Raw genomic sequence first — 144179 nt, forward strand, 5'->3', positions numbered from 1 at the left:
AAGGAGTGGGGCCCAGTAGCTTTTTTGTTCCCGTTATTCAGTAAGTGGGAGGGAGTGGTGTTCAGCAGTTTTTCACTTTCGTAGTTCCACCAGCGGGAGGTACGTGTAACAACTTTTTTACTCCCGCAACCCGCAGCCACCCAGGAACGTCTCAACTCTTCAATCCTCAAAGTTCAGCAAGTGAGAGGGGGTGGCTCTCAATGGCTTCTTCTCTCTCATTGTTCAGTGAGCGGGAGGGAGGGTAACAGCTCTTGTACTCCTGCCATACACAAGTCTGCGAGTCCCGGGTTCCTGTCCCATGACCAAGAGAAATAAGGTACATACACACTGGAAGGTGAGCAAGGTAGAGAAGAATTTTACTGAGTGACATAAGGAAAGCTCTCAGCTGTGGGAGGGAGGAGAACATGAAAGCAGGCAGCCATCTGTGAGGCTGAACTCTGTTTTTTTGTTTTGTTTTGTTTTGGTTTTGTTTTGTTTTGTTTTTTAAGATGGAGTCTTGCTCTGTCACCCAGGCTGCAGTGCAGTGGTGTGATCTCAGCTCACTGCAACCTCAGTCTCCCAGGCTCAAGCAATTCTCGTGTCTCAGCCTCCCAGGTAGCTGGGGTTACAGGTATGTGGCAACATTCCTGGCTAATTGTTTTGTATTTTTTGTGGAGACTGCATTTCACCATGTTAGGCAGGCTGTTCTTGAACTCTTGACCTCAAACAATCTGCCCATCTTGGCCTCCCAAAGTGCTGGGATTACAGGTGTGAGCCACTGCATCAGGTCAAGCCTGGGGGGTTTTCACGGGCTTAGAATGGGGTGAGTGCATAATGATTGGTCCATGGGTGGTCTTGGAAAAAATCACCATTTGATTGGTTAAAAGCCATCATTCAGAAAAAGCCAATCGAGAGACGGGGTAAGAAGGGGATAGAAGTTTTCACTCTGATCGTGGACTCTATCCAGAACTGGCAGCTCTGTTTTCAGGTTTTAAATTGTCCTTGAATTGAAGGTCAGGCTTCACATCATCCCTGTCTGCTTAGGAATTTGTCTGTCTCCTGTCATTATCAGTATGAAATGACTTTTTATTATTTAGTTGCTAACAGTAATTAAATTACTTCTGAGGCTTCTCCCCAGTAAGCTAAAAGCAAACATACAAAAAAACACATAAATATCCCCCCAGAAAAGCAAAACAAAAAGAAAAACAACACACCTTATAACTTTTTCATAGATTCCTTTTCTTTCCCTCAGACCTGTCAATAGTGTCCTTTCCCAAAGAGTGGTAACTGAAACTTGACCCAATACTCTAACAAGGGGTGGAGCTTCCTCCACCTAAAGCTCTCCCGCTGAAACAGAGAGCATTCAGATGAAGGATTCTTTTGGGATTAGGTGCTCCATTTAGCCCAGCTAATCTCCGTATGATGAAGGAAACTGAAAAAGGCAGGGAGTTCTCTAAGCAAAATTGAACCAGCAGTGATGGTCTTGATCACACTCCAAACTTCCTTCCAGTTATTTGTCAGTGAAATACATTCCCACCCATTTCCTGTGAAACATTTCTCAGGAGAGTCAGTGTTCCCAAGGGATCTATGTCCCAGGCTTCTTTTTTCCCTTTTATGTCCCTTTAGAAGCTCCATCACTTATTTGTCACTTCAGCAAGGATCTGGAAAATAAATTCATACCAATGAGTTACTAAGAGTATATTTCTAATTTTAATAGAAAGAAAATAGATTAAATTAAAAAAATCTAAATGCTTTCAACAAGGGATTTAGATAATGTCTATGAATTTCTTTTAGAAAGACTAGAATGCTTAGTGTTTGAAAATATACAGTTGCAAAGAAGCATAGTATATTTTACATTCAATGAATTCCTTTGATGTAAGTAACTCTTGCTCTCTTTTTATGGATTTTCTTCATTAGTGATTGGGATGAGCTTATTTTATAAATTGTTACTTTTCTTAAAAGTATAATTTTCTAAGAGGTAATGATAATTTCTATACAACATAAAATGAGCATATGTCAAAGATTTAACTCATTAATGAAGGAAACAGTAGAATGATAAGAGAGTGAAAACTAAAGAATAAGTGGGCTCTAAATTAGATATAAAATGGTTTGAGGTCCTAAGGAACAAGAAAGCCATAACCTTTTGGGTATCTAAAATAATTTGCATCCACAGAGAAGAAGAAGCCTTATACACTGTTGATAGACATGTAAATTAGTAATTAGTACAGCTATTATTGAAAATTATATAGAGGTTCTTTGGAAAAGTAAAAAATAGAACTACCATATGATCCAGCAATGCCACTTCTGGATAGCTATATATCTAAAGAAAACTAAAACATTATCTTAAAGAGATATCTGGACTCCCATGAATTTTTGCAGCATCATTCACAATAGCCAAGGTGTGGAGTTCACCTGAATATTCCTTGATGAATAAAAACGTTATATATATATTTATATCTCACATTATACAATGGAAATCTATTCAGCCATTAAAAGGAAGGAAATCCTGTCATTTTTAACAACATGGATGAAACTGGAGGACATTACGCTAAATGAAATAAGCCAGCTACAGAAAGATAAATGTTGTATGATCTCACTTATATGTGGAATCTGAAAAAGTTGAACTCATAGAACTAGGGAGTAGAATGGTGATTACCAGAGGCTAGGAATTGTTGAGGGATGGCAGATGTTAATCAAAGGGTAGAAAATTTAAGTTAGACAAGAGGAATAAATATTTAGATCTATTGCACAGCATGATGACTACAGTTAATAATAATATATTGCAGATTTCAGAATTGCTAAGAGTAAATTTTAAATGTTCTCACCACAAAAAAAAAATATATATAAGCATGTGAGGTGCTAGATATGTTCATTATTTTGTCTTTATCATTCCATATTATGTACATATGTCAAACCTCAAATTGTACCCCATAAATATATACAAGTATTATTTGTCAATTAAAAGTTTAAAAATAAATAAAAAAATTGCATTTAAATGTTAATAAGTAACTTCACCAGAATCTTGAGGCGTTAAGGAATAAAAAATAGTAAGTCAAGGAAAAACATATTATCGCTAGAAAATTAAATTATCCTTGGTGGTTCTGTTAAACAACGCTTCAATATGAGACTGAAAATATGTAATATTTTGTAGGGGAAGAATAGCATTCCATCTATCTTTCTAGGTTTGATGGTTGAGTTTACGAAATAAATTGAAAAGAGGCAGACTAAGTAGAAACAGGTATGCAAATGTATTAATTTTTAATACTATAGACATGGGACGTCACAGGAATAATAAAGAAAGCCCAAAACAGTGACAATATTTTATATTGTCTTATAGTATATCTCAAACTATATAGTCTTGATAAGGGAAAAAGAGGGCAACATAGATCACATAAAGATAGTCAATAATTTCAGAAAATGAATGGGCCATTAGAAGAATATATGGAAGATATAATCGTTTGTGACAGTCCGCCTGGGTGTGGTGATGACTTCCAGTCTTGTCTCTCGTGGAAAGCTAATCTTCCCTAGCTGGTGAAGCACCTCTTGAAGCAAGGGGATTGAAGACAATTTAGTTCTTTTTGGAGGATCTTCCTTAGATGGACACGTGGATTTCAGAGAAAGTCTCTCCCTAAACTTGATGTTTTTCAAGTGCATTCAGCAAAATAATGTACCAAACCAGCATATTTTGGGGTGGCATCCTCTGAACTCATTTAGTCATTTACAATCATATTTGGGGTGGCATATTCTGATATCCAACACATTGCTTTGCCTTTATTTATTTATTTATTTATTTACTTTTTGAGATGAAGTCTCACTCTTGTCACCCAGGCTGGAGTGTGATGGTGCCATCTCACCTCACCGCAACCTCTGCCTCCCCGGTTCAAGCGATTCTCCTGCCTCAGCACCCACTCCCCCGAAGAAGCCGGGATTACAGGTGCCTGCGACCACGCCCAGCTACTTTTGGTATTTCTAGTAGAGATGGGGTTCACCATGTTGGCCAGGCTGGTCTCAAACTCCTGACCTCAGGTGATCCACCCGCCTCGGCCTCCCAACGTTCTGGGATTAAGGTGTGAACCACTGCACCCGACTGCTTTGCCTTATTTTAAAGTTTTAGATTATTTTCCTTAATGCCTCCATTACTGCTAAAATATAATTCACTTTTCATAGAAACTAACCCAAGGAAGAATAGAAGGAAAGGAAAAATAGAAGGGAAGGGAAAGGAAGGAAGGGAGGGAGGGAGGGAGGGAAGAATGCTTACTATATTGTTCATTGCATTGTTTTCTTTTGAAGATATACTAATTGTCCTGTACTCATTGTCTTTTAGTTGTTTTAAGGGCCAAAAGAAAACCTCCTTTTCACTTTCTGAAGGTTCACTGAGAGTCAACTGTCAAAAGGCAGATTAATAGAAGAAAAGGAATACCAACTTATTTTATCAGTTTTACATGACAAGGAAGCATTCAGAATGAAGACTCAAAAGTCCGAGAGAACTGTCCATTTGTATGCTTCATTTCAAAGAAGTATGGACAAGCCCTATAAAAATATGATTGAACAAGGGCCGGGCACGGTGGCTCATGCCTGTAATCCCAGCACTTTGGGAAGCCGAGGTGGGCGGATCACGAGATCAGGAGGTCAAGACCATACTGCCTAACAGGGTGAAACCCCGTGTTTACTAAAAAATACAAAAAAAAACAGCCAGGCATGGTGGCGGGTGCCCTGTAGTCCCAGCTACTTGGGAGGCTGAGGCAGGAGAAAGCCGTGAACCCGGGAGGCAGAGCTTGCAGTGAGCCGAGATTGCGCCACTGCACTCCAACCTGGGTGACAAAGAGAGAGACTCCATCTCAAAAAATATATATATACACACACATATATATACATATATATACACACATATATATACATATATATACACATATATACATATATACACATATATACATATATACACATATATACATATATATACACACATATATACATATATATACATATATATACATATATACACATATATATACATATATATACACATATATATACATATATATATATATGATGGAATAAAAAGTGTATGATCTAATACTAATGGACAAAGTAGGGGAACCCACCAAGGCCTATCAGTTTAGATTCTTCTTGGCTTCCCTGAGCATGCATTCCTTTCTTCTGCATATTGCAAAGGTCCTTCTCAAGAGTGAGTTCTTATGGCCAACAATCAAATAAAGTGGGTCAGATTCATTTCTTTGTGGCTAGTTTTTACACAGAAAGGTGTGGGGAAATTTTTAAGTTTTATGTCTGGTTTTGAAAAAGGGGGTGGGTTTCTCTGACCCACCATGGGGAAGATGGATTGTGTCTTCTATGGCTAGCATTGGGAAATGAGGGGCCAGAGACAGGAGGGCGGGAGAAGGGCAGAGAGAAACTGTGGCTTCTAAGGCGTTTACTCTGGGGCATTGTTTTCTGAGTCCCAACATTATGCCATTTTCTGTGCTACACAGTAGGAATATGTTCTGTAAATATCTTATTCAATTTATGGTCTTCCATCATGTTTTATAAATTTACCAGCCAATGGTCTCTGAATGAAGATCCTTGGCAACTGAAATGTCAGGAGACCATAGAAAATAAGGGTTTTTTGTTTTGTTTTGTTTTGTTTTGTTTTTAATCTATAATAATTTGCTTAGGGTGGGGGAAAGGCAAAAACAATCAAGACAAAATAATCTAATGTAGAGTGAAAAAAAGTTACAAATATATGAATAAGTAATAGATTTTCAGAAAGACAATTAATAAAGAAATGTCCTATGTTTGATGAATCTGGTAATAATTTTCCTGGTAGTTTTTAAAGGGCTGATTTCTATATCATTCTGCATTGCTTTATCTCAAGATTTCTGCAAGCTCAAGCTCCTTTACAATATACAATTGTTTATGTATTCCAGTATATTAAATTGGTAACCAGTGAAATTATTCTCACTTTAAACATTGCTATGTCTCATTTACAAATGGAAAAGATGCTAATTTTTTAAAAAGTTTTATACACATTAATTCTTTATATTTGATATTTAACACTTATGTCTTAGAAATAAAAATGAACCCAAAGCATTGTTGACATAAAAGTACAGACAGATTTGAAGTCAATGTCTAAATGTTTTTCTTTTTTAATTTTTATTCTGAGAAGGAGTCTCACTGGGCCGCCCAGGCTGGAGTGCAGTGGCTTGATCTCGGCTCACTGCAAGCTCCGCCTCCCATTCTTCTGCGTCAGTCTCCTGAGTAGCTGGGATTGCAGGCGCCCACCACCACGCCCGGCTAATTTTTTTTTTTTTTTAGGAGGGGGACAGGGTTTCACCGTGTTCACCAGGATGGTCTCGATCTCCTGACCTCATGATCCACCCGCCCCGGCCTCCCAAAGTACTGGGATTACTGGCATGAGCCACCATGCCCGGCCCAAAATGTTTTTCAATTGTCATATTTTAACTTTACAAAAGGCCGTTGGGTTTAGTAAAAAATTAGACCAGGATGCTATCACTCAACTGTCGCGGAAGGCCTGGTCCCCTCCGAATCTGCTGTCGCCGTACTCGGATTTGATTCCTACCAAATCCATTGTAGAAGCTGAGCTTATATTGAATATTCCAACCTGGCATAACTACGGTAAGGTGTGAATTAATTCATGCTTGAAGGACATAACAATTATTTAATAGATACGTAGGCCCAACACACGTACGCTCAATTTCAAGAACTATCTCCGATTAGATCCGCAAACCCTCCCTCCCACCATCTCTGACTTACCATCAATCCAGGTAAGTGTACCCTTGCCAAACCCCAAAAACAAGAGACTAACGTGCCACCCCGTCAGAGCCCAGAAATCATATTTTAACAGTGAATACCCCAACAGCTACCCCTCAATTGATGCAACTCGGCGTAAAGCACGTTTAAGATCTGCCCTCATAAAGTTAAACTCCATCTAAGTTGTAAAAACCTTTAACTGAAATAAAATATACCACGAAAGTGGCTTTAGTATCTAGAAGACACAATAGCTAAGACTCAAACTGGGATTAGATACCCCACTATGCTTAGCCCTAAACTCTAGTAGTTACATAAACAAAACAATTCCTCAGAATACTACAAGCAACAGCTTAAAACTCAAAGGACTTGGCGGTGCTTTGTATCCCTCTAGAGGAGCCTGTTCTATAATCGATAAACCCCGAAACACCTCACCACCTCTTGCCCCCAGCCTATATACCGCCATCTTCAGCAAACCCTAAAAAGGTTGTGGAGTAAGCACAAGTATACACATAAAAACATAAAATGTAAAAACATATGTTAGTGTGCCTCATGAGGTGGCAAGAAATGGGCTACATTTTCTATATCCAGAAAATATCACGACAACGTTTATGAAACCTAAGGGCTCAAGGAGCGTGTAGCAGTAAACCCAGAGCAGAGTGCTTGGTTGACTAAGGCCGTGAAGCACGCACACACTGCCCATCACCCTCCTCATATACTATTCTAGAGATTACTATTGCTAAAAACTTTCTACACACGTACAGAGGGGATAAGTCATAACACAGTAAGCGTACTGGAAAGTATATTTGGCAAAAATAAAGTTTAGCTTAACCCAAAGCATCCAGCTTACACCCGGAAAATTTCATCATGACCTGATCACTTTGAGCCAACTCTAGCCCCAAACCTCACTAAAAATGCTATCAACTTACCTTAGACGAAGTATAGGTGATAGAAATTTTACCCTGGCGCAATAGACATGGTACCATAAGAGAAAGGTGAAAGAACTAAATCAAGCATTAAAAAGCAAAGAGAAACCCTTATACCATCTATATAGTGTATTAACTAGAAATAACGTTGTGCACGTGTACCCTAGAACTTAAACTATATTTAAAAAAAAAAACAAAAAACATATGTTCGGAAGGCAAAGAAAACAAAAAAAATAACTTAACATGGAGAACTATAACTAAGTCCCCCAAAACCAGACAAGCTACCCAAGAACAGCTGAAAGAGCACGTTCTCGTATGTGGAAAAATAGTGAGAAAATTCATGAGTAGCGGTGACAAGCCTACTGGGCCTGGCTGGTTGTCCAAGATGGAATCTTAGTTAACTTTAAACTTACCCACAGAATTCTTAATCTCCCTGTTAGTTTAACTATTAGTCTAAAGAGGGACAGCTCTTTATACCCTAGGAAACAACCTTCCTACAGGGAGTAAAAAATATTACCACCATGGTTGATCCAAAAGCAGCCACCAATTAAGAAAATGTTCAAGCTCAACATCCAGTTATTTTAAATCCTAATCACTCTATTGAATTATTTTAAATCCTAATGATGCTATTGAACTCCTCACATTACACTGGACTACTCTATTACTTAATAGAAGCAATAATGTTAATATAAGTAACATGAAGACATTCTCCATTGCATAAGCTCACATCAGACTGGAATAATCCACTGATTATCACAAGAGCCATTCAAATTCATCAAGGAAGGAAAGTATCATGTAGCTATAAATTCAATGACTTGGTTTCAGGGAAATTAGCAGAGTTTAAGTTGGTTTGCTTCCTGCTGAAGATCTATGATTTTTTTCTTTTCTGTAACATTCTCAGTATCGCTGTTCCCCAAACAGCGAAGGTAGGCGACTGTGTAGGTCCACACAATGTCACAGGGCATATAAAGAAGAGTAAGCTTAAGGCTAAAAGAGATGTCCCATTGTTCAGTGCTTTTTTTTAGTAGAACTTGTGTTAAGTGCTTTGCATGCTTTTCCTCTTTTCACTCTCACAACTGTCCTATAAGGAAAATTGATTTGCTCCATTTTACAGATATGAAAACTGAGGCTTAGATATTAAATTATTCCAATATCACACAGGTAGTAAGTTGTGGTGCGGGAAATTGAACACATTTAGGCCAGCTTCAGAGAGCACAAACAACCTTGTTATGTTTCCTTTATAAAATTGAATGATTCAGGTTATATAATTAAGTCTTTGACTGTCAAAAACAATGAAAATCTCTTGGCTTCTTTTTTTGCTATGTGCAAAATAGCAGTTTATTGTTTTTCAAGTTTTATTTTAGATGCAGGGGGTAGATGTGCAGGTTTGCCACAGGGGAATATTGCATGATACTAAAGTTTGGGATACAATTGAACCCCTGTTACCAAGGCAATGAGCATAGCTCCAAAGGAAGTTTTCTATTTTTATTTTTATACTTTATGTTCTAGGGTACATGTACACAACGTGCAGGTTTGTTACGTATGTATACATGTGCTATGTTGGTGTGCTGCACCCATTAACTCATCATTTACATTAGGTATATCTCCTAATGCTATCCCTCCTCCCTCTCCCCTCCTCCCACCCCACAACAGGCCCCAGTGTGTGATGTTCCCCTTCCTGTGTCCAGGTATTCTCATTGTTCAATTCCCACCTATGAGTGAGAACATGCGGTGTTTGGTTTTCTGTTCTTGTGATAGTTTGCTGAGAATGATGGTTTCCAGCTGCATCCGTGTCCCTACAAAGGACACGAACTTATCCTTTTTTATGGCTGCATAGTATTCCATGGTGTATATGTGCCAGATTTTCTTAATCCAGTCTGTCATTGATGGACATTTGGGTTGGTTCCAAGTCTTTGCTATTGTGAATAGTGCCACAATAAACATACCCACAGGAAGTTTTTTAATCCTTGCCTCACTTTCTCCTTACTCCCTTTTGTAGTCCCCAATGTCTGTTTTTTCTCATTTTTATGTCAATGTTTTACTTATAAGTGAAACATGTGATGTTTGCTTTTCTATTTCTGTTAGTTTGCTTAGGCTAATGGTTTCCAGCTATATCCATGTTGCTGCAAAGGACATGATTTTGTTCTTTCTATGGCTGTATAGTATTTCATGGTGTATATGTACCTCATTTTCATTATCCAGTCAACTGTTGATGGGCACCTAGGTTAATTCTGTATCTTTGCTCCTGTGAATACTACTGCAATGAATATACAAGTGCATTTGTCTTTTTGGTAGAACAATTTATTTCCCTTTGGGTATGTACCTAGTAATGGGACTGCTGAGTTGAATGGTGGTTCTATTTTTAGTTCTTTGAGAAACCTCCAAAGTGCTTTCCACAGTGGCTGAACTAATTTACATTCCCACTAACAGTGTGTAAGTGTTCTCTTTTCTCTGTAGCCTCGCCAAAATCTGTTATAGTCTGACTTTTTAATAGTAGCCATTCTGACTAGTGTAAGATGTTATCTCATTGTGGTTTTGATTTGCATTTCTCTGATAATTAGTGACGATGAGCATGTTTTTATGTTTGTTGGCTGTCTTTATGTATTCTTTTGAGAAGTGTCTGTTCATGTTCTTTGTCCACTTTTTAATGATGTTATTCGTTTTTGGCTTGTTGATTTGTTTAAGTTGCTTATAGAGTCTGGATATTAGACCTCTTTGTTGGATGCACAGTTTGTAAATATTTTCTCCTATAATGTAGGCAAAGGGTGGAAGCATTCCCCTTAAAAACTGGAATAAACTGGGATGCCCACTTTCACCACTGCTATTCAACATACCACTGCAAGTTCTAGCCACAGCAATCAGGCGAGGGAAAGAAATAAAGACTCCTTAACAGGAAAATAATAAGTTAAATTATCTCTCTTCGTTGATGATATGATTCTATACCTAGAAAATTCTAAAGACTATACAAATTGACTCCTAGAACTGATAATTTCAGAAAAATTTAAGGATACAAAATCAATGCAAAAAAATTCAGTAACATTTTTGTACACCAATAATGTTCAAGCTGAGAGCAAAATCAAGAATGTAATTCTCTTTATAATAGCCACACACACACAAAAAATACCTAGGAATACATACATGTGGCCAGGAAGATGGGAGACCTCTACAAGGAGAACTGCAAAACACTGTTGAAAGAAATCATAAATGACACAAACAAATGAAAGCATATTTCATTCTCATTAATTAGAAAAATCAATATTGTTAAGGTGGCCATTCTACAACCCAATCTATGTATTCAAGATTACTCCTATCAAAATGCCAGTATCATTTTTCACAGAATTAGAAAAGAACTATTCTAAAATGTATATGGAACCAAAAAGAGGCTAAACAACCAAAGCAATTGCAAACACAAAGACCAACACTGGAAACATCACATTACTTGACTTCAAACTGCACTACCAGGCTATAGTAACAAAAGAAAAAAAAAATAAATAAACATGATTGTGGCACAAAAATAGAAACATAGACCAATGGATCAGAACATAGAACCCAAGAATAAAGCCATATACCCACAACCATCTGATCTTTGACAAACTCAACAAAAAAATAAGCATCAGCGAAAAGACTTCCCATTCAGTAAATGATGCTGAGGTAATTAGCTATCCGTATGCAGAAGAATGAAATGAACCCCTACCCGTCACCATCTAGAAAAATTAACCAAAAATGAATTAAAGACTTAAATTTAAACTTCAAACTGTAAAAACCCCAGAATGAAATGAATGTCAAGAAGAAAACACCCTTTTGAGGTTCAACAAAGGAAACATGCTTCTCAACATTGGCCTCAGCAAAGAATTTGTGGCTAACTTCTCAAAAGCAATTGTAGCAAAAACAAATTGACAAGATGCACCTAATTACACTAAAGAGCTTCTGCATAGTAAATCAACAATGTTAGCAAATAAAAATTTTAAAACCAGTATTATAGAATTTATATTTTCCTTCCATGATTTTAACCACATACTATGCTATTTTGTCAAAGAAAAGGACACGTATTTCCCAGCCTTATTTAAAATTGAAGAAGATATTCTTTTGAAGATTCTATACACCTGGTATGATTACTTTTTTATAACACAAAAACCACCTGGATTACTATATGACAACTTTTCCCTTTGAATTCATTCATCAATGGAAAGCACTACAATGCATTTAGAAATACTTACAAATAATTTTGTATCTTGATAACAAGAATATCGTTTGCATATACTTGAAAGTTTGGAATATTGGAACTTACAAGTCATTATTTATTCAGTCTAGAGTTATTGTGTAATATCAAAATGTATTTAATCTTCAGCTACCTGTTCCATGAGTTACACACTAGAAACCATAAATTTAGAAATCAGGGTTATAAGAAACTCTAGAGCAGATGTGCTTTTTCTTTTTTTTAAGTGCTAAGAAATTAAGTTTTTGAAATATTATCAAATTGATAATGGTGCACTCACTGGGTATGTTTATCAGATCATTACATATAGTTTACAACGTATCCTAAAGGGACATTAGTAGTTTTACAGTTTGGAGGCTGTGTTAGTTTGCTAGGGCTGCCATGACAAAGTAACACAGACTGGGTGGCTTAAACAATAGAAGTTTATTTCCTCAGAATTCTGGAAGCTAGAAGTTTGAAATCAAGGTTTCAATAGGGCTGGTTTCTTCTGAGGTCTCTCTCCATGACTTGTCAATGGCCACCTTCTTACTGTCACCACATATTTATGGTCGTTCCTCTGTGTGTGTCTCAGTCTCCTCTTTTTAGAAGGAGACCAGTTGTATGAGTCCATTTTTATGCTGCTGATAAACACATACCTGAGACTGGGAAGAAAAAGAGGTTTAATTGGACTTCCAGTTCCACATGACTGGGGGAGGCCTCAAAATCATGGCATGAAGCAAAAGGCACTTCTTACATGGAGGTGGCAAGAAAAAAATGAGGGAGAAGTAAAAGTAGCAACCTCTGATAAACTCATCAGGTGTCGTGAGACTTAATCGCAATAATAGCATGGGAAAGACTGGCCCCCATGATTAAATTACCTCCCCCCGGTCCCTCTAACAACACATGGAATTCTGGGAGATACAATTCACATTGAGATATGCGTGGGGACACAGCCAAACCATGTCATTCCACCCCTGGCCCCACCAAACCTCATGTCCTCACAGTTCAAAACCAATCATGTCTTCCCAACAGTCCCCCAAGGTCTTAACTCATTTCAGCATTAACCCAAAGTCCACAGTCCAAAGTCTCATCAGAGACAAGGCAAGTCTCTTCCACCTATAAGCCTGTACAATCAAAAACAAGCTACTTACTTCCTGGATACAATGGGGGTACAGATATTGGGTAAATTCAGCTATTCCAAATGGGAGAAATTGGCCAAAACAAAGGAGTTATGGGGCCCATGGAAGTCCAAAATCTAGTGGGGCAGTCAAATTTTAAAGCTCCAAAATTATCTTCTTTGACTCCAGGTCTCACATCCAGGTCATGCTGATGCAAGAGGTGGGTTCCCATGGTCTTGGGCAGCTCCACCCCTGTAGCTTTGCAGGACAACGTCCCTCCCAGCTGCTTCCATGGGCTGGCGTTGAGTGTTTGTGACTTTTCCAGGCACATGGTGCAAGATGTCAGTGGAACTACAATTCTGGGGTCTGGAGAATGGTAGCCTTCTTCTCACAGCTTCACTAGGCAGTGCCCCAGTAGGGACTCTGTGTGGAGGCTCTAACCCCACATTTCCCTTCCACATTGTCCAAGCAGAAGTTCTTCATAAGGTCCCTGCTCCTGCAGCAAACATTTACCTGGACATCCAGGCATCCCATACATTTTCTGAAATCTAGGTGGAGGTTTCCAAACCTCAGTTCTTGACTTCTGTGTACCCACAGGCTCAACACCACTTGGAAACTGCCAAGGCTTTGGGTTTCCACCCTCTGAAGCCACAGCCCAAGCTCTACGTTGGCCCCTTGCAGCCACTGCTAAAACCGCTGGACACAAGGCACCACATCCCTAGGCTGCACAGGGATTCTGGGCCTGGCCCATGAAACCATTTTTCTCTCCTTGGCCTGCTGACCTGTGATGGGAGGGGCTGCAGGTGAAGACCTCTAACATGCCCTGGAGACATTTTCCCCGTGGTCTTGGGGATTAACATTAGGCTCCTTTCTTCTTATGCAAATTTCTGCAACTGGCTTAAATTTCTCCTTAAAACATGGGTTTTTCTTTTCTACTGCATCATCAGGCTGCAAATTTTCTGAATCTTCATGCTCTGTTTCCCTTTAAAACAGAACGCTTTTAACATCACCCAAGTTGCCTTTTGAATGCATCGCTACTTAGAAATTTATTCTGCCATGTACTCTAAATTATTTCTCTCAAGTTCAAAATTCCATAAATTTCTAGGCAAGGGCAAACTGCCACCAGTCTCTTTGCTAAAACATAACAAAAGTCACTTTGGTTCCAGTCCCAACAAGTTCCTCATCTCCATCTGAGACCACCTCAGCCTGGACCTTATTGTTCATATCACTATCAGCATTTTTGTCAAAGCCATTCAACAAGTCTCTAGGAGGTTCCAAACTTTCTCACATTTTCCTATCTTATTCTGAGCCCTCCAAACTGTGCCAACCTCTAACTGTTACCCAGTTCCAAAGTCACTTCCACATTTTCGGGTATCTTTTCAGCAACTCCCCACTCAATTGGTACCAATTTGCTGTTTTAGTTCATTTTCACACTACCGATAAAGGCATACCCAAGACTGGGAAGAAAAAGAGGTTTAATTGGACTTACAGTTCCACATAGCTGTGATTCTGATTCCACCTCAGAATCATGGTGGGAGGCAAAGGCATTTCTTACTTGGAGGTGGCAAGAGAAAAATGAGGAAGAAGCAAAAGTGGAAACCCCTGTTAAACCCGTAAGATCTCATGAGACTTATTCACTATCATGAGAATAGCACGGGAAAGACCTGCGCGCACTATTCAGTTACCTCTCTCTGGGTCCCTCCCACAACATGTGGGAATTCTGGGAGATGCAATTCAAGTTGAGATATGGGTGGGGACACAGTCAAACCATATCACTGGTCATATCAAAGTAAGGTTCACCCCAATGACCAGTTTTAACCTTAAATACCTTTTTAAAGGCTTTATCTGCAAATAGTCATATTCGGAGGTACTAGAGTTTAGGATTTCAACTTAAAAGTTTTGGGAGAACACAGTTTATCCCATAATCAAAGTTCAAGTGCTCATTCAATTATGCACATTTTAACCATTAAGATCTGTTTACAAAATGCATTTACAAACTGTATAACCTTATTTTACCATATCTCTTTAAAAATGAAAGTACTTTAAAGCAATGAATGCAAAGAAACCATGAAACAAAAATAAGGCTATAATGTAAGCTTTATTAGACACAAGAAAATGCAAGATTTAACCCATCCCGTTCTGGTACAAGCTTTTACTTAGCCACATAATGAGGTAAAAACAATGAGAGACATTAAGAATATTTCAAGGATAACTCACAGGGTTTCTTTCTCCTGTTATTAAAATTGCATTCTCTTAATTTATTTCTTCCAGTCATTGCTCTAACTATGCTCTCTGTAGTACTTTGCTGGAGAACTGAGCAAGAATTCAGTGGTAGCACTATCCATGAGAGTATGTGACAAAAAGTCTTTGCTGACCCGGACCTGGGAAATAGGCTGTATGGGGGCCCTAAAGACTATCTTCAAGCTTGATGATTTGCTATAAGGACTTGCAGGTTGCAGATGCTATTATATTCACAGTGATAGTTTATTATAGTCAAAAGATAAAGAGAAAATCAGCAAAAGGAAAAAGTTCATGGGACGAGTCCAGTCAATTCTAAGTATCCCTTCCAGTGGAGTAGCACAGCATCAGTTTGATTCCTCCAGCAATGATCTGTAACCATGTGTGTGGATTACAGTTGAATCCACAGTTCCCTATCCAGGGAACTTCAACTGAGCCTGGTTGTCTAGGTTTTTTATTGTTGGGTCAGTCACAGTCAGGTAGTCTCACAGTGCCTATGTAACTGACCTCGGTTCCTGGGTCTCTAGCTTCCTAGATTCAAAGCAGGTGTTTACCATAAATGACATTACCAGGATAAACTGTCTAGACAAAATGGCCCAGCATTTCACAAGCCCACAGGCATACACAAACAAGGTGTAAGACACAATAGCCCAAGAGCTCAGCTAAGACCATTAGAAAAGGCTTTTCTTGAGAACGGGCAGGGGTAGAACAACATAGTACACTCAATTAACTTTCTCCTGTACATGGGCAAGTCCCAGCTTACAGTATTTTACCAGTAGGGCCTGGGTCCATATTACAGATAGTGAGTACTAGTGATATTCCTAGTAATAACCCAGTATAAAGCAGGAAAAATAAGTAGGATGAATCATTTTGAAGTTTGAATTAAGTTTACAAATAAGAAAGAATAAAGTCAGAAGCTGGAAAATCTGACAGCCTGGCAAAGATTCAGGGAAATAATTCTGAATGAAGGACTAGAAAAATGAGGAAGGAATAGATATCACTGTTACCCGATAACACTTAAATTAAATCAGGAATGTGTGAAATGGCTTACAGATAAAGGAGAATAATTTTCAGAACAAACCTCTAGTGCCTTACAGCAATATTTCTAAGTTAGAGTGCATAGACTTAAACCTTTTTCTGTATGTGTGCATGGATAAATAGGTATCGATACGCATTATACTCTCAAAATACATATCACATTGACCTCATTCTTGTTTGGTAATTCAAATAATTACCTAACTTCACCTTAGACTTTTAACAAGAAAAAATTATTATGCCAAGTGTGAGTGTGAGCTTTCCTCTAATTATGGCCTAATTAAATTGAATTTGGAGTCTTGTTATAAAATTGTTGTCATTGGTAAGAGAAGTATCCTATAGCCAAGGCTATTTGGAGGCTTTGGTAGGAAATATGATCAAGACTGAGACCTTTAATTCTATGTGGTTATATTCTCACCTTGTTTTTGGATCTCATCTCTCTTTTAGTTAAAGGAATGCAAACTGTTCTACCATTATTTCTACATGTTTGGGTTTGTTTTCTCCTTTTTCTTTTTGTTTACAATGTACAGCTTATTACTCATGCATGTAGTGATTTAACTTCTTGAAGCAGTTTCTTTCTTTGTAGAGTAGTTTGCTAAGAAAACTTCAACAAATTACCACAAGCCGGGTGGCTTAGAACAATAAAAATTTGTTCTCTTACTTACTGAAGGCCAGAAGTCTAAAGTGGGTCTCACTGGGACAAAATCAAGGTGTTGGAAAAGTTGCACACCCTCCGGGGATTCTAGAAGGGAATCAATTTCTTCTTCTTTTGCAGTTTCTGTAGGCTGCATTGGTTCATGGCCCCATGTGACATCACCTGTTCTTCTCTTGCTTGCATAGTCGCATCACCTTTTTTCTTTTTCTTCCTGTCTTTCAAATCTCCCTTTACATTCTTCTTATAATGATAGTTGTGAGTACACTTACGACCCATTCTGGTAATGCAGGAAAATATCCCCATTGCAAGATCCTTAATTTAATCCCATCTGCAAAGTCTATTTTGCTATGTAGTACAATGTTCACAGGCTCCATGGATTAGAATTTGGGCACCTTAAGAAGCCATTATTCAGCCTACCATACTTGTATAGAATATTTGTCCACTCTAATTTTACCATTTGGTCAATAACTATTACTCAAAAAAATATGTCTTGCATTATCTTTCTATTTTCTTGGTGCTGAGCAAATTAGGGGGTAAAGAGTCTGGGATTCCTTATTGTACCTCATAACCAGTCAGCTCAATTCTTATTTTCAGATGATAACCCAGGAAAGCAGTTGATTCTTTAAGGCATCTAATACTGTCAAGTAATACATCTTTTCAACTTGAAGGAAACCTTCTACAGGAGGCATTGCAGAAAGCATTTAATGAAGTTTGAGATAACCACATTAGACAGTACTACACAATAATTTTCCTTTTTAGAATTTTTGATAGATGATAGATAGCTATCATAGATAAAAAGGCAAACAGAACTATTCTCCTGAAAGAATATATAGTTTGTGCATATCTGTTGTGAAGATAAATTGAATTTGATCTGATATAAGATAATCATTCATGATCATTCCTGAAAGGAATTTTGTAAGTAAACATTTAACTCCAATGTATGACATAATTCAAAAAGAACAAAAATCATAAATATAGGGCTTAATTATTTCTCTCAAAAAGGGACACATTCTTGGAACAAACACTCAAGTCAATAAATAGAATGTTATCAATGAATCAGTCAGGGATCACTCAAGGAAGTAGACTCGGTATCAATAACTATGTAAAAAAGAATTTATTATGAAAGTATACTTCACAGGTATGTGGGAAGAGTTTGGAAAGTGAAAATATGTAGTGAAAAGTCAGATGATCATAGAGTTTCTAGCCAACCTGGCTGAGACACTAATGAGAATAGACAACTCAGAGTTTGCTGCGAAATAAGAAGTTCTAAAACCTTCTACTGCCAAAGCAAAATATTGAATGGGGGACTTATAAAGAGGTTATGATATGCTGTTGCTCCAATGCAACATCCGATGTGATGTGTAGCCATGTATCTAGTGGTAAGTCTGGCGTCTCTGTTGGTCATTAGAGCTAGTAATCAGAAAGGTGAGCTGGATGTAGAGAAGATGAGAGAAAAGATTATCTAGGCCTTAGAGCACCACTTTGCTTGTCTATCACCATATTGACTGTGGTAACTTTCCAAAAACAATGACTACTTATTGAGCTCAAGTTTCTCTTTTGCCCATTCTTAACCTGGAATCACACAAGAACAGTATCATCCAGCTCATCCAGCAAATGAACATTTCGGGAGCACCCTGCTCCCCATAGTCTCATCCACTTAATGAAGTTTGAAGGTAGAATTTGGATACCTTCAGAAGCCATTATTCAGCCTACCACACTTGTATAAAATACAGGGCCACTCTGATTTTACCATTTGGTCAATAACTATTACTCAAAAAATATGATTATGTAGTTAGTGACTATGGGGAGTCACTATGCCTTTCACGAGTAACCGTTATGTTGACTTGTAACTCCATAGATTAATTTTTCCTGTTTTGTGCTTTATTTGAATGGACTCATGAGATGTGTATTTGCTTCTGGTTTCTGCTGCTCAACATCAACTTCTGTGAGTCATCCACGTTGTTGTGTGTAGTTGTAATGTATTTATCCTCATTGTTATATTGACTATTCCATTGCATAAATAGATCAGGAGCTTTTTTCTATTCTACCAATAATGTGTGTTTGAATTGTTTCCATTCGAGGGCTGTTGATAACAGTGGTGATGTAAATAGTCATATATATACACCTTGGTTTGCACATGATTGCTTGGTATGTACTTAAGAATGGAATTTATGTCCAAGAGATAGGCATATGTTTAATTTGACCTGATGCTACCAAACTATTTTACACAGTGGGTACTTAACTTCTCAAAATAACCTTTCCAGTTTACAAATGATGACAGTATTTTCACTCCTGTAGGGTTATTACAAGCAGAAAGTCATAAAATCCATTTTAAACACTTGTGTGCCTCAAACAAAATGGGTCATCAATAGGTGATGGGTCATTATTACTTACTATATCTTCATAGTTTGATGATCACAAACCAGCCAGAGCTCATTAGTTCAGGCAATATTTCTTAACTGCACATAACATGCCCAACACTATACTATGTACTCCCAGCCAGCGATGTGTAATACCTGGGCTTGATCCTCAGTTGTCTCCGCATAAGCACAAGGAACATTAATAGGACTGAGTAGAACCCTATACCTCACCACACTAAGTGTGTTTCAAAGTGTCAAAAAGCAGTAAGTCCACTGTTTAGAGAGTATTTGGATGATCTCATTTGTAACAGGGGAGGGCTGGAATGGAGGGACCAGTACATTTTAGCCAAAGGTACGGATAGTAAATTCTCATTTAGTAGAAGTAAATTTTGACTAGATCCTAAATTTACTTTTCAATCCTGGTGTTCCTAAATCTCACCTTAGATCACAATTAACATGATAATGATAAAAATTGGCTTAGTGAAACACTAAGATTAGTGAAACACCTAGAAGTGCATAAGAGAAAATGTGCCTACTCCTCAAGGATTTGCAGTCTAATTGGAACACTAATGATAAACAAGTAAATATGTAATACATAAAGCCAAACAAAAAATTACTTAAAGAACAAAACAAAAGTTTTGTTCCCTCCATTCTAACCATCCCCTGTTACTAATGAGATCATCCAAATACTGTGCAAAGAGTGGACTTACTGCTTTTTGGTAACTTGAAACACAATTAATGTAGTTAAGTATAGGGATCTCCTCAGCATTTGGGGAGATAGAGACTGCCAAGAAATACAATTTTAGATAATTTGATGAGGGAGGCTTTTGAGAGTACCTACAATATGTATGTGTAGATTATCAAAAGGATAGAACACTCTATTTCAGACATAGCCTTAAGCATGAACATTTACACATTACGTAATGTTAGAACACTGTTCACATTTGACAACTAAAACACACACACACACACATGCTCACACACATGGACGTTTAGGAAGAAGATGCAATATTTGCTGAACCCTGATGCATTCCAGAGAATAATCTTTGACACATAAAAGTTGACTAAGGAAAATTTAGCTGTGACAGTTGACTGTTATATTTTCTCATTTATTACAATTATGAGTTGTCAAAGAGATAAGACAAATTTGAGTCTCTAAGACTATTAGGGAAAGAGAGTGCCAGTAAAACTTTATGTTTTTATTCTTTCTGACTTATTTCCATAACATAATTTCTTCAATTTAAAGTCAAAAATTCTTGATTATGCAAGTTCCACTTGCTTTCAGAGAATTCATCTGGGAGCCTTGTTTCTAGCAAGATGACTAATTGCTAGATTAATAAAGACATCAATATTCCCCCACACAAATGCTTAGGGTTCCCTGCCCTGAATATATGAGATGCGTCATCTTCTCTGACTGCCTAGATAGTATAATTTTCTCAATTTATATTCTTCTCCTTTTTTATCATTATTCATATTATTTAAAAATTAACAGTTTTCAAGAATTTCCATTGTGGGATTGGTAGATAGTCATAGCAAAGCAAAAGGATGTGGGGAAGCAATCTGGTCCCATTGTTTGCTGGATGCAAGATCTTGGCCAATTTAATTCATTCAAGAAACATTTATAAATACCTTCTATGTGCCAAATTCTTATGATATTTTTAGTTAATCAAAGACAAAAATATCATCCTGTGTGGGGTTCCCTCTGAATAGCTAGATTTCTAATCTGGGGGTAATTATATTATAAACTATCACAAGGGTGATAGGATGGATTAAGTGAATTCACGGAAGGACTTGGTTATTAAAGAGACCTGGTTATGCCACTCATTTGCATGAATTTTAAGCAGCTTTTAAAACTCAATTTGTTTGTGTCCTCCAGACACCATAGTGCCACTTCTTATTTTTTACAGCCAAAGTGTTTTAAGGTATATTGTTTATACTTACTGTTTGTGCTTTCTCAATTTCCTATTCATTACTAAATTGACTATGATTTTTATGTTTACATTACCATACACTGAATTCCTCTTATCATTGCAACCATACACCATTACCATGGACAGTTCTCGTTCCTACAATGTTTCGCTTTGGCAACATTTGACACTCTGGAAAACTTCCCTTGAAACCTTTCACTTTCATGAAACCACACTACCTATGTTCTTCTTCTCATTTTACATTATCTCACTATTTTCTTACTTGTAATTAAATCAGAATACTCTTCAGGCCTGTATACTCCATTTGGTCAATTTGATTCACTTCCATAGCTTAAATTACAAGTATTACAGGTTGTCTCCACAATTGCTCTCTTGCCCAGAATTTTTCTTAAAAGAAATAAAATATTTATTTGTTTCCTGCTCATTTCAAGTGGATATCATGTAATATCTCAAGCTCAATACCAATAGTACTGAATTACTTTTCATTAGTCCCACTGAACCTGCTTGCATTTTCAATAATACAACCTTCCTCCTTATCTCCTTCTTCTCCTTTATCATCCACATTCAGTGAACAACTAAGTCTTGTCATTTTGGCATGCAATTATATCTCAAATCCCTTCCCACTCTATTAATTTCACTTTTACCCTTACCATTTCTTTCATGTACTACTGCAGTAACCTTCTAATTTGTCCTTTCCCCTTTATTCTTTCTTCCATCAAGTTCATTCTCCATAATTTTAAGAGAGAGACCTTTCTGACATGAATATGAACATATTACTGCATGATTAACACCTTACAATGATAGTAGATAAAATCTTAATACATGATTTCCTGACAATCTAGTCTTGATTTTTCTCTCTAGCCTCTTCTTCAAGTGTCCACTGTACTGAGAAAAAAAAACAATTTCTGAACAATTTCACTTGTTGTTTTCTACCTCTATCTCTATTGTCTATTCCAAATATTCACTGTAATAGTGAGAAGAAACATTTCTGCACAATTTCACTTTCTACTTTCTTTCTTTCTAGAATATATTTCCTCCTCTTTTCCTGAATTCATTCTTTGGTGCTTCAACTACCAGGGTAACTCTTCTCACCATGGAGGTCCTCCCTGGACCTCACTATTGTGTTAAGAGTCCCCAGTACAGCCTCATGTTCCCATGACATACTCTTATTATGACAATCTTTATATTTCAGTATAGTTTCATGTGTGATTATCTATCCTTTCTGCTAATGTGTCAGCTTAATAAGCAACTCCATTTTTTAGCAGTAAGCAATGACTACTACATTATATTCATTTAGTACATGTTTACTTAATGAATTAATGAATGCTGAAATATGTATGTAACTCTTGTTGAATGGGGAAATGGATATTGAGGTGTTATTATCCACTCTTCTATTACATCAAATCACTTTTCTAATGTTTATGTTGCATTGGTCCCAGTAGATTTATAATTACTAAATAATTACAATCACTATTCATCACATACCTGTTTATCACATACCTGTTTATCTTTTCTCTCCAAAAATGCACACGGACACAAATAACTAAACCATTTAATTTCACAATTAACCCGTTTCAGATTTGGTAATTTCATACTTCGAGTCAGCCACTGTAGTGTGGCACAATTGCTCATATTAACTCTATTTGGTTAAAACATACTGGAACAGGTTCAAGAGGCCCCAGTGTCCTCCCAAGAAAGAATCAAACAACATATCACAACTATCTGCCATTAGGTTTACACTTCACTCAACTCTTACCCCTTTTTCTCTCATCCCAATTTAAATATCTCTCAGTTACAACTGCAAACATATAATTAGAGCTATTAAATTATGCTTATTATAAGCAAAGGCAATCCATCACATCTGTGAATTTATAGACATAGAAAATAAGTCCTTTAGAGGTCTCCATTTATTAGGAAACTAAGAACAGTTTTACTGGGTCTGTATTTCAGATCTATGTTAAATATAATAATGTATATTTGATGCTTTTATTTAATATGGAGGGATTAGAAGGTATATTAAAAATGTTCTCAAATAATTGTTTTATCAATAAACAATTCAGAAAATAGAGTTAAGATGAGCACTTGTGTTATATTGCAGTGGCTGACTTAACGGATGATATTATCAACTCTGAAAGGGATATTGGGAAATTAACCAGTTTGGCCATTTGTCTATCCAAAGTATTTTATTCACTGTACAATGGAGTTTAATAGCCCAAGGGGTTAAATATCTCAATAGTATTATAAAAGTGGTTAACTTTTTTTTAGAAAACATAATTTTTACAAATGGAGAAAACTCAGTAATCTTTGAATGTGAATGTAAGTAATACACTTAGTTATGGAAGTCAAAGTATGGGAAGGTAGTTAATCAGAAATAATTGTTTCTGGTTGAGTACCAGAATTTTCTGAATTAAAAATATGGTTTTTTTCCTAAGGATAAACATTAATGTACCTTGTGGAAAGTAAATCAAAGTGGCATTACATTTTATAAGGAAAATAAACTCTTCTATGTTTTATCAGTGCAAATGTGTTATTACAAGATTTTATCAATCTTCCTGAAAGTCATAAAAAATGACTTAATATTGAACCTATGTGTAGACGATTTTTAAATAGCATGAAAAGATCAGGTAGAGAAGCTGGGACAGAAGAAATACAGTACAGTTCAATTAATTAACCCTTCTTTGCTATTATTGTAAGTGATATTAAAAGAAAATGCTTGTAGAAATGCTGAACTCCTTGATGGTTTTAATCCTAGTAGAATAATAGTCTACAATTATTCATATATGGTGATATCAGCTCACAAAACACCTATACCTACCCCAACTTTGAGCCCATAGCACTGCAAAAGTACAACTTTCAAAAAGTTAAACACTGATGACTTTCATAAAAACAAGCAAAATCTATATCAAATATTTTATTCATTTCACTAATTAATAAGTGAAGCAATAAAATGTTTATACTGATTCAAAAAGTATTTGAAAATCTAGATATTTATAGGCAATTTACAAATACATTTTTTAACAAAATTACCAGGTGAGATTAAAAAGAAAAACGGAAAACTGGTTACTCTCCTCTGGGGCAATAAAATGAAACCTTTGTAGTTATCTTTTCTACTGTACAGAAAGTACTAGCATCATTATAGACAAAAGTCTCCATTTTAAAATATAATTTTGCCAAATGTACCTTTATTCAACAGTACAGAATAATGAGAGCAAAGCATATTCCCTTAGGTAATCCTTAAATGGGCTTGTCTCCTTAGGACCTGAAAAAATACCCAGTTGATCTTTTAGCCTAATTTTCGAGATCTATATACTTTTTTCCCTAACAGAACTCAGTAAAATTTTGAATAATCTGCTGAATAAACAGTATAAACAAAATAGTACCAGATTCCCTTACAGAATAAATTAGATAACAAACTATGTCATAACAGATAAATAAAAGACAAAAATCAGAACCTCAACAAAATAAGATTTAACAAGCAATTTGCACATATACATATAATTTTATATATATAGTATATACATAATTGTATAAGTTCATGATGAAAAGATTAGAAATTAAGTACTGGAAGAACATGCTATTTAAGAAGATCTTGAAGCAAATTACAGCATTTAATTCCCATTGTACCCCTCTGGGTTAGACATTTTAATACTCGTTTTAGAAATGACAGTACACACATTTTTGAAGGTTAAATAATGGAAGGCTAATAATGGAAGAATTAAGCCATGACAATGGGTTTTCAAATGTGTAGAGGATCTGCTTTTACAGGAATAGATAGAAAAGAAGAAACTCTCATTTTTAAAGACAACATAGATACCAAGAGCATTGTATTTATTTTACTATAGTTAATGCCTGAATTCCTTCATGTTTGCCTTCTTTTATTCCCTGAGCACAATCATTCTATAATGAACTAGAGAGCCTTAAATCAATGTAAATCATCATTTATTTGTCAGAAAATTCAATACCCTTTCCCCCCGTCAAGTTTACATTAAGTTTTCTGAAGAAAGTTATGTCAACACTCTGACTGACAGATGATAAATCCCAAAGGCAGTCTTATAGATTAGCAATTATTCTGGAATATAACTACTCTAAATTTGAGATGAGATAACTTCATGATCATTGTCTAGTATATGTCACTGAATATTTCATTTCTTGTATCTCCTTAATTGGTTGTATATTACCCAGTCAATTCTTCTCACTATTTGACATGGTATTAAAGATTTTTTTGCCCTGATATTCACACAAATTTCTTTTTAAACCCATGCTTTTCAAAGTAGCTTCCCACAGCTCTGAGAGTTTTTTCACCCTCTACAACTATTTTGAAATTAAAAATACATTTCATCGTAATTGTGCTGTATTCCCCATACTCTGCCTCCCAGATATGTTTTCTGATTCGCTCATTCCATTTCCTTTTCAAAATATTGTGATTTTCACAATATCTACTGTTCGTATAGGCCTGCTTAGCAAGAAACTGGAATGACAGCCAACACAGACTTCATATCTCAAGCTTTTGAAAAGTTTTGATAAAAATATTAAATTATTTGCCTTGAATGAACTACCTCCGTTGTACATTTTGCTAACATCATAGTTAGTGGGTATATTTCACAGTCTTTTCCTGATGGTAAGGCCAGGCAGGGCTCACTTATAAAACATGGAAATGATGTCTTTAATAATTTCAATTGCATTCTCTCTCTTCTCAATATGTCCCTTGACCTTGACCCTGAATTATGTTCTTCATATTCTGAATGACTCAGCCACTCCACTAGACAAATCATTTATACTGTATTAACCTACCATTTAGGCCACATAAACAGAGATTTTTTAAACTCAAAGTTTCTCTTTAATTTATGGTTATAATATATTTAATCTTTTAACAAACATAATGTTGATTCAATTAATATTAATCATAATAATAACTGACATTTATCTGATTCCTAGTATAGCCATGTTCAGGTACTTTAAATTATTATGTAACTTACTCATTATAATAACTTTTGAGATACTTCATATTATTAAACATATTTACTCATTTTACAGCTGAGATGCAGAAAAATTGATCAATTTGCTAAAAAAAAAATCGTACTACTGGAATGGAAAGTGTTCTATTTTGGAAGAGGAATACATAAAACTCATATGTAGAAGTTTTAACAGATTTTCTAGGATCTATAAGTACCCTGGAAAATAACCGATGAATTATTTTAATTGCCTCTTTAGATTTGAATGAATCATAGAATACCCAAATCATTTATCCAGATTTTCCGGAAGACCTGTGGCAGTCTAGTGAAGAAGTGAGAAGCAGGTATATCTAGTTTGATGCTTTTTGCTTTTCTTGTTCTGTTGGAGCAATGTTCTTTTCTCCTGGTACCTACTCCTACCCTTTTTTCAATTTCCTCATCAATACTGAGCACTTACATTGGTTTTCACACCTTTTGTCCTCAAGTGCCTATTCAGTACAGTCAATGTCACAAATTTTACCTAAATGTCTAAACAATTCCCTGAGAATTTTTTGTGATAAAATAGCATCAGAAAGATGGGAACACATTCTAATCCAAATGAACTAAAACCCTGGATATAATGTCAGATATGTGTAACAAGAGGGAACAAAACTCTTACCCAGGTATAATTTGTAATTACAACTTGATAACTGCCTACCTCAATAACTCATTGAATGCATCTATTGAGTTTCTACCACATAAGGTACATAGGTTTGTGAGCTCTCTGCCTTTGTGGGGGTTACAGTCATTCAGAGAAGCTAGATCATTCGAAACATACAAAACATTAAAGATGAGAAATGTCCAGACAGAGAAAAAAGAAAGATATGTGCTTTTTATTCATGCCACAAACATAGAAACAGAAGAAAAGAGAGTAGAAGTTAGGGAAAGGCAAAGGAAACAATAAAGAATAGACAAGTCATTCAGGTGAGTTATAGTGATTCCCAACCACCTCAGGACCATGAGTTTCCTGCCCTTTTCTTCTCTGCAAATAGTTTAAAGCATTGAAGTAGTACATCCCTCCATTTTTTGCATGGCGGAGGGAGGACTTAAAGGAAGAATCCCTGAGCCCCAATTGATAAGAACAATTTCAAATCCTCTAGAAAGAAGAGATGATGTATACTCCTTTGAGTAAAACATGCTCATGCTCATTACAGAGCATGTCCCCAAACACTAGTAGAACTCAAAGATAATAAGGATAAAAATAAAGTTGAGATTTAAATCTCTTCTGGGATGCTAATCATTGCACCAGACTTTTACCATGTTAGGACTTGGTTGTAAAAAGACCAGGGAAGAAGCATAATTCTGTTATGTATTTCCAAATGAGTGTTTTCTTCTCTTCATACTCTATCCTAAAACAATTATGCTAAATAATAAATTATTCTTATAAGAAACACTAGAACAAATTCTTATATTTAATTGATATTTAAAAAACATAAATGATTTACATATATCTTCCCTATTATAAGTGACTTTCAAATTTATGAGAGTCCAGTGAATGTTCGGGTTCACAAACATCATCTACTAAATAATTTGTTAGTAATTCAAACTATATAGTAGTTACATAAATAGATAATGGTTGAGAAAAAATCATCACCCACTTTGAATTTTTATGAGAAAAATAATTATCATTTTTCTATTACATATTATAAGATTGTAAGCAATACGCATTATTTTTGTCATTACCTTGATTGCTTTCATGACTTAAAGATGGGATTACGTAATTCTCATTGAAATGGTTTAACATTGTGTCAGCATATCAGTACAAAAGCCTCAATTTGGGACTACATTTTATTTACTGTACTTAAATATGAATTTAGATTGTTAACATCTGTAAAGTGGAGGAGGCTTATTAGTATACCCTTTAGAGGACTTTTGTAAAAATGTTTACAAAATCGATTTTTGTGGGAGAGTCTTTTCTGATATAATTACTCTACTATAACCTGTTTAAGAAAATAATTTTGGAGACAGAAGGTACGGGAATCCTTTCTCCTAGAAAAGTGAAGGACTGAGTTACTTTTGGATAACTTAGAAAACTCTTTTGTTAGGAGAAGACTGCAGATTCCATTGTCATATTCCAAACTCACTTCAAAGGAGCGTTATCTGGACTCAGTTTTGGAACCCATCACATAAACCTATTTTTTCCATGATATAAAGTTGGAGAAAATGTTTTTACATCTGTACTTCTGAGTCATCTGTTCTTAATGAAATTGTTAGCAAACAGTTCTGATAATGGCACCATCCTGACAGAATTTATAAAGCCAAGACTGGCTGGTAGAGTGCTCTTGAGAATTCGAGTTGCTAAAATTTTAAGTACTAAAGGGAAATTCAGTACTTACCAAAGCCTTAAAAAGTATGTAGGCCAGAAGAAAACAAAGGGAGTAATTCATGAAAGATAGAAAAAGAAAAAAAAAAGTCTGTAGGAAGATTTATGAATCCCTAATGTATTTTGCTGTAATTGTTAAATCCCTAGTGCAAATAGATGAAGGACAGAATTCTGATGCATTTCCTCTTACCTTCAGAATTTTTCTCCATGTAAGATTAAGATTTTACAAATACAATGCATTTTAACATGTTCTCTTTTTCAGGATTATAATTTAGTCGTGGAGGGAGTTTAAACATTTCAGGAAAAGAGAAAGTCAGCAGGGTTATAAAATACATATCATTTTATCTTTCACCAACTTCTGTCCTATGTGATTCCCAATATTCGAAAACAGACTTAGAGCATTTGTACACTCCAGATGCATAAGAAATATAAATGTATTGAGACATATTCTAACAGATATATACATAGCTAATATGTGTATAATATTTACATACAAAATAAGGCATAAAATAATGTTGAAAATCACGAATCTGTACTTAAAACTTCACTATGAAAAGGAAAAAAATTAAGAACTAAAGTTAGGAAAGTTGCCCAATATTTATAACTACTGAAGATACAGAAAAGTTGCTTCTCAGTAAGTTGATCTGCTTCTCAGAACATAACATTTGCTGCTTCAATCTTTCCATTATTTTTCATTTAATCGTTTACAAGAAATCATTAAATTGAGTCTAAAAATGTCCTTTTCTTAACAATATTCTATTAGAGTGGAAATCAAGTGAGAGAATCCCTTTTCAATCAATAGTGAAGAGTAGAACATAAAGTATCTCCCTTGAGAGTATGAATGAAGGTGATACACAAGAGAAATTGAAATGTAGACATTTTGACAGTTTTTCCTTTATGTAGCTCTATTTTTAAAGGATTAGAAGTATTCAAACTAGCAAGACAAAGTACTAATTTGAACTCTCTCATTGGGAGTAAAAAAAGATGTCAAATTTTTGTCTAAGTTTATATTGGAATATCGATATTGGAGAAAGATAAAATGCATCACTAGCTTGCCAAAACAAATGCACACTTGATTTAGTGGTTCTAAAGCAATAGAAATTTATTTCTTCTTTATATACTATCCATGATGGACACCTCCTGTTGGCAGGTAGGTTTCATCTGTATGTTAATTGAAAGACTGTATTCCTTCTTGTGGAATCCATTTGTCATTCCACTGTGACCTACAGCCTCAGAATCCTCTTATCTCCTGTTCATGAAAGGAGGAAAGACATTGGAGAAAGCATGCCTACAACTTGTTGTCTGTGTTTGCAACTAAAATTCAGTTTCAATGGTAGGTATTTTGTCAGTTTTTGCTTTTTAGTCTATGCCCAGTAATTAGAAGAGTGGCATGCTGTGAGGATAAGACATTTAAGTATTTGTTGAAGATGAACTTTGTGTATTTCTTCGCCAAAAGACTAAGAATTGATTACGAATGTTACTCTAAGCTTTGGTGTGATGAAATAATATTTCTCATTGACTGGAAATTAAATGGTATGATGAGTATCAGGGTTAAAATATAAAACTATTTAAAACAATAATAGCTATAATACTTTGTTAAGAAATACACTGTATAAAAAGATGTAAACTGTGACATCAAAATATAAAATATGGGGGTGGAATGGAGTGAAAGTGTTGTTTTTAATGCATTCAAAGTTATGTTATTATCAGCTCATTATAACTAAAATGTTTTACGTAAGCTTTATGGTAACCGCAAAGCAAAAATCTACAGACAAACCAAAGATGTTTAAAAATATTTAAATATAAGGATTCAAAGCACCACTAGAGAAAATCATCACTAAAAATGGAAGACAACAAGAGAGGGGAAAAAATAAATATCTATAAAACAACTAGAAATCAATCAACAAAATGGCAATAATAAGTCTTTAGCTGTCAGAATTTTAATACAATCATGTAATGCTTAACAATGGAAAATAAATTTAAAAAACAATTAGCCTGGCATAGTGATGTGCACCTCTAATCTCAGCTACCCAGGAAACTGCGGCAGGAGAATCGCTTGAACCCAGAAGGTGGAGGTTTCAGTGAGCTGAGATCACGCCACTGCACTCCAGCCTGGGTGACAGAGTGAGACTCTGCCTCACAAAAAGAAGAAATAGAAAAGGATATTCCATGCAAATGGAATACAAACATACAACACAAAATATAATATATATATGCAATACAAAATACTATATACATATATATATATATGCACCTGACATTGGATAATACTTAAAGTAAAATTAAATACTTAAAGTAAATATTAATAGATCTGTAGGGAGAAACAGATGGCAATAAAATAAAACAAGAAACTTCAATACTTCATTTCAGCAATGGACAGATCATGCAGAAAGAAAATCAATAAGGAAACATTGGAGATACATTACATTTTAGACAAAATAGACCTAACAGACATATATAGAACATTTCTTCCAACAGCAGTACTGTGCACATTCTTCACAAGTGCACACAGAACATTCTCCAGAATAGACCATATATTAGGCCACAAAACATGTCTTAACAAATTTAAAAAGATCAAAATCATATCAAATATCTTTTCTGATCACAATGGTATGAAACCAAAAATCAGTAACTGGACAAATTTTTAAAAATTCACAAATACATGGAAATTAAACAATATTCTCCAATCGCCCAACGAGTCAAATAAGAAATTAAATGGGAAACTAAACATATCCAAACTTATGGGATACAGTGAAGGCAGTTATTTCAGGAAAGCCTATAGCAATAAATGCCTACATAAAAGAAAGAAACATCTCAAATAAATAACCTAATGGTTATCCCTCAAGAAACTGGAAAAAGTAGTACAAACTAAACCCAAAATTAGTAGAAAGAAGGAAATAGTAAAGATCTGAACAAAAGAAGTGAAATAGAGACTAGAAAAACAATAGAAAGAAATCAATGAAACTATGAGATGGGTTTTTGAAAAGATAAACACAGTTGAAAAGCTGTAGCTGACTAAGAAAAAAAGAGAAGACTCAAATAAATAAAATCTAAAATGATAGAGGAGATACCACCACTCATAACACAGAAATACAAAGGATTATGAAACTGCTATGAACAATTATACATCGATAAATTAGATAACCTAGAAAAAATGGATACATTCCTAAACACATACAAGTTGCCGAGACTTAGTGATGAGAAAAGAAAATCTGAATAAACAATAATAACTAAAGAGAATGAATTAGTAATGAAAAGTCTCCCATCAAAGGAAACTCAGTACCTGATGGCTTTATTTTTGAAATCTTCCAACATGTAAAGAAGATCTAAATATATATGTTTTTGTGGTGGTTAGTACTGGTTTTTCCTTTCCATATTTAGTGCTTCTTACAAGAACTCTTGTAGGGCAGGCCTGGTGGTAACAGAATTCCTCAACATTTGCTTGTCATGGGAGGATTTTATTTCTCCTTCATTTATGAAGTTTAGTTTGGCTATGAAATTCTGGGTTGAAAATTCTTTTCTGTAAGAATGTTGAATATTGGGCCCCAATCTCTTCTGGCTTGTAATTTCTGCTGTAACGTCCACTGTTGGTCTGATGGGCTTCCATTTGTAGGTGACTTGGTCTTTCTCTCTGGCTGCCCTTAACATTTTTCCTTCATTTCAACTTTGGAGAATCAGATGATTATGTGTTTTGGGGTTGATCTTCTCGTGGAGTATCTTAATGGTGTTCCTTGTATTTCCTGAATTTGCATATTGGCTTATCTTGCTATGTTGGGGAAGTTCTCCTGGATAATATCCTGAAATGTGTTTTCCAGCTTGTTTCCATTTCCCTCATCTCCTTTTGGTACTTCAATCAATCATAGGTTTGGCCTTTTTATGAAGTCCCATATTTCTTGGAGGTTTTGTTCATTCTTTTTCATTCTCTTTTCTCTATTCTTGTCTGCATGCCTTATTTCAGCAAGGTGGTCTTCAAACTCTGATATTCTTTTCTCTGCTTGGTCAATTTGGCTGTTGATACTTGTTTTGCTTCATGAAGTTCTTGTGCTGTGTTTTTCAGCTTCATCAGGTCATTTATGTTCCTCTCTAAACTAGTTAGTTATTCTAGTTAACAATTCCTCTAACCTTTTATCAGTGTTATTATCCTCTTTGCATTGGGTTAGAACATGCTTCTTTAGCTCAGCATGGTTTTTACTTCTGAGGTAAGTTTTTAGTTTTGTTTCTTCTTTTTCTTTTTTCTTTCCTTTTCATAGTCTTTACTTTTACTCATCTTCTGAAGCCTACTTCTGTCAATTAGTCCATCTGATCTCCTGTCCAGTTCTGTACCCTTGATGGAGAGATGTTGCAATCATTTGGAGGAGAGGAGGCATTCTGGTCTTTTGGGTTTTCAGCATTTTTTCACTGATTCTTTATCATCTTCATTAGTTTGTCAAGTTTCTATCTTTGAGGACACTGACCCTTGGGTGAGGTTTTGTGGGGGCTTTTTGTTGTTGTTGATGATGCTGTTGTTGAAGCTTTCAATAATCAAGTATCTCTCTGTAGGGCTGCTGTAGGTTGCTGGGGGTTCACTTCAGACCTTATTAATCTGATTTGCTCCCATGTCTGGAGATGTTATTGAAGGAGTCTGGAGAACAGCAAAGATGGGTGCCTGCTCCTTCTTCTGGGACCTCTGGCCTTGAGGGGCACCAATCTGATGCCAGTAGGATCACTGAATAATAGAGTGTCTGACAACCCCTGTTGGAGGGTCTTACCCAGTTGGGTGGCATGGGGAACAGGACCTATTGAATGAAGCACTTTGTCCCTTGGCAGAGGGAGCGTGCTTCACGGGGTGGAAACCCACACATCTGGGCTGCCTGGATTCCTCAGAACTACCATGAGGAGATGTTAAGTCTGCTGGTCCACAGAGACTGTGGCCACCCCTCCTTCCTAGGGGCTTAGGTCCAGGGAGATCCAGATTCTATCCCTGAGTCTCTGGCTGGAGTTATTGGAGTTCCTATAAGGAAGCCCTGCCCAATGAGAAAAGATAGGTCAGGGTCAGGCCTGAAGAGGTACCCTGGCTGCAGACTACTACAGCAGGTGTGTTGGGCTGTGGGGACAAGTCTTGGGACCAAGCCGTCCAACCTCCTTGGCTCCAACAGGTAAAAGTGCAGCCTGGAGCTATACAGGTGGGTGCCACTCTTCCCCTGCCCCAGGAGCTTAGTGTGTTAGGCAGTTGCAAGTTCCAGTGCTGGCTGCTGTCCCCTCCCCCAAGGAGCTCAAAGAGCTTAGACAGCAGGCAGCCACAGCCACCATGCTGGTCACCCCTCCCCCAAGGTGTTCAGTAGGCTTAAGCAGATTCTCACAGAGGAGCTGTAAGAATCTACACATTCTGGGTTTGGGACTCTAGGCCCCAGTGGCATGGGTTTGCACGTGGGATCTTCCTATCCATGGGTTGCACAGTTTCGTGGAAAAAGCACAGTTTCCCCAGCTGTATGGCACACTCACTCACTGCCTCCCTTGTCTTAGTGGAGGGGGTTCCCTTACCCCATATGATTCTCAGGTGGGCCACCACACTACACTGTTCGTCCTTCTTTCCGTGGGTCATGCCAGTCTTCTAGTCAATTTTGATGAGAGAACCTGGATACCCTGGTTGCCAGTGAAGGATTCACATGATTACTGTGGGTTTTTTCAATGGGAGCCTCCGAACACCACTGCTTCTAGTCAGCCATTTTGGCCCCACCCTCTACCAACTGATTCTTAAAGGAATTTCTACTGAGAAATTCTTTTGGTAAGACTATTTTTTTTACATTATATTAAGTGCTAAGTCTACCAAGGCAATTACTATAAAAGATTAAATTTTAATAAGAATGATTAATTTTTTGTAGGAATTTTAAGCCATGTTTCCCATGACCACAATCGCCATATATGGTGTGCATTTGGATACTGAACAATTCTAGGGGCAACATTTGCAGAGTAGCATCCTTTCTCAACTTTTATAATTCCATATATGTCCAATTTTTTTTTCCTAAATGCAATCTTAATTTTACATTTTTTTTCTCCTAGAGGAGAACTGAAAAAGTTTAGGTTCTCTTTTCCATTGTCATTTTTATTCATCAAGCTTCCAATACAGTCTTAAAATATAGATTGCTTGAATTTTAACTCTCTGTTCTGCACATTAATCAGAAAAGATCTGTCAATTCTGAAGAAAAGATTGGGAGTATGGGACAGATTAAAAACTGACAGATTACATTTCTACAAAAGCTCCAGATCAGTTATATTTTTAAAAAATTATAATCAGGGTCTGAAAGTTTATTATAAGTTTTACAAGCATGAAGTTCTGTCTCTATGAACCCTATTCTGCTCTCTTGAAGCATTTTCAACCATAATTTTAGAATTAAACCATATCAATAATAGTAAACTAATTTTATTTTCATACTGCCACTATAACTTCTTCCTAATAGAATAAAAACTATACTTGGAATTATAAATATAACAAACTTAATGTATACAAGGAGGCCTTCACAAAAGAACGTATCTTTAAAATAATGTAGGCTACAGTATCACGCCATACTTACTTTAATTTCTTTTTTATACTCATAATCTAAAATGTACTCAAAATATAGAATCAACAAATCTCAGTTGATAAAAGTATTTCAAAATCACAGAATCTTGTGATACAAGGTTCTGAGTTTGACATTTATCTGGTTTAAAATACACTTCTCAAATATTTATGTGAGGAGAAACACATTTTCAGGTTTTTCCCTAAACTTTAAGGAATATATGTTGAGACATGAAAGAAAGAAAGAAATTAATAGTGATTCATGGAAACACAGTGGGGAGAAAATGCTGTGAAGTTACTGAATACTTAAAACTACCTTTCCTAGTACATTTAAAGTCATGATTATCCAATGCATCCAATATACAGCTCATCTTTACAAGAGAAAAATCAGTAAGACCTTTAAATTATTCACTTTATCTCTTGATATCCTCATGAAATCCTCTCAATAATTTTCACCACTTTTGCATCATAAACATCTTACTGTGATAAGTGAATGTCACCTTCACTGATATTTTCAAAATATTCAATACAGCTAAGCTGGACTTCACTAGATTGAAAAAGATAATAGAATATTACGAATAAAAACTCACAAAGATATTTGCTAATGATAATTGGTAATTTGGGACAAATGTCTTGCTGAATAGAGCTAAAGTATCTAAAAAAATATATTTATAATCATCTCAAAAGCACAAAACCATTAACAAGATACTGAGGCATCAGTAAAACAAACTTAGTACACCAGAGTAGAATTCAGAAAAATAACATTAACATCAGAATTGCTTTTGCCCTAAAAATATCTGCTGACTGAAACAAAAATCAAACAAACAAACAACAAAAAAAGACTTTAAAACTAAACTGACTTTAAAGGCATCAAATTACGAAGGGACAATACAAAGTCAAGTACCCATTAAACAACTTTGAATAAAGTTGGAATTCTCAAAGGAAAATCCCAAATGATGAGTCAAAGGAGATGAAATAGCCTTTGAATGAACTTGGGGCTTGGCTTCCTATAGTCCTGGTTGTGTAGAGAACTGAAAGCATTGAATGTAGATTAAGAAGGTATTCCACTGACTGTCATGGAATTGCTCTGAAGAAGTAAACAAAAATCCTCTCTAGAAGACAATACCATCATCTGAGGCTTTGTATTACATGTACAATTCATTTTTCCATAATGTAGTGATAAAGAAAGAGGTAGTGGAATATAAGAAACAATGAAGGGGCCGGGCACGGGGGCTCACGCCTGTAATCCCAGCAATTTGGGAGGCCAGGGCGGGCGAATCATGAGGTCAGGAGATAGAGACCATCCTGGCTAAAATGGTGAAACCCCGTCTCTACTAAAAATACAAAAAAAATTAACTGGGTATGGGCGATAGAGCGAGACTCCGTCTAAAAAATAAAACAAAATAAAATTTAAAAAGCAAAAAAAAAAAACAATGAATGAAAGTCATTAGATAGAATATAAACAGAAATAGATTACATACCTGGATATATTGGAATTATTAGATGCAGAAGGTACAACTAGAAATTAAAGCTGACCAAATAATTTGTCAGGTAATTAGAAACTACAAAAGTAACTTGGATATAATACAATAAAATTATATAAAAAATAATAAAACTAAAAAAGATGACTTTGATAAATACTTGTAGCAAAAAAAAAGAGAATAAAGCAGTAACTATGGCCCAAATAACTCTATAAGATGGGGCAAAATATTCCAAAATTATAAAAGAGAATGAAGAGAATATGAGTGACATAGAGAACATGATAAGGCCAAATTTTGGTATAACTGGAGTCCCAGAGCCATAGAAAGGGAAAATGGAGCAGAGGCAATATTGGATGAGATAGTATTCAAAATAGACAGCAACACGCAGATTGAAGAAATCAAAATAATTCCAAGAAGAAAAATTAAAGTAATATAAACACAGACATATCAGAGTTAAATCAGAGAAAAAGGAAATTTTTAAAGTAATCAGAGAAAAGTACAAAAGATCATCAAAGAAACAGTGTTTAGACTGACAGATGACTTCTTAACAAATTGGATGTCAGGAATACTAGGAGGGATTATTAATTTACTGAAGGGAAATTATTGCTAACACTAGAAAAAAAATTATTCAAAATGAAGTAAAACTAAAGTCATTTTCATACACACACATACACATACACATACACACACCCCACACACATCCCTATACTTGAAAAATGACAAGAGAGTACCCATACTAAAAGAAATTATAGAGAGAGTTCCTAAGGCAGAACAAAAATGATTCCAGATAGGAATCAAAAGAGACAAAAAAGTTAGGACAAAAAAGAATAAAAATGCACATAATCAACATGAACTCAAATAAGTGGAAGAATGACTTATGGCTGTGTGTATCTGTGTGTGTGTGGTTTGTGTGTAGTACATAATAGAATATAAATGTAGAGAAAACATGGCTTGTATTTTAATGTCTTTCTGTTACTCTAAGTAGGATAAAATTGTAAATAATTGTAAATAACATATCATTTGATCATTTGATGATGCATCTTTACAAATACAACAAACACAAAATAAATTAAGAAGAATGATTATATACCTAAATATTAGAGGAGACTATTGACTGAGGGGTGTGTGTGTGGGTGTGTGTTTAATCTAAAGTCAAAAGAGTAAAGAACCAAAAACAGGTAGAATAGTTTTTTCAGAAAAAGCATATTCTAATAGTATATCCTTTACTATATCTATAATGACATTAAATATCAGTATCAAGTTGATACAAAAGTTGTCAGACTGGGTTTTTTTGTTTGTTTTTTTTTAACCCTAACTGTATGGTCTTTGCTGAAGAGACATCCAAAACATTAGAATAAACAAATATTGGGAAAAAATTGTAGCTATATTAACCTAGTAAAAGCAGACTAGAAGCAGCAGCTAGATTATCTATTTTCAAAGCTCAGTAACATTAAATAACTTTTAAAAAATTCTCACTTATGTTTTACGTCCCATAAGTTAAACAGACAGCATGGACCATTATAATCACTACATGAGCCAGGTAGAAGTAGGAATCTTCTCAAAAACTGCTTCTACTGTCAATGCATAGTTGGAAAAGAACATGGCAAATCACACACTCTCAGAACTTCTGACCTGAAGGAATGACCATCACTGCTGTTTATATTTGTGGACCAAAAAAATTCAGATATCCACATTTACATTCCAAAGAGGTGAATAAGAGTAATCTTTCCATGTGTAATTCTAAATTGTTATATATCAAATATCATAACCTGAATACATGAAATATCATATTTATGAATAAAAATAATTGATAGAATGAAGAGAGAAAATACATAGGACAAGAACTCTGAATACCAGACAATCTGTCTTGTAAATATAGTTTGTCTAATTCAGTGCCTGTTTTGATAATACCTTCCTTTCTAGCTCCTAGGATGTCCCAATCTGACAGATACAGCTGTAATTTTAAACCACCAAATGGAAGTCCCTCTGTGTTTGGAATTTATTCCTTCTGGTGGGTTCTTGGTCTGCTTGACTTCAAGAATGAAGCCGCAGACCTCGCGGTGAGTGTTACAGTTCTTAAAGGTGGTGCGTCCAGAGTTGTTCCTCCCCGTGAGTTTGTGGTCTTGCTGACTTCAGAAACGAGGCCACAGACCCTGGCGGTGAGTGTTACAGCTCTTAAAGATGAGGAGGACCCACGCCGTGCGCCATGGCTCACACCTGTAATCCCACCACTTCGGAAGGCCAAGATGGGCGGATCACGAGGTCAGGATCAGATCATCCTGGCTAACAGGGTGAAACTCCGTCTATACTCAAAAATAGAAAAAACATTAGCCAGACGTGGTGGCGGACACCTGGAGTTCCAGCTACTCGGGAGGCTGAGGCAGGAGAATGGTGTGAACCTGGAAGGCAGAGCTTGCAGTGAGTCCAGATCGTGCCACTGCACTCCAGCCTGGGCGACAGAGAGAGACTCTATCTCACCAAAAAAAAAAAAAAAAAAAAAAAAGGTGGCACAGACCCAAACAGTGAGCAGCAGCAAGATTTATTATGAAGAGTGAAATAACAAAGCTTCCACAGGATGGAAGGTGACCCACAGGTTGGGTGCTGGTGCTAGGGCCAGCTTTTATTGCCTTATTTGGCCCCGCCCATGTCCTGCTGATTGGTCCTTTTTACAGAGTGCTGATTGGTCCATTTTTATGGAATGCTGACTGGTGCATTTACAATCCTCTAGCTATACAGAAAAGTTCTCCAAGTCCCCACTCTACCCAGGAAGTCCAGCCGGCTTCACCTCTCACCTCTAGGGTGGCTTCTTTTTCTGTTTATTAGGGAGCACTTTTGCCAAGAGAATGATTCGGAGTGAAGTCCTATTCAAATGAACATCTCAATATGATTACTATGCTAGGTTCCAACAAAGTAAGTCTGTATTCCAAGAAGTACACACATGTAATGACAAAGGAATCCTAGTGTGGTTGAAAGTGAGAGAGAAGGGGGTTAGAAACACTAAGTGCCTGAGCCATCCAATATGCAAGGCGGTAGAGTCTATAACTGAGCCTAAGTCCACCACGTGTTAACTCCTACTTTCAGGTCGGGGACAATGTCTTAACTCTTCGATTTAAAGCCTTTATTTATCTAAAAAGTAGTCAAAAATTGTTAAGTTTTGTTAGGAGAATGGACTGAACAGTACAGCTCAAGAAGATATGCAACATGCCACACAGTAAAGAATCATGGCATGTTAATTTTAGCTTCAATAACCAAAGATAATGTGGGTTTTAAAAAAATTAAAGCAAAAAAGAAGCACAACTACATTTTTTCCTAAACATCACTGGCAGGAATCTAGGAAACTGAAACGTTTTCAACAGAAACTAGTGTGTCTGCTCCGCATCGGGCTTGTTTACCACCTGAAAAGTTGAAATAGAGCAACTATCTATGCTTTCCTCAAATTGTATTAGTATTTTTATTTTTTAGAATATGAACTCAAAAGTCTGAAATTTGGAATGCCAGATAAAACTGGAAAAAGATAACCGATTTAAAGGTATCCTTGATTTTTAGACTGTTTAAATCAAGCTACTGACTTAGTACATTAATTTGATTCACATTATAATTTAGTTTAAATACTTAGCTTTCTTGGAAAGCTTTTTAAAATAGACTTAAGAAATTCCATTGTATTTCCTTAAAAGGTCTAATTTAGCCTTGAAAGGTTTTTAGGGAAGGTGGTTAGTTTTTAAGTACAGTGATTTATTTTAAAAGTGAACCAAAGTTAGTGAAAAAGAAGAATGCAATTAACAACTAAAAATTTGGCCTTTATTTTAAATGAACAGTATCTTGTAATTATCATGCTATTTTTTGCCATTACATAGTATCAGAACCAGCAATGTTTACTAAGAAGAAAATATGTATTCCGTGAAAATGAGTTCAGTAGTTAAACAAGAATAGAGCATGCTTTATACCATCTCATCTCATTTGATCTTTTATAGTATTCATTAATTGTTTGGAGAATCCCCTCAGTAAAGAAATGTGTTTAACTATAGTTTCCTAAAAGGGTTGATAACAAAATAATTTCTTTTTGTTTTGTCTTTTTTTTTTTCACCAGAAAATCTATTGACATTTTTCAGAACACAGTGATTTGGGAAATATTAACCCAAATCAAACCCTTTAATATACATAGCTAAAATATAAAATATGTACAAAGACAATTATAAACCCCAATGCAAAGGGGAAAAGGAAATTTCCATTTTTCTTTGTACAAGTCACATCCATCTCCATGATGAAAATAATAATTATTAGAACATACTGAGCACTTACTATGTATGAGAGTTGCACACTCTAGCACCTTATACATATTAACTCTTAATTCTCCTAAATCAACTTCCTCCCAAAATGCTGGAAATGAACATTTCCAGGTAACAGAAGCTACTGAAGCTGGTGAATCACTGCATTGGTAAAGGGCAAGAGATCTAAGGCCAAGAAACACTGGCTAAATGTCTAATTCTGGTAAATTCATGTGTAGAGCTAATGTGATAGACATAATATGATGGAAAGATATTGAAGGAAACCCAACTTACAAGCTATTTCAAGTCTTGTTGTCAAATCCTTAACAAATAAAGAAAGTAGCAGAGCCAGAAAAATGAGCTGTATTAATCATATATGTCAACTAGCTTTTATTCAACATGTGTGATATTTTTAATTTCAGTTTTTTAATAGCTTCTGAAAACATGTTATTTCTTTATAAAAGTCTAAAATATTAGTACTCTCACTTTCATCAAAATTGTAATTACTATCTCATTTATGAACATATTGAAAAATCTTAGTTAGGTTTTCCCTCAGAATTGAAAGGAAGTTTCAGTATTACAAATTTTTTTAATTAACCTGGATTAAAAGAATAAAGGAGAAAGAAAAAATCACAGTATAATTTCAATGGCTTTAGAAAAAGAATTTGATAAATTCTCCATTAATTTTCATCACTGCTCAGGAAACTACTAGTAGAAGATCTTCTTCACCAGAATCTCTATCAGAAATGTAATATAAAATATTACCTTTTTAACATCAAGGAAAAGACAATATACCTACTACCACTGCCTCTAATGAACATTATGCTGGAGGTCCTAGCCAGTGCATAATAAGAAATTAGACAGGGATTGAAATACAGAGGTAAAGGGAAAGAGAGAAGAATCAAAGAAAGAAAAGGGTGTAAGTATGAGTTAGAAAGAAAGAAGAACACTAAAGATAATCACTGTATTGACGAGATTCTTAAAACTAACAAAAAACAAATTTTATCAAAGATAGATCATTGTTCAAATATCATTCCTATAAACAAGCATCAGCAATTAGAAAATGAAATTCTGAATTAAAAAAGTATTTTGCAATTATAATGTTGACAATAAAATAGAAACTTACCAATTGATCTGCAATTAAGATAGAGGCATATGAAAAACAATAAAGCTTTTAACAATATAAAATTCATCTTCAAAATACCAGACAAAGCACTTTCATGAATGTGAAAGATCAATATCATAAAATGTTTTTTTTTCTAAATAAGCTTCTTTGATGAAATTCCAATCAATACAACAATAGAATTTACACATGACTTGACATTTTATGCTGAAATTTGGTATAGCTTATCAGTGAACCAAGGATAACAATGGACATTTTTAAAAAGAACAAGAAATAACCCTAGTAGACTATAATTGTGACACCTTAATAATTACGATCATCTATATTTTAGCATGTGCTGTTTCCTAAAATGATGTTTCTTTATTACTTTTCTTTCCTAGCCCAGAAATGTTTTTTCATCAACATATCTTATGACCTTCTTAAAGCTTTTGACTTTTTTACCAGCCCCACACTCCTTTAAGTGTTATTAACCTTGTTTGTGCTATGGGCCTTTTTCAAAATATGTTGAAGAGGAGAGAACTCTTCTCAAGATGAGCTGGAATGTGTAAAATATTACACATAGAAAAAAAAGTAAATCAATCTCACTGAAATAGAAAAATATTGCTTATATCACGTGTGAGTGTTAAGTGAGAGAGTAGGTGCCCATAGTCTACTATCCTCCCCAGTATTATTTCATGTATTTTTCTATCTCCAGTACAAAATTAATCTGTACAGAATTTTTTGAGACATTTAACTGATATTTTATTCATAAGTATAAAAATAAAGACTCTGAAAATTTATTTTTTATTTCAAATGAAAGCATGGGATGCTGTTTATTTTTAAAATCATTATTTTTTATAAAATTCACAAATATTTCATTAAAATACACCTCATTTTTATCATGGAAATTATATTTGTGAGTTCAAAGATAGAAAAAAGGCATAGTCTTTATAAGTCGTATGTGTCAAAAAATTAATGTAAATATCTACGTCCCCATCAAACTCAAAAACTGTGAACCCATTGAGAAGACAAGTCATTCGTTTATCTCTAAATCCTACAGCACACAACACCTGGTTCACAGTTGGTGCTAATGTTTGTTGAGTCTATGAATCAGTATATCAAAGCATGAACAAATAAATTGCCTCACAATATATCATTGTTTAAAAATCTCTTTTAAATACAGCTATTTCCAAATACCATGAGTATGTATAGTTTAAATTCAAAATTAAGTATTTTAAATAGCCTTTCATATGTGTTAGATATAATCAGATGAAGATATACTGCTTTTCTATGATACTTTGTTTAAGGACAATGATGAAACTGTGAGAAAAGCTTACACTGATTTCCTCAGAGATTTAAATTTGCCAATGATATTAAACTTACAGGAATTCTTAACTGTTAAAAGTTGTTATCATCTTGGGACATAATCATTTACAATTTTGGGAAATTGCAATTTTTTTCTTCCTTGTATTTTTTCAGATTAGAAGAAAACATTTAATTATAATTCTTGGTGTACAATCTCATTTTTAAAATACATAATGGCACAAAACTGTTTATTGTAACGGTATTTTAAAGTTTTAAAATATGCTTTCATAATTATGTCATGATAAAGGAAGTCACACAGGCTTGTAATTTTATCAGAAATATCTATTTTTATTGTAATTATTGTTATAGAGCTCAATTTTGGGGAAGATGGTACCAAAAGTACTAGAGAAAGTAATTGATTTTGTATTTTTTGCCTAAGATTGAACAGAAAAGTCATACAAAGGAAAAAGGAAATGAATGGAAAGAAGGAGAAAATCTAATTCTCCTTGTCAAGATAGTCTTCACTATGTACAAAATTACTTAATAGAAGTAACAAATCAAAAAAAGAATTCTGACTTTGGCCCCAGGCTCATAATTACTGTAAAACAAACTCTAATTCAGTTTTTCACAACAATTATCAGCTAGTAAACTCTTGGGTGTCTGGTGTCCCTTGCTGTACATGTTGGAATTATTGCACATAGAACTTACTGCACTGTACTTGGTTGATTTTACTACCACTTGAAGATGATTAAAACAAAACATGGTTAATTTTCTCTGTATCCCAAATTTCTTTCAAAATATGGTCAAAAAGTCAAAACCTAATTGGAACTTCATTTCCTTGTTTAATCCGACACAGCTTTACCGAAACTACCTTGAGACGACTTACTTAGGCCATCTCAACTCTAAAACTATGATTTACACAAGAGGTTTAAACAAATTTTTCAGACCCTTATCTCATGGTTATCCAAGAGTGGAATCCCACAGACAATTTAAAAAGAACTTCCAGCTCTCATTAATTGTGTTAAATTTTACCAAAACAAACAAAATATAAACAAACAAAGAAAAAGCCAATAATTGGTCCTGAACAGTGGTTTGATAATTCTCCTATTAAAGATGAAATGAAGGAAGAAATTCAAAGACAATGCTATAATTGGGACTAACATACTTAAAAATTCCCCTTGCCCCTCAGTAAATCTATTAAAAGAAAATTAAATGGAGTCCAAACACAACTAAAAAGCAAAAGTTAGATACTTTTTTTTTAATTCACTAAGGCAAGGACTTAGTGTTTTCTCTGAATAAATGTAGTTGCTCAGTATCTCAGGATATCTCACAGTATATTAAATGCTTTGCTTGTTACAAATTGAGAGTTGGTAAGTTTAAAACATCAAATGCTTATTCTACTTTATTTTTCCTTGTAACAACATGACTGATGGCAATTTTCACACAGAGTAATTTTACTGAAAAAGACAACACGTGCATAAATAGAATGCATAGTTTTCATTACTTTTTTTTCCCTGCAGATAAGCATAAGAGAGCAGAAAGAAAATGCATCATGTAAAAAAAGAAAAGATAATCAAGGGAAAATAGAGTTTGATGCACACTGAAGCAAAATACCAGATAGGAAAAAAAGAGGCAGTAAATTATTCAGAAATGAGAGGCAAAAAGATCATGTGATATTTACTAAAGAATAAAATGTGAATGAAAATTTAGGAAGAAATGAGAAAATTAAGACAAAAATCATATCAAAAAAGTATTGGCAACAATGTGGCAACAATAAAACGTTGCTAGTAATGTTGTGAGTGGGGTCGCTATGGTTAGTTTTAAACTTTGGCTCCATCTGTGCCTCAATTTCCTAACTTATAAAGTGTGTATAATAGAGACAATGTAAAGATAAAATGCAATAATTATTTTTAAGGACTCACAATATTATATAATTTAGAGTAGCCATTACATAAGTAAAATGCATCATTAGTCGTACTATATTTATAGAATGTTTAACACATTACAAAATGTTTTCAAAAACTTTAGCTCATTTGAACTTTAAGAAAACTTTGAATAAAGTCAAGGTGGATATCAATATCCTCATTTTGCTCATTGGGAGAATGAAGCTCAGTAAGTTACTCAGTGTGTATAAGCTCACAAAGTAACCACCTGGTAGAACTACAACTTCAAGTCAGGTATTTGACTTCATAGCTTAGTATCTTATTTTTGTCTTTATGAAATTACCAAAATTAAAACATATATCTGTGCACTGTATACTGTTTGGGGGGAAGAAAAGTACCCACTAACCATTTGCCTAAAAGAAAACCACAAAAGACATTATTACTATTTTAAAAGTTATATTTGAGACATGCTATTACTTATGCACTTAATTTATAATTATTGAGAATTTATATGTATCAGACACATGTTCTAGGTGCTTGGGATACATTACTGAATAAAAGTAATATCCACGCCTTTATAAAATTTATAACCTAGATGGAGGATACTGACAATATTAATAAACATTAGAAGAAGTAATTGATGTAATGTGATAGAAGAGGAAATGTGTTATGGTTAGACCAGGGAAGAGCAGGATCAAGAGTGTAGACTGTTAGTCTAATTGCAAATGTAATCGCTTTTAATAGATATTATAATTTATAATAACAATTTTTTTTTTCTCTCTTTTTGAGATAGAGTCTCACTCTATCACCCAGGCTGGAGTGCAGTGGCGCAATCTCGGCTCACCGAAAGCTCCGCCTCCCGGGTTCACGCCATTCTCCCGCCTCAGCCTCCAGAGCAGCTGGGATTACAGGCGCCCATCATCATGCCCAGTTAATTTCTTGTATTTTTAGTAGAGACAGGCTTCACTGTGTTAGCCAGGATGGTCTCGATGACCTCGTGATCCGCCCGCCTTGGCCTCCCAAAGTTCTGGAATTACAGGCGTGAGCCACCACGCCCAGCTATAATAACAATTTTTTAAAGAAATCTAAGTCTCAGGACACATTTAAAATATTAAGGGATTTTTCACTGTTTATTAGCATCAAATATTTTAAAATAGTTATGTAAATATTATTTCCCAATTATTTAAGGCATAAAAGTTAAAGGCTGATATAATTATGTACTAACTAAACACATATTTGTATCTTTATCTATATGTCTGTTATAATCATGACAGATAAAGGAACAACTTCCTTATTATACCAGAGCTCTTACGAATAATAACATGGACAAAGAAAATAGGCAAATAAATAGGTAAAAGACAAAGTAGGCAAAAGTAGTTCACGGTAAAGGAAATAGCCAAGATTATATTCTTAAAAATCACTCACATTCATGAAATATAAAACAGAATGAGTTATGTGAATCCATCTCACCTAAAAGATTGGCACAAATTAAGAACATTGACAATACCCAAAGAATGTAAGAGTGTAGGGAAAACAGTACCTACAATTGAAAACTGAGATGGCTTTTCTGAAAGATGAATTGGTTGTAGTTATGAAAAGTGAAAAGCACATTTTGACCAAAGGGGGTCATGTCTCAATATTAAACCAGAGAAAACCTCATATGAGTACACAGAATTTGATGTATGTGGTAGGTAGAGTTTTCACATGGCCTCCAAGATTCCTAATCCCTGGTGTTCACACATTTCTTACAGTCTTTCAATTAAACACTAATCTGGGCACTACTGTGAAGTGATTTACAGATGTAATTAAAGTTACAATTTAGATGACCTTCAAGTAGGGAAATTGCCTGGCTGGGCTTGATTTAATCACATGAGCCCTTTACAGGCAGAAAGATGGTTCTGGATGATAGCAAGAAAAGGAAGTCGAAGAGCTGTGATCTGGCTAGCCTGAAAAAAGCGAATATTCATTCTGCACACTGCCTAGAGGGACCACATGGCAAGGAACTGCTGGTGTTCTCTAGGACTGAGTGGTCCCCAGCCAACAACTAGCAGATCAATGAGGATTTTGGTGCTACGACCTGAAGGGAATGAACTCTGCTAACAATCGGTAACCCTGAAAGAAGATCCTAAGCTTCAGATGGGAACACGGCCTGGCCAACACAGTACTGATTTCAGCCTGGTGAGACCCTGAGCAGAGAATCCAATCATGCAGTAGATTCTAACCTGCAGAACTACATACTAAGGCTATTTTAAGCCACAAAGTTTGTGATAATTTGTTATGCCACAAGAGAAAACTGATGCAGTGTATAAGAATGCTTGTGTCTTATTACTTGGCAATAATAAAAATCTGAAAAAACCTGCTGATTAATGAGTGAAGGAAGTTAGGCAGTAAAAGGCGATTTCTATTTTTCACTATAAAATAATAACAACAATTAAGTTAGCTAATAAAATAATGAAAGTAATGTAAAATATCTTTTGGGTTTATTTGCCTTCTCTTCACCCATTGATGAGGGCTTGAGTCCCATCCAAGGGTTTTAGAGATGGCCAAACTCATGACACTTGACCCTGGATAAATCACTTTGACAGCAGTTTATTAGTCACATAAACTCATAGCCTGGAGGAGGAGATAACTATACACCATGCAGGGCCAAAAGGGCTTGCATTCAGAGCAGAGTGAACAGGCAGAAGTTGCAAGTGGCAAGCTTTGTAGTAAGAAGCAGTTGGGTGACTCCTGGTTCCCATGAGAGGATGTAATTGGCTTGTTTGAATATTTCTGCAGGCTGGCAGGGAAGTTAGGTTTGGGACCAGCTGGAGTAGCTCATCTAGGTAATAGGAGAACTAGCCAGGTGTGGGCGAGAAGTCTTTTCTATTGTGTGGATGGCATGTTTTTTGAGAGCAGGGGAGCTGGTCAGTTGTTCTTTGGGGCATTGTGAGGCTCAGAGTTATCAAGGAAGCTCTTAATATTACATCTTAAATGTCAGGCCTTCTATTGTACTTCCCAAATTTCTTTCCTACATGAAATACCAGTGCTAAAAGCCTTTTGTGTCTCTGACCTTCTTGGACAAGTACATATATATATTTTAAAGATAGACATTTATGTTAGAGTATTTTTTCTTTCCTTTTTTTTTTCTTTTTTGGCCAAGTAATGACATTAAGCCAAACTACAATGTGCTTATCATCATGATTTTGTTGAATATATTTGACATTTCCCCCAAAGTTGGAAGGACAAAAAACTCATTATATTTTCCTTAAGTATCTCATTTCACTGAAAATCATTGAAAGTTCACGTCAGTGTTTTTTTTGTTTGTTTGTTTATTTATTTTATTTATTTATTTATTTTTTGAGACGGAGTCTAGCTTTGTCGCCCAGGCTAGAGTGCAGTGGCGCAATCTTGGCTCACTGCAAGCTCTGCCTTCCGGGTTCACACCATTCTCCTGCCTCAGCCTCCCAAGTAGCTGGGACTACAGGCACCCGCCACCACACCTGGCTAATTTTTTTTTCTTTTTGTATTTTTAGTAGGGACGGGGTTTCACCGTGTTAGCCAGGATGGCTTTCATCTCCTGACCTCATGATTCGCCCGCCTCGGCCTCCCAAAGTGCTGAGATTACAGGCGTGAGCCGCCTATTAACCTTTAGTATAAATAATAACTCATAATAAACAGTTATTTCATAAATTCAAGAATGTAAAGTTTTGCTTCTCATGGTTGCCACTTGTGTCAATGTTTCCATTTTGTTTCTCCTGAGTCAATTTTCTTAGTATTAGGATAGGTGACTTGTCCAGCCATGTTAGGACTTTTTTTAAGGCAGCTAGTTTTCGTTTAAAGATGTAAAATTCAACGTACGATGCAAACTGTATTGATTTCTTAGGTATGTAACACGACTTTTTTTAAGGCAGCTAGTTTTTGTTTAAAGATGTAAAATTCAAAGTACGATGCAAACTGTATTGATTTCTTAGGTATGTAACAGGAGCCTATTTGCTACATATTTTAGTGAAATTTGCCATTTTCTACAATATCATCACTTCTGGGATAAAGTTTAAGTTTCTCTTTTATCCTGAGAGAATCTGCTTTGCATATGGGCCTATAGCTATCCTTTTTCCTGTGACGATATGCAACAATCTTATAACAACAGAAACATTTATTCATCACATTCTACTTGGAGGACATTCTTCCATGTACTGCAGATATTTTTAACTCACTTTATACTTGCAAACAGGTAAATATGTGTATATGCAAATGTGTATATAGACATGCAAATGTTGCTTTTTGCTACCATAAGATATTCACATGTATAGAACTAGAAAAAATATCAACCACTCATCCATCCATTCATGAAAACATTTTATTCACCAGTATTTTCAAAGCAGAATGCTGAGTGTTGGCAATCACCCAATAAATTGATTCACAGTGTCCCTCTCTTCATGATTATTATAGTCTGGTAAGAGCAACAAAATTAGTATACTTAGCTACAATGTGATGCACATAATTTTAAGTCAAGAACAGGGTTCTATGGGATCCTGTCAGAAGGCTGTCTGTCCTGATCTTTGGTTCACAGGCAAGCTTATCACTGTAATCAAAGAATACAATTATCCAGGTGGAATTTGAATGCAGAAGTACCTGGTACATAAATTAAGTCTCCTCATCTTAAATAAGTTATACATTGCCAGCAACAGGGATTGTACTGGAATATGGGGATAGGGAAACGCTGGGGCTTCTATTTTAGCTGGCAGATTTAGCTCTCCTTTCCCCAAGCCCTAGAGCTTTGAGGTTGTACAAAAGGAAACACTGTAAAAAAAATGGTTTCTGTGGTCCCTTGTGTGCAAAATGGGGAGAAAAACGTGAAAAGTGTCTTGAATAATTTAAGATAAAAAATACTTCCAAACTTAGTTATTTTGGGAGCCTGAGGTAGGATATCATTTTATTTTTCTTCCCTTGGCAGTGAAAATAGGAAGAAAAAGAGTCTCAGATCCGCTCTCAATATTATCTGAGGATTTTGTAATATCAATCTCTCACATAAGGATGTCTTGACACTTTCTTCTATCTGTCAAACACGATGTGAATGCTCAATCCCTTCCAAAACTCTTTTTCTAAATCTAAAAACCATTGTTTACTGACCCTGACATTTTGATCATTGTAAGCACTAAGCTATCTGACATTAAGAAGTATTTGTGAAGATTTCTTTTATTTTAGTAATGCATTCATTTATTTATTGAAATTAGTCTTTTGTAGAAATACTGGACATAGCATTGTAGTAGCTATTATAAATTTACCAGATTAATTTTCACTATTGCTTATTACAATATTTTGATTATTTAATATTTAATACTGATATTAAATTAAAATATTTTAATAATTAGTTCCTAATTATAAAAGAATGTGGAAAATGCAATAGATACTCGAAACTTGAATGAAAATAAACTTGGAACTGTAGGTTTGCTTATTTGAGTCTCTATTTCCACAGGTTAGTGATCCTTAACGAATGTCAGCTGCTGTAAAACCAGAATAACATTAACCACAACTGGAATCAGAACTATATGACAGAATCTATGTAGTTTATTGTTTTAATGCTTGGCACAAGATGAAGACCCATGGAACTGTCATTGTGGTGTTGCTGATGGCGTGACTGTCATTACTTTACAGTTCCGTGTACTTGAGCCTTTGTCTTTTTTAGTGATGAGTCAGAAAAATGCAAGAGTCATATTTGTGTTTTAAGATCACTATCATATTGGCAGTAGTTTGGAGACTGCAATGAAAGTGTGAAAGCCAGAATAGACAGGAAAATGTTGAAATATTCCAGGTACACAATGAAAACCAAATTGATTTTCAACAATTGCATGAGAAAGAGAGAACTGTTGAACAATTTAAATAGTATGTAACAGGTGGAATAAACCAAGTTTTTGATTAAATATGTTTATGTGGAGGAATAGAAAAGGTCAGGAGAGAAGGTGAATGAATATGTGCAGTCTGCTTTAAAGGACCTTGTGGATAATGGGATCATTCACCCATCAAGAAAATGCTAGAAGAGTAGCCATATTGGGAGTCAAGGTACATAGCTTCATTTGGAATGTGTAAAATGTGTGTCCATATGCTACAGATGAGGAAAATTTCCAAATTTGGAAAACTAAAATTGAAATCTTCCCAGGAATTGCAATTCCATAATGTTTTACAATAATGTAAGTTCACTAATATAGTTGATGACAATATATAATTTGTGTAAGATGAATAAAATATGACTATAAGATAATTATGCTGATTATTACTACCTTTAAAATTATTTGCCTAATTTTGCACTGAATTTTATTTTCTGTATGTGTATTTAGTACAATGTTGGAGCTAATGCTACATACTACTGGCACACTAGGAATATATTTAACTCTGAACATGTACATAGATATAATTGCCGTTGCAGTCTGGTGGCTTTGATACAAAAGAAATAATACTCTCCTTGGAGCACAAAGATTTCATTTAAACCTCTGCATTTCATTTGCTCTGAAACACTGGGTTAATCATTTAAATCGTCTAAGACTGAATGTTCCTTTTTAAAAATGAAAACGATAATGTGTATTTGGCAGATGATATTTTCCAAAATAGCTGCAACAACATTTCCCATCTCACCTGCTCTTCCAGAGCTTTGTCACTCTCATTTCAAAAGGGACTCTGCCTTCTCGTCCCTTGAAACTGAACAGGCTTTGAGACTGCCTGGACAAAGCTAGTACAAGCAGAGAAAGTACATGTGATTTCTGAAGCTAGGTCAGCAGAGCTAACAGAGCATCCACACAGATCTCTCAGTTGGGATTCTTGCTCTCATAATTCAGCATCCATTCTATGAGGAAGCCAAACAGCTATGTGAAAAGCTTGTACAGTGGCCGGGTGCGGTCGCTCACCCCTGTAATCCCAGCACTTTGGGAGGCCGAGGCAGGCGGATCACAAGGTCAGGAGATTGAGACCATCCTGGCTAACACGCTGAAACCCCGTCTCTACTGAAAAAAAAAAAAATACAAAAAACTAGCCGGGCGTGGTGCTGGGCACCTGTAGTCCCAGCTACTCGGGAGGCTGAGGCAGGAGAATGGCGTGAACCTGGGAGGCGGAGCTTTCAGTGAGCCGAGATGGTGCCACCGCACTCCAGCCTGGGGACACGCACTCCAGCCTGGGGACGGAGCAAGACTCCGTCTCAAAAAAAAAAAAAAAAAAGAGAGAGAGAGAGAGAAAAAGGAAGGAACAAAGAAGGTGAATGAATATGTGCAGTCTGCTTTAAAGGACCTGGTGGATGATGGGATCATTCACCCATCAAGAAAATGCTAGAAGAGTAGCCATATTGGGAGTCAGGAAGGGAGGGAGGGAGGAAGGAAAAGCTTGTACATGTGTTCTAGCTGAAGGCTTCAGCTAAAGTCTCAGCTATCATGCAGCATGAACTGCCTGTCACTGAGTGAGTGATCCTTTACAAGATTCCAACCCCTAAAGTCTTCCTGGTCACTCCAGGTGATGGCTCATAAAACTGAGCCGAGCTGTGTCCTCTGTGGGCCCTTCTCAGATTGTAGATTTGTGAGCAGAACAAACAGTTGTTTTTTTCTTTAAGCAACTAAGGCTTGGAGAGGGTAGTTACATAATAGATCATTGGAACGCTCACCATATTTTCCAGAAATATTTAAATTAAATATTTTATGAAAAAAGTTTTAGAGCTTTGAAGTCCTTTACAAATGAAGGGGATGAGTATGATCATTCTAAACATCTTCACTTTAAACACTGTCTCGGTCAATGTTTTTATTGGTCACAGTGTCTTGTAAAATACTAAAACATGGACTTCATTTCTAAGTTAATCTGTACCTTAAATAAAGTTTACATCTTGATAGTAACAATTGATGGGTAGAATATGTTTCCCCAACCATCTTTTATCACTCTGTAAACATCAAATAACAAATGATTGTTGATTACAGGTTTGCTTAATATATTCTAGTAAGATACACCTAGAAGCCAGTATACTAGCTGTCCTCCTTCTTGATACCAAATTCCTTGGAATTTTAGGAAAATGTATTTTATCAGATTTTGATTCTTCCTCTTTGACTCCTCTTTTTACTCTCTCTCTCTTTCTTTTTTTCTTTTCCACACACACATACACACACAACACACACATGGACATGCCTTATCTTTTACTCTTCTCATCTTGCTTTGGGGAAAAAAGAAAAACAGCATGAGCCTTTAGATACATTTGCCGAGGGAAAAGGTGGCGGAGGCAGGGAGGAGAGGGGGTACGAATTGGGTTTTACCTAGCTCCCCCTACCCCGAGATGGGGTCTCCCTCTATTGTCCAGGCTGGAGTGCAGTGGCACCATCTCGGCTGGCTCACTACAACCTCCGCCTCCCAGGTTCAAGCGATTCTCCTTCCTCAGCCTACGGAGTAGCTGTGATTACAGGCATGCACCACCACGCCCGGCTAATTTTTGTATTTTTTTAGTAGACACAGGGTTTCATCATTTTGACCAGGCTGGTCTGAAACTCCTGATCTCGTGATCCGCCCTCCTCGGCCTCCCAAAGTGCTGGGATTACAGGCGTGAGCCACCTTGCCCAGCCTTTTTTTTTTTTTTTTTTTTTTTTAGTTTAAGTTTTGGGGTACATGTGCTGAAGGTGCAGGTTTGTTACATAACCCATTTTGTTGTTGTTGTTGTTGTTGTTGTTGTTTGTTTTTTACCACAAATGGGGAGGTAGGAACAGCAAAGAAACACTAGTCTCTTAGTGAGCCGCCAGCTCTTGGTTCACCGATCAATCACACCCAAACTCATTCACTACCTTAAAAAAAACTGTGGCAGTGTTCGTTTACGTAAGACTTGGAGCAAAGCCACCGCCACAATCTGCTGCAGCCTCCTGTGGCTTCACAGCCACCGGGTTCTCCACTTTCCGCAAGAGGCTCCCACGCCTCCTCCACCCACGGTGGAGCCCGCAGTCCCTCGTGACTTTGAGTCCCTGGGGAAGGCTATGAGGAGAGGCCAAAGGCGCCCTGGCTGAAAGGGAGGCTGGGGACAGCGGGGAGTGCCCGGGCTTCAGTTGACCCCATTATTCCACAGAAAAATGGAACATTTCGCCCTCTATTCCAATCTAAATCTAGCACTAGTCTAAGTCTATCCCGACTGTTTCTCATTTAATTTTATTTATTTTTAGACTTTTAGGTTTAGGCTTGTTTACATTCTCACTTTAAATGATATACACATCTAGTTTTTCTTATTTGGCAATGAATGTCATGCATTGTTGCATTAATGTAAGGTAAGCTAACTGAGGCATAAATAATTAAAATCTCAGTGACTTAAAATAATACTTATCATTATTATTATTATTTGAGACGGAGTCTCACTCTGCTGCCCAGGCTGGAGTGCAATGGCGTGACCTTGGCTCACTGCAACTTCCGCCTCCCAGGTTCAAGCTATTCTTCTGCCTCAGCCTCCTGAGTAGCTGCGATTACAGGTGCCCGCCACCACACCTGGCTAATTTTTGTATTTTTAGTAGAGATGGGGTTTCACCATGTTGGCTAGGCTGATCTCGACCTGACCTCAGGTGGTCCACCTGCCTTCGGCCGCCCAAAGTGCTGGGATTACAGGTGTGAGCCACTGCGCCTGGACCTTACCTTTTTTTTAACTCATAAATTCGATATCATTCAAGAGGTGGTTGGCAATCCAAGTTATTTCCATCTCGTGGCTCTACCACCTTTATGCCATGACAAACCACCTTAGAAAGGGAAAGACCATCGAGGATCCTGTTGGAAGTGCGTTTTGGAAACACTGAATATCTTTTCTGTTTAAATACCATTGAAGCCAATTTGATTGATGTAGTCTACTTCTATGTCCAAAAGAAATAAAGCAGGTTTGAGGATCATCTAACAGTTACTCCCATCTAGCAATTCTTCCATGAACACTAAAACTGTGTCTCTTCATCTCTGAATTTTTCAGAGCTCAATAAATAATTGCTGAATAAACCTCACTTCCAGCTTTAGCACCTTAAATAGTATCTCCTTCCTCTAGCACAACCCTTTTCAAGTGAATCCTGTTCTGTTAGTAATACATATTAATCAATGACCTTTCTCTTAGACATCTTTTATCTCAGATTTCCATTTACGTTGTTTCTTCTCCTCCAGACATACTTCCTTCTGCGGATATTCTAGCTATTGTTAGAGGCAAGAAGATAATTTCTTCTCATGAACAGTAAAACCATGTCTCTTCATCTTTGATTTCCCAAGCGTTTAATAAACATTTGTTTAATTAATATTATTTCAGCATTATCCATGTCATGGAAGATTTTGTAAAGTTGCAGTTCCCTTTGAAAAGGTTTTTGTTGACCTGGCACGGTGGCTCACATGGGTAATCCCAATGCTTTGGGAGGCCGAGGCAGGTGAACGGCTTGAGCCCAGGAGTGCAAGACAAGCCTGACCAACATAACAAAAGCCAGTCTCTACTAATAATGCAAAAATTAGCCGGGCGTGGTGGCACACTCCAGTAAATCCCAGTTACTCTGGAGGTTGACGCATGAGAAGCACTTGAACTTGGGAGGTGGAGGTTACAGTGAGCTGAGATCATGCCACAGAGTGAGATGGGAAAATTTTTTGTTCTGTTGGAAGGGTAATATGGTAACAGACTTCAAATTCTTGTCTGAGTATTATTCCATCTGATCATCTTGATGTTGTAGAGACACAGAATGCTAAGAAAATGTATATAAGAAAGATTTCTAACATATTGCATAGCAGAGCTTGGTGACAACTTAGGGTCACAAGGATATGTCAGGAGATGAGCTATCAGCATATGGTCAAGAATAATTATGGTGGATGTTGGGAAAATAAGAGAGATTCTACCAACTGTAAATGCATTTAACCCTAGTCATTCTCTGTACTGAATATAACACATATAATTATTAAATATTAAAATTGTCTTCAATCTATATGTTTGCAGATTTATATTTCTGTTTTATTCTGTTTCCTTTTTAATAATTTTAATGTCAGAGCATAATATTGGAATAAATATAAATATAGCTTTTCCACATTATGATTTCCTGTACACTATAGGCTATATTTTCTTATTTTAGTTTGAAAAGACTTGGCATCAGATTTTTTGTTAAATTAAGAAGAGTAATCATATTATTTAAAATTATTTTTGCTCTCTAATCATTCTGAAAAGTACCATCTGGTTTCAACATTTTCTCAATGTATAATCACTGAAATAAAAACACCTGCATTTATGACATCTTTACTTTGTTTCTCCTGGATCATCAAAACTAGGAATGACATTTGATCATCTGCTTGCTTTGTTCTAACTTTGTAATTTTCACTCAAAGATTTCCTGTTGGCATATTAGCATCTGTTTATTTTAAAGCATGTAATTATGACAAATAAACAAAAACAACTTAAGCTATATATTGAATTCATTCCAAAATAGTTTGAAGAATGAGGCGAAGTTAGTATGCCCAATGTTTTCTTGGGGGAAAAAAAAGAAATTAAGAAACCCAACAAGCAGAGAAAACTGCTCAATGATTATGAAATAAGCACATTTTCATGCTGTACATACCAGCAGACAGCCAGAGGGTTGAGACAAATGGGGTATTGAGGAGTTCTCTTACTGGTTCAACAGGTGCTTACCCATTTCATGTATATTTAATGAAACAGAAGCCATTTGCTAATTCCTATTAATGGTCTATCCTTAGGCACCAGTTCCATCATTTGGTACATTTCTTATCACCAAGCTCTTTGCTAAACTAAACCACAGTTTAAATAGAACTCGTCTTATTCTCTCATTCTAAAACTACATGAAATTTTAGAGGTCCTGGAATATTTCCAACCTCTCTGTATGTATGCCGTATTTCCAACTTTCCTACTATAAGACATCTTAAATTGAATGGAGTTTTTGTCACTTTATGTTTACTATTACACAAGCAAATATTGTCTCAGATTTTCCACACTGTATTCCTATAACCCGACTACAACCTATTCCATATTCTAGTTTTATTTAAACAGGAAAGTTGACATTTAAAAACAAATCTTCCCTCATTGCCATATCTCAGGTATATTTCAGCTATTCTTTTCTTTTAACTTTCTTTGATGTATATTTTTAGGTTGATCTTAAGAATAAAGAATGGTTGCTCAGTTAAAATTACAAAATAGATGTTAAACTCTTGACCCTATTCCCCCTAATATTTCTGTAGTACTTTCATATTGCACACATCAATTCTAGTCCTTCTAATGAAGGACTTCCTCTAGAGATACTTTCAGTTTGATTTTAATTATATATAAGAAATTCATGATGGTCTAAATTAGAGGTAGAAGAATACTTTCTTATAATTAAAACAGTCATGAAAACTGTATTAGGTGTTTTTTCCCAGAACTTTAATGTTGAAATGATTAATGGAATAATGTTAGAAAGCCTACTTATAAATCTGAGCTTCAACCAATTTGTCCATATGTCTTAATTGGCTCAAAAATAATAAAAAAAAATCTTCATAATGTAGAATTAAAAACGCATTCTTTTATTCACTCAAGTATCCAGTGATATAGACAAGAATTACTAATTAAATGCATAGTGCTACACATTGGTGATACCTTAATGAGTAACAGAAACACAGATTCTGTCCTCATGAATCCAAAAGTCACCAAAAAAAGGTAATTATAAATGTTCCAACTTGGAAAGTTGTGATAAAATTATGCATTTTCAACTCGAGATGACCAGAGAATGTTTTTAGAGTATGTTGACATTTAAGCTGAGGGTAATGAATGTCTGACACTAATAGCCAAGGTTTATTGAGCATTTACTATGAGTTAGGCTCAGCTCTAGGTGCTTTTCCTGTATTAATGATCTTCTTTATATAACTCTCTGAGGTAGATACTGTAATAGTACCTATTGTATAGATGAGGAAACTAGAAGACAGTTAGGTATTAGGAGTTAGTTGTCAGAGTAATGCACTGTATTCCAAAACAACCCCTTGTCCATGGCACAAACACACACACACACACACACCCACACACACAGCATGACATTTTCAAGGAACTAAAATCATGGTAGGCATTCATGATTGTGCAAGAGACACAAATTGCAAAAGACACACCTTAAAGAAACTGATAGTCCACATTAATATATCTTTTTCTTTTTTCTCTTCTTTTTTTTTATTATGTTGGCAACAAAAAGTTAATGGAGGCTTCTAAGTAAGAGTGAACTGATGATATTAGTATTTTATAAGCATGTTTTTTTTTCATTTGTACTCCAAGAAGAATGAATTAAATGGAAGAAAACAAGCACGATAAATCTGACTTTGACTTTTTAAGCATCAAAGACAAAAAAAATTCCTATACATAGTTAAAAGTTACTTTTATTTTCTCAGGTCTTAAATAGACTTTTTTTTTTTTTTTAACATTCCTCACCAGAGCACAAGCTGAATCCTTGGTTACTTGGTAAAACTTCCATAGCCAACTTTATAACCATTATTTTCTTTTCTTTTGAGATGGAGTCTTGCTCTGTCACCCAGGCTGGAGTGCAGTGGCACAATCTCGACTCACCACAACCTCCACCTCCCGGGTTAAAGCTATTCTCCTGCCTCACCCTCCCGAGTAGCTGAGATTACAGGCGCACACCACCATACCAGCTAATTTTTTGTATTTTTAGTAGAGATTGGGTTTCACCATGTTGGCCAGGCTGGTCTTGAACTCCTGACCTCAGGTGATCCACCCACCTTTGCCTCCCAAAGTGCTGGGATTACAGGCATGAGCTACCGTGCTTGCCTCATTATTTTCTTATTCCTCTTTTTTTAGCACGTTCCACTGTTTAATGGTGTTTATGCCAAAGATGAACATTTAAAAAAAAAAAAAAGAAAAAAAAAAAAAAACCTCTGCTTTAAATCAGTTAATTTATTATTTCCAAGAAACTGTGCTACATAGTAAAATGAGAAAAAATATCAAGGTTGAATAAATGAAGGTTCATAGGTAAAAATCTGGTAGTTTTATTTTGGTTATCAATTTCTTTAAGTAACTTGGTATTGTACTTGTTCTTCAATATATCTCAAAAACCATTTATTTCATGTCGTTTCCTCAGTTATGATATACAGAATGAACTGCTTCCTCTTTTCACTCATAGCACATTAATAGCCACAATTATATATGGTAAATTATTCTTTATTTGTCCATTTATTAATCCAATTTTTATTTACCATTTTCAAACTTGTTCCAAAACAGGATTTTAATATAATCCACAGAGCATGATATAACAGAAGATAAAAATAGAATATGGAGAAAAATTTCTAAAATAAAAAAATAAAAAATCATAGTGTTAAAGGTAGCTATAACCAAAGTAGGTAAATGTACAAAATGTGTGCTCCAAAGTAACATTAATTTATTAACTCCTAGTTAATTTTTTATTTGTTTCTTCCATTAGATTTGAATATTATTGAAGATGGAAATTGTCTTTCATACATCTTTATGTCTGGTTCCTAAGAGGTCTCAATAAATGTTTGTTAAATACATGTACACATGAATGAAAAAAATGTGTGATGCTTTCCTAGTCCAAAACACTTTAACTGAAATGGTGAGCTACCAAAATTAGGTATTGCGCAATTAGATTAGAATAAAGATATTTAACAACTCTGTCTATAACTCAAAGCTTTGAAATGGGAAATATAAAAGCAGCCATGTAACATCTAAATGAATATTATCCATCAGATTTGACATTTATTAAGCAATACCAGCACACTGGGCACTGTCGTAAACACAAACTCTTTTTCCCAGTGAACTTAGATTTATTTGTGCCAGTTTTTTTCCTGATAAAGACTGATGCAATTTCATGGCAGATGGTAAAAATACAGAAAGATGACTTTAGTTTTTGACTTTTATAGGCACTATCTTAAATCAATTCCTTTTGCTGGGAATTCCTCCTATTACCTGGACTAAACATTCCGATTACATTTTCACCCTTATCCACAGTGAAGAGATTTCTTTGATTAGGAATCACAAGTCTGTACCGATACTGTTGGTGTTGCTTTGGCATTGTTGTTATTAAGACCATTCTTTCTTGTGCTTTTGAAGTTGCATAAAGCAATAGCTCAAAAAAATTTTTAACACTACGACCACAGTTCACTTTCATAACACTCTGATAAGCTCATATGAAACTGCCAACACTCTAAAGATTATATGAAAGTAAAGCAAATCTTGGCAAAAACTTTCTTTTTGGACAGGATATTCAGAAAGAAATGACAAGATTGGAACAATAAAGTCAATGGTTTAAATATTTCAGTAACATTAAAGAAATTTTATATGAAAATATGTATATGATTTCTACCCTGATAATGTTAACACTGCATGTATATATTGCTATCGACAAACTTTTAATAAACTTTGTTGTATCAGAAAAATTACTATTATAGAATTTTCTAATTTGTAACATGTTACTTTTTTTAAAAATATAGGTACTTTTTTTTTTTGAGAAGAATTCTCACTCTGTCACCCAGGCTGGAGTGCAATGGCATGATCTTGGCTCATTACAACCTCCACTTCCTAGATTCAAGCGATTCTCCCACCTCAGTCTCCCAAGTAGCTGGGACTACAGGTGCACATCACCATTCCTGTCTAATATTTTTTTGTATTTTTAGTAGAAATGGGGTTTCACCATGTTGGCCAGGCTGGTCTCAAACTCCTGACCTCAAATGATCTGCCTACCTCGGCCTCCCAAAGTGCTGGGATTACAGGAGTGACTCACGGTGCCCAGCCTAAAAATACATGTAAATATTTCTGAGATTTTTGTTAAAATTCTGATTTTAAAATTTTACAATGATTTTTAATTATTAAGGCTTTTGGCTCAAGTCTATGAATCAACTCTGGCTTGCTTAGGAAAAAATACACAAGGAAAATTATTGGAGGAATCCTGATCTATATCATGGGAAAGAAGGTCAAGAGTTGTTTGTAGAAACAGGACCAAAATTATGTGAGAGACCCGAGGAGTGTTCCTGTTTCTAGCTCCATTCTTTCCCGTTCCAAGAAAGTAATGTTAACTCTAATTACCTAGAGGTCTTAATTTGTTTCTCTTCCTGGATCCATATGGTATAATATGATCGCCAGAAACTCTAAAAGTATTTATTGTAATTACTATTAAAAAAAAAAAAAAAAAAAAAAAAAAAAGGCCGGGCATGGTGGCTCACGCCTGTAATCCCAGCTACTCGGGAGGCTGAGGCAGGAGAATGGCGTGAACTCGGGAGGCAGAGCTTGCAGTCAGCCGAGATCGCACCCCTCACTCCAGCCTGGGGGACAGAGCGAGACTCCATCGCAAAAAAAAAAAGCCGGACACTGAAATGGTAAGGACAGATTTTAATTTACCTTTGCAATAGGGAAAGAATCCAGTGTGAACTGAACTCATTTTCCATGTATTCAGAGGATATTGGGCCTTTTAAGGAGAAAATGAGGGAGCAGGGAGGTGGAGTAAGCAGAAGCTCTACAAAAGGAGGGAGGTGAAAAACTACACAACGTAGGAAGATGAGGACGGGCCCATGTGAAACCTAAATGGGTGTGTTAATGGCGGTGATAAATGTTAGGTTCTTCCCTCTCAAAATAACTGGGAAATAGGGGCCCTATCTTTCGGTATTGGCAAACAGTAAGTTTTTTCAGCAGTCTTGAGTTTTCTCAGTCAGTCACATTAAGGGGAAGACTAGGGTCATCCTAATGTTGCATATTTGAACTGTGAGAAACTGTTAGTGTTTGTTCAATCTTTAGAGGCCAAGGTAGAAGTCTACTCAAAAGGAGGACTCACAGGCAGGAGCCTAGCTAGAGCTCTGTCATTATCTAAAAACCTTGTTTATTTATATTTTCATTAAACTATGTGGCAGAAAATGGTTGCCAGAATCTCCAGAGTTAACATAACCTCCATTTTGCTGCAAAGAAATGGATTTCTCTTTTTCTTTCATTTACAAAGTCGTAGACCGTCCTTCTAAGACTAGGTTCTCACTTCTGAACAAATCAGTCAAAAAGTGGGTTCACAATGTATTCATGTGGTAGCTCTATGGTAGTTATATAGTATGTGAAAGTGTAATTTCATTTTATCCCGCAAATAGAAGAGGAACTGGGGACAAAACCAGTATGTAGTCAGATCCAGGGGTAGGGGGGCAGAAGTAGTCTATGTTCTTCATTTGGGGTGATCAACTGTGGGGGTTTCTGCCCGGAGTGTGTTTCAGTGAGCTCATATAGACAGATCTCGGAAATACCTCATTTTCTTTAGCCTGATGGCAGTGTAGAAGGAAGAGGTAAACATTATGAGAAATGAAAGAGAATCTCCTTTAAATAGACTTTGATTCTCTCACAGGTAGAATAGCCAATCTCTGTTGGTCCATTATGATCCCATTTGTAAATGCTAAAAAAATAGATTTTGTTTTCATTGATTATGCTAAGCCTGATTCATTTCCTTGTCAGAGTGGGACTCATCTACTTTTTCATCTTATAGAATCCTTGGGAACGCTATCAATTTCTTCTTTTAAAAATCTCTTTAAAATAAGTATTGTCTTTGTGGTAGGTGGAATTGAATATGTTGTATATTTTTAAAGTTATATGGCATATATAACTTCTCTGAGCCTGGTCTCCCCATTTTCTTAATAAAAGAAAAATGAATGATAACTCTTAGAAGATTAATGAAAAGATAAAATTTTATAGCACAAGTAAAAATGATCAAGAGTTTCACACCTTGTAACAAATTAATATATGTGAATTCATCCATCTCTCCTTATTCCAAATAGAATATCCAATCAGGTAAATCAATCATTTATTAACATTAGTCATAATTATTTTAAAGTTTGTGTTTGAAAAATCCAATACCTGAATTACCTGTAGATCTATTGTTATTGGCTACTTCTTCTCTCGGTTTTGTGTTTATTAGATTTTATTTACTGGCACACTGTGTACTTTTTGATAGACATAGTGCATGAAAAATTGTAGTGGTTATGAATGCTTCTCTTTTTATGGAGTGTCTTCTGGGTTAGAGCTGGGACAGATCATTTTGAGCAACAGCATTTCCAGTTTACACTTACTAAAATGATGTAATTCTTCAGCAGGCTCAACTGAAAGCCTGGGCATTAACTAGGGCCCTGACTCTTGACCAGACCATAATTTCAATTTTTAAATGTCCAGCACTATGAAACTGCTAAAAAAATTCTGCTTAGTTCTTTAGCAATTATCAATTTTTTTCTGCTTGATTTCTCAGCTTCTTACCTCTGGGAACCTTAGGATTTAGCAAACATTTCAAGAGCAAAATCTTATGGAATTATAGGTTCACATACCTAGTCTCTTTTCTCCAGGGTCTTGACTCCTAAGTTTCAATTTTTGGTCTCTCCAGTCATAGGAGACTAAAATGTGCTCTAGGTTGCTACTTTCTGCTGAGCCTAAATGCCAATATCTGTGAATCAACAAATGTTTTCAGCAGAAAGTTACAGAGAAGGTCAACTTCACCTCACTGTGCTTCCAAAAATCCTTTCAAGGATTTTGGCTCCTCAAATTCAGACTGCCTTGGTGTTCTTCTGATACCTTCAAATATATGGATTTTGTTTGTTGTACATTTTTTAGTTGCATTAAATTAAATTAAATTTAGTCTAAAGCTGCCTCTGTACTTTGCATTCTTACATAGCAAATTGCAGCCTAACTTTGTATGAAAACAAGTTTCCACCTGACTTAATATATTCTTGTAACAAATTGCTGCGTTTCAGCCAATCACAGCAGCTGAGCTTCAGCCAATCACAGGCATCCAACTGACCAGAGTCTGTCTATACAAAACAAATGCTAAACTGTAACCAATCAAGCTATTTCTGCACCTTACTTCCTTTTATTGTGTGTATAAATACTGCCTACTCATCTTACTGGGTGGAACTCTCCAAACCTCTATTGGTTCAGGGTGTGGTCTGATCATAAACCATTCCTAGCTAAAATGAACTCTGTTAAATTTAATTTGTCTAAAGTTGTTGTTGTTGTCATTGTTTACAGCTTTTTGGATGTTTAGAGAGAAGATTGGGTCTGATACAAACTCCTTTGCCATATCCAGAAACAGAAGTATTCAGTATTATGGATCCTGGAATATCTAAAGAATTCAACTTTGTAAAAAGTATACCCAGAAAACAGAAAATATGTACACTTCCATGTGGTGTGTGTGTGTGTGTGTGTGTGTGTGTGTGTGTGTGTGTGTTTTGAGATGGTGTTTTGTTCTGGTTGCCCAGGCTGGAGTGCAATGGTGTGATCTTGGCTCACTGCAACCTCCATCTCCCAGGTTCAAGCAATTCTCCTGAAACTCAGTGTCTCTAGTAGCTGGGATTACAGGTGCCTGCCACCATGCTCGGCTAATTTTTTGAAAATTTTTTTTTTTTTTTTTAGTAGAGATGGAGTTTCACCATGTTGTCTAGGCTGGTATTGAACTCCTGTCCTCAGGTGATCCACCCACCTCAGCTTCCCAAAGTGCTGGGATTACAGATGTGAGCCACTGTGCCTGGCCAATATGTACACTTTTAAATGGCATTATTCACTATATATTTATATCTGTAACTATATTGTTATATATCCTCTTATATTTTCAATGCAAATAGAAAGGGATTGTGTGACCTAATGTACGAGTAAAGGTTATCATTGAGTTTTCAGTGTTGTTATGAAGTAGTAGAGGGTGAAGTGAAGATGTGTTAGGATGACAAAACATAACTTAAAAATAAAATTATATGTGGCAAGACTGATATAAAAACTGGTAGAAGTTAGTATGGAGTCCAGGAACAGAGAAAGACTTATTTTGTATTTCAAAATTATAGAAAAGTTGCAAAGGATTCTTCTCTCTGCATTATTAACACAGCTAAGAGGATACAAACATATAGAACCAAGTATAATATAGTACAGTATAATAAATATTTTAATGAAAATTTTGTGAAAAAAAATCCACCTGTGTGCATGTTTACTAATAATTACTTATTAATTTTTTATTAAATATATTTAGAAAGCACAATAGTAACTTAATGTAGAAGATAGAGGGAAAAGTCAGCCTAAAATGTGTTATTGGGGAAAGAGATCTGTACTATTGAGCCAAAATCTTGGGCACACAGCAATACTGTATCATAAGGAGGTAGAGGGCAATTTAAAAGCGAATGGACAGATCAATTTCAAATAGCCTTTAGCATGTATCCAAATCAATTGGTTCATCTCAGGAAGTTTTCAACTACAACTTAAGGAAAATCAGTTATCTACTATTCTCTTAGTGCAATCCCTTAAGATTTATTATTTACAGGAAAGGTTCTTGTTTTTTGAGTGCAACAACTTTACAAGAAGAACTCACACTTTCTCCCAGATGGCTGAAAAGTAACAGTTTTACAGGTTCATGGATATGCTGAGGTGATGGAGAAGTGTAAATTGAAAACAAACAGCATGAAGATACACCCTCTTTTGTGCTTTGAATATTAAGCATTGTAATATTTTTTCATACGGGAAGGGAAATAGTGAAATGTTGTAACATGAATTTGAAAGGAAGTTGTTTTGATATAATGAATGTTAAGGAATCTTATATTTCAATTTGGTGCTTCATACATGATGCACAGGAAAAGACTGTCATGGAGAGCAAGGCTGATGTCAGAATTTCACAGGCACAACTGGAATTACACTGTTTTTCAAAGATCATTAATATTAGTAAATATACTATTAGTATACATATCAATATATTTGCCTGATGCATTCACTAGTTTCATTAGCATTTTTTCACTTATATTGACAACATTACTTAATAGTTGTTTTAAATTTAAAAATAGCATAGCATGCTCATGCCTGTAATCCTAGCACTTTGGGAGGCTGAAGCATGTGGATTGCTGGAGCCCAGGAGTTAAAGATCCGTGTGGACAACATGGCAAAATCCTGTCTCCACAAAAAAAAAATACAAAAATTAGCCAGGTGTGGTGGTGTGCTCCTGTAGTACCAGCTACTACTTGGGAGGCTGAGGTGGGAGGATTGCTACTGCCTGGGAGGCTGAGGTTGCAGTGACCTGTGATCTGGAGACTGCACTCTAGCCAGGATAACAGAACAAAACACTGTCTCAAAACAAAACAAAACAAAACAAAACAAAACAAAACAAAACAAAAAAAGTATAGCATGTGTATCTCATTAAACAAATGACAAACTCATTTATCTATTCTTTTCCACTGTTTGCATGTTTTTATCTAGTAGTAGACTATGGCCTCACGAGGTTAAGACTTAATTATCTCAATGGCTTAAAAAAAGTCTACAATAGGAATTAAGGTATTGAATATACAAATGATTATTTTTCAATTACATGTGGGCATTAACAAAAATCTTAGCTTATGATTTTTACTGTATTGAACTGTTTTCCTCTCTCACTAAAATCATGTTGATTACATGCAAGTGATGATGACTTAGAGATAAGAATATAATTTGCAATACCAGTCATGGTTTTGGGACGTCATTGTCGTAATACTTTCTCTTCAGTGAGTTATTTCAAATCTGTCTGGAAAATTGAACATTTAACATTGATTAAAATTATTTGAGTGACTATATAACATAATTTTAACAGTATTATCATTATGAGATTAACATTTCAACTATTAATATTTAATGTTTAATATGATTTTATTTGGACATATAATAATAAAGAAAAATGTGCAAGGTCAGGTGCGGTGGTTCATGCCTGTAATCCAGGTCCACTGGGAGGCCAAGGTGGGTGGATCACTAGAGGCCAAGAGTTCAAGACCAGCCTGGCAAAAATGGTGAAACCTTGTCTCTACTAAAAAACAGAACAATTAGCCAGGCATGGTGGCACACACCTGAGGTCCAAGGTATTTGGGAGGCTGAGACATGAGAATCACTAGAACCAGCGAAGTGGAAGCTGCAGTGAGCCAAGATTATGCCACTGCACTCCAGCCTGGGCAATAGACTGAGATTCTGTCTCAGAAAAAAAGAAAAAAAGGAACAAAAATTACATGGAGGAGAGCCTGCCAGTAGGTGCAAATTCCCTTACACCTGCCGCTGCCAGGGAGCCTATATATTCATAATTTGGCTTTTAGGTATTTATTTTAAAGTAGCTGAATTCTTTTTTACCTGTTTTTCTGGAAGCCTGACTTCATCCTGTGCTCTCTCTTTTTCTACTTGGAAACATCTTTCTTTCTTTAGATTTCAGGCTTGCTGATTTCTCTTGCAACTTCAGCTCCTTAATGGGTTCATGAAAATTATGATTTTTTTTATTATTCAGCTTTTTCTTTTTTGTGTAGATAGGAGCAACTCTTTTCACATCTTTCTACCCTAAGGAGAAACAGGAAATCTTGGTTTACTGTTTTTTCATTGCTTTATGTTATTGCATTGCATGACCTATTTTTGCTGAGGAATATTTGAGTTGTTTCTGAGATTTTGCTATTATGAATAATGCATGTACGACTATTTTTACACAACTTTGGTATCCATAGGTAATAGGGTTTGACTGCGTCCCCACCCAAATCTCAACTTGAATTTCTATGTGTTGTGGGAGGGACCCAGGGGGAGGTAAATGAATCATGGGAGCTAGTCTTTCCCATGCTATTCTCAGGATAGTGAATAAGTCTCACGAGATCTGATGGTTTTATCAGGGGTTTCTGCTTTTGCTTCTTCCTCATTTTCTCTTGCCCCTGCTGTGTAAGAAGTGCCTTTCACCTCCTGCCATGATTCTGAAGGCTCTCCAGCCATGTGCAACTGTAAGCCCAATGAAATCTCTTTTTTCTTTCCTGTCTCCGGTATGTCTTTATCAGTAGTGTGAAAATGGACTATCCCAATAGCGAAGTACTTTTACCATACACCTTATCCTAGCAGTAGAATTGCTAGGTAATAGAATAGGCATACCTTCATGTTTAGTAGATACTCCCAGTTTTCCAAAGCAGTTGGTAATTTACAACTTTATTCTTAGCTCCACAAGTGCAAACTGACTCAAACACTCTATGGTGCTTTTAAACAGCCACTGTAAAATTTCATCCACGTTTATATAATTATTTATGGTGGGAGAGTTGGTCTGATAAAAACTACACTTTAAAAAAGGAGAAGCAGGTATTTATAATATTAAATTTACAAGTATAGTCCTCGTTGTAATTTTAAACATGATTGACATTTACAGAAATACTCTAAAATTTAAAGTTCAAAATTATTTGCAATCATATGTCACTATAAAAAATTTCATATTTTATGCTGTGATATATTAGAGCCACTAATTTTATTTTAAAACTAGAGTTTACACAGTTCTGCAATCTAGCACATAAATCTCAATCTCAAATATTATGATATGTATGCATTTGTATGCATGTGTGTATAATCTGAAACACTAGTACAGTGTTTATTTGGTTTAAGTTATTTGCTGTAATGTTACTAAGTTGAAGTGTATAAACAGTTGTTTTATTTTTCAAAATGTTGAAGCAATCTCAAATGTATAGAAAAATTGCAAGAACATAAAAGAATTTTGTTTTTCAAAATTGAGAGTAAGTTTCCTGATCTTCACCACCCTGTGTATTTTATTTTATGCTTCCTACAAAGACATTCTCAGACACAACCAGAGTAAAACCATGAAAGCAAAAGAATGTAGCATTGATACATTTCTTCCCCCTAAATCTCAGACTCTTTGCAAGTTTTGACTGATGTCTCTTTAATTTCCTTTATACAATGAAAATATCCAGATGAAGATTACATTTACATTTATTTCATATCTTTCTTAATCTTCTCCAGTCTCTAATAGTTTCTTAGTTTTTCTTGACTTTTATGATCTTGATGCTTTAGATGGTGGAGAGTTGGGATTTTGTGGAATGTTCTTCAATTTAGTTCCTCTGAAGTTTTCTCATGATTAGATTTAGTTAATGTGCCTTTGGTAGGTCATGCAGTTTCTTTTCATGATTTCCTTTCAATTGGTTCACATTTCTGATTTGTGCAATTGTTGATAATGTCCACTTTAATTATTTGTTAAGTGACTTTCCGGGCTTCTTCATTGTACAGTACCTTTATTTTTCTTTGATCTTTGTACTTTGAAATGTGTTCCTTTGAAACCATTTAATTATTCTATTCCTCATCAATATTTCTGTTAGTTTATAACTTATTTTATTGGGTTCAGGATTTCTTATTTTATTTAGTAGATGGGATGGTTAATTTTAGGTGTCAACTTGATTGGATTAAGGAATATCTAGAAACCTGATAAAGCATTATTTTGGAGTGTATCTGTGAGGGTGTTTCCAGAGGAGATTAGCATGAGTCTGAGCGGACTAAGTGGGAGAAAATCTACTCTTCATGTCATTGGGCACCATCCAATCTGCTGGGAACTTGGAGAAAACAAACAAACAAACAAACAAAGAGAGAGAGAAAAGATGAACATGTCAATCTATCTGCTGGAGCTTGAATACACTCTTCCTCTTCTGTTTTTGGACAACTCTAGGCTCCTGACTTCTGGACTCCAGGACTTATACGGTCCCCAGTCACTGCCCAGGGTTCTCAGGCCTTAGGTCTCAGACTGAGATTTAGGCCATTGGCTTCCTTGGTTCCAAGGCTTTTGGACTTGACTTCCTTGGTTCCAAGGCTTTTGGACTCAGTCTCAGACTGAGAGTTATGCCATTGGCTTCCTTGGTTCCAAGGCTTTTTGGACTTGGTTCCAAGGCTTTGGGCCAGCATCTCAGTATCTTCAGCTTGTGGATGGTCCATCATGGACTTCTCAGCCTCCATGATAACATAAACCAGTTCTCCAAATAAATACTCTCTCATCTATCCTATCTATCTATCTATCTATCTATCTATCTATCTATCTATCTATCTATCTATCTATCATCTCTCCCTCCCTCTTTCTCTCTCCCTCTCTCTCATTGGTTCTGTCTCTTTGAAGAACCCTAACTAATAAAGTAGGCTATAATCTACAAATATTTAAGACTGTCACACTTTCTTTGCTTCTCTATGACCAGCTCCAGCATTTCTCAAACACTTCCTTGCTTTCTGACCCAAAAAAGTTACGAGCTTTTGTGTTTTCCCTGTGCATTCCTGGAATAAGCGATTTCTCCAAAAAATCCTAGACCCTTTTAGTGGAGATTGGTACATTAAAGCTAAAGTGCAGAGCTAGGTATCATCATTGCTGTTGAAGTATCACTGCTTCTAAGACCTGATAAAGGGAAGAGCTATGTTATATGTGCTTGTTCATATAAATGTATCTATTTCTACCTAGATCTTTTGCATGACATTTATTTCTATGTCTCCCCAACTGTATTTATTTCTACACCTCTCTGTATTGAAAACCATACATTTTTATACATGCAAGCAATTCTTATCCAACATAATGTTTCCTTTTATATTACTCCCTTTCTGTATTTGTAACATATTTCACTGGATCTATTATTCCTGATATATTTCCGGCCGTCCTTCCTGCAGGCAGATGCCTTCCTCACCCTTACTTGGACTTTGACACCAAGAAAAGGTCAGCCACCATCACCTCTTCTGTAAGGTCCTCCTCACCCTGCTTAGATTGTCACCTCTTGCTGAGCCAAAATAGCCTCTCATCTCCTGTGTGAACATGTAACTTGTTCTGTCTCCCTAAAAACTACAGGACTAACTAGTTATAAGCGGTTAGGTTGGAAGAAAAAACAGGGAAAGAGAAAGAGGAAGCAGTAAATGTTAATACAATCTACACTTTAATGGAACATTTAACACAAACTTAAATTTCAAATTTTATACAATTTTAATATAATATAAAATTGCTCTTCTATTTCCTCACGAATAGGTAATAATCTTTTTAACCCTTGCCAAATGTATAGAAAAGAAATGACAACTCTATTTGTAATATTTTGATTTATTTAATTATGACTGAAGTTGAGAATCTTTTTTTTTTTTTTTTTTTTTTTTTTTTTGAGACAGAGTCTCGCACTATCACCTGGGCTGGAGTGCAGTGGTAAGATCTTGTCTCACTGCAACCTCTGCCTCCCAGGTTCAAGCGATTCTCCTGCCTCAGCCTCCAGAGTAGCTGGGATTACAGGCCCCTACCACCACGCCTGGCTAATTTTTTGTATTTTTGGTAGAGATGGGGTTTCACTATGTTGACCAGGCTGGTCTCAAACTGCTGACCTCGTGATTCACCCACCTCGGCCTCCCAAAGTGCTGGAATTACCGACGCGAACCACAGTGCCCAGCCGTGAATCTTTTTAATACCAGTCATGTGTTCCTTATTCTATAAGGATTTTATTTATTATTTTGCTCTTTGATCTTTCCTATTGACTAATGTATTCATTCATTCATTTAACCAATATTTTTCCTGCAAATTTATTATTGATCTTTAATATTTCTCTCTAAATGAGTATTTGTTTATTTTTTTTGAATTATTTATATGTAACTCTAGTCATGACCTCCACAAACGCAGGAATAAATCTTCCTATTTATCCCAGACTCATTTCACCACATAGCACAATGCTAGATATTTGTTCAGAAGCAACATCCTTTTAACTATTTACTTGAAAACGAGTATTTAACCTGAGGTCCGTGGATAAGTTTAAGGATACTTACAAACTTGAAAATGTGTGGGTAAGTAGTTACATCTGTGTGTGTATATTTTTCTCCTGGGGGACCTACAATTTCCATGAGAACACTGCAGGAGTGTATTTTGTTTTAAAAGTAGAGATGTGTTAAACATTAACAATAAGTCATAGGTTATTTTATATTACAAGCTATGAGAAAACTTACAAATCTGTTCCACATAAACTATCCTACCTATTTAAACAATAACCTTTGAACTCAAATCCTTATAGTGTACTAACTAGGAAAAGTGATTTTCAGTACTGACTGATAAGAAATGCATCATTGTGATGATGGATCATCAAGAATAAAAGTATCATTTTGAGACATTATTGTCTGGGTTGTACAAAAAAACTTTATTTAAAGTAATTAATTACATGCAAAATGTATTCTTCACCAGTATTTGGTGTAAATGCTCTTCAAGTTGGATATGTTTTCATTAGAACAATTTATCTAAATAATTTAGTTGCTGATATGAATTAAAATACCATAGATTAAACTGCAAATGTGTTTGTATTATGACTGGCATCTTGTAACAAGGTAAAAGGGTTTAACCACTTTTAAATTTCTCTGGTAAATAATATATATGTTATTATACACACACATATAAATATATATGTGAAAAATATGAAATGAGTATCTCTAAAGAATAGTGAGACAACATTCTTAAGAGATTCTAAAAGCATGCCAATTGGTAAATGACTTTGTGAGCTATGAATTTTCTGAAGTGTACAATCTTATAGTACAATTAGTAGTTGTTAAGTATTTCTACAATACACAAACGCCAAGTATAATAGAAATTTGCATCAATATTTGGTCATTTTTGTTCTATGGTAGGAAGCACACAGACTTATAACAAAACACTATAAACAACTTAAATATAGTGTTAGGACCATGTCAATGAATGCTACAATCTTAGAGCCTTAAACTTACTTAAAATTATTTATCAATAATCATAACCTTACATTCAATTTTCTCTTTATATATTCACTCAGTGAACATTTATAGAGCATCTATTATGCTAGAAAATAGACATGTGAAGATCAGTAGAATAGCTTCATTATTTACATTACATTTACTGTAAGGAGAATAGGGACATTAAACAATGGAGGTCTGAAGAAGGTAGGTTAAGATTATATATTTGGTAAGAGGCAAAATTCAGAATCCTAACTGCATACTCATGCCAATATTTCTTTTGGCTTTGCTGATATAGTATGGAATCCCTCCTGTTAATATATTTATGATATTCTTGGAACATTTAAGTTATATTCAAATATCACCAATTTTTCCTTGTGAAAATTAAAAGCCAAGAAAATAACATAGTGTTGGGGGGGGGGACACAGAAAGAATATCAACATATCAACATGATAGGATTGTTTCGTTTTGCTTTATTTCCTCCTCCCCATTAATTTATTCCTGCCCAAATCCAAGTCCAAATTCCAGCTGTGACACCTACCAGCTATGTGTCAGAGAGAGAATGTGTATGTTATTAAATATCTTAAGTCTGAGTGCTACCATATATAACATGGGTATGATAATGGCTGCTTTTAGAGTTGATAGAATTAATACATAATGACAAAAAAAAATCTTGTAGAGTATCCGGCTTATTGTAAGCTAAAGGTGGTAGAATATGCACACAAAAATATGCAAGTGTGGCATGAAGATTCTTTTGAGCTAAAGGCACTTGAACAAAAGCAATTGTAAAGGGATGCTGTGCTCCTGCAACAGGAAGAAAGAAACATTCTCATCACTAGAGACTAGAGAAAACTCTCATGTGAAAGATGCACTTCCTGTAACGGGAGGGAGGAAACATTCTTGTCAGAGATGGAGAGTCGAGGCCTAGAAAATTCTGCACAACCAGACCTTGTTAAAATAACTCTGCCTTTAGCCTCCCAATACACTTTACTTTTCCACAGTTACCATTCTTTATTCAATTTACTATACATACATTTAAGTATTGCCACTCCATTGGGTCTTCATTTTCCTATGTGGGTTTTCATGTACATGTGAAAATCTGTATGCTTTTCTCATGTTAATTTGTCTTATAAGAATTTAGTTCTCAGGCCCAGCCAGAGATCCTAAGAGGGCAGAGGTAAAATTTTGCCTTCCCTAGGTATTTATCCACTACATGTTAATACCCTGAACAAAGTTCCAACTCTTCATGACCGGAATGTTTGGAGGCTGGGTTTTCTGTGCTGCTGCACTACTTGAAACATTTTCAAAACAAATTCCTGATTCCACCATGTAGCTCACTGAAACCTAACACAGCCTAAATAACCCATATTCTGGCAGTATGCTCCGTACATATCATTCCTGACCAATGGGCATATGGTAGCTTGATAGCTGATCTTATAGCTAAATCAAAAAATTAATACATGCTTAATAAAACTTCTGTTGATGTTGGCCAAATATAGCAATTGGTACAAAATCATTCATCACCGCAAGCACTAGTTATTCTATCTGGGAATAATGAAAGTTCCCTTGTCTCTCATCAGTCTGGTTTGACTGCACAGACATGGTTTAAGACTCTTCAATTAATTGCAAATTTATACAATAATAAAAACAAAATTATTTCAGAAAGCAGTAACTCAGGAAAGCTGTACCTACAGCACTGTTTTGTTTTCGATTTTTTTAAAGGGTCAGCACACTGGCTTGAACTGGGAATCCAGATAACATCATAATTGAAAACAGATGCACTAATTAGAAAGCAGCTTTTGGTTTCTGGTTCCTGAACATTAATGCAATTGCCCAGTTGTGAAGGCACGTTAATGCCTCAACATGAATTTTTAGTACCACTGTCAGACATTTAGCTAATGATAGATTATAAATCACTGCACTACCTGAAATGCGAGACTGGATTTATATTATGTTAATGAATCAGATGTTATGTTGCAGACAATCAGTGAGAATCATCCAGGGCTTCTAATGCTGTACTGGTGATGGGCGGCAGTTTCTTTCAGTGGCCAATCTTGAATTTAAACCTGGATTACTGTTCTTGCTAGCTAGCAGCAGGTGGCTTTGCTTCTGTGAAATTCGGGTGCTTTTCCTGTAAATTAGGAAATACTACTTCTCACAGATTACCTCTCACAGAGAACAAATTATGATTGCATATATCAAAGCACTTTATATATGGCAAAAAAGGTAATTTTAATGAATTGTGACCATTCTTTTTAAAAAACAGTATATTTTAAACATCCATATAGCATTAAATAATAGAAATATAATTTAAAATAAATCTATCGTGATATTGAATAGGAAAGAGAAAAGCCAGTTACAGAAAAGTTATTTACTTCTTTATTGAATTCAAATCCTCTGTAATATTTTCTTGGGTGGCTATGTTACCTTATATTATCAAGTTGTTTCTATTATATCTTTCACTAATACTTTGAAATCTTAAAGATATTCACTAATTTTACGATTAACAAACTAGGTAGATTAAACCACAATAAATGCTTTGAAAGAATAATATTTTACAACTCGAAATTCAAGATGCCTCCTAGTTTCATACTTAGTGAACATTTATGAAGGATATTCTACATGCCAAATTATGCCATCCTTTAATATAGGCATCTTTGAAAATTATTTTTACAAACCCCGGAAACAAATAGTGTCATGCCAGCTTATAGGACACAGACTGAGAGTTAGAGAAGCTGTTACTAGCCTAAAGTCACATGGCTAATGTTTGTGAGCACTGGCATTTTATGCATTTTTAAATACCAAAAGCCAGTGTTTTATTCCTTTGTACTATATTTTCCCAACTAGCCTTATATTAAAGTTATTGTGCCTATTTAATACTAGAGGGACAGAATACATGAACACAAGAAAGCAATATAATATACATACTCAATTATGTCTTGCTTTTAAATATGAACTCTTTGGCCACACAGCCTCTCTCTGATCTTTTGTGTAACCTTGAGACAAGTATTTAGCGTTTTTTTTGTTTGTTTGTTTGTTTTTTATTTTATTTTGGTGGAGCCAAAGTCTGGCCATGTTACTCTTATTACAGGCATAAGCCACCATGCCCGGCTAATATTTATCTTATATGCCCCTCAGTTTTCTCATATGTTAAAAGACGGTAATTATATACCTATTTCATAGGATTTCCATGATTTCTAAAATAGTTTACATATAAAAAGTTCTTAGAACAGAATCTGGCACTGAATAAGCACTTAGTAAATGTTAGTTATTGTTATTGGCCAACTTTTTCTTTTTCTGCTATTCAGAACCACTTTTTTTTAGATATTCCCATTCCAATATCAAGGAAAAGAAAGTTTGTGATGAAAAAAATTTACAATGCACATATTATAATTTATTTATATTTTATGCAGATTTAACAATCTGTTATTCTATTATTTTTACATCACTAATTATCTCACTTAATTATATTATTTTTCTGCAGGAAGAACGAACCTCAACTCTTTGCTTTTACCTGTAGAGAGCGATAACAGGGCAAACAGCCATTACTAACGCTGTAAGAAATGGTACGTTCAATATGAAGAAGCATACACTGGCAATTCAGCTATCACAAAAGAATCATAATAATCATACTTGTTAATCATTTACAATGAAATGTCTTTTCAAAATCTGTAGAAGTAATAGGAGTTACAGTTTCATTTTACGGACCATTGTATGCCAGAAACTATGCAAAGGATTTTATATATATGCTTTCTAATCCTGACATGAGCCTTGCATGGAAGAAATGGCATTCCTGTTTTACAGATGAGAAAACAAACTCAGAAATTTTATGTAATTTAAAAGTGTGTAGTGCACAAGAGTAAGGAGTACAAATTTTGCAGTTGGACTGACCTGGGTTTAACTTTAATTTTTTTCCTCAATAACAATCTAATACATAATCTTTCTCTGTCTCGTTTTTATGATCTGTGAAAGGCCTCAAAATGTTCCTTTGAGGATTTTATGTTCCTTTGAGGATTTTAAAGGTTCATAAGACCTTTAATTTGTTGTTGGACATACGGCAAATGTGATGGTTAATTTTAGGTGTCAACTTGACTGGATTCAAGATTACCTAGAGAACTGGTAGAGCATCACTTCCGGGTGTGTCTGTGAGGGCGTTTACAGAGAAATGACGTGGGAGTCAGTGAGCTGAGTAGGAAATATCCTCCCTCAGTGTGGGCAGGCACCACCCATTTGGCTGGGGGCGGGGATAGAAAGAAAAAGGCACAAAGAAAGGTCATTTCTCTCTCTCTCTCTCTCTCTCTCTCTCTCTCTCTCTCTCTCTCTCTGTGTTTGTATGTGTGTGTGTGTGTGTGTGTGTGTGTGTGTGTGTGTCTTCTGGAGCTGATACACTCTTTTTCTCCTGCTTGGGGACATCAGAACTCCAGGCCCTCTGCCTTTGGACTCTGGGTCTTATGCCAGTGGCCCCGTGTATTCTTAGGCCTTTGAACTTGTACTAAGAATTACCCCATTGGCTTCTCTGATTCTGAGCCATGCTGCAGGCATCCCAGGGTCTCCAACTTGCAGGATGTTTGTCATGGAACAGACCACTGTATGTATATAATCTATATATCTATATGTATAGATATACACACACACATATGTTTGTGCATATACACAAACACATATATTTGTGTATATATACACACATATGCATACATACACATAGATATATATGTATCTATACACTTATATATGTATGTGTGTATCTATCTACATATACATATATAGATTATATACATATAGTGGTCTGTTCCATGACAGACCTTCTGCAAGCTGGAGATCATATATTATATATATAATAATCTATTGGTTCTGTCTCTCTGGAGAGCCCTGATTAATACAGAAGCAAGCATTTATAGATGATTGTTTATGTTATAATTAAGCTAATGTATAAATACGATAAAAATCTATATTATAACAAATATTTGTCTCATTCCAAAGATCACCATTATTTACAACCATGTCTACTCTTAGAAAAGACGTTGCAACATGTTGTGGAAACATTTTGATCAATCACTTCTTTTTTTAAGAATTAATTCATTAGATATGAAAGTCATGTGTGTGCCTGTACATTAGTATCATCAGTCTAAATTGAAGAATCTACCAAACAACTATTCTTATTCCATTTGTATTTCCCATGACATAATATGATTTAAATATGAATCAAGGTGATGCTCTTGACTCTGGCCTCACATGGATATTGAATGCCTACAGATCGCTTTAGTTGTATGTCTTTCTTTCTTTCTTTTTTTCTTTTTTTTTTTTTTTTTTTTAGACGGAGTCATGCTCTGTCTCCCAGGCTGGAGTGCAGTGGCATCCGCCACAACTCTAGGCTAATTTTTTTATTTTTAGTAGAGACAGGGTTTCATCATATTGGCCAGGCTGGTGTCAAACTCCTGACCTTGTGATCTGCCCGCCTCGGCCTCCCAAAGTGCTGGGATTACAGGAGTGAGCCACCACGCCCGGCCTATGTTTTTCTTTCTAGAATAGAAATGGCAGGAGAAAGAGCTTCTGTTGCAATTTTTGATGTACTATGAAACACTCTTTTATAAAGAGAGTAGACTATTACCCACAAGAGATGAATACATTATAACACCAAATCAAGAATGGCTTATTCATTTTCACACAAAAAGCATGCCAGCAATCTTAGCATAAATGAATGATTGATTTACACTGGGTAGAAGCAATTTACATTTTTACTACACATGCATGCACACACATGCTTACATATAAATTTTTAAAACTTTACTGTAATTATCTTCAAGCACAGATTTTTGATGGAAAATGTTCTTAACAAGCAAAAACTAACAGAAAATATGACTATGAAATGTTTTGTTTTATTCATTAATTATTAAAATATCCCTCAAATGAATTTATATCAAAAGGAATGTTTAGGAAAAAATCATTTCATCATCTGGGGTGCTACACTCTCCTATGAGTCATGTTAAAATCACTCAGCATATGACATGCCAATATCATGATACCTCTCATCATTGACTTGAGCTCCAAATATTCAAATAAGGATTTGTAACTCAATAGTTTAGTTTTGGAGAGTCTTTTCATTCATTATCATTGATAGTTTTATTAAGTAATCTGTTTTAGTTACAGATGCCATCTTTCTTAATAATATACTACCTCTTAAACAATTAAACATTCTCCTTCCATTTGCTGCTAAAGTTTATAATTTTGGGGGTAAAATATTGAACACTGAAATGTTACATTCAATGAGTGATACTGGACTATTTTTTCCTACTTAGTAGCATTTTCTTTTTTATTAACACATGACAGAGGGACAATGTTATAATCCCTAACACACTTTTTTTTTCATCCAGCGAATTCTCTGTTTGCCAAAAACTATATTATGTGCTGAAAAATTCAAAATAAATAATCTATGGCCTGTAACCCATATTTTCTATTTAAATAAATTACCATATTAGGAAAGGAACAGAAAAATCACTATTGTCAGAAAAAAGAATTTGCAGCAAAATTCTATGACTGTTTGTTGCTTCTAATTAAGTTAATCATATCATGCAGTGAATGAGAGAAAGGCAAAAAATGTAGGAGAATAAGAAACAGCATACTCTAATTTCTCTACATATTTGGAAGTGATCTCAAGATCCCAAATGAAGCTTCATCTGCAAAAAGTAAGTGTGCCCATCACAGATTAAATAGATCCACTCATTTTTTAAAAATGTATAGTGTTGAAATAGATATTTTATTCAAATTTCCAAAATATCTTGTCATAATATGATGTATTGATTTGCCACTTATCTGAAACTGTAACTAATGATATCCTCCTAGTTTTCATTCCAGTTTCTCTTCTGCTATTCAAAGGTACAAACTGCAATGAAAAGTACAGTGATTATACATATTCCTCCCTTAAGAACATTAAAAATACGTGGAATGGTTTCAAGGTAAACATTGGAAAAAATAATAGGCAAGACAACATACACTTGAGATTTTGGAGAACTAATCATTTGGAGGTACCTACAGCATTCCACATCCATGACCAGAAAATGAAACCATGATATTGGTTCTTAGGTAGCTCATTTGCAGTTAAAATGTCAAAGTGAGTTTTCTATTAAAAGGTACAATATTAACAGTAGAGAAATCAAGAAAAAGATTGTCTAAGCCAGTCCTAAGCCAAAAGGATTTAGTTATTGAAAAAGACATCTCTATAATTTTGGAGTTTTTATAAGTATTATTTCAGATCATTGAGAAATGATGTACACATACATAGTTTGGGATAAAATTTTAATATTGCCCGCAAACCAAAGAACTCTGTTCATGAAAATATCTCTGTGATGAAAGAGGCAAACTAACAGAAAATGTTGACTTTCTTAAACGTAAGAGACATGGGAGATGAATCCTTAAAGTCAGTTAACACACTGGGTCAGTCAGAAGAAATAAGGTAAAAATTTCTTTGAATGACTTCTTTTTCTTGAATTGGTTAAATGTTTAATACATCATAGGATAGCCTCACAGCTCCCAATTAACCCTCCAACCTAAACTCTGAAGAGGAGCTTAACATTCAGACACATTTAAGAACGCTGCGTATTCTATTCCCCCTTGAAGGAGTACATTGCACATTAGCATATAAATATCTGAGTCACTCAGCTGTATGGACATCTTTCTTAACTGCATTTAATATAATTGTACTTGACTACTTGAATATTCTTAAATTATTAGCTTACTATAGAACCATCATTTTATGAAAACTTCCTTGTGATTAAAAAAGGTGTACTGTGATTCATATTCTTCATTCTTCCTTCCAAATTAGCTCCACCGTTTTCACGCTGATGTCCCAAGTGGCTGGTCAGCTCGTTAAAGAGTGTTCTGCCTCTGACTTGAGGCCAGCCAAGGATTGGCATCCACAGGAATCAGAGGATGAGACAGAAATCTAGTACTTACTACCCTGCCTTGCTCCCTGTAAAATCACAGCAAGTTCACTGTGTCTCTATTAAAGACCAAAGCTTCTAAGGGGACATTTTCCTATAGGTACTTGTTCTGGGTTATTATCATCCTTTCCCTTCTTTTTTTAGACCCAAGAGTTGTAACTGCTGTCCACTGTTCTCAGACCTAGGATGCTTCACTGCTATTTTTATTAAGCCTGCTCATACCTTTTTAAATAGTTCCCTTTGGCTGGGGATGGTGGCTCATGCCTGTAATCCCTGCACTTTGGGAGGCCAAGATGGACTGATCATGAGGTCAGAAGATCAAAACCAACCTGGTCAACATGGTGAAACCCCATCTCTACTAAAAATACAAAAATTAGCCAAGCGTGGTGGTGCACTCCTGTAGTCCCAGCTACTCCAGATGCTGAGGCAGAAGAATCACTTGAATCCAGGAGGGGGAGGTTTCAGTGAGCAGAGATCACGCCATTGCACTCCAGCCTGGGCAACAGAGCAAGACTCCACCTCAAAAAAATTTTAAAAAGTTCCCTTTGGTTGAACAATCTCTTCCCTGCTAGATTTATAAGTAGACACAGGAACTAGACACTCAGGATGAGATGTTGAGCTTAAATTGCTTGTATATTTAAAGGACTAAAGAGTAATCCTTTGCAGATGAGAAACAGACACTGGTAATCTCTGCTAGGTAGCTGCATCACAGTTAGTCAAAATATCAATGATTTGGGCATCAGATGAAGTACAGATAAATACTGGGAGGTCAGTAGGCTGTGATCCTCAGGTACCATGAAATGTACATCTGATTTTTTATTCTTCTGCTTATTGTTTTTTCTAATCCCTCACTTCCTGGCCCAGGATTAAATATTGGATCCCTAGTTAATGTGCAAAGACTCTGGTCTGTGTGTGTAGTTTCATTCCATGTCAGTTTCCTGAAAATATACTTTCATAGTTTCCTCTTGGATGGGCAATATGCTCTTTTTTTTTTTTTTTTTTTTTTTTTTTTTTCTTCAATGGAGTCTTGCTCTGTTGCCAAGGCTGGGGTGCAGTGATGTGATCTTGGCTCACTGCAGCCTCTGCCTCCCAGTTTCAAGCGATTCTCCCGCTTCAGCCTCCTGAGTAGATGGGACTACAGGCACCCACCACCTCACTGGGCTAATTTTTATATTTTTTAGTAGAATCAGAGTTTCACCATGTTGGCCAGGCTGGTCTCAAACTCCTGACTTCAAGTGATCTGCCAGCTTCAGCCTCCAAAAGTGCTGGGATTATAGGTGTGAGCCACGGTGCCCTGCCAATATGCTCTTGAAAAGTCCCCATAATGTTTTCCAATCCATGCTTTACAAATACTTTTCTCTTTGTCTGGATTGTGTTCCTTTGCATTCAACCCAGCTATGTTATTTTTTTCCATGGTGCTCAGCAGCATAGCAGTTGTCACTGCCTCCTCCTGGCATTTCAGCCCACAATGTATCTTTCTCCTCTGTGCTCCCTAAACACTTATGAATATCTCTATTCAGGCTTTCCTGGGTGTTTTTTTTTATATATATATAAATAATGTATCACTGATGGCAGTCACATTCCCTTGTACATGGGAAGAGTATTTTTAAAAAAGTGATTTAAATAATTAACTAGAATTCTCTTTTCTAATATGTTCATTCAAATATATACTTTCTTTTTACAATAGTCACATGTGTCTAAGTTCTCAATAAATTTAAAAATTCTAAAACACACAGAAATGGGTGAAAATTACCCTTTGCCCTTCTCTGTTCCTTCACTCCTCTCCCAAAGGTAATCTATATTAACAATACAGTGAGACTTTGTCAGCTATGCATTTCAGAATCAATTTCAATAAACAAAATAGAATGCATTATTTGAAGGAAGATACGTTTGACATTTTTACTCGGCTGGCATGAAATCATGGGCATGTTGACACTAATTATGCCTTGGAATTTTGTATTGTCACAGAACATTTTCTTTTTTGCCGCAGCAGACCAATTTTTGTTTTTTTTTTAAACTGGATGGGTGGATGTCCTATTTGTTATGTGGTTAATTCTAAATGCATTGTGGTTCTTTGTACACTACTGCATTTGGTGGTTCTCCAGCTGCCTAAGAATAGATCTGAACATGTAAGCAGGCTGGTATAGTAGCAGGTGCTTCGTATTTTCCCTGGTTTTCCAAAAATATACCATTAAACCTTGGCATATTTTCCAAAAATATACTCTTTTTTTGTTTTCCAAAAACACACCATTATAATACATCACTACGCTTAGAAACTGCTACATTTAAACATGTCTTCGTATATACATATATTTACATATGTACACACACACATATGTATATATGAGCAGTTAAATGTGTTACAAAAGCCAAACAGATTTTTAACGTCCCTAAAATGCAGTCAGTAAAAACATACATACCACAATTCGTGGGTTTTTTGCTTTACTCATCATTCTATATATTAAAAATGGAAGGAGAAAAAGAGGAAACCAGACAGGTAAGACATTTTGAACTTATTTTTAGTGGGACACTTTAATATACATTTTGCTCTAGAATGCCTAAATGCTAAAAATGTCTCCTTTAGCTGATACAAAAGAGAACATTGTACAAAGCATTTCTCAAGAATGAACAGGAATATGGTGTAGAGTATTTATGTTTGAAAGCTGTGATTGGCATTGTTAGTCTAATAAGAAACAAAATAAAAGGACAGCTGTGTTTAACCACTGTAGCCTGAATTCTGATTTATGTTTCATCCTCTAATTAAAATCCAAGAACCTTAAAGCTGAGATATATTATGTATAAATTTACTTTAGCAGTGAGATGTCTATTCAACGATATAAATGTCACAGTGAAATTGGAAGACCTTTTCATCAACGTGAAAATTGGAATTAATCTTCAAGACACAGGGATTCAAACCATTTCCAGAGGATAGGCTGAAAAGGCCTAAGAAGCCAGTGCACTTCAGACAGAAGCCTGTGTCTGGGTATGGTGTGTTGTTAGTATATGGGGAGCTAGCAAAAAAAAAGAAAAAAAGAAACAAACATATTTTCTCCCTCAAGCTGTAGTTAGGAAAAGGAGGTAAGCAAATGTTCTGGTAGTAATGCATTAGTTACATTGAAATCCTTAGAACAGAATCCACTTAAAAACAGCATGTTCACCAAGTCCACTGCTGTATTTAAACATGTAGTTAGGATTATATAGTGTTTGATTTGTTTAAAGAAAGTTACTTAGCTAGGTCTTTAAATAGGAAAGAAAAGGAGTAAGACTCACGGAGAAGATCTTTTTGGAACTAAATTCTAAACTCTAATTTCTAAGTTGTCTGCTTATAACTTAGAATCAGAAAAATAAAATTTATTGCTTTAAAACAGGAATCTCAAGTCACTTTTTAAAGGATTCTCAGACAGAGTTTAGTTTTGCCCACATATGGAAATACAAAATGGAGAAGGAAAGTTAATGGAGAACTCAAGCATGGAGACCTTGCTTGAGAATCATAGTAAGAGGTTTGTACCCTGGACTTCCTTAGGACAATTGCAAGGCACTAGCCATATTTTACTTTATTCTGTAAGAGTACGACACGACAAGAGCCTGAGAGAGGACTGTTATGTTCTCCCATGAAATGGATTGCTTTTTTTAACATCTTAAAAATAATCTTTAATATATAAATAATAAATGGGTAAATATATAAACACATTAGAGTAACCATATAAACATACATAAAATATTTTGTATATTCAGATTCCTTGAGTATTTGAGAGCCGAGAAAGGAAGGGAACAGCAAAGCATGAAGCTCTGAAAGGCCAAAAATGCATCACAAATTTTATATTCTAGAGATTGTAGATATCACCTCACAGGAATGTTACTTGGCTCTTCAACCACAGACAATTCATTTGGACACATGAATCTCACATGCACAGGTAGAAGTTCAATAAATATTTATAGGCTTGAATTTTCAGCCAAGTCTTGTGTGCAACTTCTGTGTTGCAATGAACATTATCTTGACTATTTTGTGTTAACTAGACCACCTAGCATACTGTGTCACACACAGATATCATGACTACCATTTGTTAGCAATTTGATACTTCAAAAACAATTTCACCTACATTATCTTATATTACTTGTATACTTAGTGAGTTAACATTATTGGCATTTTGTAGAAAATGTCACTTAGAGTCAAACAAATTCATTTAACTGACTATAGTTATTATTAAATTTCAAACACTGGTATAAAATACAGTGTTTCAGACTGAATCAAAAAATTATTATTTAATAAACAGAAATTGTTCTTCATGTGATTTTGCTTTCCCAAAATTTACCCAATGCAGTGCACACATTTCATGGAATCAAATGCTAGAGATAAAAGTAGTGAAGCTACAATTTCACCACTTAATAAGCTTAGAGTCTAAAGAAGATGCTATCAGGGTTTCCTATTTCCATGTTAATCATTCTCTCCCCCATCCATTGGTTAGCTACCAGGTTATTAAACTGAGACTATGTTTCATGGAATGATTCTGTCACAAGGTAGGTCTTATTTCATTAATATAAATGGTAAATATAATAAAAAGTTGCTCTTTATTTTTATTTATTTATTTATTTATTTTTTTTGAGACGGAGTCTCACGCTGTCGCCCAGGCTGGAGTGCAGTGGCGCGATCTCGGCTCACTACAAGCTCCGCCTCCTGGGTTCACGCCATTCTCCTGCCTCAGCCTCCTGAGTAGCTGGGACTACAGGCGCCCGCCACCGCGCCCGGCTAATTTTTTGTATTTTTAGTAGAGACGGGGTTTCACTGTGGTCTCGATCTCCTGACCTTGTGATCCGCCCGCCTCGGCCTCCCAAAGTGCTGGGATTACAGGCTTGAGCCACCGCGCCCGGCCTAAAAGTTGCTCTTTATACAAGGTAAATAAAAATCAGTACCTTGGTGGGAGACCTATGAGATTGCAAATAACTGTCAAACAAAAGGGTTTTTTTTTACATAAACATATCTAAGTATGTAAAAGAAGATTATAAAATTGTGTAATAATTTCCAGAAAAAAAATCACTTTTTAAACATATTTTAACAGTCATATTTTGATTACAAGCTTCAAAATCAGAAGTTAAGTTCAAAATTGAAAGTAGAATCTTATTTGACCCCAGGGAGCATCTGAAAATTCTCACATCTAACTTAATAGCCACTGGTGATTGGAATGAATTTTATATCTAACTCTAGGCTTCTTTCCCTTGTTGCTAAGGTGTATGACAAAATACAAACCGAATATCTGTGTCGTGCTTCTGATATAATTAGATTCCTATAAATGCTAAACCAAAAAACAAAACAAACAAAATGTAAACATGTACTTACACGAAAATGGAAACAATCTACCGAGGGTCTCTGAAGTATGTGCAAAATGAGGAACAGCTTCTGATGGAGAGTCTAACTCCAGAAAAAGAGAGTAGGTAGAATGAATTACTATTCTTGTGGCTTTTTAAGAGAGAGGGCAAGATATAGTCAGCTCCCTAACTGCTGGCTGAAATTCAGAAAGAAAATACATAGCCTTTCTGGCCTAACATACCAGAAGTCATAATTCAAGGCAACTACAGTCATAGAATACGAAGGGTTAATCCTGAAGGATACAGGACCAGAGAAAGACATCCCCAGATTCTATGTGTAAACTCTTCTCAAACCTCTGGTTGAAAGCAGAAATGCACAAAGGTGGAACAAACTGCTAGCAATTGTAATAAATTCCAAATTACTAAATGCAAATCCTTTGTACCCAAAGCTGGGGTTTTCAAATGGAATCAAACATTATTGATTGTGTACCACAAGAAAAATACCAACATTCTCAAGGAATAATATGGAATCCAGGGTCTTCATAGTATGATATTTAAAATTCTAGAATATAATTCAAAACTATTAAACATACAAGCAACTTGGAAAATGTGATCTATTCTCAAAGAAGAAATAATCAACAAACAATGGATAACTCAGAAGACAGAACTTTTAGACTAGGACTTTAAAGCAGATATTATAACTAAACTTGATTTGAAAGGAAGAAATAAACGTAAAATGAATAAAAAGATAGAATACCTTAAAAGAAAGATAGAAGCAATGAAAAGATTCAAATGGAAATTTTAAAACTGAAAAATGCACCATCTGACATTAAAAGTGCACAGGACGGTCTTAGCAGAAAAAAAACAGCAAAGCATGAAGCTCTAAAAGGCCAAAAATACATCACAAATTTTTTATTCTAGAGATTGTAGATATCACCTCACAGGAATAATAGTTCCTCACAGGAAAAGAGTCACTAACTAAAAAGATAGATTAATAGAACATATCTCATCTGAAAAAGAAAGAAGAACTGAAAGAAATAGTGAAGAGAGCTTCAGGGACCGGTAAGATAACAGAACATTAAAAGAAAGTCTTACGTGTGTGATTAGAATCCCAGAGTTGATAGATGATTGATCAAAATATGTATTTTTTGCCTGAATAATATAAACATATATTATGGCCTGAAATTTTCTGAAATCTGGTGAGAAATGTAAATTTACAGTCAAGAGCCTGTAAAATTCAAGAAGGATATATATGAGGAAAAACATAACTAAGTATTCCATAACCAGTTGCTGAGACCCAGAGAAAAATCTTGCTAGCAGCCTGAGAAAAACAATAACTTAAATAGAGGGAAAACATTATTTGAATGGCCAAAGACTAATTAGAAACAATAGAAATGAGAAGACAGCAATACATATCTTTAAAGTTCTAAAAGTCAAACACTGCTAAGTCAGAAGTCCATATCTGCATAAATATCTTTCAAAACGGATGGGGTGACATTTTCAGTTAAAAGAAAAATAAGTGAATGTATCATCTAGAGATCTTCAATACAAGAAATGTTAAAAGACATTCTTCAGAGTGAGGGGATCTGATAGGATGTGGAAATTTGTATCCTCAGGAAGAAATGGAGAATGTCAGAAATAATAAATATTAGATAAATATAAGATACTATTTTTCTTCCTCAGTTTAAAAATGTTTATGGCTACTCAATAAAATATAAATGTATAATTACATGTATATATAATACAAAATGACCCAGTAGCATAAAGATCAAAGGTCATAAGCAGTTACAAGATTTCTGCACTTTGCATGAACTGATAAAATATTAACTCTAAGCAGACTGAAAGCTTAAGTGGTGTTATTCCTTAAGTATCACTTAAAAATGTAAAAATTAGCAGTCTAATGCATAAACTAAAATGAAATATGAATAAAATCCAAATAACAGAAAAGAAGTCAGGAAATGAGAGACGGAAGGACAAAAACTGATATAGAAAACACAGGTGAAACAAGAGGCTCAAGGAAAAGACAACTTTGAGGGCATGTTTATATCCAGTTACAGATAACTAGTTTGTGGATTTTCTTTATTTTTGTTTTCTATTCTGTTGATTTATACTCTTTATTATTTGTTTGCTTCTTGTTTGGCCTTGATTTAGTTATTTTTCAAAGCAGTTCTGACTCAAATTTTCAATGTTGGATGAGTTTTATAGGAGAATATTGGTTGTTTTGAAGGAAAAGGACAAAAAAATGGAAGTGGAACAAAAAGAAAACAAATGATAGTAAGTTAGACCTAATTCTCATTACATTGATAATTAAGTTAAATGTTAATAAATTCATTTCAATTAAAAAATCAAGAATGTAGAACTGATTTTAAAAATCAACACTAAACTCTATGCATGAGAGCTATTTTATACATAAAGACAGGTTGAAAATGAATGGATACAATATGTATCATGCAGACAGTATGAATTAGAAACCTGAAGTGGCTAGCTATGTTAATATATAAAAAGACTTAGAGCAAAAATTAGCAGACACAGATAGACATTTATTACTGATAAAACAGTCAGTTTGCCAAGAACAAAAACCAATCATAAATCTATATTTACCTGATAACAGAACTTTAAAATCATGAAGAAAAAATTTACAAAAATAAAAAAAGCCAATTTCAAAAACATACTTAACAATGTTAATACATCTTTCAGCAATTGATAGAACTAGACTTTTATTTTTTAAAAAAGTAAAGACATAGATAATCTGAACAACATTATCCCACGACCTTGACCTTACTGATATTCCAAAAGCAATACTCACAACAATTACAAAGTACACATTTTTTGCAAGTACATATGGTAGATTTATCAAGATAAATTATATGCTGGTCCATAAAAATATTTTCAAGATATTTCAAAAAGTTGGAATCACAGAGAACAAGTTCTCTATTATAAATGGAACGGGATCACAAATAATAAAATATTTAGAAAAACACAAATATTTGAAAATTATGCAGAATAGTTATAATCTATGGCATAAAGAAGAAATTATACAAGGATTAGGAACTGCTATTAACTAAATGATGAAACACAGCATATCAGTTTCGTAGGTTGCAACTAAAATGATTCTTAGAGAGAAATGTATAGGTTTAATCTAAAATCAGTGACTCAAGGTTCCAGAGGGAAGACTTTAAACAAATACTAGAAGGATATGAGGTGAGAAAGCATGCATATTCCACATTAGAAATGGCACCATGTATTCAGCTAAAGAGTTTGAAATATACATTTAATATCCTAGAGAATCACTGCAGGTGTCTAAGCAGGAAAGAAGTAAGATCAGATTTTTCATTTTGAAAAGATTATTCTGAAAGCAATGTGAATTATGGATTCATTTTAGAACTTCTTGGAGCAAGGAGAATAGATAGCAAAAGTTATTGCAATAATCTAGGAGTAGAAGGAGCTGGATTCCACTAAAATGCTGTCAATGGAAGTTGAGTGGTCACTGGTAAAGAGTTATTAAGGAGGTAGTAGCTACAGGATTTGGTAACTGATCATATGTTGATGGTGAGCAAAAGGATGAACTACTTTAAGACTTTGGTGAAAAAGGGAATGTAGGAATAGCAAAAAAAAGTCACAGACACAGAAAACACAGGTGAAACAAGAGACTCAAGGAAAGACAACACTGAGGGGCATGTTTATATCCAGTTACAGATACCCAGTTTGTGGATTTCCTTTATTTTTATTTTCTATTCTGTTGATTTATACCCTTTGTTATATTTTGCTACTTGTTTGTATTGGATTTATCTTTTCTTTTTAAAGCAATTTTGACTCAATGAGTTTTATAGGATAACATTGTTTGTTTTGGGTAGTCAACCAATACAATGGGAAGGATAGGAGATCTGGAAGAATTTCTCGGCTAGTTTTAAATAGTAGCATGCAGAATTATTTTACTATTGGGAACACTGAAGAGATTTTGTCTTGAGGTGACCAAATAAATGAGATCTCTGTATTCAACACAACGATGCACGTTACAGAAGATGGAATTGTCAGAGGTGTTTGAACAAGAGCAACTCCATCTTGAATAGGGGCTGGATAAAGTAAAGCTGAGACCTACTGGGCTGCATGCATTCCCAGTTAGACATTCTAAGTCACAGGATGAGCTAGGAGGTCGGCACAAGATATAGGTCATAAAGACTTCCTGATAAAACAGCTTGCAGTAAAGAAGCTGTCCAAAACCCACTAATAACCAAGATGGCGATGAGAGCGCCTCGGGTCATCCTCTCTGCTACCCTCCCTCCCACCAGTGCCATGACAGTTTACAAATGCCATGGCAATGTCAGGAAGTTACCGTCTGTGGTCTAAAAAGGGGAGGCATGAAATAATCCACCCCTTCTTTAGCGTATAATCAAGAAATAACCATAAAAATGGGCATCCAGCAGCCTGTGGGGCTGATCTGCCTATGGAGTAGCCATTCTTTTATTCCTTTACTTTCCTAATAAACTTGCTTTCACTTTACTCTATGGACTCACCTTGAATTCCTTCTTGGTTGAGATCCAAGAAACCTCTCTCAGGATCTGGATCAGGACCCTGTTCTGGTAACACAATCAGCATCATATTGGGTAGCTATTGGGTTATGTTGTTTGGAAGATCCTGATATTCACAGCCTTATCCTGTTGATCATCATTTCCCAGGCACAACATTTCCATTTCTGAGATAGATCCTAGCTGCCTTGTGCATAGACAGCATTCCTGTTTCATTGGCATGAGTACTGAAACTAAAGTTTCCCTAGCAACTGATGAACATCCATCAGTGTTTTCAGATGTCATTAATTCATGTTCTATTTCTATCTAATATTCTCCCACCTGCACAATGTGTTCTCATTAGTTACAGTAATATCTGTTAATCACTTTGAGCTAAGAAGAGGAACATGGAACAGAATAACTTCAGAACACCCATTCTAAGTTTTTATACTTTGTATGGGAAATGGAAAAACACAGAAGGATTTGTTTTTAAGAGTCTAGGAAAAGAGTATTCTGTAAAACACCTCACACTAGTATATTTTGTAGTAAATTCTCGATTCTGTATAAACATACAACTAGGAATTGCATGTTTATATATTCTAATAGTTTTTCACACTTAATCACACTTCACTTTTACTACATTTGATAATATTAATAAAGTCATCTTTTTGGAAATTACTCACATTGTTTTTTCTAATATCTCTGTTCACTTCCCTTCTCTGTCTCTGTGCATTCTTCTTTCTCTGTTCATTATATTCTCTCAGTAACTAATTACTTCCAAATATACATCTTCTCATAAAGGCAATTCTCCTGAGCTTCAAACAACTGTTTCCAACTGCCTGGTGGACATCTCCATATGGATGTTCCAAAGGGCCTAAACTCAACTTGTCAAAGACTAAATTCATACATACTACTTGCATTCATTTAATCAATTTGTGACACCAACAACGGCCGTCATCCAAATCCTAAAAGCCATCCATAAAATCTCATCTATCATTTCACAAGTCCTGAAAGCTTTACCTCTAAAGAATATCTGAGATCTGTTCACTTCCTACTTTTATCATCTGTCACTGAAACTACCACAGTGACTGGACTTTTCTGCTTTAAACTCATTCTCTTTTCAGATATCAGAATTATCTACTAAGAAGCACATACACACACACAACACAAACACACATACACACACACATATATGTGTGTATGTACATACATATATGAAAAACTAGTACATTACTTTATTAAAATATTTCTATGGCTCTCCACAGCATAGAGAATGCAGTTCTGTTTACACCACTGAGTTAGTTCAGGGAAACATTTTAAGAATAAGTAATGATTAAATAAATATACCAAGGTAAACAGTTAATGCTAACCACAACAAACACTTCCAAAATTTTTCAACATCTAATCATAGAGTCATGGATCTGAATATAATCATGTCTCCATCATCAAACCTTTATTGAGTCCTTGATATTTGCCAGCCACATTTCTAGAGACTAAAAATATATTAACAGACAAGGCAATGTTCATATATTTGTGATGTTTACCTTCTTTATATAAATCAGTCATTAATTTCAAAGGAATGGTACCATTTCTAAAGATATAAAATAAGTCATTTGAAAATAAAGAATTGGAGTTGTTTTTTAACCAAAGTAGTCAAAGAAAGATGTCTCCAAGGAAATGATACTTGATTTGATATCTAAATGCTGAAAAGGATTAGCCTTAATGATAGGGTTACAATTTTTGCAACAGATGGTCAAAGTAACTCCTATAACAGGCCTATAAATGAGAATCATTCTAGAACAAATTCTAGAAGGAGTGAAAGATGGAAAATGTGGCTGGAAAATGAGTAAGGAAAGAGTAGTGGGAGATGATCTCTGTAGAGTGAAGTGACATGCAGATCAGGGATAGTCTTTTAGGCCAGAGTAAGTCAGTGAGTAAAAGATGATGTTTTCAGTTTCCTATCTCTAGGGGAGTAACACATTATTGTGCTTCCTTTTTACCAATGAGGTGTTCTTTCTCATTTATTTTCACCATTATAAACCTACTATTGGCCAGGCGTGGTGGCTCACACCTGTAATCCCAGCACTTTGGGAGACCAAGGCGGGTGGATCACTTGAGGCCAGGAATTCGAGACCAACATTTCCAATACAGTGAAACCTCATCTCTACTAAAAATAGAAATAAACAAGCCCAGTGTGGTGGCACATACCTGTACTCCCAACTACTCAGGAGGCTGAGGCAGAAGAATCTCTTGATGAAGGGAGGAAGAGATTGCGGTAAGCCGAGATCGCAGCACTGCACTCCAGCCTGGGAGACAGAGTGAGACCCTGTCTCAAAAAAACAAAAGAATCAAACCATTATAAATCTACTATTTAAAATAAAATAGAAAAGCAAACCCAATAGACTTCTAAGCACTTCTGTGTAGTTTCAAAGGAGGAGGAATTGTGATTTAGGACATTTTCCTAATCTCTTCTATCTTTATGTTGACTGTTTTCTCTCTAATTGAAATTTCCTTTTTCTTTCTCATTAAGATTTTTCCATGGTTTCCACAATAAACATTCATTTTTATTGAAATAAACATTCATTTTTATTGAAAGTTCTGGAAGAATTTTAATTAAACTATCTGATTGATAACTGCTTAAAGTGCTCCCAATTCTAGTATATATGTTTAATAAAACCTTGAAACATAAATTAAAGGGAAATTATTTTTAGTGGTAGAAAATCATAAATATCTCCTAAGTGGTGGTGATCTTCAGAAATTTTTTGAAGTCTCCCAGAATCAAAGACTGTAAGACAATCATGGTAATAGAGGCCATGCCTGATATGTGCATTAAATTAATCCATTCTGTTGAAAGAAAAGCTCCAGGCGAACTAAATTTAAAGAAGTTTAGTTGAGCAATGAACAATTTGCAAACTGGGCAGCCCCCAGAATCACAGCAGATTCTGAGAGAATCCGGGGATATCTTGTGGTCAGAACAAATTTACAGACATAGAAACGGAAGTGACGTATAGAAATTGACAGTGAGGTGCAGAAACAGCTGGAGTGTTTACAGGTTGGCATTTGCCTCATTTGAACAGAGTTTGAACACTTAGCAGTCGATGATGACTGGTTGAAGTATGACTGCTAGGATGGGGCAAGATGCAGCTATTGTTACAGCACATACTCCTAAATTAGGTTTTCACTCTCATCTGCCTATTAAGCTAAGTTACAGTTTATCCACAAGGACTCAAATATTGAAGTACGAAGTCCTTCTCAGATCATATTTAGTTTGATTTCACAGTATTATCATGTGCCATGATGAATGTGAACATTAAGCTAATCAGGTATCTTTAACAATGGTCACGTATACCATTTTCATAAGGCTTACTTTGCATTCTAGTATAAAACCATTAAATCCAAAGCACAGATTTTTATAGTTTTTAAAAACACATTCTAGAGCTGCATTAAACATGCACCAGAGCTGCCTCAAAGAATTAAGCTTATTGTTTCTCAGACAACAGTAGAAATGTAGTAGATTTGATTGGGTACCTAAATTTGACCATAATCTAGGTTAAATTTACATAGCTAATTTAACCCTTTGGCCCCTGGAGTATCCTAGCTGATACAACCTGGCATCTAATCAAAGTCATCATATACCGAAATGGTTATATGAGTAAATTACGAGGGGACCTTGACATTTGTAAGAGATTGTGTGTGGGCTTAATTCAAGCCACAGTCATTAAGATTATAATTCATGCAATCCAGTATTATCAAGATGTGTACGCTGCTGAGCCCAGATGTCCTTAGTAATCTGCTGAAATGTCTCTAACTCAGCAATTTAGAGATTTTTTTTTTCTAAGAATACTGCTCTCCTTCATGTAGCAGCCCTCTCTCATTTCTCCCTTTTATTTGAAACTCTATGAATTAAGTACATGGAGAAAAAAGTCACAAATGTCCTTGTAGGACAATTAGGAGTTAATTGTTTACACATCCCTCATTCAATATACTGCTTCCAAAATACATCTGTGACTGCAGCGCAAAGATCTGCCTGGAAGGTAATATGATAAGAAAATCTACCATAAAATATCTAATAAATTGAAAAGGATGGAAAATAAATACCACCTAAAGTAGTTATATTTCGCGAAGACATTTGTAGGGAACTCTTTCAAATGTAAAATAGTTCCATTTTTAGACTTGATTACTCCTTCTGGGTGCTAGTAATCATCTGAATAGCAGTTATTGCTTCTTAATAATGACCATTGTGGGTCTCTTGTTCAAGTTCTTCTACCCTCAAACACAATGTTCAGAATGTCAAGGTTGACTGTTTCATGAATAATTCAAAGTGATCAGTTGCTGAATTGCCATTCATGGTCCAGGGGTGGGTTACCATTGAAACTAGTTCACTGAGTAGAGTAGCCCACCAGAATATATCTGAAAAGAAGCCAACATTCTGGATTTGTTTCTTTTTTCTAGCAGTGACATTGTAAAAGAGAAAGAAAGATACTAAGCTCAGAGTGGATGGATTTTCACTGGAAGAAAAGCTTTCAACCACTAACACTATAAAGCAATGAACGTGGATTTTTATATAAACAATCCCACTGCTAGATACCCATGCTTTCCTCCCCAGAATTCCCTTTTAGGCAAGATTCCCTGGCGGTGTCTCTGTGTGACCATTTTCTCAACCAAGGGTCTGTAGCTACAGTTTCAGGCTGGGCAATTGAAAAAAAAAAAAAAACAACCAAACAAACAAACAAAAAAACACTTACTAAAAGAGAAACCATTTCCAATAAAAACAACAGGATTTCTGTAGACTGGGCCAAGCCAATTTCTGTTTTGTATAACTGCTTGGGTTCTAACAGGTCTTTTATATATATTTTTTCCCTAATAGATTGAAAGACTGCTTTTTATTGCTGAGCTATAGCAACACAATCCAGTAAAAATAGCCAAGTATCTTTCTGTACAGGCTTGTAATTTCCTTTTCTGTTAAGGTTATTTTGGAAATAAAATAAATTAATAAATCAAAGAAAACTGCGGGGGTCTTCTTTTTCCTCAGTCCCTGCAACCTCAGTCAGTCCAATAATCTTCAATCCAATCAACTTGATAAACTTCAATTTAACTATCTTTTATTAAACACTTAATACCTGGGGCATGATTAAACAAAAAATATAGTGCTCTATTTAAGCATACATTTTAAAGCAGCAGTATTTCAGGTAAAAAAAAAAAAATCAATTCAGTTAGACTAAAACAAAAATAAAGTTTAAAATTGTAGCAGGATGAGCCACAGACAAAACTCCTCAGACACCAAATTAAAGAAGGAGGGAGTTTATTCGGCCAGGGGCTTCTGCAAGACTCCTGTCTTAAGAGCCGAGTTCCCTGAGTGAGCAATTCCTGTTCCTTTTAAGGGCTCACAGCTCTAAGGGGATGTGCGTGAGAGGGTCATGATCGATTGAGCAAGCAGGGGGCACATGGCTGGGGGCTGCATGTACCGGTCATTAGATTGGAACAAAACAGGATAGGGATTTTCACAGTGCTTTTCTATACAATGTCTGTAATCTATAGATAACATAAGCAATTAGGTCAGGGGTCTATCTTTAACTACCAGGCCCAGGGTGTGGCACCAGGCAGTCTACTTGTGGATTTCATTTCTGCCTTTTAGTTTTTACTTTTTCTTTCTTTGGAGGCAGAAAGTGGGCATAAGACAATATGAGGGGTGGGAGTTTTCACTTTTATTTTTACTACCTATGTCTTCTTGCAAGACAGATCGATAGTGATTCATATAGTACACTTGTGCTGAAGCATTTTGGTGAACTAAGGCAGCAATGAAGCTTTTTATCATTTGAAGAAGTACATGTAGCAAATAAGGGAGCAGTAAGCAGGTTCCTATTACTATTATAACTCTTATTATAAGAGTTTTAAATCCACCTAGCGCTGGGAACCATTTTCCAAATATGGCCCCAGGATCAAATCCATGCACACTTGCACAGGCACGTGTGCCAGTTTTGTCATAGCTCTAACTAAGTCTTCAACTACTTGCCTTTGATTATCTATGTGTAGGCAGCAATTAGTAAGGTTAAATTTCCTACAGACCTCTCCTTCAGCTGCCAGCAAGTAGTCGAGAGCTAATCTATTTTGATAGATAGCATTTCTCATCTGAGTTTCTTGCCGGGCCAGAATAGTCAAGGCTTTGCCGGTTTTATTACTGATTATTTTTAAGACAGCTTGTAACCGTATGATTCTGTTGATCATGTAAATGGGGTCCGGTATCCCCACGAGCCGTCTTGTGCCCAAGGAGCAGCCCCATAATATTGTATGATTTTCTCAGGCAGCCATTTATTATTGTTTTCAATTTTCTATAGCTATGATTCTCTTTTCGCTGGATGCGTAGACAGGGAAGCCTAGGAGTTCACCTGTTTTAATGGGCAGTAGGAAGAAAGATGGTTTAATAGTGCCAATAATACAACTACCTGCCCACTGGTCAGGTAATTTGGCGTAAGCTCTATGCCCACATATCCAGTATAATCCAGTAGGCGTTGTCCAGTCCCGGTGGGACTCTGGGTGGGTCCGCACAGTTTGCGGAATTTGCTAAATGGATTTCTCTCTGTGTGATTTGAACTCTACTAAGTGACTGTTTTTGTGGTACCATTATACAGTTTCTGTCTCAGACAACCAAGTTGTCCTATGGGGTGAGCGAATTCTTTTCCTTCTCTAGCTATGCAATATTGTCCAATAATTGAGGCTTTTAGGACCCAGAAATTATCAGGGTGATCCTTTTGAGCTGAAAATTCATCAGAAAATGGGTCTGTACATACTAATTCTTGGGCTTCCCATGGCCATTGATCTCCTACTACAATTCCTTCATGTTGCATACATAATGAAGTGACATTGAGAGACTGGGCTACATGCTCGGCTAATTGCAAAAACAAATTTCTTGTTTTTCCTGGAATTTCTGGTACTGGTACATTTAGTTTGTCATAGAAAGTTTGAAACACCGGCTCAGGAGAGCGTTTGTAAACTTCTCCCCAAACCAAGATATTTACTCGAGGATCCAGTCTGGCCCCATCGATTCCTAAGGTCACACACTCTTTTTTTTTTTTTTTTTTTTTTTGAGCGAGGATCAAGGGGATTGGCTATTACTAGCTCTAAGGGGTTACATCGTCCCTTAGTACAGGAAGGGCCATTTTTTCCTTTCTGAAGGTGGACTGGATCCTTTTCATTTTTTTTTTTTTTCCATTTAAGTGGCCTAAATGACACAAGACCAGTATTTACATTTATTTCCATATAGTCCTAATTTATGACAGATGTACTTATTTTCTGCCATATAGCCTCTTTTTTAATCAAGAGAACCACACCTTATTCCTAACTTATTACTACTAATGACAGCACAGGCATCAAATTTTAAGGTGACTTGTTTGGGCACCCCTTTTTCTTCTGTTTTGGCTAACACTTTACTCCTATCGTTTATGAGCCCCAACCAGTCCTCAGTCCTTAATCTTATTTTAAAAACTGTGGTCATGGGAGGCTCAGATGGGTCATAACACACATCAGGTTGGTCATTTCCTAGGCTACATACCTTGTATAGAATAGCATTATACAAACAAGTTCTTTTTAGAGTTCCAGTACACTTATAATAACCATAAAATGATAGGACCGTAGCAACCTTTTGTCCTACCTCAGTGACTTGATGTATACACTGGGAGCAGTCCTCAGTCTGAGGAAGGTCAGTTGAAGTCCTTACTGTAAAAGTCCAAATTTTAAGGAAAATGAGTCCTGCGATGAGTTTCCTCATGCTTCGGCTGTGCATGGACCAGTCAGCTTCCGGGTGTGACTGGAGCAGGACTTGTCATCTTCTTCAGAGTCACTTTGCAGGGGTTGGAGAAGCTGCTCCCGTCCACATACCACTCACAGTCTACTAATGTTTACGGATGGTCTCGGAGGTTGGGCCTGCTAGAATAAACTGAGTCCAACACCTCTACACAGTTATGTTCAACTGGGCTCTCTGATACCGGGAGCAAGGTGGTGGGGTTTAGGGTGTTGCAAACTTCAATGGTTATGTGGGGATCTTCACATAGCAAGCTTTGGTACTTGGTTAATCTAGCATTTGTTAACCAATGATGTCCTTTGGTAGTCATTAAAGTTACCACAGCAAGGGGGTCCTTTATATTCAGATTTTGCCTAAAGGTTAGTTTATCTGCTTCTTGTGCTAACAGGGCCATTGCTGCTAGGGCCTTTAGGCCTGGGGGCCAGCCTTTGGAAATCCTGTCTAGTTGTTTTGAAAGACAGGCCACTGACCTTGGCCAGGGTCCCACAGTCTGGGTTAAAATTCCAACGCCATTTTTTCTCTTTCTGACACATGGAGTGTAAAGAGTTTTGTCAGATCAGGTAGCCTCAGGGCTGGGGCCGACATGAGTTTTTCTTTTAACTCATGAAAAGCTCGTTGCTGTTGGTTGTAATAGATGTAGTTTATCTAATCTACATTTTTATTAACTGTCATCTACTACAATATTGACTCAAATCCTGCAGCTATTTGATTTCAAGCTTTAAATTGATCTGGTATTCCTCGTGGGACTCCAATTGCGTCTAAATAGACATGAGAGTTGAAAGACCCATAAGGGGCTTCTCTCACTTTACTATGTCTTATTCTTTTCCTTCTGGTTGATGAAATGCCAGGGTGAAAGGGATAGCCAATTGGACTAAAGTACAAGTGCCACTTCAGTTATTCAACAGAGGGCCCAGTAAAGGTCCACCACAATACCACCACACATCTGCTCAGGGATGAACAAGGGCTGAGTGACTGATAAACTCTTGAAAATTCTTAAGCTCACTGCATCCTTTCAGGTCTCCAAGGAATGCTAAGTTTCCTCCCTGTCATGAGATACAAGAAGTGAACTTAGTGTTGGGAGATGGAAGCTGGATGGTTCTCGAGGGCTGACCTGCAGGGTGCCTGACTTTGGGATATAGCAGAGAGAGCTTGGCATGACTTATTATTCCAGACTGTGGAATCCTGGAAAAGAGCTACCATGCAGCCTACGCCTGGTGGACTGGAAGACCACCTTAGCGGAAGGGGGACAATCTGGGCCTCTGGCCTGCCATGCGCACAAGCATAACAATTGCTTTTGTTTAATGTGTGGATGGAATATTTGATCCATTTTAATGAGGCATTTGCATCTTGGTGTCCTGTCTTAATTGCTAAAGCTTGTTTTAAGTCTTTAACTTCTATGATCCTCTAGTAAAATGAATGTATGGTTTCAGGAAATTACAAAAACCAGTTGGGGCAGTCCATCCTTGCTCTTTTGTGGTCCACAGAATGTTGGACTAACTATGGCATGAAAGCTCTACATCAGGGGAGGGGGGGTGGGCAAGACTTCTGTTTGGCACTGGGGTGTTTATCAAAATCTCCCCGGATTAAATGGTCCTAGTTTACTAATGCCTAGTCTGAGGAGAGTCAGGAGGGACAGAGGTACTTTTCTGAAGTGGAAAGCTGTCTTTGACTTGGCAAGTCTTCACAGGGTATAACAAGGCAAGCACTAAATGCAATGGTTTGAGGTGAAATTGACTTGGTTATGTTAATAACTAGATGGTCAGCAATAGAATGAGGAAAGAAGAAAGAGTAATAGAATATATGAAAAGAGTTAAATTTTTCTTAGCTTCAGTTTGGTAGGGTTTTTCCCTGGGACTACGGCCCATGACTCTGAAGGGGGTGGTGCTTTCTTGATTCGGGTGTGATGAGTCCATCCTTTTTTTTTTTCTATATGAACGGCAGTCTCAGTGGTTAGCAGCACAAGGTATGGTCCTGCCCAGGCTGACTCGAGTTTTTCTTCTTTCCACCTTTTGATGAGAACGTGATCTTTAGGCTGGTGCTGGTTTACCGGAAATTCTAGGAGTAGTACATGTGCTAAAAGACTTTTAGTTTTGTTTTTTTTTTTTTTTTTTTTTTGCTAGAAAGGAAAGCGGAAGATAAACCAAGTATATAATTTTTAAGAAATTGACCTTTTGTTTTAAATGTGGGAACCTTGGCAGTGGACTTTATAGTCCTTAGTGCCTTTTTACTGAGAAATCTCCTTTAGCACCTATTTTTATTAGTTTTTAAACTAAAGAAAGCCAAATACCATTTTACACTTAACAATGCTTCTCATATGATTTTTATACCAGATAAGCTAAATTTTATCTTTATATTAATATGTTATTAATGTTAAACCTAATTTTAATAAAACCTTATAGACATATTTATCTAATTTTTAATGTTTGACCATAAGGTAAGATTTTATAGACTCTTTTTAACCTTTTATAATTTTTGCTAAGGAGCAGGTTGGTGCTTTAAGAAAAACCTGTTACGCTTTTACTTCAATGTCCAGTTCACAGAAAAACTGGATGACACTACTTTAACTTTAGCTAATATATTTATACACAGAATTTTCTTTACAATTAACATTTTAAAACTTGCTTAAACCTTCAAAACAATAATTTTTTAAACTTTTTAATGTAGGTAAAAATGTACATTCTTAGGCCACCTTATAATCCTTTTGCCAAAGGTATATTTTACTTTTCTTATACACCTTGCGCATAAACTATCTTTTTTCAATAGTTTTACATTCAGTAGGCCTGGTTACTTTTAAATTTTACAACATTTTTTGTATAAATTCTTTTTTTATAACAGTTTTTTCATGACTTTCACAGACAATTCTTCGACATGCCTCAACTTTCTGACTTATTACAAATATTTCATTCTTTAAACAACCAGTTAATTTATTTCAGGACAAGAATTTACCATATAATACTGGTTTTATATAAATTCCGCCCCTCCTTTTTTTCTTTTTTTTTTTTATTTTCCTTAGGATACTTCTGAGCTGGTGAGGTGTGCTCACAATGAGGTTTCCTCTAAAAGTTTTTTTTTTTTACTTTATTTTGTTTGTTTTTTTGTTAGCAAAGTAGTTGCTGCTACAGATTGAATGCAGCTGGGCCATCCGCTGGTTACTGGGCTAAGGATTTTTGATAGGAAGGCCTCAGTGCTTTCAGGATACGCCCTTGTTTACACTGACAACAAAGTGGTATTGGAGTGTTACAGGGTTACGAAGAATACCTTCAATTATCAATTATAGATTTTAAATTTACCTTGGCTTTTAAAGGAATAGGGTACACTTTTTTTTTCTTAACTACTTGTATCTCTCTCTCTTTCTTTTTTTCTTTCTTTGACTTTCTCTCTCTCTCTTTGACTTTCCTGTTGCCTCTGTCTCTTCCTCTCTCTCTCTGCCTCTCTCTCTCTCTCTCTCTCTGTCTCTTTTCTTTCTCTCTCTCTGCTGGTCTTTCCTTGCCTCTGCCAGCTGCTTACGCTGCTGTTCTCTCAATCACTGTGTGTCGGTGGTGGGGAGTCTAAAACCAGCTGTAATCAAGTGTCTATGTATGGGAACTGGTCTGGGTTCCCTGGCTTACAGGTTGCCTTGTGCCATACCTTTGAAACAAGGGACCTGTCCAGGCTTCCTTCTAATGACCAACCTACCTCTAATGCTGGCCAGTCTATCTTACACAAAGTTTTAAGTTTTCCTGGTGTCATAGTACTCCACAGTGTCCCTTAAATTCTTTTTGAAATTTTTCAACCTAGTTCCTAGGAGGGTGGGCTTATTTGTGCCTGACCTATGTTTCTTCAAGACAAAATACCATGCTCACACCACATGCACCTCACAAAACACAGAATGGGTAAAAAGGGCACACATACACTTTTGCAGTTTGCATGAAACCAAAATCAAAACCAAAATCAGAGTATCCAGAAATCCAAGTCAGGTCAAAACCAAAGCCAAAGTATCAAGCAATGCAAGTCAAGTCAAAATCAAAAACCAAAGTGCTGGTACAGGCAAAACGTGGGTGATCAGGCCACGCTTCCACTCAAAAGGGGTAGGCAAGTTCCCAAGACCAATCCTGTCAAGCAATTCAAACCAAGTCAAAACCGGAACCAAAACCAAACTGCCGATAAAGGCACACCATGGGTGATCAGGCCACACTTCCACTCAAACGGAGTGGGCAAATTTCTAAGACTAGTCTTACCAAGTTTTAGATGTCCAGTCTCCAAGTGCCCGTTCCTTCCCGGTGTTCAGCCACTGCACTGATTCTCCATGGGCGTCTGCCACACACTGCTGTGGCGAGGCATCCCACTGGGACAAATGCCTGCCCGGGAGCACTCTCATGATCCACATCACTCGGGCTGGTTGGAGTCTCCCCGCAGGGATGTTCCATGGGGCAGGCTTAAGTCACCTAAAGAGCTGCCTCGACCATCTGCCAATCACCTTGCTTCCCGGTCAAGGAACCAAGAAATGTAGCAGGACTGGTTGCAGACAAAACTCCTCAGACACGGAGTTAAAGAAGGAAGGGGTTTATTTGGCCAGGAGCATTGGTAAGCCTCCTGTCTCAAGAGCTGAGCTCCCCAAGTGAGCAATTCCTGTCGCTTTTAAGGGCTCACAACTCTAAGGGGGTGCATGTGAGAGGGTCATGATCAATTGAGCAAGCAGGGGGAAAGAGACTGGGGACTGCATGCACTGGTAATTAGATCAGAACAAAACAGGATAGGGATTTTCACAGTGCTTTTCTATACAATGTCTGTAATCTATAGATAACATAACTGATTAGGTCACGGTCGATCTTTAACTACCAGGCCCATGGTGTGGCGCCGGTCCGTCTGCTTGTGGATTTCATTTCTGCCCTTTAGTTTTTACTTTTTCTTTCTTTGGAGGCAGAAACTGGTCATAAGACAATATGAGGGGTGGTCTCCTCCCTTAAAATGAGAGAAAAACAACCCTATAGAATCAGAATACTGAGAGTTATTACAGAATCTGAGACAGAGTTCAATAGCAAAAGTCCAGGAAGGCCAACATGTCTTTTCAACTTAAAAGAATAGTGCTCTGAGGAACTGAAATGCCATCAGAATTTTCTCCTCTGTTTCTGTGCTAGACTTTCTCCTTTTGTAGACTAACCTCCTTTGCAAGGGAAATATATAGATAGATAGACGGACAGACAGATAGTTTTGACACCTGCCCAGACACTGCTTCAGTATGCCCAGGGAAGAGATTGATTGGCTTAGAAGTTGATCAGGTACCCATAAAATTTACCTCAAAGGAAAGTGACTCCAGCATGAACAAAGCAGCTCCTATGAGGAAGTTATGGTTGACAATAGGGAGAGACAATTCTTCTGTGAAGGAGGCAAAATGTTGCTAATAGGTTACTGAGATAACTACAGCACAAATAAAGAGGTAAGTGTGGGCCAGGTGTGATGGCTTACACCTGTAATTCAAACACTGGGAGGCCAAGGCAGAAGGATCATTTGAGACCAGAAGTTGGAGACCCACCTGGACAACATAGTGAGACTCCATCTGTATAAAAAATAAACATTTAAAAATAGCCTGGTCCCAGCTACTCTGGCAGCTCAGGTGAGAGGATCCCTTGAGCCTAGGAAGTGAAGGCTGCAGTGAGTCATGATAGCATCACTGCACTCCAGCACGGGCGATGGAGCAAAGCAGTTTCCAAAAAAAAACAAAGAACAAAGGAGATAAATGGTCGTGATAAGTTAAAAGACTAGCTGTCCAAATGAAACAATATTTGAAATATATTTTTAAATTAGATCCAAATGAAAGCTGCAAAATTAACCAAATCAACAATTAGGGATGGCATTCTCTTGGGGAGTCTGATTTTGCCATAAAAATATGTTTCATGGACAAGATGATAATTATTAATGTTATAAATTTTCAAGGTATCAGGTCTCCTTCATTGGATCCTTTCAATACATGCTGCAGGTGTGTTTACAAGTACATAAACAGAATAAGTCCAGCTTCTTAAAGTGATGCCTCTGGGAATTTCAGAAATAATAATTTTAATAAGAACAATAGCAATAATAATAATAATAAGAGCTGTCACTTATTGTTACTTCATGCCTGAACCTTCTTTTAGCAATTGAAAGTCTTATATGGTATATTATTATCTACAGTTTGTAGATGAGGTAAAAGAAAATCAAAGAGGTAAGGTAAATTTCCACAAATAACCTGATAGGATTTAAGTTCACATTAGTATACATATAGGATTTAAGTTCACATTAATCAATTCCATGTCTTGAGTTCTTCCCACCATAAAATGCAGCTTCTCTCTACTAAACCTTTAAATGGAATTCAAAGCTGATCTATCTCAAAATCTCATGAATCTATTTTTTTTTCCAAAAGCATATTTCTTAGAAATGTGTCTTGGGATAATAATAAGTTTGACTGCATTTGAAAGTAGAATTAACCAAAAACAAATCCTGGCTTAATAGCTGAGTCACATTAAAAGACTAATGAAACTCCTAGGAGAAAATTCAAAAGGCAGTAACAATGATAACACCATAAAGTTAGATAAATTTAAAAGGTAGTCCAGAATAACTCATTTTTATAAAACAATATAAAGTGGTCATTGTGTCCCAACCAAAAGAAGGAGAACTACCAGTTTGATGCTTTTTCATCTTCATCTAGCAACACATACCAACAAGGGTAGCTTACTGTCCAGGATATCCTCAGAATACCTCAGTTTTATTTTTTATTAATAAAATGTGCCCATGCAGTTGATTCTATAAAGCTACGCAGTAGAGTACAACTGTTCTTTAATTTGAAGCCTTGTGTATTCCTTACTGGCTGTGTGTCCCTGAGCAAAAAACCAACCTTCTCGCATCCTTATATTTTGTATCTACAAAATAAATATAGTAATATTATTTTTCTCATAGACAAGGTGGGAAGATTAAGTAAGATAGTATCCATGTAAGGCATCAGAACTCTGATACATGAAGAGCGCAAAATCAATGTTGGCTCTGATGATTATCATGATGACAATAAAGTCATTGATACCAACATATTACTATTTAAAATTTTGATCACCATTTACCCCAAATAGAAAAAAAATGCTAAAAGATCTTTAGGGCTTTCATTCTTTTTAATTTGCATGTGCCTGTATGTCTGCCTGAGTCTATTTAAATGAAGACCTGCAAGTTGAGCAGGCTAATTAAATGGGCTTGGTGAAAGTTCAGTATGTAGAAGGGAGAAAAAAAAGAATACTTAAGGAACTAAAGAGTTTAATTGAAGACTTGAGGGAAGACTTAAGATTACAATAATTAAGCTTACTCAAGCAAATGGTGTGTACTGGCATTTTGTGGGAAATCAGCAATTGTGTTGATTGAACAGGATTAGATCCAGAAGGTGTTAAAAATCAGCAGAGATGTTTTGAATCAATCTTTTAGGTAATAGCCACTGAGGTTTCGTAAGAAAGTAACTGCTAAAATTTGTCTAATAGTAATATTGAGCATCACTTTAATTGAGGTAAATCTGGAGGCAGAAAAGTGAAGGAGTTATTTAGGTCATACAGTACAAGGATACTGACTAAGGTATTATATTGCCATTTGTTATACTCTCATCAATAGTTATAATAATAATAATAATTTAAACATGAAAGTGATGTGATCATCAAGTGACTTTCAAGTTCCCAAGAACTCAAGACAGTGGTTTCTTCAGTGAAATGCAATCTTTATTTCTGGAAGGAATTCTCCCCTAAGTTACTGTATCCATTCTAAACTTGTCAACCCTGATAAACAGCATAGAAGGAAACCCTAACAATTCTCTATAAAGCTTTCAATTAAAACAACAGAAATTCCCAATCAGCCTAATACATTCCTCATCAAAATACCCTGAATCATTTTAGTTTTTCTGAATCATAGATCCTACTTTAGGAAAATCTCCAATACTGAAAATTCAGACACCATCTGTTGATTATGTGACATAATATAGGAAAGCTCAGAATGCAATAGACCAGATATATGAATAAATATAATGCAGACATGGAGAATTTAAGGCCAGAGAACTAATAAAATTATGTTCTTGATTAAATTATCTCACTCTAGATACTTTATACTGTAGTTTACTTATTTAACTACCTTCTTTAATAGATGCTGAAAGTCAGACACAACCAGTTTGAATGATTTGCAATTTAATTTCCAAATCAGAAGACCGCATGCTTCATTCAGTGATTCATTCAATAAACATTTATTCAGCACCTGCTAAAATTCCAGCAATGCAGTATAAGATGCTGAAATTATATATGTAAATAAAACATGGTTCTTGGACTTATAATTTACTAGGCAGTATAAATACATAATGATGCAATCGTAATGTAATGGTCATTGAGAAAATAGGGCTACACTGAGATCCTAGGAAAACACAAAAAGAAGTACATAGTGACCTTAACAGATAGGGAAGATTGGTTCTCTTTCAATTTTACTACACATTATCACAAGAGAAATTTGCTACAGTTATAATCATCCTCTGAAGGCTTCAAAATATTTAACCACTGTTATATTACCCCCTTTTTTTTAAGGTAGCAACTAATATGGCAATCATGTTCAATGGGCCAAGTGGGATAGGCAGAGGGTTAATAGCCTACTTGTCACTTAGATAGATATAAAGTAAAGTGAAATTGTGATCAAATTTTGCCTTCCAAATAATTACATGTATGGGCCAAGCTTGATCACATTTTTATCCCTCGAGTTTAAGTTTAAAGATGAACAGAAAGGGCAAGAGAAGTAAATATCTAGAGACTAAGTCTCAGGATCACATGTTGCTATTTAGCATCTCTCCTAAGAGCTACTGTTGTGAATAAGTTTCATTCTTTTACTCAACTCAAATTTATCAATCACAAGGGAGTTTGTCCTATTTTATGTTGCATTCGATGACCAAAATCTGGAAATATAAATAACAGCTGGGAAGCTGAACATAACAATTTTTGTTCCTTCTTTTTATGAACTTGACCTTAGAGTATAGGCTTACTAATGTAATAATGTTTGTTAATTATGTAAAAGTGAATTACTTTGAATCTATTTATTTAAGTTTAAGTAAGGAATAGTGTGTTTTATAATTGCTTAGTCTAAAACATATGTTTTAAATAAGCATCTAACATAAAGTATCTTATGATAGCGTCTTACTTGACTGCAATTGTTAACTAAATCACAATTATGAAAAACATGTTTAATGAATTAGAATCATCGCTTTCCAATGACTATCTACAATGGTGGTTTAAGGCCATGTATCACCTTTCTTTTTGGAAACAGTAGGGCATATTCATACTACTTCCCTTATTCTATTACATGTGTAATAAATCTCATTTCAGAAAATTTCTTCCACCACAATTCAAAATTAAATAAATGGCCAAATCCGAGAAGTCGCCTTTTGGAGACAGACATACCCAATGCCTGAAACTTAACCTGAGTTCTGTTTATAGCAGGGATGTCAATTCTATTTCGTGACATTTCTAATTGCTTTTCTAACATTGGAGCCCAAACTCTTGAAGGACACAGTCTACAGTTGGTGTTATCTTTGCGCTTTTCATGGAGCTTAGAAGAGTGCTTCAGAGAGGGATCCCTGTGTGTTTGCTGCAATGAATATCTGCTGTTTTCTAGTGTCATACCTGCTATCAAGACAGGTCATCCTACATAGACAGTTGAGCAAAATATTAGGAAGATAAACAGCCAGCATTATCTGGTCTAAGGAGACAAGCAAATGGGGCACAGGATAGGGTGATTTGGATGTACCTTTATTAAATGTGTACTTTAAGTCACGGCCTTTGGTAACTTATATAGATGTATGTGTGTGTGTGTATGCATATGTAAGTATGTGTGTGTATACTTAGAGAGAAACTCATTTATGTCACAAAATGACCACGTGGCATAAAATTGTATAGATGATCAAACCTGAACTTAGGAAGGTTGTCATCTGACAAAGTGTACAATGTGTACCAGCAACAAGCCTAAATTTATCAGATTAATTTTTAAAGAATAATGGTTTTAGAGCCAAAAGACAATAAATTGAAAACGAGTCCAATGAATTTAAAGTGGAAGAGTCATGTATGTTTCATGTTATAAAGTTACAATATTGGCTGTGTAAATAGTAAATAGTGTAAGAGAGAAAAAAGAATATGAGAGGAATGGTAAAGCAGAATTCTAGATAGTTCCCCATGAACTCTGCCTCTGGCCATTAGTACCATGATTATGTTTTTACATGGCAAAACAGGTTTTCTACTTGTAATTGATTTTACTACTATATTCTCATTAAAATAGGGAGAGTTTCTATATGGGTGTAACTAATTTATTCACATGAGCACTTTAAAAAGACATTTTTCTGTGATTCCTCACAAAAACGCAATCACAGAGACGCAAAGTTAGTGAAGGATTTAGGTGACTTTGTTGGATTAAAGGTGGATTAAAGGTGGAGGTGACAGCTGGGCGTGGTAGCTCACACCCACACACTTTGGGAGGCCAAGGCAGGAGGATCACTTGAGCCCAGGAGTTCAAGACCAGTCTGGGCAACATGGCGAAACCCTGTCTCCACCAAAAATACAAAAAAAATTGCCAGGCAGGTTGGCCCACGCTGGGGCAGGAGGATTACTTGAGTTCAGTAGGTAGAGGCTTCAGTGAGCTGAAATCTCACCACTGCACTCCAGCCTGGACAACAGAGTGAGACCTTGTCTTAAAAAAAAAAAAAAAAAGGAGGGGACCGTTTCAAAAGGAATACAAGTAGGCCTCTAGAACTGAGTGACTTTATCCAGCTAAGACGGAGGGGATGGCTGGATGTGGTGGCTCATACCTGTAATCCCAGCACTTTGGGAGGCTGAGGCAGGAGGATCACTTGAGCCCAGTAAATAGAGGCATCAGTGAGCTGAGGTCATGCCACTACACTCCAGCCTGGACAACAGCTGAGATCCTGTCTCAAAACAAAATAAAATAAAATAAAAAATGTACAAAAGGAAGGCACCATTTCAGAGGGAGTACAAGTAATATAAGTAAGTCTCTAGATTTCAGAGTGGCTTTTTCTAGCTAACAGTCACTCCTACAGTCACATCAAACTTAATTATGCCAACAACCTCAATGAGGTTTGAAGTGGATTCTTGCCCAAAGCCTCTAGGTAAGAGCGCAGCTTGACTGACAACTTAGTTTCTGCCTTTTGAGACTCAGCAAAGGAATCAGTTAAGTCGGCCTGTACTTCTGACCTGCAGAATTATGAGATAATAAGTGGCCGTTGTTTTAAGCTACTAAGTTTGTGGCAATCTGTAGCAGCATCAATAGAAAATGAAGCAGAAAACAAGGGAGAAGACCAATTACTGTCAATTACAGTGATCATGGCAAAATAGAATGGTAGTTTAAACTAGAAATATGACAGCAGCACTGAAGAGCTACTTGCAGAGGAAAAGCAGAAGCAGAAAAGTGTCCTTGTCCTCAGGGCAGTCACAGTCTATCACAGCAGTGTCATATAAGTGTCTCAATTTCGGGGACTCTTTATCCCTATATCCCCTACATGAAGAGTGGTTGTTAGATGATATTTCCTTGTTTGAAATAAATTATCTGTTCTTTTTTTTCCATAGAGATTACTTTCACCAATTCCTTACTCCCTAAAATTAACCAATCTCTCATATGTCCCACCTTACTATCATTGTATTATCCTGGTTATTGATTCCATATCATGGTACTCTAATATTTTTTGCAGGATTTCTTTCTTGTTTCACGTATACAAGATATCTATTAAAGAATCAACATTTCAGGGCCCTGCTCTGTATTTACTGTGCACAGTTTAGACCTTGATAACATTACTTGCTCAAATATTGTGTATTGAATACAGAGATGAGACGCAAGTACATCCTCCCAGGTCCTCCCTGTAAGATGTTAATCGTCAATTCCATCATACATGTTACTGAAAATGTGTAAAGCAATATATAGAAAATTATTTTTCTCCCAGTTTACAAGATCATAAAATATTTAGAGACAAAGGGACATTTGTATATGGAAATTATATATTTAGAACTCTTTTCTTCCTTTTTGTTTAAATATTTAACATTGTATAGAAAAAGCTGGAATAAATGGTTTAGTCACATATAAATAGGTGAGATTATTTTTACTGCAATAATAAAGTAAATCCTTCTATAATTCAACTCTGTGGCACTCAAGGTATTATCTCTGTGCTTGAAAACTATGCACTGCTTAAATAATTAAAGCTTCTACAAACATTATTTCCTTCACACTTAGGAGAACTGGAATAAACAATTTACTCAAATCACATCTGCAAGGAATGTATTACTATTATTTTTTAAGGAATTTCAAGTAAATGGAGACTCAAAGCTATTGATACTGTATATGTTCATTAACAAACTTATTACTGCTAAGTATAATTTCCATAATATAGGCTTAAATTTTGTGAATTAAAAATGTTTATAAGAAATTTTTATTTTTGAACCAAATTTTTTAAATAATCAAGGCTAACATTTACTAACTGTGTACTCATTAATAAGCAAAAACTTCTTGTGTACATTATTCCATGTATAAGAATGTGAGTTTAAAATAATGTAATTAAATTATAAGAAAAATTAGACGAGATGTTTTGGAGAGATTTCTTCCTTTTGCCTCTCCCACTATGTTTTGTTTAATTGAGGTACATCCTACATACAATAAGAAAGCAGATTTTAAGGCTTATAGATAATAGGGTGGGTAGGTCTCATTAAACTCTATACGAAACTGCCAACCATCTTTTTAAAGCGATTATACAATTTTACAGTCCTTGCCATGAAAGTGTGAAAATTGAAGTTGTTCACGATAATTTGGCATTTTCAATATTTCAGTTTAACTCTTTCTAGTCAGCTCACAATAGGGACATCTTACCATCCATGTCCCTGAAGATAATGATGCTAAAACATTTTAATCAGTTTATTGGCCAGTCATATATTTTATTTTATTAAGTGCCTGTTCCATTTTTTCTGCTTATTTTTGTTTTTCTTTATTTTATTATTAAATTGTAAAAATTTAAAAACATATTTAGAAACACAAGTTTTTCTCAGATAAAGTGTGAATTTTTTTCAGTAATAATTTTTAGACTCCTGAACAAATACTTCCATAAGTACATCCATTAAAATTAATCTTTGCTTTCTAACACTCATGCTCTAGAGTACATTGTGCAACCACACCCACCTGGGAAATCCTAATAACTGAAAAAAAATAAGTAGTCTCAGCTGTCTTTGAAACAAAAGCTGATGCCCATAATTCCTCAGGGACATCTTGTGGACTTTCAAACTAGCTAATTAGAAACTGAGTGTTGAGCGAGCTCAGTGGGTGATCTGAAATGACTGTTGCCTTTGAGTTCCATAGGTGTGTCATTATCATATGGGTTGCTGTCGTCTAAATGTTTGTGTCTCCCCAAATGCATATGCTTAAATCCTAATCCACAAGATAATAACAGTAAACAGTGAGGCTTTCTGACTGTGATGAGGTTATGAGAGTAGAGCCTTGCCCCTGTCACTGTGGAGAAACAGCACGAAGCCTCCATCTATGAGCCAGAAAGCAGGCCCTCATCAGAAAACAGATCTGCTGCACTTCATCTTGGCTTTCCCAGTCTTCTGACTGTAAAAAACAAATTGCCGTTGCTTACAAGCCACAGAGTGTAAGTATTTAGAGTAGCTCTAACAAGCTAAGATATGGGCAAACGCTAAGTTTCCCAATCTATGAATATAGAATACCTCTCATTCTATTTTTTATTTCTTTTCTCAGAGTTTCAATGTTTTCTGTATATACATATTTTGTTTGATTTACACCTGAGTAGTTTTTTCATTTCTTGTTTTTTGTTGCTATTGTCAGTTATTTTCTATTTTAAAAAAAATATTTTGCTTATTGTTGATATAAAGGAAAACAGTTGTTTTTTTATATATTAAGTATACATAATATAATTTTGTTGTAATAATTATTAATTCCAGGATTTGTGGAGAGTGTTTCTTTTTTTTTTTTTTTGGTTTAGCATAGACTTTAGTACTTGGGACAAATCATGTGTCTTTCTTTCTTTCTCTCTCTCTCTCTCTCTTTCTTTCTTTCTTTCCTTCCTTCCTTCCTTCTTTCTTAAAGAAAAAAGAAGCTTGTTGGTAGCTTTTTTTCTAAATTTTTTGTCTGAAATTGTATAAAATCAGGAACATCTGTTCCTCGAAAGTAAAGTCAACTGGGTTGAGAGTGTTTTCACAAATGAAAAATTTTTTATTACACATTCAATTTTCATTTGCATACTTTTGAGTATATTCAGATTTTTCTGTTATTTTCAGAACATTTTATAATTACTATGTTTTATGAATTTTAATTCATTTAATTTATATTGTCAAAATAATTGACAGAAAGTATTTTAGAAATTAGTATCTTATGATTTTTAGAAACTCTACCGTATCTGCATTTATATCCCCCCTTTTGTTGCAAATTTACATGTGACTTTACTTATCTGATCAGTATTGCTAAAATAATAAGTATATTGACTTTTTCTTTTCTGGTGTTCTTCTTTTTAATAATTTTTACTCTTGCTCTTATAATTTCTAACATAAAGGTTAAATTTTTGTTTTGTCCTGTAACTTCTCCTAGCTTTGCTTTCCTAACATTAAAATATAAACGAATTCATTTAAAGCTATAAATTTTACCACTAATACTAGTATCTTAGTTGTTTTTACCAAATTTTGACATATCATCACGCTTTCACTTTTGTTCTATTAATACATCATATATATTTTGTAATTGTCATGGTGATTACCTTTATCACCCATGAGACATTTTTCGTCTTCAAGCAATTTTTGATAGTGCTTATTTTAATGGCACTGCATCGAGGTATAATTATGTAAATTACCATAGTCGTCACTTATCTGCAGGAGATACTTTCCAAGAGGTACAGTGGATGTCTCAAACCACAGATAGTACCAAACTCTACATATGGTATGTTTTTTTCCTATTTATACATGCCTATAACGTTTAATTTATAAAGTAGGCAAAGTAAGAGATTAACAAAAATAATAATAAAATAGAAAAATGGTATCAGTATACTGTAACAAAAGTTATAGGAATGTGGTCATTCATTAAAATATCTCATTATAAGGTTCTCACTCTTCTTGTGATGATAGGAGATGGTACACTGACCAGGTGATGAGGTGAAGTGAAGTGAATGATGCAGGCATTGTAACACAGTGTTGGGCTACTACTAACCTTTTGCATTCCTGAATCTATGTAACCATCCCTTACTTGTAGCAAATGGTTTGCTGTCATTCATTTCAAGAGATTCCTTGCGAAGTCTGCAGAGACTTAATGATTCAATCAAAACATGTTTTGTTCATGTCTTCCTCTCATAAATTTAAGACCTTTGCCATCCTATCTCAGCACTTACCACACAACTGTAGCCATACTTTTGCAATTTGAGGAGTTACAGCAAAACTAGCACAAATTTCTTTTCCTTCTTCACAATTTCATGAAAATGTGTTTAGCAAACTCAGCATCTGATTTTATTTTTTCTGTTAAGTCAAGAACTTTCATTTTTCACTTAAAGAAAGTACTTTATGGCTTCTCTTTGGATGTCCAAATTGCTAGCATCACTTCTTTTCCTTCCTTCCTTCCTCCCTCCTTCCCTCCCTCCCTCCGTTCCCTCCCTCCCTCCCTCCTTCCCTCTTTCCCTCTTTCCCTCCTCTCCTTCCCTCCTTCCCTCCTTCCCTCCTTCCCTCCTTCCCTCCTTCCCTCCTTCCTTCCTTAAGTCCGAGTCTCGCTCTGTCGCCCAGGCTGGAGTGCAGCGGCGCCATCTCGTCTCACTGCAAGCTCCGCCTCCTGGGTTCGCGCCATTCTCCTGCCTCAGCCTCGCGAGTATCTGGGACTACAGGCGCCGCCACCACGCCCGGCTAATTTTTTTTGTATTTTTAGTGGAGACGGGGTTTCACTGTGTTAGCCAGGATGGTCTCGATCTCCTGACCTTGTGATCCGCCCACCTCGGCCTCCCAAAGTTCTGGGATTACAGGCGTGAGCCACCGCGCCCGGCTAGCATCACTACTCTTGTGCTTTGGAGACGTCGTTAAATAAAATAGGGGTTACTGAAACACAAGTACTGTGATACCACGACGGTTCATCTGATGGATACCTGAGAAGGCTCCTAAGTGACTGGCAGTTGGAGAGCATCTACAGTGAGATCTCTTGGACAAAGGGAGGATTCATGTGGTTGGGAGGGGGAAAGAGAAAGATGGCAGCAGATTTTGTCACATTACTCAGAAGGGCAGTGATTTAAAATTTACAAATGGTTTACATTTGGAATTTTCAATTTAGTATTTTTAGACAGCAGTGAGCTGCGGGTAACTGAAACCACAGAAAGGGAATCTGCAGATATGGGGATACCACCGTATATTGACACTTATGTTGTAAATTAAAATAAGCAAATACAAGGGTTTTGGCTTTTTTTTTTTTTTTTTTCCCTTATTTGGGAGGGCTAGAGCCTATGTAAATGGTAGTTAATTTCAACATGCTATAGTTTTTGTTAAATGACTACTTTTCCTGGCTGGTTTATCAATTTCTGGATATATACTGGAAAACGTCCCCATCACTGCTGATCTCTTAATTGCTTCTTGAAAGTGTTTTACCTTATGACTCATATATTTGTAGGCTGTGATGTGAAGTGATTACATATTAATGATTTTTATATCTTCTTGAAAAGATTTGTATATTATCTTTTACTACTATGCAGCACCATGTGTCATCCTTACTAATATGTCCACCATCAAGTACTCTATCATTAATATTTCTCTACCTACTGTTTTCATTTGCCAGTGTTTTCATGGCATAAGGGATTTCATAGCTATATTATGTTTAAATGTGATCCATATACAGAATATTGCTGATTTTATATTGTTGGAATTGTTCTTAATCCAATATGATAATAATTTTGATATGAAAACTTAATATTTTATATTTATTATGATTGTGTATATGTATACTACCATCTTGTTTTCTGTATGCCCTCCATTTTATTTGAAATCTCTCTCCACCACTCCTTTAAAATTTTGATTGGATTGATCAATTCTTGATATCCCCTCTCCCACTTCTGGTTTGAAGGATATAGAATATATTTTAATCATTTTAGTGGTGTGACAATGTTGTCACATACATAGGTAACTCTAAATATACTTTACATAACTAAGGGGTCTTTAGGAACTTTTCATGAATACTGATGGCTTATTTGAGCCTTCTTTCTCATAGAACTAATTATAAAGTTTACATTTTATATAATTATAAACACAAAATAAGTATTATTAATTTTGAGTCAATCTTAATGAAATTAACCAGGGGATACTCTGTGCTCTACGATGTTTCTCTCTCTGGTTTCACTCTTATCTCTGAAGTATAGTCTTTACTCATTCTTTTAGTTTGAGTCATAGAATGTTAAACTGTCTTACCTTTGTATGTCTCAATATCCTGTCCATGTTCTGGAGTGGCAGTTTGGATGATATGTAATTCTGGAATTAAAATTATGTTCTCTTAGTTTTACAAAGATGTATTAGACTGTTCTTGCAATGCTATGAAAATCTGATACTAGGTAGTTTATAAATAAAAGAGGTTTAATTGGTTCACTATTCTTCAGGCTTTATAGGAATACATCGTGCTGGTGTCTGCTTGGCTTCCAGAGACGCCTCAGGAAGGTTACAATCATGGCGGAAGACGAAGGGAAATGGGAATGGTACATGGCAAAAACCAGGGTAAGTGAGAGAGAGAACATGGAGGGGAGGTGCCACACACCTGTAACCCTTTTTTTGTTATTTTTTTTTAAAGCAAACCCTGCAACTCACTGCCAACACTCATTTAATTTTACATAAACACACTCTTTGAGGTAGAACCAAATCTGACTGATTTTCAATGTGAAAAGAAAATATAGAAACATTATTGGAGTTATTTCTAAACAGAATGAACATCAGAATCATCTGAATGATCAGAATTGTCTATTTCAGAAAAATAAAATTCATCAAATGATTCCAGCCAACAACTGTTGGAGAATGTTGTTAATATCATGTGTAGGAATGCTACATTTTCCAGAACTTGATTTTTTCAGCAATTGAGAATTACTAATTTTGTCAATGGAAATAACACTACTAAAAACAGAATGGTGTAAATGGAATGATGTCTTTTGTTTTCAGTCACTATACTAGAATGATGTGAAAATAATAATAAAAGTGCGATATTCATGGCAAAGTTATCTCAGGGTAAATGCTACAGCTGCAACTATTCTCAGGGTAGACTTGAAAAAGGTTAAATGACCAAATCTCACAAGAACTCACTTTCACAAGAACAGCAACAACCAATGAGGGATCTGCTCCTATGGTCCGAACACCTCCCACCAGGCCCTACCTCCAGCACTGGGATTACGATTCATCGTAAGATTTGGGCGGGGACAAATAACCAGACTATATGACAAGGGTATTTATTCTTTATCTTCTGTCAGGTGAGAAGTCTGTGGTCAGCCTTAATTAAATCTTTTGCACGTAATCACTTTTATTTTTCTGATACTTTTAATAGCTTCTCTTTGTCAGTGATAAAATGCAAATTTACTATAAAATGTGTACTTGTAAATTTATCTTTATCCTTCCTGTCTCTCAAATAATTCAATCTATGAATTATTGGTTTTTTTTAATTTCACATATATCCAACTGCTTTCTACACAAATATTGTTGTAATGTTTCTTTTATATGTAATTGGAACATCCAAGTCCATTGCTTATACTTTTTAGAAATATCTTTATCGTTCTAGATGTGTGGAGAGTAAGGGTATATCAAGTACTTTCAAGAACTTGTATATCAAGAAATAAAATTCACCATTTCTCTCTTCAATGTGTTCAAGCTAATGTTCGATCCAACTATCTTGTGCCTCTCTGTATCATATGTTCGTTAGATTATATCTATCTGTATATACATATATATATATATGTATAAATTTGGAGCGAATTTATATTCTAGTCATTGATTCTGTAGGGTGTTTTTGTTAACATTAGAACCTTTTATAATACTTGGGACTTTGGTTTCCAGCTCAATATTTGAGTAGTTTTTGGCTTGTTTGTTTGTTTTTCTCTCATTTCTTTGTCTGACTTTTGCGGTTGTCTCAGGCTAGATATCTAAACACTGAGACTAGAAATAAGACGTTAGTGGCATTTGGGGATTATCCTCTACAGCAATCTTGGATAACTCCTCCAGTATCTTTTACTCTTAGTAACTCTAACCTTCTGGGGGAATGGTAAATGCAGGAGTACAGTCCATGTTATTGGAGTCCTGTGATTTTTCTCCAAGCAGTGATGCCAGAGTAGACTAAAGATCACATGATTTAACTCCGGCTAGCCTTTTATTTTTTCCCCTCATATAATTCTGTTAGCATAACAGATGACTCTTAGGATAGAATCAAGACAAAATGTAATATTGACTAATATTTACTTGTATGGTTTCTAAAACTTAAAGTCTGCGTCTTTAGATTTCCATTATGCTTTTGACTTTATTCAGTGTTTAAGTTAAAATAATGTAAAGTATTTTGTGATTTTGCCTGCTGTCTCTTGTTATTGGTGATGGTTGATAATTTTTCTAGTTATGAAACTAGATCTGTGATACCATCAATACCAAAAGATGGTATCACAAAAGATGCATTGATGGTTTCACAGATCTACTGGATTATTTGGATCTATTCTTTGTCATTAGGCTGTGCACCTGTCTCCATTTCTCTAGGCTCTCAGTTAGCTTAAAATGAAAACCCAACCTACAGCAATTTGTTTTTTCAACTTTGTTCCACATGCTTGGGAGTCCTGCTTCTGTTCTTAGCTGCAAGCTTTGGAACTCATGCTGACTCACCATCTTATTATAGAACCATTTATGTTCTATCATCTATATTCTCTTTACCCCACAAACACTGAGCTCCCATCTACCTCCTCCAGAATCCAACAGATTCTTAGATTTAGTCCAACTGCCCAGTTTGAATTTCTGATTCACAGAGCTGCAGATCTAATTTCTAAGATTTTGTCTTTTAACATTTATCATTGCTATGTGTTTAAAGCTGAATGGCTGTGTGAGCTATGAGCCAACTGCCCAGAGTTGCCCAGTACGGTTGACTTCCAAGGTCTCTTATTATTATTTGCTTTCTTATAATTTTTTTCAATTATCTATTCACAGTTTTCTGTATTTGGACATTTCTCTCATCCTATCTGTAGTCCAGTGCATCCTTTATCTGACTATAGATACTATATTAAAATGTTCTTTTTATATTTCCTATTTTTGCTTGTGATTCTTATTTCCCTTCATCCTCAGCTCTTGGCATTATGATTAAATACTTAATTTAGCCACAATGCAATGTATTTACATGCTTCTATAATTTATAGTCCATAATTTACATGTACTATCCAAGGCCTTTTATAATTTAACACTGTGAAACATTTTTTGGAATGCAGTTTACATGAAATATGTTATACACAATGAAGTTATCTTGTTTTGTATACAGCCCAGGATTTTTGTGTGTGTGTGCCTTGACTAATGATTCCTGCTATGGACTTTAGCTCATCTGGGCTCATAAATACTTACACTCATAAAAATTGTTTCTCTTTACTTACCAATATAAATCTGAATTTGTCTATAGAAAATTCAGCCCAGTGAAAATGGCATGTGACTTCCAAGGTGTTTGTCTTTGCTGTTATTGATTTTGGAAAAAATAATCTTTTCCTAAGAAGGTTATTTTTACATTTTTCATAACAGAGGAAACCTTTAGGATGTCAACCAATAGCTTTACAAAGACTTGTGAGCAAGGTTTGTAATGCTCACTGACATTTAAAAAATTGTGAAAAACCTAATTTTGAAACTTTTACCATTATCATCCAAAACCTTTCATAAATGTCACCTCCCACTGATGTCATCTCTCATTAGCTATTTATTAGCAAACTTTTTTTAAAAATCCAGATGTGTATGAGTTTATTACCAAATCTACTGACAATCTAAATAAACAAATGCAGCATTTTCTCTTGGAGAATTTGCATTATAAACATGAGTTATATATTTCTGTTTTAAAGAAATGCACCTGTGTGCTATTGCCGTCTGGTATAAATTTCTGTTTTCTGTAGTCCAAGACTTCCCATTTCATTTAAACTTTAAAGACCAAAATATAAAGGACAAATTTATATAGCTTATCCTCTGTCCATCTATATTTCAAAATAACCCCTTAAACAATAGACATTCAGGATATTTAATCAATGTATTTTTGGTAAGCCCTATATCTAACTGGTAAGCCCTAATTTTAACAGAGTTTTTCTACGTTAATAATGGTACTTTATTTAAGAAAAATAAACAAATACTGGTCAGGTATGGTAGCACATGTCTGCAGTCCCAAAACATTGGGAGGCAGAGGTCTGAGGCTGGCTTGAGCCCAGGAGTTTGAGACCAGCCTGGGCAAAATAGAAAGACCCTGTCTCTACAAATTAAAAAAACACTGCTACCTTGTATATATGTTATATCTTCTTATGTTATGCTAGCCCTCATGGATGAATAGATAGTCATTATTCATCCATCTTCCTGATAAAGGAAGTGGAATCCAGAATATTGCATGGCATACAGATGTGCAGACAAATTTTAATATAGAGCTAATTTTAAACACCGTCATGTTTCTTGATAAAAGATATTTTAAAATTTGGTTTCACTTCATAAAATGAAATGAAGATTACATTGCAAATAAAAAGTAAAACAGCATTCAAAAGGATCTCTTTAAAATGCACCCTTCCCTGTGAAAATTATGCGGTGACTTCCACATGCAAATGATGATAGAATTCAAGCTTCTCACCAGGATCATCGGTCTGCTGACCTTCTGCCCTTCCCTTTTCTCCCTCACACTCTCTCAGTAGTCTGAGGCCACATTGTTCAATGTATATCAATATATTCCTTCCCTCATATGAATGCTGTTCCTTCTGCCTAGAAAGGCCTTTCCATCAATTTTTCATCACTTGTTTATTCTTGTCATTCAGGTCTTTTATGTCACTGTGACCTCATCGAATAGTGTGTCCCTGACCATTCTACTAAAACTAGTCACCATTGCCACTGTCACCATCCACCCCATTATTGTGTTTTCATTTTTATAATATGTATAATTATAGAAAATTTTAATATGTATTTTTACTTTAATGTGTTTAGAATATATTTTCCCTGCTAGAATATATTACAAAAAGCTCTAAAAGAATAGACACTGAGTTTGTTTGGGTCACTGACTGATATATTCTTAAAATAGTGTTTGGTCCACAGTGGTGCTGAGTAAATATTTGAAGGGACTGGTGACTATTCCCAAGGAAATGAAGGTTGTTCTACTGGTTCCTTCTTGCTAACCCTGTGACTTTGGTTAAGTCATACAGACTCCCCATCTCCTAAATTACTCTTCCATAAGAGGAGGAAAGATAAAGAAATAATGTCTAGACTGCTTATTTCCTAGAGTTATTTTGAGAATATAATGAGATAATTTTGGAAAGTGTGTTGAGAGTTGTAAAACATTTATAGACATATAAAATACTATTGTTGTCCAGGTTTGCTGTCAACTTGCTATATGTCCTGCAATCATCCCCAGGATCCACGTTTACACAATTTGGGGGATGAGAACACAGTTGAGCTCCCTGGCTCTTGGAGAACTATAAATACAGCCATTATTATTAAATCTTACCTAGCTGTATCTGGCTGAGTTTCATATTAAAAGCTAATGTGCAAACAATTATACTTAGCAATGACAGGAAAATATGAGAAATCTGGGAGCCGTGGAGAAGCAGCTGTGAGTTTTTACATGTGATCAGTAGAGCATTTATTCCTCACAGAGGCATTGGTAATATATCTAACATACTAGTTTATAAAACCAAGTGTATGCTATAGTTAACAAGCACTCATTCCTAAGAGGTAAAGAGTAAAAAAAATATATATTGCCATTTTGATGCAATATATTTACCAGTATTAGTACAGAAAAACAAGGAAAAAGTACACAAACAAACTAAGCTTCTTATTTCCTGGAATACAAAATGATACCTTTCTTAATTTAGTAGGCTTTAACTGGCTATCTGCTACACAACTCTAACGACTCACACTTTTGTAATTTTTACATGGTGTCATTAAACTAGAAAAAAATAACTTCGAAATAATTATTGATCACTATAACCATGATCATACCATATACATTGATTATTATTTCAATGTAAATGACTTATTAAAACAGTTCAATTTGAAGAAGATTAAAGATCCACTGTCTTTTAAAGCATAAAATCTTTGATGACTTTTTAAATTAGCAAAGCGAGGGTAAACTGGTTGCTTCTTGTTTCAAACAAGAATCCATCTTACTTATACTCAGCATCTTTTATTTAATATGACTCTTTAACTCTTTATTTAATAAAATAAACTTTTATTTAATATATTCTTTTAAATTAATGAAAGAATGAATTTTTACTTCACACAGTGACAAGAACTTATCCCTGTATCCCTGATCCAATCAAAAGACTTATGGAACATACTGTCAATCACCAAAAAAAAGGTTAAAGATATTTGTCCGTACTCAGTTTGGATAAGGTAAGACCCTATTTTCCTGCTTCAGGAACATTCATTCAAATGGTCTGGCTCTGTATTCAAACATCTCCATCGCACTAAGCAGGTCAAACATGAAGAAATGATTTTTCCGTTTAAAAATGCTGTTTTCTAAAAGTACCTTTACCATCTGAAACCTCAGTAGTTTCTTGATTCACTGCTTCGTAGATGTTGTGCTTTTCCTGTCTCAAAAGCTGTACTATCATGTGGAAATCTTATTATAAGTATAGATTTTTGATTTTTTTTTTTTTTTTACCAAGAGAGAATATTGTAAAGCAAAATTTCAATTTTCCAGTTTTTTTTGAGTCTCATTTTTCTTTTAAATTAACTTCTTTCTTGATTTGCTTTCCGAATGGAAGGTGATTGTATTCTCTTTACCAAATTAAATGTTTTTTGCCTTTCCTTATTAATAAGGATCAAAAAGAAGTGCAACTTTCAGATGCAATAACATTTGCTGATAAGATGTATACAGTGACATCACAAAAAATTAAACTGCCAGTATGTTCCATCTTTTCACAGAAGTAAGGCTCTGTGTGGAATGAACAGGGCATCAGTGATTATTGAATTAAAACTTTTAAAACAAAGCTCCCTTTAATAACGTTGGCCTAGGTCTAGAAAAGAATGTGCAACGTTTAGTCTTTCAAGCAATAGGTTGGTATCTGTGGAATCTAAAGAAGTGTCTGGAGGTTTCACTGATGAATCAGGCCATATACACCACTATAAGGGGAAGAAAAATCATATAAGCTGATCACTTTGGTGTACTTTAAGCATCATTAATCTGGCCACATTCCCAGGTTAGCTCCTACATTCACATATAAGTTACCTACTAAGTTCAAGCTGAGCTAAAGACTATCAGAGACAAGGTAGAAAATATGAGAGTGAAGAGTGACCTCTATATGGACTGCAAGATGTTGAAGGCTCTCCATTTATTGGAGGAGGTGGAGTATTCAGGAAGAAAAGATGAAGGAAAGATTGAGTTACAGCTGGGAAAAATTTCACAAAGATTAAGTGTGTTTGTATAACTCATACATTATGTCCCCCTCCACCACTGTCATTTTAAAAATGATATATTTTTGGAACTCTCTTATGCTATACTTACATTTACACTGATTTATTTCTGTTTTATAACCTGAAACATGAATACTAAGTGCCAAACTAAGCTAATTCTTAGGAAAGAATGACAGATAAATATAGAAATATTGGCTTCATTCTGTATTTTAAAATACCCAATATCTAATTTATTAAAGTCTTCATAAATGCAGTCCATTATTATTCTTAAATTTTTGGTTATTTCAAGCATGCCTTTACAAAGTAATTGAAATGCTGCCTTTCTTCTTTAACATGAAAACCACAAAATTACACAGAAAATATGTATAAAAGGAAAAAGCATTTGAATATTAACAAGTCTTCCACATGTTGTTTTGAACTCAGAAGTTTTGAAAGGCTAACCAGTTGCAGGAATAAGTCACAGCAGATAAGCAAGAGAAAGAGCAATTGTACTACTTTAATCACAGCCTTCTAATGGTAACTTTGCTTTCTCTCTTTAAAATTTTTGTTTTTCGCCGGGCGCGGTGGCTCAAGCCTGTAATCCCAGCACTTTGGGAGGCCGAGACGGGCGGATCACGAGGTCAGGAGATCGAGACCATCCTGGCTAACACCGTGAAACCCCGTCTCTACTAAAAAATACAAAAAACTAGCCGGGCGAGGTGGCGGGCGCCTGTAGTCCCAGCTACTCGGGAGGCTGAGGCAGGAGACTGGCGTAAACCTGGGAGGCGGAGCTTGCAGTGAGCTGAGATCCGGCCACTGCACTCCAGCCCGGGCGACAGAGCGAGACTCCGTCTCAAAATAAATAAATAAATAAATAAATAAATAAATAAATAAATAATTTTTTTTTTTTCTTTCTTTCTTACGAAAAAAAAAAAAAAAAACCCCTGGATACATGTGCAGAACGTGCAGGTTTGTTACACAGGCATATGTGTGCCATGGTGGTTTGCTGCACCTATTGACCAGTCCTCTAAGTCTTTTTAAGAACACTAGTGAATATGTGGGTTTTCAGATATAAAAACAAGGTCAATAATCTGCTACTTTATGAACATGTTTTTTTAAGGTGACTATTACAATTCATTGCAAGCTTGAACTCAAGATAAAAGTTAAGGATACCAATAAAGAGTTAAAACTATCATCCACCATTTAACTATTAATAGTTTTATATCTACTTTTTTCCAATGTTTTCTAGATTCCATTGTATCTGTTGAGAGTTGAGCTATGTTTTGTTGTCGCTTCTTTATAAGTAATAATATATCTTTCTATCTATAATCACTTTTTGAATTTTCTGTGTCTTTGATATTTTAGTAGTTTGAGTGAGTTGTGCTTAGGTATGTTTTATAGTTGTCTGGCTTCAGTTATGTAGTGTTTCTTGAGTCTGTGCGTTGAGATACGCCATCAGTTTTGAAAAATAAAAAGCTACCATCATTTAAAATATTATTTATGTCCAGTAATTTATCCCGTCTCTCTGAACTTTCTAGACTGAAATATTCAGTCTTTCTGGAACTCTAAACATACACGTTTCACACATGTTCACTACATTCCACATGTATTTTATGTTTGTGTGCGTATATGTGTGTTAGGGATTTTTCTTTTTAACTTTTTGAAATTATTTTTGATTCAGCCAGGATATTGTCTACTCTCTTATAATACAATATACTCCTCTCTTCTGTGTTAATCCATGTATTTAATGGATGAATTAAGTCTACCAATTTTGTTCTTAATTTTATTTATTGCATTTCACAGTTCTCACATTTGTATTTGCTACTTTTCTTATAGTTTTCTAGCCTCTGCATATTTAATATGCATTTGTTGGAACTAGTTCAGCCTGCTACAGTTTAATTTAGGAAACAATATAAATGTGATTACATGACCTTTCTATTCAGTCTGATTTGTTTGGAATACTTCATCCTACTATTTCTGTCACATTAATCACATTTAAAAAAATAAAATAAAATCTGTGTTTTTCAAACTACAAATCTGTTTAATATATAGATTGCATTTTGTCTTTATATTTTTCTTCTTTTGTTTCCATATACCTGGTTTTTCTTAATCGAATGCCAGTCACTGTGTATTCAAAAGTATGGCATCGGAGTGATGTTAATGCTATCTTCTTTTGGAAGTTTGCCTCTCCAAAATTGAGATGGGAATAATTACCTTAATTCAAACAAGTACTGAATTTCTATGAGACAGCGTGATTCTTTGTGATGTTCGATCTCGTTTCATTGCTATGGTGTAGCGCACAAGGCTTCTCAACTGAGAAACTAGGAAGTGTACTAAGACTGCCCCCCTAACTTAGAAAATTTTGAATTCCTATTTTCTCCAGTCTATATTTTAAGACACTAGAAAAGTTGATCGTGTTTTCAGTGGCTTTTTAAATTTCTTCATCTTCTTTTTTTTTTCCCGAGGGAGTCTCTCACTCTGTCACTCAGGCTGGAGTGCAGTGGTGTGATTTTGGCTAACTGCACCCTCTGCCTCCCGGGCGGCGATTCTCCTGCCTCAGCCTCCCGCATAGTTGGGATTACAGGCATGTGCCATCATGCCTGGCTAATTTTTGTATTTTTAGTAGAGATGAGGTTTTGCCATGTTAGCCAGGCTGGTCTCGAACTCCTGACCTCAGGTGATCCAACCGCCTTGGCCTCCCAAAGTACTGAGATTACAGGCGTGAGCCACCACGCCCGGCCCTCAGTGGCTTTTTACTTGACATCTTTGCCTCATTTCCTTATGAATCTTAAGAGATTGCCAAGTGTCTCAGGAGAATAAAAGTTGAGTACTTTGAGTACTTCATTGTATCTCTCTCCCTCCCAGCATCATGGTTACTCAGATAATGCAAACTTTGGCACCCCAAAATTTCCATTTGGTCTACCTCAGCCCCACTGAATTAAAAAAAAAAAAAAAAAAAAAAGCTTCTAGATTCTTCCCCTCTGCCTGGATTCTTTTTCTTTTCTTTTTTTTTCTTTTTTTTTTTTTTTGAGACAGAGTCTCGCTCTGTGCCCCAGGCTGGAGTGCAGTGGCGCGATGTCGGCTCACTGCAAGCTCCGCCTCCCGGGTTCACGCCATTCTCCTGCCTCAGCCTCCTGAGTAGCTGGACTACAGGCGCCTGCCGCTGCGCCCGGCTAATTTTTTGTATTTTTAGTAGAGACGGGGTTTCACCGGGTTAGCCAGGATGGTCTCGATCTCCTGACCTCGTGATCCGCCTGTCTCAGCCTCCCAAAGTGCTGGGATTACAGGCCTGAGCCACCGCGCCCGGCTTCCTGGATTCTTAACTATTGACCCCACACCAAGAATCAACAGATTCTCCAATGGGGAGAGAGATTAAAGAAAATAAACGCCCGTCTCTATGGCTTTCTTCCTGCCATAATCTAGGCCTCTGAACCCCTGACTGGCTTAGCAATCCTCTGGTGCTTTCCAACAGATTTTTTCTTGATGTATTATCTAACTATTCTAGTCACTCCTATGGAGAGTTTTGGTCTTCGTAGGCTAGTTTATAATAAACAAAAACAAATATTTCTAGATCAATTTAAAAGTTTAAATTTTTATTTCTTAAAATGTAAAAATAATAAAGGTGAGAAATGAAAGGAAATTAACAGTTTATAATAATCTAAAATGGGTAATGTTGCATTTCGCATTTTATCTAATGTCTTTAACCATGACTTTTTAGAGATAAGTGTTCCAAGTTTACAGCTGAAAATAGTGACACATATTGCTTTTTTACCTTTCAAGCATTCACTCGGGTAGTAAGTAACAGAAGCCATATTGCAATGAAATATGTCTCACTTGGCCCTGCATACAATCTAATACATTATGATTTTAAATTTAACAATACAGGGCCACACTAAATCTAACAAATGTGCTCCATTTTTTCTTCAAGTCATAGAGAGTAACCTGAGAACAACTTTAATTCTCATGAAGGGAATTTGTTCGCTAGGAAACTTCATTATATTAATCCTGTTTAAATATAATTTATTTTAATTTAAATCATTTTATTCTGTCTCTTTTCCATTTGTTAATGAGGAAACAGTATAAAATACACTCCCTTTAATGTTCTTTTTTAAATCATATTTTTATTCTATAAGGTGAAATTCTCTAAATATGACTTTCTCATTAAATTAATTTTCTGCCCATCACCACAATTTGTGCTTTGCATTTCTACCGATATGATTTTTTAATTAGACTATGGAAAGGACAGGGACCTCACTGAATCTATTGGAAAGATTAATACCAGGTCCTATATACAATATTACAATTTATGTCCCCAGGTCAGATTTTTTTTTAAGATTTTTGTATTTTATTCACCATAAAATCTAGATTTTGCTTTATGAAAACTTATAAAAATGGCAAAACTGAAAAATTATAATAATCTTTAGTTATGCCCAAATTTAAAAAGTGCTGGGATAGCTGTCCCATTATTGTGGAATCATACCTAGGGGACATGGTGTAAGCAGTATTATAGGTCTTTTTATAGAAGCCATATAATATTACTTTTTTATATTGAATAATAAAGAACCACACATTCTTCCTGGTAAATTTTCTCATTCCTGTTATTGAGTACTATCTTATTAAGAACAGTAATTTTTGAAAAATAAATATGACTTTAATTGATTTAAAATAGTTTCAAGGCCTAAGGTGCTCCATAAATTATTTTTCAAGAACATATTACACAATTTTCATTTAAATTGAATTGAAATACAGATTTCAAATACAGGTTGACAATAGTTTTTATGTTTTCTTTCTCTATTTGTTGTCATAAGATGAATGGCTTATCTCCAAATTTTGGAATCTCTCATGTAACCTGAGTCGTTTGCAAAGTTAGACGACTGAGAACAAAATAGAAAATCTGTCTTCTAAACATTTCTTCCCTGAAAAGCTTCATTTGAAGCAATTCTCATTTTTTTTGCCAAAATATAGTTATGTTGTCTCCTAGTCCTTTACATTATCAATCTCCCTTCCCCTAGATGTAATCACAGAAAAAAAATTCAGAAAATGTATTAGATATGAGTCTGGCTCACTTCTCATTTGTACCATTAGCCAAGTTCATATGTAAAGACTGTTTGAAAAAATAGGAAGGCTGTGCTTGACCTTTGAACTCTTCATTTCCGCCGTTCCACTACACAAAATGTAAAACCAGCCATCTTATCTTTCTGCAGTTTCATTACCGAAAACTTAAATACACAGTGGTTGGAAAAAGAAATGACTTTTATCACCCCTGTAATAGAAAGCTAACAAGCAGCCACTTAGTGACTTGTTAGTGTAAAATTCCATAAGTTTTAAAGAAGAAAGGAAAAAAAAAAAAAGATGTATAAAATACTACCCATTCCAGTGGGGTTACTCACAGATTAGTTGTAGAACCAGACATAAAATGAAACAATGTGATAAATGCTGTAATAATTATATACAAAGTCCTATGGGAACATCAAGGAGAGAGGGATTACTCTCCCTATGAAGCAGAGAACAATTCCAAGAAGACATATTTTTAACTGATGCATAATATACATACATATTTATGAGATACTGCTGATATTTTGTTATATGCATAAAATGTGTAATGATGAAGTCAAGGTATTTAGGGTATCCATCATCTTGAGTATTCAACATTACTATGTGTTGGAGCTATTTCAAGTCCTCTCTTCCAGTTATTTTGAAATATATGGTACATTTTTGTTAACTATAGTCACCCTGATCTGCTATTGAACATTAGAACTTACTCATTCTATTCAACTGTGTGTTTGTACCCATTAACCCATCTCTATTTACCCCATCCCTCCTGGACACACCTTTCCCAGCCTTTGGTATCTCTCATTCTACTCTCTACCTCCAAGAGATCAACTTCGTAGCTCTGACATGTGAGAACAGCAATATTAAGACACTATATTTGAACTAGTTTAAGAATAAACGTAGAAGTTTTCCACAAAGTAAATAAACAGAGGAAGTGGGTCAGGGTAAGATTTAGAAGGTGGGTGAGAATTAATTTCATGAAGCAGAAACTGAGCAGAAATCACTCTTATTATACAGTTTCCAAAAATAGCTTAAGGAATTTAGGAAGACAACAGAAATCAGGATAGAATTCTGGTTATATAAGATCTGCTTTTGAATATCACGCTATTGCAAGCATAAAATCCATCAAAATGAATTTTTTGAACACTCTCATATTTCAAAGGGTATAGAATCAAGACCACATCTAAGAACTGAGCAGAAGAGTCAAGAAAATAAACAACCTTTATGGCTAATATAATATCCTAGCCACTCTTCCTCATTTTCACCTAGTATTTATAATCTTAATGAAGGTGTGGAGACTGACTTGCCAGATCTTACTAGCAAGATCTGGAACACAAATCTCACCAGCAATGACTTCTTCATTGTCTTTTTGTTTTTGAAATATTATTCAACACATTGTTTATTAGTCAGGGTGGAGAACTCTCTTCATCTATTAGAATAAAGCTCCTAGGTAGCAACCAATTTAGAGAAACACCATGTATGCAAGCAGAACTTTATTAAATGAATGTTAGTGAGTGTATACATGATGATGGTGTTTCTTCACGACATTGTCATCAATGTTTAGCCATGTCTTTAAAACATCAATTTCAAGTCATTTTTAGAAAGAAAGGCAATAAGTTGAAACATTTCCAAAAAAAAAAAAAAAAAGTGTGTATTTTTCAGCAGGTTAGCAGATTTCACAGCATGCTAGTGATTAACAGCATGCGACATAATGATGTAAGTGTCAAGGATGTGTTTACATTCTGTAATGTCAATATTCTGCATTGCTGGTGCCTGGACAATGAAACCGAGATTATAGAGGACATTTGGACTATGTCCATCCTCGTTTTCAATTAGTTTTTGCTATTTATCAGAATTTTGATTTTTCATTAAAATCACATCTTTAAATTCACACCTACATGTAGGTGTGTGTATGTTCATTTAATTGACTGGTTGATATAGATATGCATTATGAAATAATTACAGACAAAGATGTGGTCTCCTACATTTAGCTCTTCCAAATTAAAGACATAAAGGAGACTGACATTATTATCTTTTTTTGTCTCAATCTTTTTCTATTTCTTCTACGTTTTCAATTTTGACAAACCTTAACCTCCATTATCTGCTTTGTTTAAATCCGCTTCTCATTTTAAAATACACTCATTCTTTATTTTTTTTCTGACTCTACAGTTCAACTGTTAAAATTTTCAGTGATAGATGATCAGAGGTGAGTACCCAAAGACTAGGAGTTTGTTGAATGTGGGAAGTTGTGGAGAGCATACAGGTTCACTAAACTTATTTCATTAGCCATAGCTCTACGTAAGACTCACTGTCCTTAGTGTTTCTGCTTTATATTGCTGTATCCTATCACTAGTTTTGCTATTTTCAGCTGACCGTCGAGATGACAATGCGTTTATGTTTTTCTCTAATATTTCATTTTTCTGAATCTCCTGGGAAGAAAATCTTCTAGAATAAATGGAGTTTGGCAAGTGACTCTTCCAACTTATTATTGCTTTTTTTTTTTTTTTTTTTTTTTTTTTTGGCTGAAGTACAGAGCATCTCTGTGCCAAAAGAGTTTCATCTTTGTGTTTGGACAATGTTTGGATTTCAGAAGGAGGCATCCCCAAGAGATTCAATAGTAGCATCGGGAATTGTGTGACTGATGTCAAGCAAACCTAGAATGTGACCCAATTTTTGTTCTTTTCAGTCTAGGAATGATTCAAACTAGTAGCATAACTATGAAACTCCATCTCTTCTTAATCTTCTCAACAGCTTAGTTTCTGGGGAAAAGATTAGTCTGATGACTGTAATTCAACTCTAAGGCATTTCTTGTATGGTTTGGAGAGGAAAGGTCTCACATATTCCAATAAATACAAAGACATATTGGGAACTCAGAAAATAGAAAATAAATTGAATTCAGCAGGTACTATCAAGTGGGTAGCAAATTTTGTTTTGCCAATATTACTTTAGAATTATTTTCATATGGAGGAGTACAAGGAACTAGAAAATGTGAACTCTCAAATCACCAAAGTCCTTCAGATATTACTTAAGAAGTTGTAAAATATATATCACTCACAATAAAATTAAACTGAAATGATATATGTGTACATACATGTATCTGTAATTTTATAAATGGGTATCTCCCATGTTTGCAATTTTTTATAGCATTGTCCATCTATAGAGTGTTAGTATGCATTTTTCCGTTAGGAAAACAATTTGCTTTACACCTATAATAAACAGAGCTCATTGGTTTTAAGAAGCAAGTAACTTGTAACTTCTCAGAGAAAACTTTATTTTAAAATATTATAAAAAATAATAGATATTTTACATTACTATGGGTCCTTCTCTCATAAAAAAAAAGTACTTGAAGTTGGTGGAATTATTGAGAATTTTTCTTTTATATAAAACTGATTTTGTTTTTATTTTTCTGCCTTAAATATTTGCTGAAATGCATTACATAGTTCACAGATTTCACACAGCCTCTGCCGAGGGATAATTCGCTCACATTTGTATCATTAACTGCTGTGGAAAGTCTAGCTCTTTGGCTGCCTTTAGAAGGGTTTATGAGTGTTTTATGATGTTTCCTGGTTATACTGTATTTTTACAACTGTTGCAAATAGACACAAATGTCATAAATTACTGAAAAAAGTTATTCTCGATCCCTCTGAGTTTAATGAGGAACAGTTACAGAAAAGGGAAGTTTGCAAGTGCCACTAAAGTCAGCTTGATGGATTCCACATGTAGAAGAAGTTGAGATCTCTGAGTCAGATTTGTTAAACTTCTGATGCACTCCACTTTTTTCTTCTCTCTGACACTATTTCAAATGCATTCCTAATTTTGTATTAGGTGACTGTTTGCTAATGAATGTGGCTATTTGTCTTAACAGTCCAAAGTGCCTCTCTTTCCAAATAAAATGAATAGGTATATATGTTCTCCTCCAGATACAATCATTTACATAATATGTCTAGAAATATATATGTCCTCCTCTAAATACAATCATTTATATAATATATAGAGAAATTCCTCATCATTAAAATTCTTAAAATTTATTATGATTTTGAGTGCTGTAGTTGAGACACTGTATAAGCTTAATGCTTGGTCTAAAAATTTAGAATTATCATCAAATATATGTTATTACAATCACATATCTATTATTAATACCAGATCTTTATTTAGTGCCAAATATATGCCTGAAATGGTGGTAAGTACTATGAATGCAAACAGGTAAAATGTGGAAGCTGTGATATAACAGAAGGCATACTGCATTTATAACTAGCAATAAAGGATAATTCTAAGTACTTACTTTATGCTGCTGATAATAAAGGTAACACTATTATAGAGAAAAGTAGCCAAGCAAGGCAAATATTATTTAGGGAGAAAACAAGTAAAATGTAAATTTTATCAAAATTGAATTTAAATAATTGTATACAGGATCAAAGAAGATATTATTCAGGAAGAATATCTATAGATGTCTGCAGGTTTACCAAATAAGGCTGCATGAAATGGTGAAGAATAATTCCTACATTTACATTCTACACCAAATTATACAATGCAACAGACAGCCTAAGTGAAAATATGACAAAAATATTGCCAAACTTACCAGTATTCAAAATGGTCCATTCGATTGACTATTATTCTTTACTAAATATGGTACCACATAAGGAAACTACTAGTTACAACTGAATTTTTTATCTTTTCTTTCAAAATCTTCCCAAACACACATGAATTAGAAAAATTAATTTGAATAAAGGCTAGGCTAAAGTGAGATAGATACTAGATACACCAAATACATTAACGATTTCCTTTCAAGTAATTGACATCAGCTAACTGTGATATGAAAGCAAATACCATGTGGAATACCTTGGATGAATTACTTCATAACAATGTCATACCACCCAACAATATAGATTACATTATTATCCAAGCTTTTGAAATTATAAAATTGAGCCTTAGTAGGTGAAATACTTCTTGGAAGTCCAAGAATGTCTAAAGTGGTAGAGAACAATCTTGAACCAATGAAGTCTCATCCAGAGGCTCAGGTTTTTAACAAATATTTTATAATGGGATATACTATTAAACACAGGTCATATGTGAATTCAAGTGTATTACTAACTTTGTATCTTTTATACAGTCATACATACTCAAAAAATATATATACAAATTTATGGATTTGCTTTTCAGCTCTTCTTATTGGATACTGCACTTATCATTTGTGATTCTAATTCTTAGTCAAAATTACACAGGAAATTTGGCCTAGGATAAACAGTACTCTTAAAGGAAAATAATATTCACAAACATCACATAGAATGATGTTAAATTTTTTTCTTGGACTTTTTTACCTTTTTAAATTTTATTTCTTATTGTTACATAATAGATGTACATATTTTGGGGACATGTGGTGTAATTTAATACATTCATATAATTTGTAAAGATCAAATCGGTACACTTGGAATATCAATCACCTTAAATATTTTTCTTTTTCTTATGCTGGAATCATTTGATTTGTTCTCTTCTGGCTATGTTGAAACATACAAGAGAATATTGTAAATTATAATTACCCTACTGATCTATGAAACACTGTCTTATTTCTTGAATCGGACTGTATATTTGTACCCTCTAATTATCCACTCAGCATTTCTCCCTCCACCTCTCAACGTCCTTGGATGAGATGAAGTTTTGATGAGGTAGTTCATCTTAACATTAATATATGAAGACTTTGAAAATGTTTTTATTTTTCTGGTAGAAATTTTAAAAATCTGTATTTTTTACCTAAAGCTCTTATCTATCTACTCATTGAACATTTTAATTTGTGAACACACATCTTTGTCATGTCCCATAAATAACAATAAATGGATATAACACATGCACCCACGTTTCCTTTTCAAGTTTGGTACAATAAATAAACTAATATTGGGTTTTAGAAAAGTTAGAACTTTTTGAAGAATGCAAAGGAGATAAAGGCAGATCATTGAAATTAGTTTCTGTTTTAATTTGTTCAAGGGAAACAAAAAAGATGCCTGAAGGTAAATGCAATGTATGTCTTTTTTGCCTGTCAAAATAGCATTTTTGTTCTATTGCTGTATGTATTACCATTATCAAACTACTATGTATTTGATGTTTGCCTATGGCAATACAGTGGCCCTAACTAATAGAAGATGGCGCAGCATCAGGACTACATTAAGAAAGGAATGTTTTATTTAAGGACTCAGCTGGTAATGTACTACCGTATTTCCCTTTACAATTTGCTCACTCTAATTGTTAAAACATTTCCTGCTCTTTCAGAAGAGTAGAGACCACAAAAGCCTACAGATGAAACACTTTGAGGTTTACACTGGAGGAACAAATTTGTTTTGCAACCTACATTTAAAAGCATTTTAAACATGTCTTACATGACTCCTTTCTTTCTTGTCTCTATTAGTTGTTTAGAATTCAACCAGGACTTCTGTGGGTTCTGGAATGAGTAATTAATGAAGCATTAGTGTTTGAAAATTTTCTGAATGAAAGTCAGTGAGGTAGAACACAGGCAAATGAACCTAAAGGCAGACACACACAAAAAATGCAGTCCATAAAATTTCTGGTCCAAATAAGGATCTGAGATTTTTGTACTATTTTCTCCAAATAGTTTAGACTGTTTAGCTATAATACTTTTAAAAAGTAGATATATCACCATTAAATAGTGGGGGTGATTTTTTCGAAAAGATTAGTTGGTATTAAAAAGGAATTAGGAAAGATTGAAAATATACTGATCAGACATATAAAAGTGAGTAACAATGTTCCATTATATTATAAACCATTTTCAGTAACTAAATCATAGTCCCAATATTAACAGGTTTCTAGTGGGTATTTGAGACCTATTATTCTTCATTTTGACAATTATTGCAAGTGTCATATGAAGACATAGCTAAATTCTCCAAGTGTTTTGTGAGCTCTCTTTGTTGAGGATATTTTGTACTTCTCACAACTTCCAATGTGACAGGTAATAAATGTAAATAAATCAATACAGATGAATCAAACATATTTTAGTTTTTAAAAAGTTACAAATCTTAATTTCTAAATGCCTGGTAGTTATTTTCCATGCATTCAATATCAGCATCACATCAATTATTTCTTATGGCTTAAAGTTTCATTTCAGGGCATAATTACAATTATAGTAGAAATTTACAGGCCGGGCGCGGTGCCTCAAGCCTGTAATCTCAGCACTTTGGGAGGCCGAGACGGGCGGATCACGAGGTCAGGAGATCGAGACCATCCTGGCTAACACGGTGAAACCCCGTCTCTACTAAGAAATACAAAAAATAGCCGGGCGAGGTGGCAGCGCCTGTAGTCCCAGCTACTCGGGAGGCTGAGGCAGGAGAATGGCGTAAACCCGGGAGGCGGAGCTTGCAGTGAGCTGAGATCCGGCCACTGCACTCCAGCCTGGGCTACAGAGTGAGACTCCATCTCAAAAAAAAAAAAAAAAAAAAAAAAAGAAAAAAAGGATATAAGAAACTATAGAATGCTAAATACTGTCTTAATATCAGCTTTATAATATACCAATTGCCTTCACTACGAAGGAGGAGAAAACCCATATCTTGACCATTTTTAAGTTCTATTGACTTTTCTACGTGTTATGAGAACTCTTGACACTATGGATGTGAGCAAAGCGAGGCTAGCAGTATCAGGGCCCAACTAAAGGAGGATGATCTTTGTAGGAATTGCTCACTTCTATTTTCCTACATGACAAGAGACAATTAAGCACTATACAACACTAAATTAGAAACAGAAGGTAGAGCAAATGTCTATAGTTTTGCATAATCCTCATAAATTGGAGGAGAAACGCACTCGGGCTTTTTAATCAATGAGAAGACTGTTCTTTCAATGACTTTGTTGCAGTTCTTAGCCCAGAAGTACTACAGCCAATGGTGGAATGACTACTGCAATTTTATTCATAAAATACCTATGAGAATTCCAGATGGTGCCTCTGAGGCCAGTTGTTAACGGGGCAAGAGCAGATTCATTCCACACCCATTTTCTACTTTGGTGTTGAAATGCAAGCCAGTCCATGGTCTAGATCCCACCCACATGCCAACATGCACCTGCAAAAGTCTTCAATTTGGGGGCTTTTAAATCACAAGCAGACACCCTGATTTAGCTTACATATTAAAAATTCCATCACAGGAGAAAAATTCTCCAAAAACTCAGAGCTCTAATTCCTTAATGAATTATGTACGTGGTGAGGGATATACAGACAGACATGACTTGATTTCCTGTTCAGAATACCGGAGCGCGTATTGGAACACAGAATACGACCATTTCAGGGCTAGTGTTTCAGTTGCACTTGTAAGTAAAGCGAAATGTTATCAGGATTCATTTTAATTGAGGAAATGGGGAATTCTAAACTATTAATAAAACATCGTTGACAACATTTGAACTTAAGATAAAAATACAGCCTACTTTCTCCAAGTTTACTCTATGGTCTTTGGAGAAATGGTGTATGCGAATAGTCACAGACTAAAGCCCATTTTGCACAGATTCTGCAAGACCTTTCTCCTCATTTATAGAAGCGTGCCTCTTGCCTTCGCCAAGTTTCATTTTAGACTCCCAATGAACCAGAAACCCAAAGCTAAAATCATCTATAGTCACCAGCTTTCTTATGTGTTTCACCTGGAGTCATAAATCTTTTCTTTATATCCTTTGGGAGGGAGTGAGTTCCCCTGAAACTTGGGCCAAGTTCACCTGACACTTCTCAGGAGCCCCATTTAGGGTTTGCATAGAAAAAAGTCAAACCAAAATAATTTTTACCAGTTTTAGATTTCATTTAAAAAACATACAGACACATGTGCAGTGTCCCAAGTCACTTATTTTAATAGGAATCTGGAAGACAGAAATGGCATCAGTTTAGACTGACAATACTAACCTGAGAAACGTACATAAGACTAAAATCAATCTCCACAACTCTATGTTATCTATGAGAATTAGGCCAAAGGAAGTTTTATGGTAATGTTAAAAGAATGTGTGAGCACTTAGTAGCCCGTTATGTTATTATTATTCACATTCATGTAAATACTCCTAAACCTGATCTTTTCAGGTCATATAAGCACAGAAGCAGCGAATGTTATTCTTACTGGCAGTAATTATCAGAGGGTGGTTCCAGAGTAATAAGACATCAATGAAAGCACACAGACAAGAGGGAAGGGGCTTTGTCATAAACCTTCCAGTAGGGGGCGCCAAAGGCAAGAATTGTTTAAGAAATGTTATCTGGCTCCGCTTTCTGAAGAAACACCATCATTGCTCTTACTTTAAGCCTTGCCTCCCTCTTACCTCTGCTGCAACCTCATAGCATTAATAAATAAAATGTGAAAAGAGAAAATCGAAAAGTCGTAGACTTTTTTTATTGCCTTAATTGGAAGAAGTTAGGATCTTTTTGGGTGGGGGATGTGGTTTGTAACTAGGCAGGAACATGAGAAGAGTTTCTGGGATGCTGATAATATTTCATTTTTGTGATCTGATTGGTAGCTATTTGTGTGTCTTCACTTTGAGATGACTTATCAAGCTGTAAATTGATTGTAGGTGCTCTTATCTGTCTTTCACACTTTTAAAAAATGTTTACTAAAACAAACAAAAAAAAAGAGAGAGATTGTTGTTCTGTGTCCCCAGAAATGTCTAGTAGGAAAAGCAACACAAAAACAGCGATGAGGCTTGAGTCTGCATGCGTGCTAGAATCTAGGTGTGGAATCCTGCAGAGCAGGACATGGATTAGACTGTGATGGAGTCAGAAATGTAAAATACTCTAAGAAAATGAGAAAATTGACTAAATCCGTGCTCACTGCAGAAAACCTGGGACTGGAAAGAGGCTAAAAAATCATTACCTCTCTCCGGATCCACAGTCTACTTAAAATTTCATATGACGAGAGATGAGAAGAGATAGACAGAGCCTGATGTCCGGGGCCTGCAGAGGCCTGTTCACTGTCTCATAGACGGAATATGCCATATTCTAAACCATACCAATGCATGGAAGCCATAACTTACCAAAATACAATCTGATCTGGACTCAGAGCTCCAGTGGTCAGCAACTGAAAATTTTAGACAGAGTAGTATGATCATAGACTAACACTGACCTTTACAACAAACAAACTCACTCAAAGCATATCTGGATTAAAAGCAAATAAATAAACAGATCTACATCTATTCTTTCCTTAATGAACCATCAGACATAGGAAAAAGATGGATTACCCACAAATGAGCAATAATTAGACAAGTCATTCTCTCACCAGAAATGACAAATGGCAGAAGATAGAGTATCCTTTCAAAACATTTATGGAAAATTATTGTCACAAAAACGTATATTAATAAATAGGTAAGCTTTTTGAATCCATACTATTAAATGAAAAACTATGTAGAAAAATTAAATTTAACACTGTTAAATTAAGCAAAGAACTATCTGAAATTTGATTGGCCTTTCAAGTCAGAATAGCTCAGAGAGCCTCCAGCATTGCAAAGTGGTGGAAGATTTATAGACAGAAAAATGAAAATAATGAAAATGAAAATAATATAAAATAATGGAAGTGAGGTACAGAAACAGATTTGGTATTGCTCAGTGTTTGCCTCATTTGAACACTGTTTAAACAGTTGACTGCCTTTGATTGGTCAAAACTCAGTGATTGGCACAAGAGTAAGTTACAGTCATCTTACACTTGCAGTTAGGCTACAGTTCACTATGTACGGAGAAATATTTAGGCTGAACTTTACATATGTAAGAACGTAACTTTAGGCTAAACTTAGTTTAACAATTCCTCCCTTTTGGTCATCCTCTCAATGTTCAGAGAGGATCAAAATTTTAGGCATTGACGTCACTGTAACCATTGTAAATGTACTTAACTGGTGTCAAATCATATCGGTAAATAGCAAAACTGGCTTTGATAAGGTGGGAACAAGGACTCCAGGTTATTTATTTATTTTTTTTTTAAGGACTAGACTAGAGGGGACTTTCTTGTGCTGGAATCACCTCTTTTCAGTAGAAAAACAAAACATGGTCTGTTTTAGGATCTGTTTCCTTGAAGTTTTAATTTGATTATGTCACATTTAGCATGAATGACTTCATTTTGGTTTGTTCTGCTCTGTTGGGGCCTAGTGCACACACTCAGTCTTAAACAATGGACTCCCACAAATATGTCTAAAAAATTTCCCGCCATTTGGTTAAATTCTTACTCAAGTGAGAGTGACCAAAAATTAGGGGTTTAGCACTATTCTCAGTTACCATCATTTTGGGTTTCTGCTCTCAGCATACCATTCATAGATTATTGCATCCTCGTGGTCATACATTTCTTGGAGTTTTTGTCATTCTAGTTGACAAGAGATCATTTAATATTCTGGAGATGACTGCATGCAAACATTTAAAACTTGTGGGAGAAGATAACCCACCATAGAGATTACTATTATGACTATCGGATGGAGGATAATATTATCAGGAGGAGAATATGGAGTATGCTCCTTAGCCAAAGCCCATACATATATACATGTATACATATATACATACATACATACATACATACATAAGCATCCACATATATGTACATATGTGTGTGCATGTGTGTATATATACATGTATACAAATATATATGTGTGTGTGTGTGTGTATATATATTCCCACCAGATTAGCCTGGAGTCAAAGCTTGAGTGTGAAGAACGGGCTATACTTGTCTTGACTCTGACTTGTAGCTGCTGGCCTAGGCACTGAGAACATGTCTCCAGACCTCACTATGACAACCTATCCAGGCCTCCAAATCTAGAGGCTCAAAATAAAAAAACATAAGCTAATAGCCAAATCAAGAACATGTCAAATTACATATAAATGATAATTTTAAAGTTATTTCTATTTTATTAACAATTTTTTAACTAGCTTTATTTACAGAATATTATCCCAAACACATAATACATATAGACATACAAACGTAAGAACAGAAAATATAGCTTTCATAAAGGATTCCTATTGCTGGCTTTTAGATAATTTTTTCCCCATTCAGACTCTTAATTCTTTAACTATCTGTTTCCTTGCCCTCAGCAGTTGCTAACTAGGCAGCAAATGTGCATTTCTAAAGGGATAATTCTTAGGTGAAACAACAAAATTTATATTTCAAAAGCAAAGAGCTAACATTTAAGGCCTGTGATATGGTTTGGCTGTGACCCCACACAAATTTTCTTTTTTTTTTTTTTTTTTTGAGACAGAGTCTCGCTCTGTCGCCCAGGCTGGAGTGCAGTGGCCGGATCTCAGCTCACTGCAAGCTCTGCCTCTCGGGTTCACGCCATTCTCCTGCCTCAGACTCCCATGTAGCTGGGACTACAGGCGCCCGCCACCTCGCCCGGCTAATTTTTTGTATTTTTAGTATAGACGGGGTTTCACCGTGTTAGCCAGGATGGTCTCGATCTCCTGACCTCGTGATCCGCCCATCTCGGCCTCCCAAAGTGCTGGGATTACAGGCTTGAGCCACCGCGCCCAGCCTACAAATTTCATATTGAATTACAGCTCCCACAATTCCCGCATGTTATAGGAGGTACTTGGTGGGAGATAATTGAATTATGGGGGCAGGTCTTTCCCATGCTGTTCTAGTGATAATCAGTAAGTCTCACGAAAGCTAATGGTTTTATAGATGGGCATTCCCCTGCAAAAGCTCTCTCTTGCTTGCCTCCATGCAAAACGTGACTTTCCTTCTTCTTTGCCTTCTGCCATGATTGTGAGGCCTCCCCAACCATGTGGAACTGTGTGTCAATTAAACCTCTTTTCTTTATAAATTACCCAGTCTCAGGTATATCTTTATTAGCAGCATGAGAACAGACTAATACAGCCTGAATATTGCATCTTTTGCTCAAGCCAAAGAAAAAATGGCATAAGTAAAAGTACAGTTAAAGCAAGATGGCCAGTAAAGCACCTTAAAAGAAGCTATGACTTGTGTAAATTTAAACCATGGTAAGAGTTTCTAATGTACACAGAAAGGCACCTAACATATGGAGATTTCCTTTAGGGATGTGTATTAGCTTGTTCTTATGCTGCTATAAGGACATACCTAAGACTGGAAAATTTCTAAAGGAAAGAGGTTTAATTGACTCACAGTTCTGCAGGGCTGGGGAGGCCTCAACAAACTTATGGTCATGGTAGAATGGGAAGCGAACATGTCCTTCTTCACATTGTGGCAGCAAGAAGTGCAGAGCAAAGGGAGGAAAGTCCCTTATGAAACAAACAGATCTCATGAGAACTCACTCACTATCAAAAGAACAGCATGAGGGTAACTGCTCCCATGATTAAATTACTTCTTGATGGGTCCCTCCTACCAAACATGATTATGTGAACTACAATCAAGATGAGATTTGGGTGGGGATGCATCCAACCATATCATTTAACCCCTGGCTTCTTTTGCCATTTCTATAAGCATTTGCTAATTCTGGGCTAATACTTACACATGTAAATGTAGACACAGCTAGAAGGTAGATTACTTAGTTCTTAAGAAAGTAAAGATCTCATTTTTATCTTGAATCTTTGCTTTGACTCTCATATCCCCTTAATCAACTTAGCTGATGTCTTTCCCCATATAAACAAGCAAGTGTTATGCCTAGACCGTTTATTCCCCGAAGAAGACCACCAGAGTCCAGAGTCAAAGCTAAGCAGCAAGGATCTTTATTACAGGTTCGAACCTGGAACTCTCCCTCGCTCGTGAAACGAGACGGGCAGGAGAGCTCCCCCACTCAGCTCCGAACAATGTTATATAGTCTAAGAAAAGTGGGCATAGAGTTATTATACAAATCAGATATATGATTGGCTAGTGTTTGAACAAGGCGATTTGGCTAACTATGATTGGTTCCTGCCATTTCTGATATTTTGGTTCAAACTTTGAGGCGGGAGAGCAGGTTTATGGCAGCAAGAGTTTATCTTACTTAAACACGTCTTGTGACCTTGCCTCAGAACTTACAAAATCTCTGGTATGTGCAAAACAAAATCTCTGGTACGTGCAGAAAACCAGGTACTCACAGAACTTACGAAATCTCTGGTATGTGCAAAGATTAGAGAGCAGAACAAGGGTGTAGCGGGTGGGGGGTGGGTACACATCTATCTTTGTGTCCTTTCACAAGAAAAGGGTTAGAATACAAAAATCTCTGCAAATTTCGAAAAGCTAAAGTTTGCACCTCCTGCAATGTTATCATTTACTATTGTTTTTTAATCTGACCCAGTCAGACATAAGGGGTCTCCAACTGGATCCAAGCCAGTTATTTTTAGGATCTTTAAGCCAAAAAATAGCTGAGACAAGTCTCAATTAATTTAGAAGTTTATTTTGCCAAGATTAAGGACATGACCATGACAAAGCCTCACAAGGTCCGGGGAACATGTGCCCAAGTGTTGGAGTCACAGCCTGATTTTATACATTTTAGGAGGGCAGAAGTTACAGGCAAATATCAGTTAATACATGTAAGGTGTACATTGATTTAGTCTGGAAAGGCAGGACATCTAAAAATGGGGGCTTCTAGGCCATAGGTGGACTCAAAGATTTCCTGACTGGCAGTTGGTCGAAAGAGTTTAATTTTGGCTAAAGAGTTGAAGTTAGCAGGAAAAAAAAAAAAAAAATGCTTGGGGTTAAGATAAAAGCGATTGTGGAAACCAAAGTTTTCGTCATGCAGATGAAGCCTCTAATTAGCAGCCTTCAGAGACAATAGATGTTAAAGGTCTTCTTATCAGACATTAAAAGGTACTAGACTTTCCTGAAAAGACCAGTAAGGGAAGGAGATTCTCTACAGAATGTAAGTTTCCCCCCACACAACACAACTTCACAGAGCCATTTTAAGATATGTCATGGAAGGCCGGGCGCGGTGGCTCAAGCCTGTAATCCCAGCACTATGGGAGGCCGAGACGGGCGGATCACGAGGTCAGGAGATCGAGACCATCCTGGCTAACACAGTGAAACCCCGTCTCTACTAAAAATACAAAAACTTAGCCGGGCGAGGTGGCAGGCGCCTGTAGTCCCAGCTACTCGGGAGGCTGAGGCAGGAGAATGGCGTGAACCCGGGAGGCGGAGCTTGCAGTGAGCTGAGATCCGGCCACTGCACTCCAGCCTGGGTGACAGAGCGAGACTCCGTCTCAAAAAAAAAAAAAAAAAAAAAAAAAAACGCCAACATGTATATGTTTTGGCTAAATGTTGGTGTCCCTTCAAAATTCATATATTGAAATCCTAATGCCCAATATGAAGTGGAGACTTTGGGAGGTGATTGGGTGATGAGGATAAAACCTTTATGAATAGAATCAATGCCCTGATAAAAGTGGCCCTAGAGAGATTCCTGGTTCCTTCTGCCATGTGAGTACACAGTGAGAAGATGCAACCACCTGTTCATCTGCGGACCAGGAAGCCAGCCCTCACCAGACACCAGATCTACTGCTGCCTTGATCTTGGACTAGTCCTTGGAGACTAGTGCCAGTCTCTAGAATTGTGAGAAATAAATGTTTGTTGTTTAAGCAACCCAGTCTATGGTATTCTTGCAATAGTAGCCCAAATAAATAAAGCCAATACTATGCCAAGTTAAAGTGGCACTTAAATCCACATACACACACATATATGTGTGTGTATATATGTGTATACCTATATATTAGGCAAGCAGTATGCTTGAATATATTACTAATTGTTTGAAGTGGATTATTTTTAACAAAATATTTGAAATATGTTTATCACTAAACCTGTCAGAGAAAGAAATCTACACTTCTAAATTAATTATCAAAGTAAAAATTCTGTCAATTTTTGCACCATAGGAATTGAAATAGCTATGAAATATGTTAGTTTTCTAGTTAGATCTCCTTTTCACTCTAAGTCAGGTCACTATGACCAACTAACATGACATGGAAAGAAAGAGTTCGTGATTGCAATTTTAAGTCATTTACCTGTAACTCATGGTATTACATGAATTTGAAATCAGCAGCTGAAAACTAGAATATACCATCCCTAATTCATTGCTAGATGATAAGTAGAAAAAGAACAATCCGTTATTTTTTTCTCCTTCCAGGACAATTATAAAAATGATGCAAAAATCACAAAATGATTCTATTGTAGCTGTGTTGGCTCCACAAATTAGCCATTTTATAGAACCTGTTTTTGAACACACTGTAGAAACACGTGAATTCTACAAATGATAATACCACATTTTGAGTTTAAATATAGGAAAATCCATTACAGATGACTTAACTCTTCGGTAGAGAGCTTAATATTTTTTTTTCTCCACAAGTTCATATTAGAAAGTTTTAGGCTTAAACATTCTTTGAACTGTAATACCTATATGTTTGTACAAAAGAAACTTATGAAGAAATGTTGGATAGAAATCTAAGAAACATGTTAGTTCTAGAAACACAAGAAATATGTATCAGTGTTTTTTTGTTTGCTTTGATTTTTAGCACCAAATGTAGATTGGCTGCTTTAGGATATTAGCTGTAACAATTACTTCACTGCAAATCTTTTCTTAGCATCATTCATGACCAAATGAACTTAAGAAGCCAATTAGCTATTCTCATGAGATA

At 35.6% G+C, this 144179-nt stretch overlaps 1 long non-coding RNA gene across 4 annotated transcripts; it reads left to right on the forward strand.

Annotated features, from left to right (window-relative positions):
* Positions 1 to 6280: 6280 nt before the first annotated feature.
* LOC105467616 (uncharacterized) lies at positions 6281 to 80626 on the forward strand. 4 transcript variants are annotated; one of them, XR_979032.2, is made up of 5 exons: positions 6281 to 6612; positions 26411 to 26495; positions 75983 to 76064; positions 79072 to 79181; positions 80318 to 80626. It is a non-coding gene; the product is annotated as an uncharacterized lncRNA (long non-coding RNA). The 4 variants fall into 4 exon arrangements; XR_011625345.1 differs by lacking the exons at positions 75983 to 76064; positions 79072 to 79181; positions 80318 to 80626 and adding exons at positions 29664 to 29846; positions 38453 to 38589; positions 64045 to 64173; XR_011625344.1 differs by lacking the exons at positions 75983 to 76064; positions 79072 to 79181; positions 80318 to 80626 and adding exons at positions 29664 to 29846; positions 38453 to 38589; positions 45878 to 47460.
* The last annotated feature ends 63553 nt before the right edge of the window (positions 80627 to 144179 follow it).

Source organism: Macaca nemestrina, chromosome 7 (assembly GCF_043159975.1).
Source record: "Macaca nemestrina isolate mMacNem1 chromosome 7, mMacNem.hap1, whole genome shotgun sequence".
Lineage (NCBI taxonomy): Eukaryota > Metazoa > Chordata > Mammalia > Primates > Cercopithecidae > Macaca > Macaca nemestrina.